The 126,163-nt window shown below is 39.8% G+C and overlaps 2 long non-coding RNA genes across 10 annotated transcripts; one reads left to right on the plus strand and one right to left on the minus strand.

Annotated features, from left to right (window-relative positions):
* Positions 1–3,708: 3,708 nt before the first annotated feature.
* LOC109502384 lies at positions 3,709–97,535 on the plus strand. Of its 9 annotated transcripts, XR_006584381.1 has the most exons (10): positions 3,709–3,794; positions 5,421–5,526; positions 18,932–18,994; positions 22,440–22,449; positions 29,823–29,880; positions 30,024–30,132; positions 54,029–54,125; positions 94,044–94,139; positions 96,486–96,692; positions 97,304–97,535. It is a non-coding gene; the product is annotated as an uncharacterized LOC109502384 (long non-coding RNA). The 9 variants fall into 9 exon arrangements; XR_006584380.1 differs by having other exon boundaries at positions 22,440–22,497; positions 96,486–97,535; XR_006584379.1 differs by having other exon boundaries at positions 96,486–97,535.
* LOC123379655 lies at positions 15,303–18,676 on the minus strand. The gene is made up of 3 exons (XR_006584387.1): positions 18,537–18,676; positions 17,988–18,085; positions 15,303–17,634 (listed from the first exon to the last, which is right to left on the minus strand). It is a non-coding gene; the product is annotated as an uncharacterized LOC123379655 (long non-coding RNA).
* Positions 97,536–126,163: the final 28,628 nt, after the last annotated feature.

Here is a 126,163-nt window from a genome sequence, read left to right on the forward strand (position 1 = left end):
CACTGTGACATCCGATTTCTAATATTTGGTCTATAAAGGGCCCGTCTTTTCATTTCTCTATTGCCAAACAAAGGAGTTTTACATGTTATCTCCACCTACCTAATATGCACATCTGGTAGTCTTCTCTGAGGGCATTAAGGTCTTTTATACAACATCACTGATCTTCCTTGAAAATCCATGGATAATGGTGGGGTGCCTGGCTGGCTCAGTCAGTTAAGCATTCAACTCTTGATTTTGGCTCAGGTCATGATCTCACAGTGGTGGGGTCGAGCCCCACATCGGGCTCTGTGCTGATAGTGCAGAGCTTGCTTGGGATTCTCTCTCTCCCTCTCTCTTTGCCCCTCCCCTGTGTACTCTCTGTCTCTCAAAATAAAAATACAAACTTAAAAAAAAAAAAGAAAACCCATGGATAGCAGATAGGACAGGTAGTGGAGTGGCAATTGACAAAATAAAGAGGAAGTTGCTCAGGACATGAGATAAAAACTGAGACAAAACTGTCTCTATTGGATAGCCCCTTCTGAGGCTAGAGTTCTGCCCAGGGAAAACCACCCTGTTGATCATTTGCAGACTAGGGAACATCCCCCAAATTAGTGGCTTAAAATAACAATAACCATATTTTTTGCTAATGACTCTCCAATTTGGGCAGGACTTGGTGGCAGCAGCTTTATCTCTGCTCCATATGGTTTTTGCTTGGATGGCTCACCTGGGCTGGATGATTTCAGCTAGCTTCACTCACATGTCTGAAGCTCCAGCTGGGGTGGCTGGAATGGCCAGGGATGGCCAGGCCGATTTCTTTCCATATGGCTTCTCTTTCCTGTAGGGTACATGGACTCCTTTACATGGTGTCTCAGGACTCCCAGAGAGTGAGAATACAAGCTTCAATGCTTCACAAAACTTGGTGCAGTGTTATTTCTGTTCCATTCTCTTGGTCAAAGCAAGTCACAAGGCCCTCCCAGATTTAAGAGAAAGGAAAACAGACTACTTCTAGATGAGAGACCCAGCAGATGTGTGGGAATAGGAAGTGTTGTTGCTGGCTGTGTTTGCAGATAATCTACAACACAGTGTCACCCTCAGTACTGAAAACCCACTGAGCATCTACAACCATTGTGAAGATTACAGTGGAGAGGGGAGATTAATGCCGCCAATGGTGTGGTGTGTAAGTAGAAACGTGAAGTTACGCTACTCACCTTTAAGATTACGATTATGACTGCAACAGCTAAACGGTTTAAAGTGTGTTAACCTTGAGGCACCTCGGTGGCTAGGTAGGTTGAGCATCCGACTTCGGCTCAGGTTATGATCTCATGATTTATGAGTTCGCGCCCCATATCGGGCTCACTGTTCTCAGTGCAGAGCCTGCTTCTGATCCTGTGTCCCCCTCTCTCTCTGCCCCTCCCCCGCTCGTGCTCTTCCTCTCAAAAAAAAAAAATTGTGTTAACCTTAACAAGTTAATATCACATGCGATACTCATATCAACCTGTGTGGCTGGTGTCATTTCTTAACTTACAAATGAAAAAACTGAGGCTTTTTTCTTTATCATAGCTTCTCATCTAACCTATATTTTCTTAGTACTTATGTGTATGAATATGTTTTGGTTCATTTTATGTATTCTTATAAGCTGTCCTAACCCTGAGATGGATATATAAATAAATCAATAGTTTGGTACATAAATGTGTTACTATTTATCTATTTTAAATCAGGTTCAGGTTTAATGACTTGATCAATATTGCATATGTAATGCGAGACAGAACCTAACTCAGTATGTATCTGGACCCAAAGACCTAAAATAAGAAAATCCTAAGTATGCTCTCCATTTTAGATTTTCTTAAACTCCTGGGTTACACAAGGCTCACATGATTATTAAACACAGAGAATATGGAATATAGTAAGTAATTTTATAAAGTAATATCTTCTTTCAACTTCAGTTTAATTGAATTATATTCAGTAGATATTTATTAAGTGATTGTGCAGGGATCTGTGTGCTTGGAGCACATCGGTGCACAAAACAGATATTTTTGCTCTTGAAGAACTGAGTTTCTAACAACGGCATCTTGTAAATAGAAAAAAAATCATTTCGTTGTGTGAAAAAGGATTTGCAAATGCACTTGTGCAGGAGATTGAGTATGAGTTTACGATGATGATTTTATTGTATTATTTTTTTGTTAAAAAAATTGTGTCAAAGGAAATTGAACTTTGGCCTGTGTTCCCAGGGATCAGTGTGAGCTTTACTCTCGGCAATAGTTCTCTCAGCCTTGAACTCCTCTGGACATTTGAGTCATAGCAATGATTTTTACGCATACTGACAATTCATAACCTAAAGATCTCTTCATGTCTCCTACCACCACTCTGTCCATTTTGGCAGAGCCTGAGAAGAGAACCCCAGTGTTTCATGATAACCTTGCATTTTATTCTTATCCTCCAAAGTTGAATGCAGATATAGGTTGAAGTTCAATGAACATTCAGTTGAGCATATAGATCTGCCATTTAGGTGATGTTTTTTATCATCTCACCATCTTATTTATCACTTTTTTTGTCACTGTTTTGCACTTGTTATAAAATTAGAAGGACAAATGCAATAAACTATGCATATAAGAGAATAAACAAAAATGGTCGTCATCCTGGCAAGAGACACCACCATTTGAGAGTTCAAGTTCTTGCTCATTGGGTGATGTGTAGAAGTCTAAAATTAGCTTAGAACTGTCATTTTCGGAGTGTCAATGTGTAGTGTATCCAGTTTCATACATTGAAAAAATACCAATTTGAAAATTTGAGAACCACCTTCATGAGAACTGCTTGTGATCCCAGAGTTCCTACAATTTGGCTAAGAAGGCCAGACAGATACTGTAAACTGAGAGGTAACAATGCAGGGCAGCATAGGACAAAAGCCAAATAAATGATATAAGGGCTAATGGATGGGGCAGGAAACAGGATATTTTGATGCAGATGTAGTACTAGGTGCTTGAAAACATTGTATCGTCTAATCCTCCTTACAATGGTTTTACTGATTAGACTGTTGAGAGAAACACAAGACACATTAGAAATGCTTATGGACACATGATTAGAAAAAAATAAATCCAGTCAATCTAACTTTAAAGCTCAAATTATTAACATTTGAATTGATCAACAATTCAAAATGCACTGAATTCCATTGAATTGAACATTTTCCAGGTCTAACTTTTCCATAAGGCTTTGAAGATACCATAAAGGAATGTATTTGGAATTAGAAACACCTGAGCTTGAACCCTGATTCTGCCATTTCCCAGCCCTTTGGGGAAGTAGGTTTTCATTTCTTTAAATAGAAAGGATGATTGATACTCACCACATATAGAGCCTATGGGCTTAACGAGACACGTCGGTGAATGAGACGTGCCAAGTGCTTGGTAAAGAGAAGGTCCTGAGTAAATGAATACAAAGAGGAACCTGGCATGATTGTTATTCCCATTCCATCTGAGTCTGGAAACAATAGAAGAAAATGAACAGTTATCCCAGTCTGGTTCTTACATGTTCACAGGCTCAAGAAGGAGCTTGAAATATTTTTCTAAATGAGGTTTGGGAATTCTTTGTGGATTTTAATTACCCATCCTATTGCTGGACCTCATTAGCGGACATAATTGAAAACTGACTCTGTGTAATAAGGACGACTGGAATCCCCAGCTCCAAGGCAGTTACTTTGGTGTTCCACATTCCCCATTCTCTCAGAACACACCCGCAGCCACCCCTCAAACACATCACCTTAGAAGTGGGGGAGAAAAAACTGAAATTCTTCCAATGCTGTATGTCCTGTGATTTCAGCCCAGGTAGGAGCTTTTGTTTCATTTCATGTTTTTGTAACAGGTGGATAAACAGTGGCAATATAAAAGGCCTTGAGAAATTCTTGATATCGGCTTCCTTAGAACCTGTATTCTTAGCAGAGGACATTATTGCCAAGGAGGTAAAAATTGGTTCTTGGAGAATGAGACAACCAGATACTACAATGGTTTGTGTCCCTGCCCAGTACATAAATAGGTAAACAGTATATCTGTAGTATTAAAAGTTTACAGGGGGGCACCTGGGTGACTCAGTCAGTTAAGCATCCGACTTCCACTTAGGTCATGATCTCACAGTTTGTGAGTTCAAGCCCCGCGTCGGGCTCTGTGCTGACAGCTCAGAGCCTGGAGCCTGCTTCACATTCTGTGTCTCCCTCTCTCTCTGCCCCTCCCCCACTAGCGCTCTGTCTCTCAAAAATAAAACAAAAACATTAAAAAAACTTAATTAAAATAAAGTTTACAGGGAGGGGGAAATTAGGAAATAAAAAAAGTCTAAAAAGTCTCCTTAAAGGATATGATAATGAAAAAAACAAATGTTCAGAAACACTGCCTTTGAGAAAACATAAAAATTCTCTAGCTCAGCTCTGATTCCAGGAAGAAGACAGGAGACAGGACTATGCTAGGTACTCTATTCAATGATGGCAATTTCCGTGGTTCCAGTTCATCATGATAGTAGTTAAAGAGGAGGGCTGTGGGAAGCCCTCTTCAGTATATACAGCTGTGTGATCTTGAGCTAGCTAACTTTTCTGCACCTCATTTATTGGTTTCATTTGTAAAATGACTATTATAATACCTGACATGTAAGGTTGTTGTGAGGGATATAGGACCCAGGCTATATTTTAAAAAAGAGCCAGCAGATGAATGAGTGAATGAATGAATGAATGAATGAATGAATGAATGAATGAATGAATGAATGAATCAGCAGAAGCCACTTCTGCCTTTATGAAAGAATTCTGGTGCCCTTTAGTCCAGATTCTCTAGATGAACAAATCTAGGCAACATCCTCTTTGTTTAATTTTGAGAATTTTTTGAAAAATATAGAATATAGAAAAGAACAGACTCAATATATATTTCCACAACATGAAAATATATGTTAGCATTTTGTCATATTTCCTTTTGTCTTTTTTATATATAAAATTTTTCAATTACATAAAGAATACATATATATGTATATACATACACACACACACACACACACACACACATATACACACACATGGTCCCTCTGGCCCTGCCATTGTGAATCAAACTTTTAAAAAGTGCCTACTGCCTGCCAGGTATAATTTCTTTACAGGTTTTCTTTCTAAACAGGTAGCCTGAGAGTCTATCTTGCCAAGCATGATCTTCTACCTAGATAGGTAAATGTCTTCATTCAGGTTAAGACCCCAATGACATTTTCTTCATTAATTGAAACTGTTTCTTGTGTATCTACTGTGTGGGTGATGTTTTTGAACTGGGAGAACTGTAGCATCAGGCCCAGAAGTCAGCTTTTCAAAATGAAAATCCGGGTAGCCATAAGACAGGGACCACGGGAACAAGCGCAAACTGAAAAACATTATGCACCTAAGGCACTGTCTGATGGCTGTTATTGTTTAAACTGCTTCTTTTACAAAGCAGAACCAGAAAGAGGCCAGAATGGGACCCTATACACCAGCTGGACTTCATACAGAGGACCCAGATATTGACCAATCAGAACGAGGCCCTTCCAACCAATCAAGACAAGGTTTTTTTCTTTTTCTTTCCCTCATTGGCATATTGTGCGGGAATGGGAACCTGAAAGGGAAGTTTCTTTACATAGGTAGGACATCCCTGCTGTTCTAGGAGGCCAGCATAACTATTTTGTTATTGTTGTGTGTCCCTTCAGCTCAAGCTCTAACACCAATAAAACCTTGCATGTGCCTTTGATTTTGGGGTCCAGCCTCATTTCTAACGTTGTTGTTGGTGACAGTTGGAGTGAGCGGGTAAAATCAAGTCTTCCAGTTTGAGGTGGCAGTCCAGATGTTTCTCACAAATGCTAGTAAATAATCCACTTCCCATACTAATAACAAATCCAACGGTGGCATTTGCAGATGACTCAGACTTTGCCTTTACAGGGTAATCTCAGCAAAGGAAGATGTGAGCTGCTGGTTTAGGATCAGACCTGGGAACCACACTGGTTTGCACACTGGCCAGGAGACCTGGCAGTGGGGAATTCTGTGGTTAGCAATTGCCTGGGAGGCAAAGGAGTCAAAGTCGTGAGTCCTGAGTGAGGCAGCCCTTGGAAACGCTGTTGCTTGGGTTCCTCAGGCACTAGGCTGTGACCCAAGGGACTGGAATCTTTTGTAAATAGCAGAGGGCCTGACTGCCCTGTCCTCAGGTGTGGTTATTTACTAATCCAAACGTGGAGCCAAGGAGACAATTTGTTTAGATAACAGAGGTTTGCAAGATAATGGCCACTGCCTGGAAAGGCATGCTCTCTCCTGGGGGTAACTCTTAGATCTTGGAATTTGGCTAAAAGGAGGAAACAATATGTAGTGCTCTTGCAGAGGTCTGGAAAACAGAGCCATGGAGTGCCCCACATGGTTTTAATTATGGCCTGAATGGTTTTTCTTTCTTTTTCTCTCTCTTTACTGTAAAAGCAAAAATAAATATTTTAAATGTTTTCGTATAATCCACTAAACTGTTACGTATTGATATTAACAATACCACCTACCATGTATGAAGTGCTTCTCAAGGCCAGGCTCACGGTAAGGCTACTCTCACAATAGCACCGAGAATGAGAAGGCGGTATCTCCCTTCTACAAATGAAACCATTTCACTAATTTACAACATTCGGACTACGTTTTCTGAGGCTTTCCTGTGTGCTAGGTCCTGTGCCAGTGCCTCGGAGTCTACAGTCTACCACAACTGACAAGGGGAAACGCTGTAACTCAAAGACATTTTTATTTTGCTTGCTGGAAATTGGTGGAGGAAAAGAGAGGAAGGAGCCAGTACATAGTACTGGCTTTTCAGCACATGTCAAAAGGCAGGGGAGGGGGGTGGGGTGGGTGAAGGTCTCACTAAGTTTGTTTCTATTTCCAAATGAATTCCTGGGGTGGGGAGGGGTTGAGAAGGGGAATATATGAAGCTAAATGTATTTGTAGAACCTGCAGAGAAAAAACTCCCAGTTTAGAACTTCTTTCTTTTCCTGGGTAAGTTTCCTAGTGCTTGGCGCTAACTTCTCATAGAACAAGACCTGCAAGCATTTACTCCTTTGTCTCCAACAGAGTGTAAACAAACTGTAGTCAGACTCTTATAGGTGGGGGATCTCTTATTTATCTTCCCCCTCCCCCACTGCCAGAACTTGGGGCATTTTAAAAAGCTCATTTAATTTGATGAATATGAACACAAGAATGAATGCATGAGTGCATGGATTTCTCTTGTGCGATTCACCTGCACACATGAACATGGACCCACAGGTTCACACAGAGGCCAAAATCACATACTTCATATATATTCCCAGAGAAACCAGGTCACTGTTCTCATTACCATAGACCTCCCTTTGGTGGCGTAGCCCACTGGTGTGGTGACCTCTTCCATCCCTCCTTTCTCCAGCCCCACTGTACGAGCTCAATCCATTCTACCACCCCCACCACCATTCCAGTCCCCTCTCTTGGCTGACCCAGGAGACACTAAGGTAACTGATAAGCTAATATAACAGTATGCCCAGAACAAGAGCTCGGCATTTCCAGAAGTCCTGACATTTTGACTGTTTATGGCCTTGGAAGGGATTTTGCCTATCATCCATTGCCTATTAAGAAAAACTCTTATTTGGGTAATTTTCACTTGGGTAGGAGAGAGGGTGGTTGGATCCAGATGTGAGGACTGCTGAGCTTCCTCACTGTTCAGGTGTGTGCTCAGGAGGCAGGAGGAATCAGAGGAACTAACTTTACAGCATGTCTTTGATGTCCTAGACTTTCTGCTAGATGCCTAAATGGGATGGCTCTTCTAATTGCTGGGTTTTCCACGCAAGTGCTAGGATTCTTATTTTGCAAAGGAGAAAGCTGAGGCTGAGAATGAAAAGGGACTTGTCCAAGCTAATAGTTAAGAACTGACCACCTTAGGAACTACTCCAATTCATAATGCTAGGGCCCTTAGGTAAGTTTTCTTCCTACCTGATCTCTATTATATACACAAAATACTGTCTTGGTATTACTTGTCACCCAAAGATAGGCTAGATCTAGTTTTTGTCTTTATTTAAAAAATTTTTTTAAGTTTATTTATCTATCTATATATCTATATCTATATCTATATCTATATCTATATCTATATCTATATCTATATCTATATCTATAGAGAGAGAAAGTGCAAGCAAGGGAGGGACAAAGAGAGAGGGAGAGAGAATCCCAAGCAGGCCCTGCACTGTCAGTGGAGAGCCCAGCCTGGGGCTTGAACTCAGGAATCTGATCATGACCTGAGCCAAAATCAAGAGCTGGACACCTAAGTGACTGAGCCAGCCAGGTGCCCCTCCTAGTCTTTGCCTTTAAAATACATAGATTATAATATGAGGGAGTAATACAAGTGTATACATCATTATGGAAAATAAATGACTTTTAGGAAAGATAAATGGGCCCTTATGAGAATAGATAGGGGATAAGACAGTTCTATGACAATATCTGTTTAGATGTGGTTCTGATTTCTATTCACCAGTCATTAGAGTCATGTTTTCCACGGTGCCTGGCTGGCTCAGTCAGAAGAGCATGCAACTCTTGATCTCAGGATCTTGAGTTTCAACCCCACGTGGCATGTAAAGATTACTTAAATACAACTTAAATAACAAAAAAAAGAGTCAAGCTTTCCTGGTTGCTCCCAAGGGTTAGGGGATTTACGACAACTGAGTCCTCTTGTGTTCTTTTGGGAGGCTCTGCTCTTAGTCACATAAGGGAGTTAAGGAAAAAGGCCTTCTCAAATGCCTTCAGTTCAACATAACTTTTATGCCATAGTGAAGTCTTCTAGGCCCCTTCAACGTAAAGAAAGGCGATGTCTTAATACTTAATTTTACTTTATGAAAACTATGCCAGGGACACACCTTACCTTAAATTAAGCAAGATGTTTTCACAGGGCACTTTTGGCTCCCTGGCATTTGGAGACCTGAAAAAGTTAACCACTAAGTTCATAGCTTCTTCTTCTCCTTCTGTTTATCATCTTCACCGTCATCATCTTGCTCACTCTTCTCTGAGCCTGAGGTCAGAAGAGAACTGAGTGTGAGAAACAGCATAAGGGCCAGCACTGGGTTTGCAGATGATTGCTGGCACATTACTTGATTTTTATTTATTTTTTATTTAAAAAAATTTTTTTGAAGATTTTATTTTTTAAAGTAATCTCTATTCCCAACATGGGGCTCGAACTCATGACCCCAAGATCAGGAGTTGCATGCTCCACTGACTGAGACAGCCAGGTGCCCCTGTCTTCCAGAGATTCTGACCTAAATGTAACATTCCCAAACAGAGTGGCAGGACCATTTAAAATAAAATTCTGCAGCACCTGGGTGGCTCAGTTGGTTAAGCGACTGACTCTTGATCAGCTCGGGTCATGATCTCACTGTTGCATGATCAAGCCCTGTGTTGGGCTTTGCACTGAGTGTGGAGACTGCTTGGGATTCTCTCTCTCTGCCCCTTCCTTGCTCATTCTCTGTCCTCTCTCTCTCTCTCAAAATAAATAAATAAACTTAAAAAAAAGTTCTTAGAGGGATGTATCTAAGGTTTATAATCTAGATAGGTTTATAAAATAAATATAGGTGGTTGGATGTAAGAATGAATCTCTGGGTTCTCATATCCAGGAGCCATGGTCCTGGCTTCCAAATCTCAGGCTCCAAAGTGGAATGATAAATTTTCTAAGAAGAAACACAGGTTTAGATTTAACTATTGGAAATGAGGGCAGAAATACATCAAAAGGGACCCCTGGAGTGAGAAGCATTAAAAATAAATTTTTTTCTGAAACTGTAAGAATCTTGGATTTTGACATGTTCTGCAACTGACACCCAATGAACCCTTAGGGTAGGGAGGTAGTACTTTTTCCCCTCAAATGTCCTAGACTAATTTGGGGAAAAGAAAAATGTTTAATTATTAAGTTAACATTTTTTTAGATTTAATAAACTCTAAAAGAATAATAACCATTATGATAAATATGACCATTGATATTTTCATCATTTCTGAAGCCTTTTCGTGGATATTTTATTTGAAAACAATAACATCAGCTTAGTATATCATATCCACGGATGACTTCTAAATTGGCAAGTCTAGGGGCGCCTAGGTGGTTCAGTGGGTTAAGCATCTGACTTCAGCTCAGGTCATGATCTCATGGTTCGTGGGTTCGAGCCCCGCATCAGGCTCTGTGCTGACAGCTTGGAGCACTGATCCTGCTTCGGATTCTGCGTCTCCCTCTCTCTCTGCCCTGACCCCACTCACGCTTTGTCTCTCTCTCAAAAATAAATAAATGTTAAAAAATTTTTTTTTAAAAACTTAAAAATAAAAAACAAATTGGCAAGTCTAAAGAAATAGGCCAGTGCTTGAAAACAGGTTTTGCAAATTAATCTTTCTCCTCCAATGACAGTGTTTAAACATGGATTTGTAACACAAGCTCTTTCTTGTAATAGTGCAAAGTGAAGAAAACAACAAAAATATTTTACAACAAAGTGAAAATTAAAAATGAAATAAAAATACACACTAGGACCACTGCTAGCCTCGAAGGAGCATTTGTGGAAATTTGAAGAAAGCCTGTTTCTTTAGGATGTACAGAGCAGGACCACAGAGCATACAGCTTGGCCAGGGAAGCACAGCTGGATTCCAGCCCCCCAAAAAACACCCTTTCCACTGGGTGCCCTTGGTTAAGGCACAACCTGCCCAACATGATGTGCCCACCCTGAAAAATAACATGAAAGTATACTGCCATTTGTGTACATACACACACACACACACACACACACACACATCCACACTTATACAGACTATCTCTGAAAAGATATGCAAGGAATTGGTAACATTGGGTGCCTCTGGGGAGGAGAACTGGTGAGGAGGGTAGGAAGCAGACATGTTTCCTCAAATATCCTTTGGTGACTTCTGAACTGCATGATTATTGTATGTATGCATTACTTATTAAAAATATAAAAAATTTAAAGGAGTTTTTATTTTGAAGTAGGGGATAAAGCAAGTACACAAATGAATCTTAGAAACCATGGGATAGAGTAATGAGGCTGTGGCCATCAAGAGAAGAGTGGGCACTTCTATTTGGGAGGGTCAAGAAAGGGGAATGACATTGGTCATCTGTTTTGGGGCCTGGATAAGATTTCAGTTAACAGACAGGAGGGAAACTGAAGGAAGTATTTTAAGGGGAGAGAGAATGGTAAGGGTAAAAACCGGAGGTAGCAAGGAGACTCATCCCCAGAACTCAGTAGGCCAGTTTGTAGTGTAGTGGGTCTGTGTAGGGAGGGGTGGTGGATAAAACTGGCAGGAGTCTGGAATCATATGTGGAAGACTTTGGTTTCTAGGCTGAGACATATAAAACTTGCATAATAAATGAATTAAAGATTTGTAGTTAGAGATGACATCAGATCTCTTCCTAACAGGTTTATATATATATGTATATATTAATTTTTCTTGGAAAAGGGAATTTTTTTAAGTGTTTATTGATTAGCAAATGCTGGCAACATTGTATCAGTTATCTGAAGTTGTATTCTTTTTTTTTTTTTTTTAATTTTTTTTTCAATGCTTATTTATTTTTGGGACAGAGAGACAGAGCATGAATGGGGGAGGGGCAGAGAGAGAGAGGGAGGCACAGAATCGGAAACAGGCTCCAGGCTCTGAGCCATCAGCCCAGAGCCCCACGCGGGGCTCGAACTCACGGACCGCGAGATCGTGACCTGGCTGAAGTCGGATGCTTAACCGACTGCGCCACCCAGGCGCCCCTGTATTCTTTTTTTTTAAATGCTTATTTTTGAGAGAGAGAGAGAGAGAAAGAGAGAGAGAGAGAGAGAGCAAGCATGAATGGGGGAGGGACACAGAGAGAGAGAGACACACAGAATCCAAAGCAGGCTCCAGGCTCTGAGCTGTCAGCACAGAGCCTGACATGGGGCTTGAACCCAAGAGAAGTGAGATCATGATCTGAGCCAAGTCAGACACTGAACTGACTGTGTCACCCAGGCGCCCCTGAGGTTGTATTCTTTAAAAAAACTTTTCCCCCAATTTTTCTACACTACGTATTTACTAAAGTATTATTAAATTTTAAGTGTACTAGAACCTAAAAAAGTTTTAATCCCATCTATGCTAAGTAAGAAAACTGCAGTATAACAATAAATGAGATCAAGAAAGGGGAGGAAAAAACCCACCCAATAATGACCCCAAAAAACCAAAATCAGAAAACATGATTTTCTAGATTACAGGTAAGGTTTTGAGTGAGTATGAGGCAAATAAAAATAGAATTCCAATTCTGAGATTATGACTTTCTGTATTGCAGGAGTGTCTCTCTCTTTTTAAACCTTTAAACATATTAATTTAAAATTTTGTGTGCATAAATGCTTTTTGTAGGTTAAGTCCAGAAAATGAACTGCAGATATCATATCCAAATTCTGGAGGAACAGAAAATGTATTTAAATTAAAATAAGAAGCTTAAATTGGATAGATGTGAATGAAATGCTTCATCGAAGGTATCCATAGAAACCACTTAAAATAAAGAGAAATGTTAATTCTCTTTGTAAATTGAGCTCCCGGAATCAAAATGAGAGTGAGACATTTAGTATAGGTATGAATACACTTTGGCCTTATCTACATGAAACACACTAATTGACAATTATATTTTTTGGCCATGGTCTCAACTGATAGCGACAACTTATGGCTATAAAACTGATGGGATTCAGCTAGTAAAATAACTAAGATACATTGGCCTAACTTGTTGATTTAGTCAGCCATGTGATCTGAGAACCATGGCTTTAAGTGTCCCAACCTTTCAGCAGTTTTCAACAGACAAGAAATTAAACTTTACCACTTTATAGTGATTATATAAGCCATGTGGGGACACCATTAAAAGTAATTTGTAAAAGAACAAATTTGCCTATGCAAACTTCCCAAGCCAAGTCTCCATTTTTCACATTCCCATTTTAGGTGTGTGTACTAGCAGACATGTTTTACATTGCTGCAGTCACAATGTTTGGAATTCAAAATTATTTCCCTGTTATACACACACACACACACACACACACACACACACGCATATATATATGTATACATATATACATATATATATACACACACACACACACACATAACATTTTCTGGTTACTAGATTCTTAATTCCTTTTATTATTTTCTATTTATTTATCTATTCAATTTTAGAGACAGCGAGCGAGCACAAGAGGGGACACGGGCAAAGGGAGAGAGAAAGAGAATACTAAGCAGGCTCCACACTCAGCACAGAGCCTGACTTGGGACTTGATCCCATGACCCTGGTATCATGACCTGAGCCGAAATCAAGACTTGAACACTCAACTGACTGAGCCACTCAGGTGCCCTCTTCTTAATTTCTTATTTTCCCTTGTCACAATCAGAAATGATGTCCCTGAGTTGATATTTGAGAAGTGCTAACTGTTCATTATTACTAAATATAATAATTCATTATTGCTAACTGCATGGTTCTTTCTTACTCCTCCCCATTATGGGTAATTCTATAATGAACTACTTTTGACTTCGCTCATTTCATATTCCAGCTGATGTACACTAGGCCTGCTGTTTTTAATGGCCTCAGACATTCCCAACCATTTTTGCTACAGGACATCTTTCTACTCTTAAGAATTACTGAGGTTCTAAAGAGCTTTTGTTTATGTGAATTCTATCTACCAGTGTTTACTGCATGAGAAGTTAAATTGGTACATTTAAAAATACTTGTCTTAAAATAACAATGACGCATTCATTATATGTTAATGTAAATAACTTCATTTTTATGAAAAATGACTGTGTTTTCCCAAATAAATTCAGTGAGAAGAATGGCATTGTTTAGCATTCTGCAAATCTTTTTAATATTTGTGTCAATGGAAGACAGCTGGATTCTCATGTCTACTTCTTCTGCATTCCATCTGTTGTAGTATCTCACTTCACGTAGCCTCTGGGAAACTTAGTGAAAAAGGCATGAACATCTTAGTATTATCATGAAAATAGTTTTGGGGCACCTGGGTGGCTTAGTTGGTTAAGCGTCCAACTTCATGATCTCACGGTTCCTGAGTTCGAGCCCCATGTCAAACTCTGTGCTGACAGCCCAGAGCCTGCTTTGGGTTCTATGTCTCATTCTCTCTCTGTCTTTCCCCTGCTCGCACTCTGTCTCTCTCTCAAAAATAAATAATAAAAACACTAAAAACAAAGTTTGAAAATAGTTTTGACCTGAAAGGATGTTGGTTATCCCCAGGGACTTCAACCACACTTTGAAAACCTACTGGTGCATACCCTAGCAAATACACAAAATTCTTACATGGCTATGGGGTGATATACTTTGTAGTCCTCGAAGACACTTCCCAAAGCAAAGTCTTCATTTATTTTGCTGTTTAAAGAAATTGATAACAGTGATTGTTTATTGTCAAGATCTCTTCCTATTTTCCTTTCTCTGCAGGTCGGTGAGTACTCACTGAATGCTAGTGAATTAAGTTTCAAATTTAATAGGCGTTAATATTAACTTTTCTAGTTAGAATTGAAGTGTTTCAGAGTTGGAAATGCTCAGAGAGAAACACAGTACCTATCATCTGCTCACATACGAGATGGGGACTTCTGGTTGTATGTAAAACAATTTTAGGTGAGATAACTTGAGGTAGTACCATTGTTAAGTACTACCTCAAGTACTTACTGATGTTAAGTAACATTGAGTAAGGTAGTGAGAAAGGTGTTTCCAGTTGGAGTCTCTTCCCACCTGGTTACATTGAGGAGAAAGTCTCAGAGTGTATTTGTTAATATGTCTTCAATATACTTTAACTAACTGCAATGTCTTTAACTAACTTGCATATTTTCCAATTTAACATAAGGTTAGCCTAAGTCTTAGAGCTAGCCTACGGCTGGCAAGAGTGTCTAGCTAGAATTTAACGTTATTATTTTTAATCATCTCATTTTTATTATTACCATCTATTTAGAGCAAGTCATGTTGGTTTTTAAGTTTAACTTACTTAAAAATATTTAGTTTTTAAAAGTACATTGATTTAAGGAAGAATAGTTATTAAATAATAATATGAGTGGTATGAGTAATAAAGTGAATGACTGAGGTTTGGAAAAAAACTGATTTAATTCTATCTTCAATTTGCTGGTAGTGAAATCAAGGCATAGAGAAAATGGATTTGATGGAAGAGGCCACAGAGACGTTGGCCTCTTTACTGTCCGCCAAGAACTCTTTCTACTACAGCCTAAGGAGTGCTAACGTCTAACATTTAACATTTCAGCATTAGGGCCTGCCCCGGAGGCCAGACAAATCCAGGTTAAAACCCCTGCACCATTCCAGGCTGGCAGTGTCATCTTGGACAGAAAGCTTAGCTTCTAACTCCTATGTTTCTTTACTTAGGAAGTCAACATAATTCCTATTTCACCTTAATACTTTGCCAATATTAAATGAGATAATATTTTCAATGATTTAAAATGGCTCCTGGCAACTTAGTCGACAAAGCTATTTTTATTAGCCGAAGTTACTCTCAGTGAACTGCAGAGCATTTGGAGCAAAAGAATCTTCTTAGCCAGGGCTTGGCTCCAGTGTGTGTGAACTGCATCTGCCACTTGGATCCTTAATTAATTAAAGACTGGAAATCGTTGCATTTCTCCGGAGGAGATGAACACGTCAATGGTTGCAGGGAATGAAAGGTAAAAAGGGTTAACTGGAAAACTTGTGCAACCAAGGGTTAAAATAGCCTTGAAGCAAAAGCAGAAGAGTTCTGGCCTCTGGCTTATGATGCAAAGCCAAGTGTGTTTGCCTTTGTGAGACCAGGAATGCTGCTGGTGAGCCTTGTTTGTTGTGGAAACTGACATGATCAAAGTGGAAAGAATTAAAACGATCCATCAGAATAATAGCCAAGGCTGTATATGGACTCCCCAGACAGAGACTTGAACCTGAAAGTTCCCACTGAGGACAGACAAGCCGGCTGACAGCAAGCAGCTGTAAAGGACGGGAAAGTGTCTCTCTAGGCAGACGTGTGCAGCTGGGCAATAAAAACCCTGAGTCTGAAACTAGATGAGAGTTCATTCAGATTTGGGGAGATGAAACGGTGAGGACTCGTGTTCTTTAGGAACCTTGGCAACACCTAGGCTGTGGTTTTCAGGTGTCAGCTTGTTGAGTGGAGTTACTAAGTGAAGCAGGCACTTTGTATTAAAGCATTTGGGGTAAGAAAACTGCTAATTGTGATGGAGATTCCGTGCCAATGGCACAGCTCTAAGTGTTGGAGGCATTATGTCATGCTTTTCCCCAGAGCAGTCTCCAAATGTTGAAAAATTCTCATTATGATTAAGTAGAATTAAGAGTCCCTAAGTGGCTGGCATGATTTTGTATTGTTTGCTCACTTAGTCCTTTATCCCAGGATGAGGATTAGTTAAACTCTTTGATATTCTATCAAGTATGAAATGACCTTGGAGCCCCAACTGTTGCTAAGTTAGGATGCCTACTGGAGGCATCCAAGGAATTACAAGACAGAAGAGTGGGATAAGATCTTAAAGAAGCCCGGTGCTACTTACATATTTTAGAGGTGGGGAAACTGAGGCCTGGAGAGGAGAAACAACTTGCTCAATATTACACAGAGTCTTCTGCTTTTCAGGCCAAGGTTTGTCTGTTGCTATGTTAAGGAACCCCCAGAACATGGACTATTGGCTTAGGATAACACCCACAAGAGGTAGTGTCACATTGTGGGCATATGTAATTTGAGATACTGAAAGGTTATCACACTGTTTTTATTTTCAAAAATAATAATGATCTTGCTTTTTGTCTGGGTTTTTCTTTGTATATATTGGCATGGCATTTTAATCTCTCTCCCTCCCAGGGCACATTTTACCAGGACTCTCCTGGACAGAGGCAGGTAGATGCAGAGTGAGGCTTTTACAAAGATCACTAACATGCCCAATACTGGGCCCAATGAGATAATTTAATAATCATAATGCCTTACACTGAGCGCTTTACAAATCACTTCTTAATCTCTTCTTTCATTAATCCATACACAATCCTAAGAGGGAGGCAGAGCAGTTATTACCACCATCCATCTTATGGATGCACTAAGCAGGAGCCTGGCCGCTTCCCTGGGGTCACAGGCCCCAGAATAGGTGAACAGAGTCCAGCTGGGGGCTCCAGCCTCCCAGGACTGTCAGGTTGGGCACCTCTCCCAGTGAGCAGTGGCCTGGACGCCTGGATTCCCTAGGGTGCACGCTCTGAGCTCTTGACTTGATGGGAGTTTCAGGAAATTCTTTTTTGCAGAAGTCATTTTTTTTTTTTCTCCCAGAGGGAGGGACTAGAAGTGAAGAGAGGTGCTCAGAAGGAGCTAGAGCAGGTTGGTGGTGGAAAGGGCAGGGGGGTGGGTTGAGGGGGTGGGTGAGTGGAGAAGGCAGCCTGGAAGTCTTGGCATTTAAAAAAATAAGAACCAGGAAAAGGTTTGAGTCTGTAGACTTCAGATGTGAAATCCCAGGAAGAGGCTCCTCCTTGTCCTTTCTGTGGGCTCCCAGCATTTGCTAACTTGAGGAAAAGGTTTGACGTTTGCATTTCTTGTTATCTGCCCTCCTCCAGGAGGGTACCCGAGGAGTTTGGGTTCACAGACTTCTAGGCACTGGGCCCCATTCGGCAGGGAGGTGGGGGAGAGCCCACAGGCCTCCTGTGGAGCAGCCTGGGGATGGGAGGAGAAAGTCGGCCTGGAATCAAAGCAGTAAGAGAAACCCGGGGGAGTGGGGGGGGGGGGGGCGGCGGGAGCGGCTATTGGGCTGCCTCTCTGCTCTCAGCCAAGGCTTTGCCCAAGCTAATTTCCTGCCAGGCCCTAACACAGGTACCACCCCTTTCCCACCCTTCTTCCAGATCCACTCCATCTCTAACATCGCTAAGGGAGGGAACCCAGAAACAGAAAGCTGGGCCTTCTAGGTTTCTGTTTGCTTTGAAACCACTTATGGAACAAGAATTAGGGCCCACAAATGTGGCCCCTCAGGAATGACCCCCACCCCCACCTCCCAACTCTAGTTGAGTTACCAAATGAGGCCAATTCATTCTCTGGAATGTTGCAGCCCAGGCAATGATGATTGATACTGACAGGGAAGCTTTCATGTAGCAATATCCCCGGCCACCGGCTGTGAGGCAAAGAGAAAGAACTCTCTGGAATTCACAACATTCCCCCTCCAATTAATCCCCAGCCACCCCGCTGTGTGTGAATGGGTTGTGCTGGGGATTCGTAGCTCTGATGCGGGGGATTTGCTGATTCCTTTGAGCCCCCTGAGGAGAGGTGATATGGAGAGCAAATAATCAGCATGCAGCACGGAGGCGAGGTAATGAATTGGCTCGGCTGGGCCTGTCTTCACTATTTGTACACTTTTAGGCACCTCGGAAACTGGGTTTGCAGACAAAAACCTGTGCTGAGGGGCCCTCAACCCCCGACCTTTTGTGGGCCTGGACCCCTGCGGCCTCTCCTACTAGTTTAAGATTGGAGCCGTGTCTCAGAAAGGAGGAGCCAGAGGTAAAGTGCCCAGTGCCCGGATTCTGACTCTCCCCACCCCCACCCCACCGGCGCCGTCAGACACTCACCCCAGTCAGGACCAGTTTCGCTCTGTTTGCATTCGACTGAGTTGCAGTTTTCAGTCTAAGTCCACTGCCTTTCAGAATGCGGTTTACTTTTCACTCAGGGCTCCAGGTGCATCTCTGCGAAGCCTTCGCCGCTGGCAAGATTAAGCTGTGGCTTTTCCGTGTTTGCAGAGCATTGTGACAGGCCCACGGTATTTTGTTTTGCTGGATGAGGGGTCTGTCTCGGTCCGCTTCGGTGCCTCCCATGGTACTCAAAAATAATAATAGTACCTGACTAAAATAGTAGCTAACGTTTGTTGAGCACTTACTATGCAGGCACTAAGAGTTTACATGCATCATCACATTAAATCCTCACAGGGATCTCTGAAGTTGGTGCCATTCTCTGCTTTATTTTATAGAGAGGACAAAGAGGCTTAGAAATTCCTAACCAGCACGGGGTCACAGACTGGAAGTGGTAACTGGTAAGTAGGAGGAGTCAGATTCCCACAAGGGTCTGTCCCTCCGTACAACCTCGGGTTCCCACCAACCCCTTGCTTCTGTTTAGGCTCTCTAGGCTCTCTGTTGCTTCTCGCCTGGAGAGCCTGCCACATATCTTCCAGCTTCCAACCAGCAGAGCTTCAACCCCCCCCCCCCCCCCATCCACACTGCAGCCAGGAGGAGGGCTCTAGGAGAGACACCCCAATGGGTCACTCCCCTCTTAAACTCTTCAGAGTTTCCCCAAACCACCTAGAAGAAAGTTCAAATGCCTCAGCTTAGCACACAAGCCCCTTTGTGATTGGGCACCTGGAAAGAATTAAGTAAAGATTGAGGAGCTAATCCTAATAACCCCTTGAAGGAGTCTGCTGGGTGGGGCTGTGAAGGGAATATGGGTTCCTTTTTCTGAGGCCCCAGAGTCTCCTTCTGGGCCTGGCTCCCCAGGGCAGTTTCCACTCTGACCCTGCCCTCATCTTGTCATTCTTGACAGTTGCTACTGTTTACTTGCCTTCCTATGTCCCTCCTCCTCCATTCAGGATCCAAGGTTTTGGATGCAGATTTTACTTTTGGTTCCATGATATCTGAAGGGAATTCATGCTGAACACTTTTATTTTTAAGGATTTTTGTTGTCAGGAACCACAGGGCACTAGACAAAAACTATGACAATGTCCCTAACTATTTGAAGCTCATTGTCAACCACTCTGAGGTTTCATATTTTATGGGCCAAGAAATTGCATTTTTGTACACTGAATTTGGGTTTTCCTCGATTGACTGGCAAATGAGCCGCTCAGGCTCTCCCACGGGTCCTGCCTGCCAGTCCCTGTGCGGTGTTAGGCACAGCATCTTTGTTTTCACAGCAGTGCTACTATAATTATTTAAGCATTTCATTATAAGCTGTCCTTATTTTGTACAAACATGTGTAAAACTGAAATAGTCAATAGTCTATCAACCGTACTTATTGAGATGCTGTTATAAGTGGCAGAATGTGGCAAACAGAACAGCTAAGATCCCTGCATTATGTAATTTACGTCAGGAGGGCTGAGAAAGATCATGTACAAACAAATAAATATGCAAGATCATGGTTAGCAGCATAAGGAAATAAAACAGGGTAATGTGATAGAGAAGTGGTGATGCTGCTTTAGATTAGTGACAGGACGGGCTTTCTTTTTTTTTTTTTTTTAATGTTTATTTATTTATTGAGAGAGAGAGAGAGAGAGAGAGAGAGAGAGAGAGAAGAGGGGCAGAGAGAGGGAGAGAGAATCCCAAGCAGGCTCCACACTGTTAACCCAGAGCCTGACCATCAGTTGCAGAGCTTGACCTGGGGCTCAGTCCCACTAACCGTGAGATTGTGACCTCAGCCAAGAGTCAGATGCTCAACTGACTGAACCACCAAGGTGCCCCTAGAGGATGGGCTTTCAGAGCAGGTGATATGTGAATGGTAACCTGAATGGTAAGAAGGAAACATCCATGCAAATAATAGGAAGTAAGGCATTCCAGGCAAGTGCCAAGGACCCGAGATGGGAAGAAGCTTCTCTTTGAAGGCACAATAAAGAGGCTGGAAGCGATGGAGTATGTTGAATGAGCAGAAAGTGGGATGGGAGATTAGGCAGGAGATGTGAGCCAGCAGATCTTTAAGATCTTGTAGGCCAGTGGCTTTCAAACGTATTTCCCAGAGAAAATACATTTGACATTGCATTCCACTACACACACACACACACACACACACATATCTGAAAGAGAAGTTTCATGAGATAATATTTATTCTTACTACATACAATAAACTCTGATATTTTCTATTTTATTTTATTTTAAAATGCTGATCCTTCCCCAGAACATTGGTTTCACACCTTACTAAATGGCTTGGTTTGGACTGCTCTGTTCTAGCATAGCAAGGAGTTTGGATTTTATTCTTGGTATAATTGGAAACCTCTGGGAAGTTGTGAGCGGAGAGTAATATGGTCTGATTTATGTTTTTAGCTTTGCTGTCTAGAGAGCAAATTATGTGAAGGTGGGTGAGAACAACAGCAGGGAGATGAGTTAGGAAGCTATTGCATTGCATCTAGTGGAGAAATAATGATGGCTTAGACTAGAGTGGTAGCAGAGGAGACTGAGAGAAGTGGATGAATATTATAACATTTGGAGGTAAAGCCAACATTGGATGTGTGTGGAATGTGAAGAACAGAGAGGAGGCAAGGATAACTCCAAGAGCTGTTTGTTTTTAGCAATATGTGGTGTAGTCATTTCCTGAGATGAAAAATTGCAGAGTGATCAAATTTCGGGGAATGAGAACATTGCTTTGGATATTTCAAGTTTAGGATTCATACTATACATCTTATTGGAGATGTTAGGTAGGGATTTAGAAATACCAGTAAAGGTGCTTTGGTGAAATATCAGGGTTAGCAATGAAGCTTTAAGAGTCAAGGGCATATGGATACGATTTAAAGCCATAGGTCTACAGGAATTTACCTAGAGAGAATGTGTGGCTAGAAAGGAGCAGTAAATCATTAGATTTAGTAAATCTAAGTCATTAGATATACTGAAAGTCTCAGGTAGTCATCCATTGGACATAAGGAGGACAACTGTTAAATTACAGAGGAAAAACCAAATCTAAGAATATATGTGAAATGTTAGCAGTATATCATCTAAAGTGTCCTTAGGAATTTTCTAATACATTTAATTTTCTGTGGATTGACCTCCTCTCACATTGTTTGCATGACTTCTTGTTGAACTTTTACTCATACAACTTTAGTGTGCTTTTCTAGAAGTTCTTTACAAAAGTGGAAGACTATCTGTATACAAGATCTTATTCTTTGATTTTGTTTAAAACATTGCTCTTATTCTCTCACATCTGTGTAGATATTCTAGCTGAAGAAGTTTATATTCTCATTCAACCTAACTTTCTTTCTGGGGCTGGAACACATCTATTTTCACCTTTCTTGCTAAGGAGACACCATTCTTTGTCTACTATTTCCCATCTCTTTCTGTCACATAGGGTGTCAGGATGAATTAATTGTGTAAGCCATTCCAAGAAAAAAAAAGATTCTTCTTTCCTTTCCTTTCCTTTCCTTTCCTTTCCTTTCCTTCCCTTCCCTTCCCTTCCCTTCCCTTCCCTTCCCTTCCCTTCCCTTCCCTTCCCTCCCTTCCCTTCCTTTCCTTTCTCCTCTCCCTTTCCTTCCTTCCTTCCTTCCTTCCTTCCTTCCTTCCTTCCTTCCTTCCTTCCTTCCTTCCCTCTTCTTTTTTTTTTCCTTTCTCTTTTTCTCAAGGGCAGTGGTTTTCAAGCTTCAAATGAAATCTTAAGTTAAAGCTCCAGAGAGAAAATGAGCAATGGAATAATGGTACCTTCTTCTTTCCTTTGTGGAGACCTTATCAGCAACTTTATGAAATCTAGGTTTCTTCAAATCATTACTGAAGTGGATTCATTTCCTCTTTCAGGAGTCTTCAGGTAAGAGGAATCTCTAATGTCTATGAGCCAGTTGTTTACCCAGAGAAGGTAAGTAAAGATGGTTTTCTGTGACAGCATCACTGATAGTATTTCACCCTCGAGGAATAGTGGAGAGCCAGAGAGCTTATACAGATTGCATCTTAAAAAGAGAATCATATTTTGCGAGTTGGTCAGAAAATACGGTATGCCCAATGATTTAAATAATTTAATACAAATACGTCGGTGTGATTTCTTTTTTCCAAAAGGCAATACAGTATAGTTTAAATAATGCTCCCTCTGGAATCAGAAACCTTGAGTTCAGTCTCTGCTTTATCTCTTATCAGCTGTAAGCCTGGCATCAGAGCAAATAATGTAACGTCTCTGAGCTTCAGGTTCTTCGTCTATCGGTTGGGCAAAGAATCTTCCTCATTTGTTGCAAAGATTAACCAAGAAAAGAACACACAGAGCACCTAGTACCAGCAGTACTTGTCATGCAGTAGGCTCTTAACATAAGACAAATAGTTATTATGATTATATTGTTGCATTGCCTACTTTGGTGACAAACATGAAGACCTGGATCAGATATGACCTCCAACCCTGTAAATGCTGATGAGACATCTGGCTGATATTGAGATGGAGCATGACATGTGTCTAAGGGCTAAGTGAAATGGATTTTGTAATACATGGTCACACCTTGGATGACTTCTCAGAAACTCAAGTCTGTTATATACCTAAGGAAATGAAAAAGCCAAAAACTTCTGGCACCTGGCCTAACGGCCTGGGTTCTTTTGAGTCAATATGGTTTGTCCTCTTTGTTCTTATTTAATAGGAGTTAGGTCCTGACCACAGCTCATTTCTACATGACTTCATCACTGGGATGCCTCCCTAAGTTTTCAGAATAGCAGACCACAGAGGATAAACATAACTAAGACATAATTTCTATGGAAATGGAGGCCTGCAAAATGAAAACTGAGATTCATTTATTCGTTCTTTCATTCACTCCATAAATATCTACTGAACTTTGTGTACTGAGGACACATATGTATAGAGACTGTATCGTGATAGTGACAAGACAAACAAAACCTTGCCCTCATGTGAGGTCAGGCAATAAATAAATACATAAACAAAAAAAGATAATTACAGGTTGTGGTAAGCGTGGTGGGGAAAGTAAGCATGGTGCTGTGACAGAGACTCTAATAGTTAGGAAGGGCTTCCCATAGGAGACGGGGTTCAAGATGAGACCAAAAAACCAGCCACATGAATAGTCAAAAGAGAAGCTCTCCGGACAGAGGCAGCACCAAGGGTGCTGAGGTGCGAAAGAACTGGAAAGTTTAAGAGCTTCTAGAAAGCCAGCATGACTGGAGTATAATGAAGGAAAGAAGGGGAAACTTGAAAATTTGCTGCATCTATGGGAAGTCACTGGGGGCTTTGAAATAAGGGGAGTGACATAAGCTGGTTTTTATTTTCAAAAAAATCAATGTAAAAAAGAGCTGATGGGAGAAGGCTAAGAGTTGGCACAGTAGGAGAGCTAGGAGGTGACATGGATGCAAATGGATAGTGGCTTAGGGCAGAGAGGACTAGAGAGTCTCAGGATTTAGTTTGGAGACAGAGCAATAGCATTTGCTGATAGTGAGAGAAAGGGAAAAATCATAATTTCTGGCTTAACAACTGGTGGTCTGTCATTTTCAGAGAAAGGGAAGACTGTGATATGATCAGTTTAGGAGTTGAGTGAAGAGGGACTCATATGTTTTCATTTCAGAAACGTTTAGTTTGAGATGTTGGTGAAACCAGCAGGCAGATATGCCAGAAAGTCATTGGATGTGGAAGAAACTCTAGAGCTCAGATGAACTGCTAAGCTGGAGACAGAAGTTTAAGGATCTTTAGAAACTGTTTATATTTGAATCCAAGGGGATGGGTAAAACCATCTAGGGAGAGGAAGAATGAAAAAGGGCCCAGAATCTGCACTTGGGGACTCCAAAATTAAGATGATTATAGAGGAAAAGGAATTAGTAGTAGAAACTAAAAAGCCATGGCCTTGAGGTAGGAGGAAAATCTTAAGTGATGTCTCTAGGGGGAAAAATAAAAAAGCTTGGATAGGTAAGTTGGTAAGAGTGAAGAAGTGGTCAACTGTGTCAAAATCCATTTGTAAACCCAAACTTCTCTATATGACACTCAACAGCACGCAGTGGGGCAAGGTTGATCCTGGCTAAATCTCCCAAAAGTATCAGAAGGGCAATTTATTTAACCTTTTTTTTTGAAGTCAATATAAGAACTTTATTATTTTTTAATTTCAGCTTTATTGAGGTATAATTGAATTACTTGAACTTTCTGAGTGTTTCTTCATTTATAAAATAGGGGAAATACATGCATCTCATAGGCATTTGTAAATAGTGAATAAGATAATTTATATAAACTATTCATAGAACATTAGGTATACAGTCTTCAATAGATGGCAGTTGTTATTATTAAATAGCATTATGTGTAGAAACCAGAAGACCCACATTCTTTTTTTTTTTTTAATTTTTTTTTTTTTTACTGTTTATTTATTTTTGAGACAGAGAGAGACAGAGCATGAATGGGGGAGGGGCAGAGAGAGAGGGAGACACAGAATCGGAAGCAGGCTCCAGGCTCTGAGCCATCAGACCAGAGCCTGACGCGGGGCTCGAACTCACGAACTGTGAGATCGTGACCTGAGCTGAAGTCGGACGCTCAACCGACTGAGCCACCCAGGCGCCCCTAGAAGACCCACATTCTAATGATTTTAATGTAGACTCTGCATTTAACAGTGGTTTTATTGGGTAATAGTAGTAATTTGAATTTCAGTTTCCTTACTAGTCAATTGGGGACAATAGTTCTTGTCCTGCCTTCTTTTCTTATAGGGCTGTCAGAAGGATTCAATGGTGTAGTGACTATGGAAGGGCTTTATAAGCCATCCAGTACTGAGGAGATATGAGGACTTTCTGTTTGTTCAGTAGAATTTCTATTTGTCTAGCTTTCAAATCAGCCCACTGTCTACACTTTAGGAGTGCTGGGAATAGGTTTGAGGGAAGCAATAGACAAAACTGGAAAATGACGTTTTTTAACTCGACCCAAACTTATCAGATTTAAGGTTCAGCTTGGGCACACTCTGTTTCCTTCATTTTCTTTTGAAGGGATCCACAAGAATCAAGATATTAATGCAAGTGCAGAGCCAGAATCTCTCTGATATTCCTTTGATGGAAGCAGAATGTTCCTACCTCAGGCCCTTTGTACTTGATGGTTTCCTCTGCCTGAAACATAATCACTTATATATCTATATTGGCTCATTCCTTATTCTTTCAGTTCTGCTCAAAATTCAGCTTATCTGAACCTTTTCCAGACCAGCTGCTTTAAATTAGCACACACACTCAGCCCCCCATCCCCCCACTTCATTTTCCTTCTGACATGGTCCACTCACTAGAATAGAAATTCCACAAGGAAAGAGATTTGTTGGTTCTTTGAGTCCTTTATTTCTAATATCTGGTGCTTATTAGGCACTGAAAAAAATGTTTGCTGAATGAATGAATAAATTAATCAGAACCTGATGACTCCATAAAGGAGCAAAGACATTAGGAGTTTAAAAAGACGTGGAGACAACCCTTAATTCTATCATTCACCACAATGATAAACTGATCAGTGTCAGTTTCTTTGGTCTATTATGTGAGGATACCTGACTATATTCCTTAGAAAGCTGTGAGGATTAAAGGAGACATGGAATTTAACTGTAATCAGAGTAGAGAATTAACATTTATTGAGCATCCACTACAGGCTGGACACTTTACATAAAATCATTCTCATAATACTATTGTAAGGCAAGTATCATTTTTTACCCTATTTAACTGAGATCAGTCTGAAGCTCAGAGAGTTGTTACCCAAACAGTAAATGGTGGAGTTACTGTTTTCATCTAGCACCTTTCATACCCTTTTCACCATGGGCCACTTTTCACATGTCAGTTGTTATTTTCAGGAGCCAAATGTGGAAGCCAATGCTGCATATTGAGTTGTCATCAAATCTTGATAAAAGGACAGCAGTGTGAAAGAAGAGATTTTGGCAAGTGAAACTTGTCTCCTTGTTGTGGTTAAATCTTGCAAAGGAAACTGCAGCCAACTCTCCTGAAAGTGCTGTAGTCAATTTGTAGGGTCAATAACAGCTTCCTCAGTCTCTGCCTGACCAGGGGGCTTGACTTGTTTCAGAGCCTCTCTGGAGCGTTTGGTGGCTCATTTCACCTCTGCTCTTCAGCAAATGTGGGATCTACTGAAGAAAGGCTCTACACTCTGCAGACTCCCTTCATGTGCTACAAAATAGAGACAGAAGGGCCAGGTCAAAGCAAAATCCTGGCTTTCTTCTTTCGAAGCCTGTTCTGGCCCTTTCTTTAAAAAGATTTTTTTATATATATTTATTTTTGAGAGGGAGAGATAGAGAGCGAGCAAGAGTGAGCACGCAAGCTGGAGAGGGGCAGAGAGAAAAAGGGAGAGAGATATCCCAAGCAGGCTCTGCACTTTTAGCACAGAGCCTCAGTGCCAGGCTTGAACTCAGAACTGTGAGACCATGATGCAAGCTGGAACCAAGAGTCAGACATTTAACTGACTGAGCCACCCAGGTGTGCCTGTTCTGGCCCTTTCTTTATTTAAAAACAGGTTTTAATGCTTATTTATTTTTGAGAGAGAGAGAGAGAGAGAGAGAGAGAGAGAGAGAGAGAGCGAGCGAGAGCACAAACAGGGGAGGGGCAGAGAGATAGAAAGAGAGGGAGACGTGAAATCTGAAGCAAGCTCCAGGCTCCCAGCTGTCAGCACAGAGCCTGATGCAGGACTCAAACTCATGAACCATAAGATCATGACCTGAGCCAAAGTCAGAGGCTTAACTGACTGAGCCACCCAGGAGACCCTGTTCTGGCCCTTTCTAATGTATGTTGTAACTGCTGCCCACGTCTCAGAGAATTTCATTTTTAGATTTTCTACGTCCCAAATATATTTTTAGTGAATGGTGTCTTCTGCCCTTCAGGGTTTCTGGGCCACTTGGGCCCAGGTGAGTCACCTGTCTCAAAGGAACGCTGCTGATTCTGACAGAAAGCTCCATGAATGTAGATTTCTGTCTCACTAGTCTTCTTCTTCTTTTTTAAGTTTATATTACTTATTTTGAGAAAGATAGTGCACAGGAGAGGCAGAGAGAGAGAGAGAGAGAGAGAGAGAGAGAGAGCGAGAGACTCCCACACAGGCTCTGCTCTGTTAGCACAGAGCCCGATGCAGGGCTTGAACTCACGAACCTCAAGATGATGACCTGAGCCCAAATCAGGAGTGGGTCACCTAACCAACTGAGCCACCCAAGTGCCCCTTATTTTTCTTTTGGTTGTACTGGTGGGGAAAGGTGGTTTTTGAACACAATAAATTGCTTTAACAAGCCGGGTTTCCCATTTGTTTCTCAGTTTAGGTGAGGTGGCAAGTCTGGTTACATAAATAGGTTTCTTAGAACAGTAATTCTCACACTTTTCATGTTCCTGGTATTTTTAGTTGCAGGGCTTAAAAGGATTAAAAGATTCATCCAACAGCAGTAAACAAGTTAGCAGTCATTATCGATCAGTCTGAACTACAGAGAATAATATTGTCTTACATTTTAATTTTTTTTCAGTATTCCCTTGATCTTCCAGCATTGCTGCTGCTGTTTGCTAGAAAATTTGAATATCCTGACTACTCTTTTTTATATACACAGAGGACAATGTTCTCAAGTGTTCCAGCAAACACTTCTTTCTTTGGTACCTGCTTGAATCTGTGATACAAATCTTTCTGGTTCAGAGCAAGTTTTGCTCTGAGTACATCATGTTACATAAGCCACTGAATGCAATGCTTAATCAGTGGCTAAACAGAATATCTTTAGTGATAGCCAAAGTGTATTGAGCATGTTGATAAAAAAAATTAGTTACACATACAGATTGTTGGATACATAGGTGTTCTGTGTCACACTATTGGTAAACTATTGATCTGGACAAATGCAGTCTAAGCTTCTGACTTTCTCTGTTCTCTTTTATTTTCCTCTTTTACATATAACTGTATTTAACTTCTGCTTTTGCCAAGATAGTTTGTGGGAGGTTTTTTTTTTCTTCCCCAAATACCAGCCTTCTTTTTCTCTGAGTCAAATAAGGTCACGAAACAGAGTATCTTAACACAACTCTGGTCCTGAATAAAAGAATCCAGTTTGTAGAAATTACATTAGTGGGAACAAAATATGAGTTTGATATTCAGCCACTTGGTAATTGGGTGGTGTTGGTCTGCACTCCTATTCCTTCCTCTGTAAAATGAGATAATAATACCTCCTACTTCTGAAAAGTGGATAATATATGGAGTATATGTGGCACAGTGCTTAGTCAGTATTCATTTCCTTTTCTTTATGGCCTTCTCCTCTTCTGGGGACCTCTATGTGTTTGCTGGTGCTGCCATATGAAAAATTTGGGTGAGGTCTGAAGGATAGATGAGTTGGAATTGACAGACAATGAGTAAGCAAGAGTTGAGGCTGCCTCCCTGAAGTGGACAGATGCATATTAACATTATTCTTCGTAGGATGTTTAAACATAGCCCCCTGTTTTCTTGCATCTGGTGTGTGTGTGTGTGTGTGTGTGTGTGTGTGTGTGTGTGTATGTACTGTGTACACATACATACACACACACCCAGAAAATCTCAGTAATTCCATTCTCCCTTGGCTTGGGTTCTCCTAATCCTAGATAGCAGGGCTGAACAAGGAGGAGAGCAAGATAGGGATATTGGGGGAAGAGCTGATGAAAAGGTGCATTATTAAGCTGGTTGTATGTGGTATCAAGTGTGTCTGTTACCTAATCTCATGGGACTTTCTGAGAGACCACAAAAACAATTGCTTTTTAAGTCAGTCCTTCCTGGGCAGAAAAGAGGGAGAATTTATCCATGTGCTTCCATTTCTTAGTGGTCAGAAGTTTGCTTCCTAGGACATTAATTCTTTTGCACTTCCAGGTTGTGCTATGTGGTACCTAGCAGGTCCCACGTCATCTCATCCTTCAGCATCAACTGGAGTAGGAGGCAAGATGTGCATTGTGTGGACATGTGTAAAATTCTGTTAGGTGGTGCCCACATTAGGTTTGTCAGAGTCCAACCAGAGTTTGTCAATATGTCGGCTATTGGTGCTGGAATAGTTTGGTAACTACAGAGGTTGAGAGAATCTGAAGCAACCATAAGTGGTATATGAAACAATCCACCCCCTTGCACTATTCACATCAACCCATGTGCTGTCATGATACCTGTCTACCACATACAGTGATCTCTCTCTTTTGTTTGGTGAGAACAGCATGCTGTCAGCTTCAATTGATTCCAAGAGTATAATACATATCATCTCCCTTCTTCTCCATCTATTCTAGAATTCCATCACCTTCAGTTGCTTGCCTGCTGGAATGACATGGATTCTCATCCCTGAGGGTATGTATCCATAGTTGCCTTGCCTTTGTCAAGCTATGCTTGCTACAATTGATTATATGCTCAGCAAAAAACCACCAAGAGATCCCATAGTGAATTCCTGGGTTCCTGACACATCCTTTTTTTTTTTTATCCCTATTACGTAGAAGTAATTCTGGATTCCTTCTCATGATAATGAAGATCAGTTACCCTTGACAAGGCAATAACTCCTTTCTTGCCTATTGTTTCCTGGTACAAGGAGCTCAAAGTGAACAGGTAGGTCACACCTTTAAGTTCAGCAGGAACCTTTCTGTGTCATGCAATAGAAGCATTCTCCCATCCCACCCTACCCATCTGGTCCCCAGGAACCACAATCTCTAACCTTGTAGAACCTATGATTGGAAAGTACAAATTCTATGAGTTTTAGAAATATGGTAAAAGAACCCATTTTATTTTCACCCTGTGCTTCTCATACCCATGTATTCATGCTATTTATAATTTTTTTTAAGGTTTATTTATTTTTGAGACAGAGAGAGAGCATGAACGGGGAGGGTCAGAGAGAGGGAGACACAGAATCTGAAACAGGCTCCAGGCTCTGAGCTGTCAGCACAGAGCCCGACGTGGGGCTCGAACTCATGGACCGCGAAATCATTACCTGAGCCAAAGTCGGCCGCTTAACCGACTGAGCCACCCAGGCGCCCCAATATTCATGCTATTTAAAATAAAGCATCACTGTGTATATGCCATTAATCAGCACATACTCTCCATCCTAGAGGACAGCAACCAATCCTGACCTGGCAACCTTAGCTACATGGGGCTCTCCAGTGTTCTATTAGACAGCTTCTCCTGGTGAAGATCTATGTAGTTAGATGAGTGATTCATGTAACTGCATCCACTGCAACACTTCTTTTGGCATAAATAGTGATCTTGCTCCAAAAAGTGGTGTATAGAACAAGATGCTATTAGATCAGGTATCCTGTGAGCTGGTGGATGGTGATGCTGAGGGAAGTGCAAGGGAAAGCAAATTGACATTCTGACTAGATTTCTATTTCAGTGAGACAAAATCACTATCCTTTTCATGGTAGAGGTGGCCCATTGTATTTGTCTACTGCCAAGCTTTAGGTTGCCTCAAGGGATGGTGCTATAATGTCCGCTCAGAGTTAGTCTCTTTTCCTGGGAAACTGGATATTCACCATGGCAGCAGCTGTATCTGTCTTGATGAGAGGATGTCCATGCTGTTAGGACCATCTAGTGTCTTTAGTCCTACTGTGTGGCCATTCTGTTGATTGGCCCATTTCATGAGTTTTGAGATTGCTAAGGCATGGGGCAAATGATGATATCTATAGGAAGTCATCCTGTTCCCTTAATTGTTGAGAGCCTCCTCTGCAGTGAACACTCTCTAATGAGCATTGTGGTGAGACACAAAGGTCTGCATGCTTCATCCTCACTTCTATCAATTCATTTGCATACATTTTCCCCAGAACTAGTTGTGCTAAATTTTCCAGTGTTGTTCGTTTGAGGCCCCTCGACAGCTAGCCAAGTCATGCAACCTCTTACCAGGAGTCTAAGTATCTCATGTTACATCTCCCTCCATTAGAATTCGGTGACCAAGTGTACTGCTAGCAGCTCTGCCCCCTGGGAGTATTTCTCTTCACTGTTGTCCTCTAGAAATACCTCTGAGTGGAACTGTAATGGTAGTTGGCCATTTTCAGTCAGCACCAGCATATTATACTAACCCATCTGTGAACTAAGCCCAGATTCTTTCCTCTTTGACAATTGGTTGTAGGCAATCCCACTATGAGCTATAGGTTTGAGTTTTAGGAGAGATAATTATACAATAAAGATAGGTGAGTGGGAGTCTGAGTCACTTGCAATTTACTTGTACCTTGTTGAATTAGTTGGACCCAATCCCCAATGTACTGTTTCCATAGATTGTGTTGCACTTGCTTGAACTTACAACACAGTGGATCAAACAATATCCAGCATATGATGGGAAACTCTGGTCGCATAGTCCTTGATATCAGTACTTAGTCCCTCCTAGGGTCTGGGTAGAATGTCGGGTGTTGATTTTCAAACAGATGGTTGTTCAGTGCTACAAATGACATGGCTTTACCCTCAAGTTCTAGGAGATTATGTTGCGACTCTCCTATTGGGACTTGCCTGGTCCTCCACCCAGCATTCTCACCTGCCACTGCTACCTTCAGTTTATAGTCAGAGTGGGAGAGCAAGTGGGCCCAGAGTCTCAACTTACTGCAAACTCCTCTTTTGCTTTGGGTCCTATATGAAGCCGGCAGCTGTCTGAGTCATCTTATAAATGGCTCCCCATTTATATCATACATAAAAAATGTTCCCATTATCTTATGTTTCTACAGAACCTAAAGAGGCCAACTCAGTGCTTGAAGGCGCAACTCTTTCTTTGTTTCTAATTTATTTTTATTTTATTTTTAATTTTTTAATGTTTATTTATTTTTGAGAGAGAGACACACAGAGTGTAAGCAGGGGAGGGGCAGAGAGAGAGGGAGACACAGAATCCGAAGCAGGCTCCAGGCTCTGAGCTGTCAGCACAGAGCCTGATGTGGATGGAGCTCGAACCCACGAACCGTGAGATCATGACCTAAGCCAAAGTCGGACACTTAACCGACTGAGCCACCCAGACACCCCTCTAATGTTTTTTAAAAGATTTTTATTTTTAGGTAATCTCTACACACAATGTGGGGCTCAAACTTACAACCCCGAGATCAAGAGTTGCATGCTCCACTGACTGAGCCAGCCAAGCTCCCTGGCGCAAGTCTTTCTTAATGGGAGGAGGTACAAGATGCAACAGCTTGTTTTTATCTTAGAGATGTGCTTTCCAAAAGAGTAGCTGCTAAACCCATGTGGCTTTTTAATTTAAATGAATTAAAATAAAAAATACATAAAAATTCAGTGTTACAGTTTCATTAGCCACATTTCAAGTGCTCAATAGCTACATGTAGTTAGTGGTTATTCTACCAGACGGCAAAGATACAGAAACATCACTGTGTTGGCAGAAGTTCTACGGCACAGCACTGCCTTTGAGGCCATGTCTGTACATGGCAGGTTAAGATTTGAACACAGGCCTGATATGATGTTAAAGGCCCATGCTTTTAAGACTTCAGTAGATTGCAGAGGGGCTGAGTCTAAGCAGATGCTTCCCTGCAACTGTGTTCAACGGGGACATGAGATCTCCAATTAGATTTTTGGGCAACTGAGTTTTGGTTCACGCTAACATTCTCTTTGCATTTCAACAAATGAAAAAGGCACTTTATGTAAAGGCCAGGTCTGCTGTGGCAGCTCCCCACTTCTAACCTCTATTTCTGGGCAATAGTCAACTCAGAAAGCAGTTTTCTTTTTAAAGGAAGTTTTCATAACAGCTCGGAAATATTAAGCCTTTCCAAAGAGAAGGGCTGACTAGAATTGTTGGCAGACAGCAGAATGTCTCTGAATGCCGCACTTCTGCATTTCCATCTGCACTCCATGAAAGGCAAGGATCATTGTCCCCACAGAATGCAGCTAAATGGCAGCTGGAGCATGAATGGACAGGAAAAACACTCTCCTCCCTCTAATAACACCACTTAGGGCAGACAGGCGAGGTTCTCTTCTGAATGTGCTAAAGAGATGCTGTTATGATAAGAGTAATTATTGTACATTAGTTAAAATCCCATTTAGGGAGCATTATATTGCTGCTATTTTAAAAGAGGTTTGCTAACCTTCCAAGTTGTAGGGAGAGATTAATTAGTGTCAATGGAAGGATCTCCAAGATAAAAACAAATTAAGCCTCCTCATCCAGCCTTGCCTGCATGTCCTTGAGTTGCTGCTTCCTTTGTGACAGAGATAGTATTTGGTCTGATCTATTCTGGTTGGAAAGAAAGGAAGGGGACGCACACTTGCTGAACGGAATCTGATGTGTCAGACACCATGATAGGTACTTTAAAAGAAGGCACCTTTGAACTAGGCTTTCCCATTGTTCCCACCCAGCCCACTGGAGAACATTGCTAAACTGAGGCATTTGTACCCTATGTACTACTGTGTTTGTAGCATAAATGGAATCATCTATTTTGGATGGCCCCTCCCAAGCCATTCCGTGTTTCCATGAATACTGAAGACATTTCCTTTGTGATTGATGGCTCAGAGAATATTTTAAAAATATGGCAGGACCAATACCTACCTGAAATAAGTGTCATTAACTTTTATCCTTTGTCCAGTCTCACTGGCTATAATATCTCATCATCCTTCCCATCAAATATTTTGAACTTGTAGCCCAGATTTGCTGAGACAGACCTCATTTCATGTACTGCAACTATTGCCAGGTAAGACAAATTACTACATGTGTACTAACAAGGATTTTGATTTTTTTAAAGTTTATTTTGAGAGAGAGAGAGAGAGAGAGAGAGAGCACATGTGAGTGGGGGAAGGGCAGAGAGAGAGGGAGAGAGAGAGAATCCCAAGCAGGCTTTGGGCTGTCAGCTCAGAGCCCAGTGCAGGGCTCAGTCTCATGAACCCTGAGATCATGACCTGAACCAAAATCAAGAGTTGGATGCTTTACCGACTGAGCCACCCAGGCACGACCATTTTGAGTTTTTTAATTGTTTTGAGATTTATTATGTAAATAATCTCATGGCATGTGCCTAATTTTAGTTTCAGAAAACTGATGCACCTATCACCCAATCTTGACCTTTCCATGTACTTCAGTTAGTTTTACTAACTGTGTAACTTTAGGCCAATTATGCAGCCTCTCTGAGACTCAGTATTTTGATTAAAAAAAAAAAAAGGATAATAAGAGTCACCTTGTGAGGGTTCCTCTGAGGAACAAATGAAATGATGTATAAAAGCATTTTTGACTTTCCTTTCAGATTAAGATTGGGATAACAGGGACCAGATTTACCCTCCTGGCCAAAACAAACCAAAACTGGCTAAAATATGTGATGCAATAGTTTTTAAGACACTGGACAACAGGCAACGAAAGGCAGTAATTCTTGAGATGGGAAACACATGAGGCAAGCCATGTAACTGTCCCATCTTCCTGTCTTTAAAGAGTTTCCGGGCAGTGGAGCAGGGAGGCAAAGTAAGTTTCAGAGAAAAGAATATTACCATGAATAATCAATGTCATTTCATTATGATAAAGGGGTCATTGCATCAGGAGTACATTGTAATCTTAAACACATGTGCACCTAATGATAGAGCTTCAAAATATATGTGGCAAAAACTGATAGAAGTGCAAGGAGAAATAGATCAATCTACAGACAGCTTTCTTAAACAGCTTTCAGTCTTAACTGCGATGAAACATTCGTCAATAATGTGACAGATTAGAAAACTCAACATGTTTTGCAAGTTATGTCATAGAAAATAACAAACGCAAACACAAATGAAGAACAGCTCAGCCGCACTTATGAGAGAGGAGGTTTGGATAATGGAGCATTAGGAAGCTGTGGAAGGGCTGGATAGGGAGCAGCAGGTGAGGTGCTGAAAGTGCCCGTGGATGACTGGCAAACTAGGGCGACCATGTGTAAGATGGCAGGATAAGGTGTTAGGGGTGTCACAGCAGAAGTCCTCATACTTACCATTTTGTGAGAATGCCTTCCTTCAGGGTTGAACCAGATGTTCACTAAAATGCAATTTCACTTGGATAAAAATCTAAAAGGATGATGTATTGGTCAGGGTAGGCTGTTGCCCAAATTCAGTAGTTTAACACAATAGGTATTTTCTTTTCCCTTTCATGTGACCACCCAATAGCATTCTGCTCTACATAGTCATTCGGGAGCAAACTTCTTTTTGTCTTAGTTTTGTATTCCTTCACTACCTTCCAGATTCTGTCTATTTAGCTAGTGGTTGGGGAAGTGGTTGGGGAAGGAGGACCAGGAATATGTGAAGGAGGTTTTTATATTTCAGCCTGGAACTGGCTCATGCCACATAGGTTCACATCCCATTGGTAGACGTTCGGACACATGGCCTCAGCTAACTGCAGGATGTGGTCCAGCTCTGTGTCCAGAAGAAAAGCAGAACCCTGGCATTTGTAAACACCAGTAATCTCTGTATCAGATGTCCTGAACTCATCTATTTATTGATGCTCTGAGAACCGCATGACTTTGTTGGGCACAAATCCTAATTCCCAGTTTCTTTTATTTTTTTAAAGTTTATTTATTTATTTAGGGCGGGGCGAAGGGGGGCAGAGAGAGAGGAAGAGAGAATCCCAAGCAGATTCTGTGCTGTTAGCACAGAGCCTAACGCAGTGACTTTATCTCACAAACAGTGAGATCATGACCTGAGCCAAAATCAAGAGTCAGACACGAAACCAACTGAACTGTCCAGGCACCCCACTACCCCAGTTTATTTTCTAAGTGAATTCAGTGGTTTTTATTATAGTAAATACTCATGGAAAGAATTTGAACTGGAGTCAAGCATGAATATTTTCTAACATAACTGAATGAAAATAAACCATTATACAAAGATATAAAAAGGCTTAATACATCATCAAATTTCAGAATGTCAGAGGAGAGCAAAAGAGTCTTAAAAACAATCCATTTCGGTCTCCTAATTTTGCAGTTAAGTAAATTGAGACCAATAGAGGCTAAATGATGTGTTAAAATCTATGTAGACAATTAGTAAGAGATCTGGGGTCAAAACCTAATTGGTGTGGCCTCATGCTTTAAACTACCAACAAGAATTTAACACATCAAGATAAAAAGTCTCTGTGTGATACTTTCATAAGACACAGAATAGTCAAACAGTTTTGAATTTAGTAAGTCTTTTGATTACATGGTTGCATAAAGGAATCTTTTATTTTTGATAGGCATTTTGCTATTTCAATTGATGAGATGGTAAGGGTCTACCAGAGAAGTACTTGTTGCCCACAGACTGACAATGACTTGAAGTGGTATAACACTCAGAGTGGGTTTTCTTTAGGCAATAGTTGACCAATTTTCTTGGTTTTCATAGTTATAAATTTAGATCAAGTCAGAAATCTGATAAGGTACAGCCCTGTGCTCTTCGGATAGTTGCATTTTTCAGTTCTACACATAGACTCGCTTTGCAGTAAATGTCCTTTTGTTTGTTTGTTTGTTTGTTTATTTATTTATTTATTTATTTATTTATTTATTTATTTATTTGCGAGAGGGATAGAGAGTGAGCAGAAGAGGGGCAGAGAGAGAGGGAGACAGAGAGTACAAAGCAGGCTCCACACTGTCAGTGCAGAGCCCAGTGCGGCGCTCAAACTCATGAACATGAGATCACGACCTGAGCCGAAACCAAGAGTCAGATGCTTAACCAACTGCAGCACCCAGGTGCCCCTCAACAAATGTTCTTTTTCTTAATCTGATCTAAATGCTGCCATTTCCCCCTTCTTCATCTTTTGTATACACTGCAATACCTCACTTACTTGCATTTGTCACTAGGGATTCTGCATGAATGGATTTTCCAGACAAATTAAAGTTTACCCACATTATCAGAACACAATAATTTTACAAGGAGATCTCTCTAGACTGTATCATGTACATATCTGTCACCTTTAAAAAAGCTTTGATGTTTTCCCTTTAATGTAGAACTAAGAGCGGGGGTCTGACGCCATACTGCTTAGGTTTAAGACCTGGCTCTGACTCTTACCAGCTGTGTGACCTCTAGCATGTTACTCAATTTCTCCATGTCTGAGTTCCTCATTTGTAAAATGAGAATAATATTAGGACATTCATCTTAAAGTGGTTGTGAAGATTAAGAGTTGATATATGTAAGACACTTAAACCAGTGTCTGCGATATAATCTGTACTAAGTAAATATTAGCTCAAAGCATCACAGCCTATACTGTGGAGGAGGGAGAGGGAGAGCAGAATTAATTACTGGAAAAGACAAATACATTTTCTAACTTATGACAAGTTATAGGAAGGCAAAGTACTAAGTGCCATTAGAATGTTAACAGGGAAACCAGATTTAGCCTGGCATTGTATTATAGAATTCTTTACATTTTAGTTTTTCCTGCTGATGTGTGAATTTTTTGAAAGCGAGAAGCATGTCTTAATCTTCCTTATGTAACTGTCAGTAAGCACAGAATCTGGTGCATAGCAGGGGCTCGAGACTACTATGGAAAGAGAGATTAAAGGAAAGAAAGAAATAAAAAAATCGTGATTCTACAGGTATCACGATGAGAATATAAAGATGTTGGAGGCAAGTATTCCACAGAGGGTAGACAATTATGCTCCCTGGTGACCCCCACCCACAGAGGGGCAGCATCTCCTGAGTGAGGGTCACTGTCCTGGTGATTCCAGGCATCTGCAGCTTAATGAGGATGTATCCATTTATGCATTAAGGCTTATTCACTTTATTCAAAGCAATCCCTCAGGTCTTCCCAGAGGACTGGTTTGCTTATTTTATACAGGATTCTTAGAATACTGCTGACATGTTTGATAATCAGGGAGCCTTGGTTGGGGGCGTTGCTTATCTTGGGGAAAGGCAGTAAGCTATGTTTGAAGGCAGGTTTTCCTCCTCTCTTGAGAATTGAACAGTTTGAAAACAGGCTGCTTTCAGTCTTGCCTGGAATCAAGGGTGAAGGAAAAATACGGGGATTCAGTATCAAAGGGGCCCTGCCATTCTCCTGGTCTGAAGATGAATTGATGCCACAGATCACCTGCTAAGAGTGAGCTATGGAGGATAAAAGGGAGGAGCAGGTGGCCAGGTGCCTTGCCCCAGGTCACACAGTGGCTGAGCCTGAAGACCTCAGACCTGTAGGCTCCCAGTCTACTCCCACAGGGTGCAGTCACCCTGCACCACAACGAATGGGATTTTGAACAAATGAAACAACTTTTTAAAATCTATAAATAAGGAGAGAGAAGGGAGAGACTGAATTGTTTGAACCTTCAGTTTTAAATTGTGTTAACCTAGATGGAAACCTATTTCATTTTATTAAAAGATTTTATTTTTAAGAAGTCTCTACACCCAAGCTCGAGCTTACAACCCTGAGATCAAGAGTCACATGCTCTGCTGACTGAGCCAGCCAGGTGCCCTGAAACCCAATTTCAAAAAAAAAAAAAAAAAAGCAATTAAAATAGCGAATAATGACAGTAATACCAACAAACCCTTATATGTTATTTATTATTTTCTGGGCATCATTCTGAGTTTTATATGTATAGCTCATCAAATTTCTGTAACAACCCCATGCATGACCTAGCTTCTATTATTATCCCTATTTTACAGATGAGAAAACTGAGGCATAAGAGGTTAAGCAGCTTGCCCCTGGTCATACATTTGGTAGGCTGAAGAACTAGTAAAGATTTAGAGGAAGCAGGGTCATTATTAAATGCCTACTATGTGTTAGGTGCTTCCCATCTTGGTCAGGGTGCACCTCTCTGTCCCTTTAAATTGGTCCCATTCTCACCCATGGTAGGGACAGATCTTTCAATGTTATTATACATCCAAGCTATGCTAAGGAGACAATCAGGATCAGCAAGAGTCTTGTTTCATTTCAGGAGCTCCACTCAGAAGGTGCCTGGAATATGGCTTGTCTCAGGCTCAGCCACGAGGGACAGACCCTGCCTGTGGCTGGGACCCAGGGCAGAGGCTAGAAAGGAAAAAGGAAGTAAAGAGGAAATAGAGATTGCAGATTCTTTGTGGACTGAAAGACAACCTGTTAGGAACAGTAGCAAAAAACGTTTGCAACATCCTCTGAATTCCAAGTGTGTTTGTGATCCAGCTACAAGAAAACCAGGCTCTTTCTGGTAATGGTCGATATCTGCATTCCTTCCCAGATGCTGTATGGCATAAAGGTAAAACCTCATCTCGTCCAACTGTCAAAGTTGTCCTCTAAGCTAAATAGTTTATTCCCATTTAAAGAACTAAGCAGGCTGAGATCTAGATAGCTACCCAACATCAGACAGCTAGTATAAGGCCAAGCAGGCCTGAGACCCAGGTATGCAGTTTTAAAACTGATACACTTTCCTATGATCCAGATGCTGCTTAAATATCCAGCCCAGTCCATAAATGCTTCCCCTTTTCTCATAAGCTAGCTGAGTTAGGGTACTAGCTGTTTAAGTCTAAGTCCTGGGTCCCTCTTCTGCACCCCCTCCCCAGCCTCCGAACCCCAGCAGCTCAGGATCCTGACGCTGCCCAGAGCCAGTAAAATCAGGGCCAGGTTGGGAAGTCCAAGGAGAGTAAATGGGTTGTGCCAGGAGGTGTCAGTGGAGGAACACAGGGGTGTCAGTGGGCTCCCAGGGGCCCTTTCCATCACCCAGGTGCTCAGTAACAGACTATCGATAACATCTTAAAAGAGAGAGCATCTAACAGCCCACCGACCCTGATGGCCAGCACCAGGAGCATTAGCACATTTTGTTCTTCTAGGAAGAAAAGAACCGCAACTGTGTCCTTGAGTCTGTTAAACAATGTTAACTAGAGGGAGGGGTCAGGAGAGAGGTACGTGTGGTGGTTTATGGGCAGGAGATGAGAGAAACCACACGGCTCATTTGCCCGGCGCTAATGGATCTGAAGTGAGGAGCCTTGATGCCAAGGGGACTGCTGTCTTGAAATGAGAAGAACTGAGAACAAGGGAAGTCCATTAGTGTCATGTTTGTATTTCTCCTCCTCTGAAGCTGGATTCCAGGCACACGGGGAGAAAAGACCAACAATTTCCACCCTCAATAGTTTTGCCCATTAGTGTCAAATTATCCCAGGAGGGAGGAGGAAAAGAAAAAACTCCAGCCGTGTAAACAGAAAATTTGGAAGCTTACTAGGAGGCCTCTCTCAGGCCCAGGCCATAGTCTGATGTCTTGGGGAGATGATTCGTTGGTAATTGGGGCAGGGGCTTGTTCCTTCCACCCGCTCCACCTACAGATTCTCAGCAAGAGATCGCCTTAACCTATAACAGGGCGTGAATCGAGTTCCACTGCCTAAGTTAAGCCATCATTAAATTTGCCAAAACAAAATGGTTTTGATCTATGGAAACCAAACATAAAGAAGTAAAATAGAAATATCTAATATTTATTAGCACTTACTTTGGGCTGGGTATTGTTTTAAGTGCTTTATAAATTCTAACCTGTTTAACTTTTATTGTAGTGCCAAGAGCTGGAAACTGTTCTTATCTTCATTTTTAGTCAAGAACACCGAAGCCCAGTAGTGTTTCATCATCTATTACCTCTTAACAAACTACTCCAACACTTATTGGCCTAGAACAACAATAATACTGTTACCTCTTGCTTCTTCAGGTCATGGATTTGGACAGGGCATAGCAGAGTCAGGCTCGTTACGGTGGGGATGACTTATTGTCTGGGTTCTGCTCAGGCATCTCTTTCTCTGCATGGTCTCTCTGCATGGCCAGCTTGAGTTTCCTCATAGCATGGTGGACTCAGGGTAGGTGGGCCTCTTGCATGGTGCCCCAGGACTCTGAGAACAAGGATTTCAGAGGCCTGAGCTGAAGCTGCAAGTCTTCTTATGATATAGCCTCAGAACCCCCAGAAGGTGACTTTACCACAGGCAAATCTTTAAGACCAGCCAAGATTCAAGGAGAAAGGAATAGGAGGGACATCAAGGAATTTAGAATCATTTAAGATTTACCATAGGAAGTAATTAATCAAGTCTATAGACACTAAGTTGGAAGACAACATTTTAATCCTGACACTTACCCACTACACCAAGTTTAGTAATCTGGAAATTGAATTTATATATCATTAAGACAAATCCAGTGGATGATGGATGTTCTGGCATTCATTTGTAATTTGTAATTCATTTGTAATTCACTTGTAATTCATTTGGAATACAGATTACATTTTCTTCTAAAGATGTGATGTTTCTTTCTCTCCCTCTTCCTTAGACCTTTGTTAAACACCAACTTTGTGCCAGGTGCTGTCCTAGGTGTTAGGTGTATAAAACAAACAAACTACTGTCCTTGCTTTTAAGACTCTTGTGGGGGCGCCTGGGTGGCGCAGTCGGTTAAGCGTCCGACTTCAGCCAGGTCACGATCTCGCGGTCCGTGAGTTTGAGCCCCGCGTCGGGCTCTGGGCTGATGGCTCAGAGCCTGGAGCTTGTTTCCAATTCTGTGTCTCCCTCTCTCTCTGCCCCTCCCCCGTTCATGCTCTGTCTCTCTCTGTCCCAAAAATAAATAAACGTTGAAAAAAAAATTAAAAAAAAAAAAGACTCTTGTGGACTGACAAGGAGGGGACAAATATGTATTTAATCATTGTTCAATGGGATTGGCACTGCATGATAGGAACTAATGTGGAAACTGAAGGGGAGACATCTAATTCTCAAGTCTGGGAAGGCTTTCCAAAAGGGGATGAAGTTTTGTTATATCTTAGAGGATTAAGAGGAGATTTCCAGGTGTTATAAACTGAATGTTTGTGTCCTCCCCAAATCCACATGTTGAAGCCCTAACTCCCAATGTGGCTGTATTTGGAGGTAGGGCTTTTACCAAAATACTTGAGGTTAGATAACACCATCAAAGTGGAGTCCTGATCTAAAAGGATTAGTGTCCCTATGAGGAGAGACACCAGAGAGCTAACTCCCTTTTCTCCTGCCACCCCATGCACTAAGGAAAGACCATGTGAGGACATAAGGAGAAGGTGCCCTTCTGCAAGCCAGGAAGAGAGTCCTCACCAGAAATGGAATTGGCCAGAACCTTGATCTTGGGCTTCTAGAAACTGTGAGAAAATAAATTTGTGTTAAGTTACTCAGTCTGTGCAATTTTATTATGGCAGCCTGAGCTGATTAAGACACCAGCTAAAAAGGGAAGGAAGAGTATTCCAAGGAGAAGCCACAGTGTATTTAAGTGAAAGGAGACTTAAAAGAGCATGGCATATTTAGAGAACCAGCAGTAGTTCATCAGGCCTGAAGTATAAGGTGTTGTGGGGAAGCAGTGGGAAATAGGCCAGAAAGATGCCCAAATCTGGGTGCTTGGATCTCCCTAAATTGCTGAATTAACTGGTCTTGGGGCTGCCTGACTTCTGGATTTCTCCTTATGTGAGATAAGCTTCCATATTCTTTGGACCATTGCAACGTAAGTTTTCTGTTCTTTGTATTCCAAGGCACTGAATCATTTAGGATGAATCTTGACTGCATGTTACAAAAATCCTAGAATAATCATGACTTAAACAATACAGAATTGTCATTCTCTCTTGACAAAAATGTACCGGTGTTGGCAGTCCAGGGTAGGCATACACAGTGGCAAAGGCCTGGGCTCCCTCTGTCATGTTGTTACACCATCCTCAGTGGATGACTTGGGGATCGTGTTATAAGAAGCAGCTATCGTGTCTATGTTCCAACCAGGAAGACAGAAGGATACTGATCACACGTGTTCCCTTTTTAGAGAAACCACATTCAACACTTCTACTTGCCTGCCACTGGTCAGAACTTAATCACACAGGAGCACATATGTGGAAGCTGGAAAGTCTGTCTTCACTTTGGGAGGTTATGCCTCCAGATAAAATTTACAGGCTAACTAAAAAAAGAAGAGTAGATATACTGAGAAGCACTTACCGGAATTTGCCACAGAGAGACTTCCTCTAACTCATCTAGATGATGATGCAGTTGTATGAAGGGTGGTGAGGGGAAAGGGGAAATGAATTCTCAGAGGGGATTTTGTGTGTTACTGTTAGGGTAATTCTGGTGTAATAGAACTTTTGCCATGGTACCACTTTCCTGGAGTTTTATAGGATTTTCATACAGCTGTCTTTGTAGATAAGGAAGAGACCTAAAATAGAATATTTTTTATCAGTGGGATAGATGTTCTTGTTATTTCTTAGTATTTCACAGTCTTTAGGGTGCTTCTGTATCATATAGCCCACTTGGACAGTAAAAATAAAAGCCATATTAAAGAGTCATTCTCATTTAAAGAGGAATTCTGGCTTTGACTACTGCAGCTACTGGAATCGAGACTGTAATACTCAGGTAGAAGACACCAAGTTCAGATATTTAGAATAGATGCTAGAGAGCTTCCAACTCAGGGCTGGAAGGACTGAATTTATATTGGAGCTTGAGAACCTATACACTGTACAAAAACAGTATGATAAGATAATTTATAAGCAATAAGAATGTGTACTTATCAATGAGGTTCTGTCACTTTCTATTCTCCTTTTCCCGGAGGAACTGATAAACGTCCTTAGATAGTATATTGCTGTTCTGGGGATGCCATAAATAAATACCATAAACTAGGTGGCTTAAGCAACAGAAATTTAGGGTAGAGGTCCGAAATCAAGGAGTTGGAAGGGTTAATTCCTTCTGAAGGATTTAAGGGAGAATCGGTTCCAAGTCTCTCTAAATTCTGGTAGTTTGCGGGCCATCTTTGGCTGGTGGATGTCATTCCCTCTGTGTCTTCACATCATTTTCCTTCTATGTGTGCCTGTCTCAGTGTCCAAATTTCCTCTTTTTATAAGACTGCCTGTTGTATTGGATTATATAAGCACACCCTAATGATCTTATGTTAACTTGAATACTTCTGTGAACACCTTATTATTTTTTAAAGTTTCTTTTGAGAGAGAGAGAGAGACAGAGAGACAGAGAGAGCGCACGAACAGGGGAGGAGCAAGAGAGAGGGAGAGAGAAAGTCTCAAGCAGGCTTTGCACTGTCAGCACAGAGCCTGATGCAGGGCTCGAACTCACAAACCATGAGATCATGACCTGAGCCGAAATCCAGAGTCAGACACTCAAGCAACTGAGCTACCTAGGTACCCCAGACCTTATTTTAAAATAAGGTCACATTCTGAGGTACTGAGGGACTGGGAGTTAGTACCAACATATCTTTTTGTGGGGAAGCACAATTCAATTCATAGCAGACAGGTATTGTTGAGGAGGTTAGGTTTGATTTTGATACAGTTTAGTTTTATCTTCTTCCAGCTTCCTCTGATTTTCCTCTGGTGTCCCACACTCTTTGTTCCCAAGTCACTCTGTGCATATTTGTTAGGGCACTTAGTAGGAATTACTTATGGTATTACTCAGGATTCCCATTGAGTATCAAATTTTATCATCAGTATTGCTGAGGAGACTGGAATCCCCCCAAACCTGCTGCAAAATGCTGGCTGCCTGCCTTTGTGCTGTGGGAATGGTTGCGGGGTGTTTCATCTCTGTTTCCCTCATTTCATCTCTATACTCTGGGTGCTGAGTTTATATATGGTACTTGCCTCCTCTGTTCTCTCCCATCCCCTCCCCCCCATACATGTTAACTTTCTTTTTTTCTCTATTTGCTGCAATGAAGGGAAACTTTAAGCAAGGAAAATTATTTTCTGACTGGAACCTAACCTCTTTTTCCCTAAGCCATGGCACCTTCTGTGGGACACCATTAAATATACCCTCAGAGTACTCAGGGGGCAGTTTCTATTTACTGCTTCTTTCTCAACACAGTGTACTCTGTGTTCCTGACTTTTGGAACATTTTGGAAACGTCAGTGATGTTTCCTGCCACATACAGTATCCCTTGGCCCATCTACAGCCCCTTAATCAGAAGAGTAGTGCTTGACTGTTCTTTGAGCAGGAGTGGCCATGGATTGAGTCAGTGTGGGCTTGTTTAGAGACAATCTTGTGTGGGGTCCTCTGTTTCATGGAGGCCATAATGATTTGCTAACTTACCCAGATTGGTTTGCTTCAGGATTCCTCTAGATTATACAGTGAGCACTAACCAGATAGGTGGAGAGAAATAGATGCAATGAGAAAGAATTTGAAAGAATTGTCTGGTTCTCAGAGGGGTCTTAAGTCCTGTCCACCTTCTTGTTCCTCCTCCAGACAATATAAATCCTGAAAATAAATGTTCTCTCTTTTTTAAAGATGGCCCTTGCAACCAAAAACCTACCTATCTACTTTCCTTTTCCCCCTCCTCCCTTACTTCTTCCCTTCTGTCCTTCCTCCTTTCCTTCCTAACCTAATTCCTCTCAATAATCTCTTGAAGCCCAGAGACTTTGAGAGATTTGCCCAGTGCTGCACGGCTATTAAATGGTAGAGCTGGGACTTAAACCTGATTTTTTGGTAACAAACGTCACACATAAAGTACTACATAAGCGTTAGCAAAAATGTGCTTAGAAGCAAGGCACAAGGATGACATTATGTGCTAGAGGGCTACAGTGGTGCTGGACACGGCATAATAATAGCAGTTCCCTAGGGGTTTCCTTCCTTTTATCTCACTAATTTCATTGTATTTTCAAAGCAACTCTGGAGTAGAGGCATGGAGGGCAACTTTATCTTCAGTTTTGAATGCAGAAATTGACCTTCTAGAAGTTAATTTTCTTGAGTAAGGCCATGGAATTGGGAAATAGTGTGGCAGAAATTAGCACTGTCCTTTTAATTTTTAAAAATTTTATTTATTTATTTATTTATTTATTTATTTATTTATTTATTTATTTATTTATTTATTTTTGAAGAGGTTCCATGCCCTATATGGGGGCTTGAACTCACAACCCTGAGATTAAGAGTCACATCCTCTATTGACTGAGTCAGCCAGGCACCCTGGGACTGTTTTTTTAAATAAACAGCCCAGTGAGTGGCACATTCGATAAGTGTTTTTAAGAAAGAAGAACATAGGGGCACCTGGGTGGCTCAGCCGGTTAAGCATTTGTCTTTTGATCTTGGCTCACTGTTTGCCGGATCGAGCCCTGCATTGGGCCCTGCACTTACAGTGCGGAGTCTGCTTGGAATTCTCTCTCCCCCTCTCTGCCCCTCCCCACTCACACACTCTCTTTCTCTCTCAAAATAAACATGAAAGAGAGAGAGAGAGAGAGAAAGAAAAGAAAGAAAGAACAAACGGACATAAGGCAAGGAAGGAAGGAAGAGAAGGGAGAGTCTCTTCATAACTTCAAGCTATGGTCAACAAGCAATGAGCAGACCCAGCTCTTGTTATCATTCCTTCAACCTAGGCACCACCTAAGCCATGCTAGCAGTCCCCAAGCTTATTTCTTGTAAGCCCTGTTGGGGACACCTAAGGCCTCAGTAATTCTGCACTCAGTGAGTCATCCTCTCCTCCATCTGTTTATGTAACAAGTCTAACCACAGCCATTGTTGCTGATTACATGCTGGAAATGACCTAACAATGTTGTATTTAATGATCTCCAACCATTTCCATCTGGTCCGTGGGTGGCTGCATAGTCATTATTCATCAATGAAACTTTGCAAACACAAACACATATGTATGTATATAATAAAACCTCGATAATTTGCACTAATTGGAGGGCAGGCCTATCTGAATTAACAAAAAGTAAGAAATGCTGTTTTATTACTTTCAAGCTCATGATGTAATTAACCACCTAATGAGAATGAGGCATGGTGGAAAGGGCACTGTAATGGGAGTTTTGTGAACTGGATGCTGTAAAGGAGAGAGATGAGATGAACAGAGCAGATACTTAGTCTGGATCACACAAGTGCAACACGGGAGCATGGTGGCCACGTTTTACGGTCTGGCCCTTAGGTCTGTAGGTTCAGAAATGTGAAATTGTTGGTATTGCTAGAAATGACCACTTAGAGAGTCTAGAAGACACATCCCGCACAATAAGTAAATGAATCATGTTAAACAAAGTCATATATGACCTCAACATAAAACTTAATGCTAACTTGTTAGTTTTGTTTGAAAGCGATCTTTCAGTTGGACCAAATATGTATGCTGGCTGATTGGTACATTGTCTCTTATGTGGGAAAGTCTTCACAATAATCCAATGCTGACTCATTAGGTTGCATTTTGTTGTAAGTAACAGGAACTGCATTTCAAAATGCGTGACATGAACGGTGGCAGTGGTGGTGGGGGTTGATGGTTTCTATGTTTGGAAATCCAAAGCAGAATGTAATGGGGAGTTCTACTGACTTAGGTACTCAGCCATTTTATCAAGTTCTGGTTTTACTTGTTTGTTTGTTGTGTGTGTGTATATGTGTGCATGCTCGTGTGCCTTACCTCTGCCTCCTACAGTGTTGTATTCATTCTGAGGCTGATTTCCTCTTAGGGTAGCCAAATGAATGCATTGGTTTTACATCTGCATACCACATGGTCCTGAATAGAGTGGGTCTGAGGAGGGTAAGGGAGGAAGATAAAGGGAGAGGAGGGGAGAGGAAGCCAGAGGAGAGGAGAGAGAAGGGGAGGGGAGGGAAAGAGGGGAGAACTAGAGGTTGAGAAGGCAAGGATATTGTTCTAACACTTATCACTCTCAGGTGCTTCGAAAGCACAGAATCAGAAAAGAAAGCATTCCCTGGATGAATGTAACAACCAATATCATCCAGCTCATGGCATCACCTCTCTTGGACAAAACTGGAGGCAACATGGCCAGTTTATGTTCTTTTCTGGCCCTTTTTTTAGTTCCTCTGCAGATCCCCTTCCATTGTCATCTTTCTTTAGGAAGATTAAAATAAAATTCATTAGGCCACAGCTCTTTTCCCATCATCAATTGTATTCTGGTTATACCTTCCTGAGACTTCACCTCAATTATTTTACCTAGACTTTGAAAATATCCATGTTTATTAGGCTCTCAGGATGGTTGGCTTTTTCTAATTTTGTGTAGATTCCAACAGGGCCCTCTGTTAGAGAGGATACTAGTCAACAAGTTCGGGGTGGGGGGAGCATTAAGTTCATTTAGTAAGCTTTTCCTGTGTGGCAGCCACTGAAATAAATGTAAACTTAAAGCAACATCCATATATTATCTCATGTAATCCACAGAAGGTATTAGTTCCATTTAGAAAGGCTAAGGATCTGACCCAGTAACCAACAGCTCTGAAGGATACAGCCGGTTCTTCCTCCATGTCCTCCAATTCTCTGAGAAGTAGAGGTTTTAGTTCTAGCTCTGCCATTATCATCTATGGTTGTGGCCTTGGTGTCTTCACCTGTGAAATGGCAGGAGGGGACTACATAATCTTCAAGATGGTGTCTAATTGTAAGATGTGCTGCATTACATATGGAACTATGGTCTTACTTAGTCTGCTTTACCTAAATAGATAAACTCAAGGGTGGTTAGCAATGTGTAATGTGAAAATAAACACGGCAAAGGGACTTGAAAACTCTTTATTCTTTTTTACTGGTTAGAGATTGCCCTCAAAAAATCCTAAAAGGCCACATGATGAGCTCCAGCCCCACTGTGGTGGAATGTGGGTGCCAGAATCAGGTTGACTTCCCCTGGGGATAGGCAAGATCTTCTCCCATTAACAGTAGTGTCTTCTTGGGGTGCCTGTCTGGCTCAGTTGTTAGAGCACGCAACTCCTGCTCTGTGTTGTAAGTTCAAGCCCCATGTTGGGTGTAGAGATTACTTAAAGGTAAAACCTTAGAAAAAATAGTGTCTTGTCTTTCTTTAATGCCTCTTATGTCTTTCATGGATCAAGAAGGTCTCGATACCATCTGCGTAGTTCCTGAACTGAAGCACAATTAATGAACTTTTATTATATATGTTTGTCTGAAAAACAAACAAACCAAAGGGTGAATATTCTCAACAAGAAAGAAACTAAGCAAATTCACCTGGGTGTGGTTAGATTTACACTTGTGTAGCAGTGGTTGTTACTCTGTTTCTTTTCCTAGTACCCTCTACTTTGATTGTCAGAGATTATGCACGTCAGTGGCTACTAAGCCTTGATCCCCACAGCGCAGTGTAAGCAGAAGATAGTTCTGATATGTTCAGGGAAATTTTTAAAATGCTACTTGCATGTGTGAACCAATTGGTTTAATTAAGAAAATGGTGCTTGATTTGCCTTCTGTGATCAGTCTTCTTTGCTACAAAACTGTTCCAGTAATGTAATGAGCACCACAACTTGGAGTCCATCCAGGGGTGTAATCTCAGGTCTGCCACTTACTGGTTGAGTGAACTTTCATCTCAGAGATTGCCATTGCTTGTTGTCTATCGTTGAGGTCTTTTTCATATCCTTAATTTCTTATCATGCTTATGCTTTGCTCCACCATTTTGAACATATGGAGTATATTTATAGAAGCTGTCTTAACCTCCTTGTTTATTATTTACATCATCTGTGGTATTTCTGTATCTGTTTTTATTGACTGATTTTTTTTCCCTCAGGTTTTGGGTCATATTTTCCTGCTTCTTTGAATGTGTGTTAATTTTTTGTTGGGTGGAAGACATTGTGAATTGTATGTTGCTGGTTGCAGATTTGTTTTTCAATCCTTTAGATATTTTTTAGGCTTTTTTTTCTTTTTTTTTTTTTGTGGGAGTGCAAAATTCCAAGTTACTTGGAAACAAATTGATCCTTTTGACCTACTTTTAATTTTTCTTAGGCGGGTCCAGAACAGCCTTTAGTGTAGGGTTGATACAACCCTACTACTAAGGTGATATTTTTTTGAGGAGGCAAATATTAGGAGATCTTTTTACTCTGGCTGGAAGGAACATAAAATATTCCTAACCCTGGGTGAGCCTGGGAAGTGCTCCTCTTTGATCATTCTGTCTCTGGGTCAGCAGTTTCCTTACACACATGTGCTGATTAGTACTCAGCTAAAGATGCAAGGGGAATCCTCTGTATCTCTCTGGAGTTTCTTTCTGTGCAGCTCTCTCTTCTTCAGTTTCTTGCCTCAGAAACTTTAGCTGCTTGGGCCTCCAGGAACTCTATTCACGCTCTGTGTCCTCAAACCTCTTTCCTTTGGGATAGCCTGGAAATTCTGCAGACAGTAAGCAGGGGCATCCTTGGGCTTACCTCTTGATTTACCTTCTCATTGGGGTCATTGTCCTGCTCTGCCAGCTACTGAATGTCTGAAAACCATTATTTCATGGATTGTGTTCAGTGTTTTAGTTGTTTAAGGTGGGAAGGTAAATCTCATCTCACCATGGCTGGAAGCAGAAGTCCACATTCTGCTTTATGAACCACAGCCCCACTGTTCACCAACTGAGTGGGCCTAAGCAAGTTACTGAACCTCCCAATTCTTCAATTCCCTTAGATCTAAAGTGAAAATTCTGGTGATATCAGCATATAGTGTGCTTGTGAGAGTTAAGTAAACTAATTCATATGGTATTTTTAGTATATTCCTTGATGTATAGCAATTATAGTTGATGCTTGAACAAAATGGGTTTGAACTGCACAGGTCCACTTAAAAGTGGATTTCTTTTTAATAAATATACATATAGTACTATAAATGTATTTTCTCTTCCTTATAATTTTCCTAATGACATTTTCTTTACTCTAGCTTACTTTACTGAAAAGGATACAGTATTAATCTATGGAACATACAAAATATGTGTTAATTGACCATTAATGTTGTAGGTAAAGCTTCCAGTCAACGCTAGGCTATTACCAGTTAAGTTTTAGGGGAGTCAAAAGTTATATGTGGATTTTCAAACCCACAGAGGGTTGGCATCCCTAACTCCTACGTTGTTCAAGGGTCAACTATCATCATAAAGTTCTGGCAATGATGATGATAATGATGCTCAGAAAACATCTGTTTAAGCTGGACTCAAAACCACACATTTCCATATGCCACAAATTTCACGTGTATAAAATGACCACAATCTATTTTTATTGCCGAGTCCGATCTGGGTTTTATAAGGTTCTCCTCTCTGCTCTTTAGAGTACCCCTTGGCAAACTGTGTCTTGTGAACCAAATCTAGGCTTCTGCCTATTTTTGTAAATGAAGTTTCAGGGGAACACAGCTGCATCCATTTGCTTATATATCATCTGTGGCTGCTTTTGCGCTACAATGCCAGCGTTGAGTAGTCGTGACAGAGATCATGTGGCCCACAAAGCCTAAAAAGTTTGTTATCTGGCCCCTTACAGAAAAAGTTTGCCAACCCTTCTCTAGAGGTTGGGTCAGAAAAATCTGAAAGATGTTAGCAGATTCCTGCCTCTTTAAATGCATGTCTCTGGCTTGGAAGGATGGGAGTGAGGAAAGAGGCTGCATATATCAGGTCATACGAGGACCCTGTCTGGAAGAGGTGGGATTCCTAAACCAAGCCTTCTGTGGGCCTTAACTCATCTTGACCACCTGGCCCTTCTCCATGGCTTATCCCTACTTCTTGCTCCTTGCTGGCAATTTCTAAGTGCTAGGAGAACTGAAATGTCACAGACAAAAAAAAAAAAAAAAAAAAAAAAAAAAAGATCACAATAAAATTTGAGAAATGATGTGGGCTTGCACCTTTTATTTTGGTTCATTAAAACTATTTTTTATTTTATAAAAGAAAGGACATTTAATCCCTTATGGTAGTTCCCATGTGGAGTAAATTTGGCTTTATAAAAAACTCAGGAGAACGTTCTTATTTTTCTCTTTTCACTGCTGATTAGCTATCATTTGCTCACAGACAGATGTTTAGGACAACCTGCTCTATGTGTTCCTTTTAGCCCCTGGTCTGTCTCCCTCTGTAGTTCCTGACATATCAGTTCAGCATCTGGCTCTGTGCTTACTGCACTCCTTAGTTTTAGATCCTTCTATGACACTTCCTGTGGTCCTCTGTTCCATCAGTGATACTCGTTAGGCTGTGTCTGTTTTACTCACTTCTTCACGAAGAGTAACTTGATCACACGCATGCAGAACGGCTTCCTTCCACATGCCTTACATATTTATTGAATTGATTTCATTTTAATTTTGGGCTGACTTTCCTTTGGAAAATGTCTCTCTTAAAAAAAAATTATTGTGAGAGAGAGTGAGCAGGGGAGGGGCAGAGAGAGAAGGAAGCAGAGACAGGGAATTCCAAGCAGGCTCCACACTGTTGGCCCAGAGCCCCATGTGGGGCTCGATCCCACAAACCATGAGATTATGATTGGAGCTAGAACCAATACTTGGACGCTTAACTGACTGAGCCACCCAGATGCCTCTGGAAACTTTCTCTTATTAAATGCTATCTTGTCAGGTAGCTGTGGTCTTTCTGATTTATTACACCTTCTCTTCTCCTGATTGAACTCAGGGACAAGAAGGCTTTTTTCAAACTGTCCCCAGACCCATCCCCATGGTAGAGGAAAATTGAAGGAAGGAGAACGAATGGCATCTCCTGGGAAATCCAGGGGCATAGATCAAAGATGCCCACCCAATATAGGAAATTTCTTTGAAGTCTCATGGTTTAACTTGAAAATTTATATGAATGTTATATTCTACTCCATAATATATCCATTTGTTTAGTAGAAAAATATTTTTTTTAAGTTTCTTAACAACATGAAAGGATGCTCCGTTTCACAAATCTTTAGGGAAATGCAAATCAGCACATTAGGTAAATGCAACAGCCATAATGAGATACCACTACCCACCATTAGGGTGGCTATTATTAAAAAAAAAAAAAAGGAACGTAAAATTATGAAGCCACTGTGGAAAACAGTATGGCCATTCCTCAAAAAATTCAATGTAGAATTACCATATGACCTAGCAATTCTGCTTCTGGGTATGTAACGAAAAGACTGAAAGCAGGGACTTGAACCAATATTTGCATACCAGTGTTCACCTTATTCGCAATAGCCAGAAAGTGGAAGTAATCCAAATACCTATTGATGAATAAATGGATAAACAAAATGTGATATATCTCTAGAATGGAACACTACTCAGCCTTAAAAAAGAGGGATATTCTGATACATGCTACAACGTGGATGAACATTGACAGCATCATGCTAAGTGAAATAAGAAGTAAGCCAGACAAAAAAAGGACAACTATTGTATGATTCCACTTATATGAAGTGTCTAGCTAGAATAGTCAAATTCGTAGAGACAAAGCAGAATGGTAGTTTCTAGGGACAGGGTAAAGGGATCGTGGGGGTTGTAATTTAATGGGTACGGATTTTGAGTGTGGAATGATAAGAGGGGTCTAGAGATGGATGGTGGCATGGCAGGTGGTTGCACAACAGTGGGAATGTACATCATCCTATAGAACTGTATACTTAAAAATGGTTAAAATGGTTGATTTTATGTTACATGTATTTTACCACAATTAAAAAAAAAAACAAGTGACAGCAGTAATAATGGTTCATTTTAGAAAACTGAGAAATGACAGAGGGGTACACACTGGAAATCAATACTAACTGTTTGATATATGTGTTTTGATTTTATCCTTTCTATGCATGTGTATAAATTTTTAATGATTATGGAACCATGCTGTTTTGTATTTTTATAATCAGGGATGAGATCTAACATTATTGAGCCTCTATATGTGCCATTGTCCTGACTCTATTTGATTTCATTCTCAGAAAGCACTGTGAAATAAAAGGTTTTCTATCTCCATTTTGTAGATGAGGGAACTAGAAGACTTTTTTGGGTTCATATGAATGACAAGAACAGGATTTGAAGCAAGTCTGTGTATTCATAAAGCCCATATTCTTTCTAGGATTCTGCACTGCCTGCAGCCCTGGGAGACAGAGCAAGTTCAGAAACCTGGTTTATGCTAGTTTTACAAAGGAGAAAACAGGATTGGAGAAATTAAAGTGAGTTACCTACACATTTGGACATTATAAGTCCAAATCTCACCTTTTCACAAGTATCTTATAAGGCATGCGAAGTGGTTTCTGAGGGACTCAGCATCAAATTTTTCAAAGGGTGCCCTGGTGTTGGCCTGGGTCACCTGTAGGTCTCTACAAGGGCATCTGTCATGTAGTAGATGGGCTGGAGAGATGTCACTTGACTCTTGGAGTCCTAGTTGCTCCTCTGGGCTTGAGACAAATCAGTGTCTTCTTTGCAGAAAGGCGCTAGAGACTTTGCTTTCCCATCTCCTTTTATAGCCTGATAAGACTCCACTTCAAAGTCTTGGCTACTGCCGGGCTGGAATATTCTGTTTGTTTTGGTCCCGAATTCTGAAGGCAAGTTCTTCCTGGAGATGGGGATGGAAATAGGGAGTGGCCAAGCAACCATGTGGCAATCCTGCCGGCTAGTGGCGACACAAAGTATGGGCCTAAACTAAGGACCCTGCAGCTTGGGATGAACTACCAGGTTGACTCAGAGTCAGAGGACACAGGTTTTATCACCTTGATTTACACATGATGGGAGGGAAGGATGCCTAGAGAGAAGAAGTGAATTGTTCGAGGTGTTGACGGTGTTGGGATTGGAATCTGGTCTCTCTTGGATCCCAACTCATCTGAGACATTTATTAAGCATGTTCAGCAACAGTGACAAACAGGCTACCATGTGTAAGATTATTTCTATTTTCCACAACAATTCTCCAAAGAAGATATTTTTTATGTCTCTTTTATTGATGATAAGCATAGGCCAAAGAGATTACTTGTTCAAGGCTACTTGATAGCGAAATTAGGGTCCACCAAGAATCACTTGGGTCTGTTGAGGCTAAAGTATCAAGCCCTCACAGTATATTATCAGGTGCCAATTATTTTACTCCCGGTCCCAGTTTCTTCCAAATTCTAGATAAGTAAGTGTTGTTTGTTTGTTTTATTGATGAATACATACAAAAAAAACCCAATTATTTCTTTTCCCTAACTAAAACCAGTGTAATTAAAAAAAAAAAAGCCATCATGGAGAAAGTAGTACTGAGGATGAATCTTGAAGGACCGATAGGCTTTCGACAGGTAAGTGATCTGATAATAAAAGACATCCAGGAAGAGTGAACCGCATGAAAGAAAAAGTATGAGAACAATTTGGGAAATAGCAGATAATCCATTTTGGCTAGAATTAAGGTATAGGCTGTAATTTGGGGAACCATGAGACATAGGAGGTAGTTTGGGACCTGAGTGCAAAGGGCTTGGAAGAGGAATTTGTTTATTTTCTTTGAACAGTTGGAAGTGAAGGAAAGTTTTGATGGATAGGAGCATGGCATGTGTGAAGTTACACTTTAGGAAGATTTTTTTGGAGAGCTGTATATGGGACAGTTTATACAGTGGCACAACCCTAAAGGAGAAGCAATAGGAAAGGAGGTAATATGTTCTATCAAGAAGGGTGCTGATAGGTATCTGGGGAGAGAGAGGGCCAGGACGTGGCTATCCTGTTTGTTACAGAATAATAAAAATAGCAAAGGTTTTAAAAATATGCCTTACTGGAAGTATATATAAAATTGACCAAATTATCAACTGTCCATATAAAATTATCATTTTCAAAAATTTAGGTGTGGTGGGTGTGCTGATGGGGATTTGGGGGAAAGTTAGGGGCCCCCACCCCAAGCTACCCTTTAGCACTGCTTACTGACTGTAATTGATTACCTACAAGTGAGGTCAGTCTTTAACCACTTACCATCTTCTCTCTTTAGAAATGTGATCCAGTATAGTTTCTGGGATTTGACCAACTCTGTTCCTTGAGGTTTGGGGTTAAAGGAGGGTGAAAAGAGATTCTGGAGTTTTCTAGAGACACCAATTTATGGTCAAAATATATTGACCATACAGGTCTTGGAAAGTATCTGGGGGTGATGTGGGGATCTATATACATAGAGTTCTATGTGCCAAAGCTGGGCACTTTGCAAAATCTCCTTCTTGTAATCTTCATAAAAGCCTTGCAGAGTATGTATTGTTATTCTCCTGTTTAAAGATGAGGAAACTAGTACTCCAAGAGGTGAGGTGATTTTCCTGATATCACAACTACATAGAAGAGCTGAGATTGATTTCAAGTCTGTGGAGCTCCAAATCTTGTGTCCTTTCTACTTTGCTTGAGAGATGGGGTGCTAGGAAGTGGGAAAAAAGGAGATGAAGATTAAATCCAAAATTTTGAAATTGAATAAGGCTAAAAGAATAGGAATAAGGCAGAAGGATGGACAGGCTTGTTGAAGAAAAATTAAGTTTTGGATATATTGATCTCCTGCCTAGATGGGGTATCAAGCACATAGTTGTTAATATGAAAATGGGGTTTGGAAGGTATGGAGCGAAGGGTAGATTTGGGAGTTATCGAAGAAGACACTTAGGGGCAGGGCATAGAATAATGGTCTCAATCCTTTCGGGGGTTAGGATTGGAAATAAATTCTGAACTCTTCTTAGTAGTTTTGTTTATTATAGTACTATTGGAGAAGAAATTCTGAAACTATTGAGGATATACTATTGGACTCAACAATTGAATAAATATGATGTTGGAAATCAGGATTCTCTTTGTGGAAGAAGGGACATACAACTGTGGAATATAGAAAAGCAAGAAAAAACACTGTAGGCATGAGTTACTGGAAATTTCAGTGTGGACCCTTGAGTTCTTAAAAAAAATGGATGTATGCATATCTTTATATGTCCATGTATTTTAATATATTTATGTATATATGCATATTTGTATGCCTGGGTATGCATAGGTTTCTTGGCTCTGGTTGAAAAAGCCAGGAAGTAAAGACCCTCTCTCCCCCAATGGTAGGAGTGAGCACACATATCACCCAAATCTTGATTTCTAATATGATTCCCCACCAAAAGGAAGTAGGGCTCCTTAGAAAAATGGCTGATTGCAGAATTGGAGCAAGTGAGGATCAAGATGGTTCTGGAATATCTTATTATACCAGGTAGTAAGGAAATGCTACCAAAAAAAGAATCATAAGGATGCAGGAGCTAGCTTTGAAGGGCTCCTACTGGCCAAATCTGGGATAATTTAAACAATAAAATAATTAAGTACAGTAATGAATTCTAAACTATTGAAAAATCATAGAAATTCATGAGTCCATACTGATGGAAGATATATGAAGGAGAAAGAAGGATTCTTGCTTATAGTAGAATGCCAAGGACCGACCGTTCTGTAGTAAATCATAAATTTTATAACCATCATAGTCAAGATTGGATGAGGCAAGCATCATCAACAGATGCTAAATTCAGAAGGAAATTTTGCTTAGCAGCAGGATATTTGTATGGATTTTTAGTGTCTTCTCGCATATTGCTTATTATAAGGAGGAATTTAAATAGCAGTAAGTACATAGCAGAGAAGTGAGATAACACCTTGACCAGATGATCAAAATTATTTCCAGTGAGGGACAGACGGATGTGATTGGGCTCCAATTGTGATACCCTCAGAAGGACATAACATAGCCTATGCATGCTCTGGCTGAGAATATATTTAATCACATGGGCACATTAGACAATCATAAAATGAGAGAAAAAAGGGAGATGGGACTATATTCTTCAGTAATGTTAAGTTCATGAAAAGCAAAGACTGTGGAACTATGCTAGACCAAGGGAGACTGAGGCAACATTACAACTAAAAACAGTACCTGACCCTAGACTGGGTCCTCTATTGGAGAAATGGTATAAAAGACATTAGTAGATTAACTAATAATATTGGAATTGGACAGTATAATTGATTGACAATATAATTGATTATTTGATAGGCTATCCCTATTCTTGGGAAATACACTTTGAATTATTTAGGGGTAAAGAGTCACGAACTACAACCATATATAACAGTAAAATGTTAGCAATGGGCAGATCTCTATAATGAGTGCATGGGTATTCATTTGTACTATTTTTATTTTTGCAACTTAAAAAAATTTTTAAACATTTATTTATTTATTATTGAGAGATAGAGAGAGACAGAGCATGAGTAGGGGAGGGGCAGAGAGGGACGGAGACACAGAATCTGAAGCAGGGTCCAGGCTCTGAGCTGTCAGCACAGAGCCCGACGTGGGGCTCGAACTCACAAACAGCGAGATTTTGACCTGAGCCGAAGTTGGATGCTTAACCAACTGAGCCACCCAAGTGCCCCATTATTTTTTCAACTTTTTGGAAGCATGGAATTACTTCCAAATAAAAAGCCTATTTGAACATGGCTTTAAATTTAACATTTAAAGCGTTAAAATGAACAGAAGAGGATCTAGAACAAATATCTAACAGGTAGGATAAATGGGTGAAAATTATTATGGCAGTTAGACAAATCCTTCTATACAAAATTGGCTTGATTTATTAAGTGGACAAATGTAAAACAAGCTTGTAGTATTGTGCAATAGTTGTTTAAAGACACAGCTTAACTGTCTTCTTGTTATAGTCTGTTTCTAATGCCACAGTAAAAGTTATAAATATTTCAAAATGAATCAACTTGAAAACAATTCAAAAGTTCTCATTCTTAAAAAAATAACTCTGTTTATTCAATCACAATATGGCATTTATTTGGCAAAGGAAATAAGATTAATTCGGGGATAAATAACAAAACTGATTTCTTAACAAGTCTAATGCAATCTGTTTTCAACTAAGAAGTACCTAAGGGGGTGCCTAGGTGGCTCAGTCAGTTAAGCATCCAACTTTGGCTCAGGTCATGATGTCACAGTTTGTGGGTTCGAGCCCCACGTCAGGCTCTGTGCTGACAGCTCAGAGCCTGGAGCCTGCTTTGGATTCTCTGTCCCCTGCCCCTCTCTCTCTCTCTGCCCCTCCCCCACTTGCTCTCTCTCTCTCTCTCTCTGTCTCTCTGTCTCTCTGTCTCTCAAAAATAAATTAACATTAAAAAAATACCTGAGAAACTCACAACTAACTGTCTTGTTAATTGTATGTGTAATTAATGTTTACTGGATGTGTAATTAATGTTTACTGTCAAAGGACATTCTCCAACTGCTGTTTGCATGGCATTAAATCTTTGGTAAGGTGTTTATTTTCCCTTTCAGTTGTGTATTGTTTATTTTGAGCATTGTTCATCATGTCAGACACCTTTTATGTGCTTCCTGCTTGTCTCTGAGGCCTACGGCCACTTGTTCCAGACATAGGCACTGAATACCCAGCTATGCATGAACTGGGACCAGTTCCACAGAATAATCTGACATCATCTTTCCTTTTTCCATTTCTGTGTATCTCTCACCTTCTGTTCTGTAGTCACTGACATGAGACACTGAAAATATGCTCAGTGTCCACAAACATGCAACTCAGACATATGGAGTGAATTAGTGCCCACTGGGTGAAACTTTGACAATGGAAGATTCAACCAGTCTGGATAGTCAGTTCTATGAAGCAGCTTTTATATGGCTTCTTAGTGGAAGGTACCATAAGATCTAGGAAATCAGTGTGTTCAAGAGGTGACCTGTGCAGTAACGTGTCTTCTTGGATTGGCTCTTTTTCCCAGCCTTCTTCTCCTTTTCCCTCATTCTTGCTCCCTGGGAGTACATTCTATAATAGAGTAGTAGCACATAAGCTTTGCCTCAGGCTCTGCTTTCTGGGGAATCCAGGCTAATACAATTATTAGTTGCTCAATGAATATTGAAAAGTATGGGAAAATAGAAAGTACTGTACTTGGTTTGTATTTTTATTTTGAGACTTAGCACCCTCTAGTGGAAACTATTTTTCATTTTCAGTCATTCCAAGACAGCCCCCAAAAGGGTTTTTTTGTGTACCAGTTAGTTTTCCCAGATAGAAATAGGTTTGGCTGATACAACAGGAAATAAAGAAGCTGCACTCCCTCCTGCTTTTGTCCATTTTAGGTTATATTTCTATTGCTATCTGGAGGAATATTTAAAAAATTGAAAAAGTAAGACAGACTGACTAAACCCATATCGTGTAATGTGAATCAAACATAAATAGAAAGAAAATCAATTTTGATTATGCCACAGCAAGATACCTGATGGATCTTCCAGAGAATCTTTATTAAAAAATGGATTTTCTTGGTTGTATCTTATGTCGTTTTTGCCCCTTGCAGTCTGTGTTCCTGTATCAAGCCAGTTGTCACTGAAAGCCCATAGTCTTGACCTCTGCCAAAGCTCAGAGCTGATTTTAACTGCACCTTGTTTATCAGTGAGGTTTAGATTTTCTTAAATGTCCACCATATCCTGACTGTTATTAACCTCAGAAATCATATTTACCTATAAGAGATAGTTATCTTTTGGTTTCACTACTTATGTCCACTACCCTTTTTGTGGCAATAATGCCTGATTTTGTTTTGGGATATACAACCCTCCTCCATTTTTAGCCATGAACTTCTTTTTGAGGATGACTTAGCAGGATCCAATGAGCACATATAATCATCTTAGCAATAGTGATTGGTTCAGGGTTAGATCTCTACCATAAAGGATAAAGAGACTTGATTTTGGAATTTTTTGTTTAACTTTTTGGAAAGAGAATTTCCTCTTGCACTGAATGAAGTCTTGTGATGATGTGCACCTGAAGCCGCCGGGAGCCACCATGCAATGTTTGAAAATATAGCCAATCTAGAGGAAGTAGAATTGAGAGATGGATCCTGGTGATATCACTGTATTCTTAAATGAGGCCACTGGTAATGCTATCCGTACTTATTAAATTATGTTTAATGTTTGTTTATTTTTGAGAGAGAGAGAGAGAGAGACAGAACGCAAGCAGGGTAGGGGCAAAGGGAGAGGGAGACACAGAATCTGAAACAGGGTCTAGGCTCTGAGCTGTCAGCATGGAGCCCAGCGCGGGGCTTGAACTCATGAGCCATGAGATCATGACTTGGGCTGAAGTCAGATGCTTTATGGACTGAGCCACCCAGGTGCCCCCTAGCCAGCCGTACTTATAAGTTTTACAATTACATGAGCTACCACATTTTTTTCTTTCTTCAAGTGAGGTTGACTTTGGTTTTTTAGTCACTATCAACTAAAAGATTCCTAACTGGTACACTGTTTAATTCTGAACTATAGCCTTGTCCTCCATCTTGGTTCTCTTTTGTTATTTATTATTTTAGTGAATATCATTATCATTCCATCTATCTGGGCCTCTAGTTAGAAACCTATGAGTCATCTTAACACCTCTCACTCTCTCTCTCTCTCTCTCTCTCTCTCTCCCTTTTTTTTTTTTTTTGGTTATTTATTTATTTTTGAGAAAGAGAGCATGTGAGCCAGCAGGGGAGGGCCAGAGAGAGAGAGGGAGAGAGAGAACCGTGAGCAGGCTTCTTGCTCTCAGCACAGAACCTGAAGTGGGGCTCAATCCCACGAACTATGAGATCATAACCTGAGCTGAAATCAAGAGTTGGATGCTCGATGACTGAGCCACTCAGGTGCCCCGACACTCTTTTATTTCTTAAGCCCCATATCTGGTCTACCAGTGAGTTTTGGATATTTTTCCAAGTAAATATTTCTTGAATCCATCTACTTCTCTTTGTCCAAGATGGTCTCATCTTTCACTTAAGCTCTAAAACAAAACAAAGCAAAACAAAATGAAACAAACAAAATGTCCTAAGTATCTCTGAGTATCCCCTCATGCATCCTCTAATCTGTTCTCTATTCTTTATCCAGAGAGATTTTTTTCAAAGTACAAATTTGATAATATCATCCTTCTTCTATCCCATTCTTCTGATTAAAACCCTACCATTACTCGTAGGATAATGAAACTTATGTGAGAATGTCTGATTTTCAACTACCTTTCTATTCTCATTTTATAACCCTACCTCAGTCACTCAGAGCCCCTGTACATGTAAATTCTTCTGCCTGGATTGTGTGCTTCCCTCCCCTTGTAAGATCTTAACTTTGAACTATTTCTTCAAATAAACTTTCTCTGGCCCCTTTGATTAGGTTCAGTAATGCTATAATAGCCTCTCATATCTTGATTTGAGATCTATCCTGAATTAGGGATGATTTCTCTCTCTTGGCCACGTTTAAAATTTTTTAAAACAAGAATGAGATGCTAAGACAAAAACTGATAAAAAAAAATTACACATCCTTTAATCAACTACTAAAAGCAACGTCCCAGCTATACTTAAATTATTACTTGCACTGCCATCTGGCAGAATGTGGTCTTGATACCAGAGAAGGTGTTCTTCGGACAGGTATGTGGTTGAATGGTGAGAGGAGGCAGTGAGTGGGAGGAAATGAATATATAAAAGGATTGATATAGAGTAGATGTACCAGGTTTCCTAGTTCTTTCTTAAAACATGGTGAATGAAGAGGTTGCGACTGGTCTTACTCCCCTAGTAAAATCTTTATAATTGGATTAAAATCTTTATAATTTCACTCTGATGTCCAAGTTTGAAGCCCAATCCATCATCCCAGATTAGACATCATAGATCTTGTGGCAGCTAATGGTGTATGTTGCTCATATCTTTCTTGATGTGAGAATATGCTGCAAAGAGAATAGTTAGCTGGCAGCCTCCAGATGCCGTACCTTTGGGATCCGTTGAGGTGTCTGTGTCAAGGAGCCTACGTGCTCTTTGGGCTGCTCCAAGCCAACAACAACATGGCAGAAGTACTACAGCTGGGCCATTCCTATCCAACAGAGGGCTTCTCAAATGGGTAAACTTGGCTCTGGGGTGCCCCACTGGTCTGCTCAAGACTTTCTGAGATCTGTATTGTACTGAGATCTATAACTACCTGCCCAATCATCCTTCTTTCCTCTCCTTTTACAACTGTCAGGTGGCATCATGGTCGGAAGGCTTTTTCCATTTACTATTCCTTCCCCTTTATTCTTCATAGTTGTTTCCTCCCCCCCCCCCCCAATTAATTGTCTGTTTTCTGGAGGATCTGAACTGACACACACATTTGGTTGGGAGATAATAGTGGAAAAAAGAGGTGTGAAATATTATCCTCCTTCCTTTCATCATTTCTGGAAGAAGTAGTGTTGGGGGACAGGTCCTTTCATGATCACCTAGATGTTGGTGTTGGCTAATGAACTGCACACTCCTCAATTGGTCATTGCCATTGATCAAGCTCATTCCAAGTCTCCTGTTGAGGGAGAACTTTAGGTCTGTACAGGTCTGGATGGTGGTAGACTTGTCTCTGAGCAGCTATCTAGGCATCTGCGGTTTCCATTAAGTAATTGGTGGCATCTTCCACTTGACAGCCATCTTACCTACATCTCTGGTGAACATGATCCATTAGGTAAAAACCTTCCCTTCCTGTCCATATTTTGATATCCTTGTCTTCCTGTTCTTGAGGTCAGTGGGGGTGGTTGTGATCCCATTGTTCACATCTCTCAGGAAACATGGTGTATGTGTGGTGGGAAGAAGTTGGGGTCTGAGCCTTGCCCTCTTCTGCCTGACCTCGCCAGTACTCATCCCTTCCTCCTCATATTCCTTTACCCAAGTTCTGGTAGCAAGCCCTAAGGCTCAGCTGACAAGAAATTGGCAAGCAAGGTACAAGTCCCCACTTCTTGCAGCCCCACAATAATATAGCTGTCTGTCTCATGGAGCCCCCAAACAAGCAGTGAGGAAGTAAAGGTTCATGTAGCAAATTCTAACATCTAGGAACTTGGATCTGACTTCAGCTTATTTTATCTTTATCTCTTTTCCCCTAGTAAGGAAGGCTACAAGAATTGGGAAAATGAACCATTCTAATTTCCTCAGACTTTTGTGGTCTCACACAATAAGTTCTTTACTGAGTTTAATATTGGCATTTTTGAGTGGATATGAGGAAAGCCACGAAAATGAAGTAAAATCGATGTCTTAAGTGGCTGTCACATATATCTTGCAAATCAGTTATAGTGCCCACTTTATTGAGTTATGAGGACTAAGTAAGATAATACACATACTGTGTTTAGAATGGTGCCTGGACATTGTAAACAGTAAGTGATATCAACCATTATTTTCCATGATGAAAAATTTATCTGAAAATAAAAAACACTTTTACTCTCTAAAAATTTTACAATTTTTTTTCTGTTTCTATTTCTTGAGTTTTCCAAAGAAAAGAAAATGAAAATTTGTAAGACACACCCATTTTGTTCCAAATGGAAAAAGAAAGTATTACGTTGTATTTATAATAACAAAATCATGAAATTCTGATTTACCGGGAAATCTTTGTTTGTTTGAAGCTAGAGGTGTGATAAAATGACATGAATAACCTTTTATAATAGCAGGGGCAGAATCCAAAGGAAAGGGCACTGTGGTAAGCCTCCTTCAACATCATCTGCTTTCTAATGCTGTGCTTCCTTTGGGATTTCTTCTCCGCCTGTACATCAAGGTATCTCTTACTCAGAAGTGAATGACTTTCACTGTGTGAAAATAACAAAGTTTTTGCCACATGTAGTGCCTTCTGAAAGAGTCATTTTCACTCCATCTGTTAAGATCTGTATCAGCATGTGTACGTTGTTTAGCAGACTATTGCCTTAACCACTCGGTCACTTTATCCTTTATGAGTATATGGTTTAAATTGGGCCACTGTGACTCACTGGGTTGTATTTCCCAGGCTTTTATATTATCACAATGCCCAAGTGCTAGAGCATGTTTTTCCTCAGTTATCATATTGGCGTGAGTTTAAAAATGAGTGACCATTAAAATATCATTTTAGTATAGTTTCATTTCTTGAATGCTGCCAGTATTTATACTTCTAGATAAGGGGTTACCAATTGTAGCCCACCAGCTGTTTTTGTAAGTAAAATTTTATTGCAACATAGCCATGCTCATTTGCGTATGCATTGTCTGTGGCTGCTTTTGCATTACAGCCGTAGAGTTTAGTAGTTTCAATACAAATCATATGGCCTTCAAATTTAAAATACTTGCTATCTGGACCTGTACAGAAGAAGCTTGCCCCCTTCTGTTCTTCCATGTGATTATTTCTGCATAAGGATGTTCACAACTGGGACACAAAAGATGGGCTTCTCACACTTTCTCTTAGGGGCAGATCTTTGGCCATTTCTGACAAGGAGGAAGGGTGGATATAATTATTTTCTAGATTGTTTTAATTGAGCAGGGTTTATATGAGCAGGGAGAATGAGCAACAATCAATGCTGCTTCCAGAAAACCTATCATCCCCTGTGCCATGGTCCCATTATAAGTTTATCCTTAGGCCTGTGGCTTTTTTTTTTTTTCAACGTTTTTTATTTATTTTTGGGACAGAGAGAGACAGAGCATGAACGGGGGAGGGGCAGAGAGAGAGGGAGACACAGAATCGGAAACAGGCCCCAGGTTCCGAGCCATCAGCCCAGAGCCTGACGCGGGGCTCGAACTCACGGACCGCGAGATCGTGACCTGGCTGAAGTCGGATGCTTAACCGACTGCGCCACCCAGGCGCCCCAGGCCTGTGGCTTTTAGGACCCAGCTCCCCACTTCTTTTGGGATTGTATTAATATGACACTATTGATTTCAGTGAGAAGGGAGAAGAGGATGGTCAGACTTTCCCTTTCATCTATCTTTTGCCTCAAGTTGGCAGACTTTCCTCTCCACTTTGGAACTCAGCAATTACCCATGCTCTTTTAATATTAATCTGCATAGCAGGGGGCAGTTTTTGAAGTCACCTGAATTTTGCAGTTGATAGAGCTCATATTCCCTTCAGAGTTTTCTTACCAATTCATTGAGTAAGGCAGACTTTCTCACTATCTCCTTCAGTTGTCTTATTCTCTACTTCATAGTTTCCTTTGTCTTTCAGGGTAGTGATTTGTAAATTTTTGTTTTAATATCTATCTTCCAATTCACTAACTCTCTCCACTGCTGAGTCTAATCTGCTGCTTTTTGATTTTGATTTTTTTTTTCTGTTTCTAGAATTTGTATGTGGTTCTATTTTAAATCTCGCTGTCCAATTCTTATAGTCTCTTGTGCCTTTGCAGTATTTCAATGCTTGTTTTTGTTTTTTGAAACATATTAAACATACTCATTTAATATTTGGGGACTGGTTATTCCAACACCTAGTCTTTATTGTCTTATTCTATGTATTCTGCCTGCTAACTTTTATTCATCATGGTTTGTTTCCTTCTCAGTTCAACAATTCAAAAAATATGTTTTTTTTAATTAGTGTTTACTTTTGAGAGAGAGAGAGAGAGAGAGAGAGAGAGAGAGAGAGAGAGAGAGACCGCGAGTGGGGAAGGGGCAGAGAGTGAGGTAGAGAATCTGAAGAAAGTTCTGTGCTGTCAGTGCAAAGCCTGATGTTGGGTTCAAACCCATGAACCGTGAGATCATAACCTGAGCCGAAGTGGGCACTCAACCGACTGAGACACCCAGGTGCCTCTCAGTTCCATAATTTTTTATTGTGAACTTATGTATCTTAGAATTTTATCTCTGAGAATTTTCTTCGAGTCTGTGCCTAAAATTAATTTCTCTACAGTGGATTTAATTTTTCTGCCAGGTTTCTGGGAGCACTATCAACCAAGGGTCAATTTACCTTTGGCTTAGGGTTTCAAATACATGCAGTGTAGATTTTCACCTTTAAACCATGAGAATGTACGTTTTATGAGGAATTCCCAGGGGAAGCATTACTTTTTCTTTTATTTTCATATTTTTCCTTTTCACACAAAGCTAAGGCTGAGAAAGGCAAGTATCACCAAGAGTCTCACTATAGGGAGAGAGAGACTCCCTATTTCTAGTTCACTCATTGAGGGTATTACCCTTTGGTGGTCCTGACTTTATGGAAGAGTCTTTGATTCAACCTCCCACTCTACTTAGGCCTCTGACTGTGTCTCCCGCTTGCAGAAACTCATTAAAATTCAGATTTTAGGCCGCCAGGAATCAGCAAGTACCCCAAGGAAAAGGTTGGCTCTTGCATTAACTTAACTTTTTGTGCATTATTGGACTCCTTTGAGTAATTCTATTCCTTCCCACCAGCTCTCTTACACATAAAAAAAAATTTTTTTTGCAATAAGAAAATTTTTTTTCCTTAGCATTTTCTGGTGCGTTTTATTACAAGCGGTCTCATTTAATGTTTATAAAGCCATATTGCCAGAAATGCCCATTCATTTAGAAAGGTCCTTTTTATCTTTTCTTGTATGCTTATGTCTTGAACTCCCATATATCTTGCATTTTTCCTTTATTCCTCATGTTTCCCATTCTCATCTTCATTCAAATTCAAGTCCTCTATACATTTGGACTATTGCAAGGGCCTCCTATACAAACTCCTCCCCCCTACCCTGCCACCACCATCTCATTTTCCAGTTCACCTTGCTTGTGATAGCCAGCCATTTACTTAGATAAATGAAACTCAGAACAGTCAGCAACAGCATTTTGTATCAGCATCTTGGAAAAGAGCTCAGAAAAAAAATCATCAGCAATCCAAGGAAATGGTATATTGTTGGAGGAAACCTGTAAGTAAATAAATATATGTAACAATCAGATGAACAAAGCAGGTCCAAGAGGCTGTCTCTGGGATCAGAGAGAAAGGGAGAGCTCAAAGCTGACTGGATAGAGGAGTGGGATTCTGAATGGCTTTACAGAAAAGGTGGTCTCTCAGTCAAGTCTTGAAGTTGTTATTATCTAGGAGAAAAGAGGATAAGAGAAGGTATTCTGGAAGCAGAAACAATATGTTCACACACTACTCTTACGGTTTATTTGGAGACAAGAAAGTTGAATAAGATCTAGAACAGAGGATATCCCCACTGCAGAAGACGTAGTTGTGATTTGGATTTCTGCCCTGCATAAACATGTAATAATAACAATCCCTCTCCAATTCTTTCCTGTATTTTATCATAGCTCACCAACCCAACAGGCTGGCAAAGAGGTAGTCTTATGTTCTAGACATTTGAAGTTACTTTATTTGTCACCTAATCCATGCCATATCTGAGGTTTACATTTTCTCAACTTCATTTTTCCAAATGGGTTTGGAGTCTCTTCTTTAATGCTTTTATGTGCACATACAGGCTTAGGAGTCAGATTGCCCACATTCAAATCCTAGCTCACTACTGTGGCGGGCCATGGCCACAGTAATGGCAATGGCATGGCATGGAGGCTCACATGGGCACCTTGCCCAGGCAAGAACCAAAAAATGGAGATAATTAGATTAGATAACAGTGGCTTAACCAAAAATTATGAAGCTGGAGCCTTGACACTAGGGTCTAAAGGTCCTTCCACCTTGAAAAGGATTAAAGGGCAAGTAAAGTATTGCAGATTCTTCCAACCTGGAGGATCTCCCAACTACATGAGTTGCTGAAATGATTTCACTTTAGGCTGGTTCCTTGAGAAAAAATGTTGCTAGAGAGCTTTATCTCTTTTCATTTGTCTTTTATTTATTTTTTTAAAGTTTATTTACTTTGAGAGAGAGATCATGCATGAGCTGGGGAGGGGCAGAGAGAGAGGTAGAGAGAGAATCCCAAGCAGGCTCTGTGCTGTCAGCATGGAGCTGGATGGACATGGGGCTCAATCTCATGAACCGTGAGATCATGACCTGAGCCTAAATCAAGAGTCAGATGCCTAACTGACTGAGCTGCACAGGGATTCCCCCATCTTGCTTTTATGTGTGTTTTGGTTTTGTTTGTTTGTTTGTTTGTTTTCGCATGGCTTACTGGTTGAAGCAAGAGTAAAACAACAGGAAAGTTAACCTTAACTCACTCAGAGTTATCAGTTTTGCCAGTCTGAACTCAGACCAACCTCTGCATAGCTTAATCACTTACAAACTCTGATTTGCTCATATGTGAAATGGGACTGATTTGAGGATTAAATGAGATAATGGTGAGAAGAAAAGCTAATAAAAACAAGATAAAAGGGACCAGCCAGATGCCCAAGGCTGGATACTCCCCTTGCATACTTTTGGCTTCTGTCATCTTGTTTGCCTCCTGCCTCCACCAACTACCTGTGTAGCACCACTGATAAGGGCCCCCTCCCCTTTTTCTTTTGTCTCTCAACCCCCTACCATCCCAGCCATAAAAGGCCAATGCCAAGGTTCGGGGCTCAACCTTTGGAGGTGACTCTGCTGGGCCGGCACTGGTGCACAGTAAATAGTCTTTTCTGATTCCCCGAGTACGTGTGGCTTGTCTCTTCCTGGGCACCGAGTATTTGCTGTAACAATGGTAGCAAAGTCCTTAACAGTGTCTGGCTCACAGGAAGTAGGAGCAAAGGTCGGTATTATTACTAAGTCGCTGTCTCACACATTTACCCACTCTTTTGGTGCCACTGCTTTCTTATCCTGAATCAGATGGTGGTATCTATGCACTCTGCCTCTTGGCTTTCATCCAAAACTTTTATAGAGTGAGTCAAATTCTTCCTTCACAGATGTTCTCTTTTCATGTTACCTTTAAATCATTTAGCTTGCCTACCCCATCTTAGCTCATGGCCCTCCATCTTTCCATCTTATTAAATCTAAACTCTTAGAGTCATATCGACTCCTTTCTTTTTCTGATATCCCAGGTCCAATCTGTTGTACTCCCTGTTACCCCTTGTCCAAGCTGCTATAATGTCTCTCCTGGCTTATTGCAGTAGCCTACTAATTGTTCTCCCTGTTTCTGTCCTTATCCCCATTTAACTTATACTCAGTGCAGCAACCAAAGTAATCTGATAAAATAAAAATTGGGCCAATCAGTTACTCCTTTCTTCAAACCCTCAAATGACTTTCCGTCTCAGAGTAAATGACAAAGTTATCTTAATATGAGCTAGGAGACCCTATATAATTGAACTCCTATATCTATTATCTCATCATCTCCTACTCTCCTTCTTGCTCACCCGTATACACAATGACTTCCCCAAATTGGTATTTGTGCTATGGTATGAATTTCTGAGTTCCAATGCATGGCTTTACATTATGTATACACAAATATCTTTTGCTTAGATGTGGCTTTTTTTTGTAAAATTGTTGTTGTTGTTGTTGTTTTAAGTAGGCCCCACACCCAATGTGGGGCTTGAATTCATGACCCTGAGATCAATAGTCACGTGCTCTACTGACTGAGCCAGCCAGGCACCCCTAGATGTGGCTTTTCCATAGCATCTCAAGCTCTGGTACTCTCAGCCAGCTAGAGACCATTCCAAGTACGTGTTGTATTTACATTTGATCAACACATCAGTTGTGTCCTCATTCATATAAGTCATAATAAAAATGTTGAACGGATCAGACTGGAGAACAAAGACCTTTTGTTCATCACTAGAGGCTTTTAGATAACGCTACTAAGATGAGTCATCCAGTTGCAAATACATATATCTTTTCACTTTACATTTCTCAATCTTGTTCCTTAGCAAGATAAGGAAATGCAGAAAAGGTAAGTGAATTTCTCAAGGACACATAGCTTGTATGCAGCAGATGTGGATCTAGACTGTTAGTCCAAGGTCTTTCCTAATATTGCATAATACTTCTAGCATTTTTGTATTTTTCACCACACCAAACACTATTTTCTAAATTTTCAATACACATATGTTTATTATTGATTAATATGCCTTGCCTTTGCCTTCCTGTAAATTAAGTCCTTCATTTAGACCTATGGTTCTCCACTGGGGGCAATTTTGCTTCCAGGAGACATCTGCCATTATCTGGAGACAATTTTTGACTGTCACAAATGGGAAATGCTACTGGAGTCTGCTGGTTAGAGGTCAGAGGTTCTGCTAAACATCCTATGATACACAGCACAGCATCCTACAATGAACAGTTATCTGGTCCAAAATGTGCTGAGACTGAGAAACCCTGATTTAGAACTTAGCTTATTGATTTATAAGCGGTTAAGAGAAGGTCTAAAAGTACACCAAAGCAAGCTGATTATTTTTTTCTCTCTGGTTTCCTTGTTAATGGACCCAGCTTTTAAATAAAACAAAAGAGCACTCGAGCTGAAAAAAACAGATACACAAATAAAACCTTGTAGCCCAGCTCCTTTTAGTACCTGAGGTCCTTGTACTTGTACTGAGAGGTGATAGCCAAGCAACAGCCACCCTCCTCAGCTGGGGTAAAGAAAGTTGTACTCATTACATATTCATGTTTGCAGTGGCATTCTTCACTTAAGAGATTCAGGGCACATCATTAATTAAAGCAATGAATTCCCCAGAAACAACACTAATTAAATCTAAAAATCAAAACAGAATAAAAAGGCAGACCTCATTTTTCCATCCCATCTGAGCAACTGAGAAAAACCATCCAGCTTCAGGAAGCCTAGTGAGGGATGGTGGGATTTATCAAGAAGGCAGACCAGAGGGCTTCACTTACACTTTCTTTTCTCTCCTTTCTTGCTCCTGGTTCCAAAAACGAGCCATAGACAGAGCTGCCAAAAAGCAATAGCTGGTTGGTAGTGGCAGTACCAGCGTTTACATGGTGTGGGTTTTATCTTCCTTGAGGAAGCAGTGGGATTCTGTAGCAGCCGGAGGGTTAGGGTTTCAGGAGTCAGAGATCCACTGTTTTAATGAGGACAACCTTGACCCTCTGCTTTTCTGTTCCGTATCTGATATTTGGGCCGTCTCGTTTAACTCACACACATTTACTGATTACTTCCAGGTCTATATTTTTCACTCCAGGAACTGTGCTGAATGCTTTGTACGCCTTGTCTTTTTAAAATTCTTTAACAGCTCTATGTACTCTTATTCACATTTTCTAGATTATGAAATTCAGGTTTGGAGAAGTAGTTTGCCCAAGAGCACATGTATAGTAAGTGCAAAAGCTGGGGCTCAAACCGGTCTTTTATCCCCACTTCATTCTCAACTCCATTGTCTGGTTCAGGTTCCCATTGTTTCTCTTCTGGGTTCTTATCCCAGTCTGGACTCCCTGGTCTTGCTTCCTTCCATGCCGTCCTCCACTCTGCGACCAGAATAATCTTTCTAAAATGCAGATCTAATAACCCTAATGACCACAGTCCTCTGTTAGTCTTACTAAATGATTTATGGTTCTCTGAATTCATCAGATTCTGTGTCTTCACACATGTTGTTTACCCAACTGACATTTAGTTTCCTTAAAAATCCAGCTAAAGGGTCTGCTATATTGAGTAGAAAAGTAGTCATACCTTTCTTAAAACAGAGACCATGTTACCTGCCTTATTAACATCTGTGAAAACAAAAAGAGAGGGGTGCTTGGGTGGCTCCGTTGGTTGAGCATCTGACTTCTGCTCAGGTCATGATCTGACAGTTTGTGAGTTTGAGACCCACATTGGGCTCACTGCTGTCAGTGCAGAGCCTGCTTCAGATTCTCTATCCCCCCCTCTCTCTGCCCCTCCCCTGCTTGTGCTCCCTCTCTCTCTCTCTCTCTCTCTCTCAAAAAATAAATAAAGAACACATTAAAAAATAAAAAATAAATAAAAATAAAACAAAAAAAGGAAAAAAAATAAACTTTCTGGGTGATCCTAACATGTTTGTGAAATAATTTCCCATCCACAATATTAGAATACTTTGTTTGGTTTTGTTGATTAGGTCATTTAAATGGATTGATTTCATCCAACCATTTTACTGTTGGATGATGATGAAGTTCACCACTCTTCTCTTTTCTTTGTCTCTAAAATGACAAAAATTTAATTTTTTAAGTGTTCTGAAGCCACCCCAAGCATATTTCAAGGATCTTCTTTGCCCTGAAAATTAAATACGTGTTCAGAGTACACATGTTTGTGGGTGTTCCAGTTGGTGCTTCTTTCTGTCCACTGACACTTTGACTCATTTGGTCCAATCTTTCAGGAGATTCTGCATCCCGGGAAGTACAGTCCTTCAGAGTCTGTTTCATGTGCTTCTCTTGAAGGGCATAAATGGGACTAGAGATTGTATCCAGTGGCAACTCATGAACATCCCTGGCTACCTCTGGTAGCACCCAGTAACTTTTCCCTGTCTGTCATTCCATCCCTACCGTCTTTCTCAATCTCCTCCTACTCTTCCTCTCCATCCACCTGCTCTGTCACTCTGCAGCTCTCTCTGCTCTTACTCTAAATAACCACCCAGTCAGCTTTTGTATTTTTGACACCTCCCCCATTCTGAGGACTCCATTATATGAACTCTAAGTATTAGTCTGGCGATATGAGAGCAGGGAGAGAGGGGACCAAGTGGACAGAACCAGGTCACTTATACTGTAATAGTTTAGTCCCACTGCAGTGATAATTTTTTGGTAGGATGGGGTCCCTACTTCCACTTGTAATTATGATTTTAGTGGTGTGAGGAACCTTAGGTCAGATAGTCTACCTTTCTCATTATGTAGGTGAGGAAACAATGGATGCCCAAAAGATATGACTTGCCCATGGTTACTCCACTTGTGAATGCCAGTTAAGCCAGACCTTCTGACTCAGGGGTCAGGGTATCATCTTAGTAATGCTTAGTAATGACCATATTCCAGAGTTATTTGGTGCTGTTTAAACTCTTCACTTATTGAAATAAGTCATACAGAGAAGGACAGATACCATATGTTTTCACTCTTATGTGGATCCTGAGAAACTTAACAGAAGACCGTGGGGGAGGGGAAGGAAAAAAAAAGTTAGAGAAGGAGAGAGCCAAACCATAAGAGACTCTTAAAAACTGAGAACAAACTGAGGGTTGATGGGGGATGGGAGGGAGGGAAGGGTGGGTGATGGGCATTGAGGAGGGCACCTGTTGGGATGAGCACTGGGTGTTGTATGGAAACCAATTTGACAATAAATTTCATATTAAAAAAAATAAACTCTTCGCTTAGTACTAAGCACAGTACCTCTTGAAAGATACGTGTTCGGTGAATGTGGGAACAAACATAAAGAGATGCAATTTAACTATTACAATTAAAGTAGAGGATCCTTCTCCCAACCACACTATGACTGAAGAACCAGAGGGAGTAGCAAAATAAATTTGGTCTACCAGTCTGCTTGTGCTGTTTTAGTTATGATATTTTGTTATAGATTACTTAGGGGTCTAGTATTCTATTTTAATGATATCATGAACCTTTAAAATGAAGGCCAACACATCCCACCCCACCCCAAATGGCTTTTTGAGTTTTTATTAGCTATGTTTTATAATAGTAATAAAAATAGTAACAAGAATACTAATAGCTATCATTACTGATTGCATTCTATGTGCCAGCCCCCACTAAACACTTATATTCTTTCACTTAATTTAATGTTCAAATAACTCTGTGAGATACCAGTATATATATTATACATATACATATATATACACATTATGTATAATATATACATACACACAATATATATATGCATTATATATACATACATATATACACACTATATATAACATATATATTATATGTATACTATATATAATATAATCTTATAGATTAAGAAATGGAGGCTCAGAGGAACAAGATAATTTATTGTCATTTGGCAAATAGTAGAGTCAAAGTGTAAACCCAAGCCATCTGGTCTCCAAGAACCTATGCTTTTACTTACTGCCATATAAAGCAGAAGGTGACAACTCCTACCTCATCCTGCATTGTCCTATATATAGCTCATTCTTTCCTTCAAGTAACTTTTATAACTATGCACTGGTACCAGTGATAAGAATATAAAGTTGAAAAAAACGCTTTTCTACCTTCAAGGAGACTATACTCTAGCAGGGAAAACAGACAAGCAAATTAACAATTGCAAATCCACAATTGTGCTGCAAGAAACCATTTTCCTAGAGATGTAAATGTGATACCTGGGGTGCCATCGGTGCCATCGGGGGCATCAAAACCAGCAAGAGTAGGGATGGTCAGGGAATGCTTGCAGGACCAGCAGGGTATTGAGCTGAAAGTTTAAGCAGGAACAGATGTCATTTAGAGAAACAATATGTGTGAGGATGTGGAACATGATGAACTCAAGGAGTGGTGAGTAATTCTGGTAATTACTGGAGTAATTCTGGAGGGAGGGGACCATGTGGGGCTCAGCAGAGAGGTTATCTGCAGCCAGGTCTTACAGGGCGTTTGGACCATGTTGAGTGGTTTGGAATTGATCCTCAGTGCCATGAGAAGTCACCGCTGAGTTTTTATCACTGAAATGATGTAGTCAGAGATGGTTTGGGGCATGTACTTGTATTGGGTGGGGTGTGGAGGATAGAAAGGCAAGGTGGGGCATTGGATGGGAGCATGAGAGATTGTGGGCAGGGTGCTAGAGGGGAAGCTGCTGTATACAATCCAGGTACAAAGGGAGGAGAGCAGACAGGCCCCTTGAAGGGAAAATTGGAAAGGAGGAAATGGGTTCCCAAGATTTACAGCAGATCTTCAGCTCCCTGGGGACTCAGTAGATGTCCCTTGTTTGCTCTCTTGACGTTTGACTCTACCCCTTGCTCAGGGAGAATTTGCTACATGTGCTGGCTGTTGGAAAAGAAGGAAAAGGTCAAATGTGAAATGAATCACAAAGAACTGTGATGAAGAAAGAGAATCAACCAAGGGACCTGAGGGAGGTCAAGAAGGAAGAGATGTTACACCTTAAGTCTTGTATCCCCTTTCCTCTGCCTTCTCTCTTACTCTTTCTCTGCCTCTGCCTCTGTGACTTTAGCACACAGTGCCTTATGGCTAAGAATCCTAGGAGGGTGCAGAACTGAAACTACAGCACAGATTAACTCTAGAATATGGTCATTACTAAACTTAGGGGCCTTTCCTAAAAGAACTGCTTCGTGGCTCAAACACACTGCGTTGGGGGAGGGCTGAATTCAGGGAACCTCAGTGTTTGCTTCTACAATATTCCTTGAAAAAACCTAAGAACTGCTTAAGAATAGTATCTATGTTTTTCCATTGATATGTTGCTATGAGTTTGAACCCAGGCCTGTAAAGTTGCTGGGATGCTAATGACCTTTTGTTTATAAGAGATCTAAAAGAAGATTCTCAAATTATGCAATCCTCATTGCCAAAAAGCTTTTGGGTGGCCTTTTGAGCAAAATGAAGAAAAATAGCACATAAATTCACATCCATTTTCCAATGTAAATGGCCATTTTATTAAAAAAGGAGTCTATAACAGGGCAATCATAATTTAAATTAATGAGTCCTCAAATAATACTTATTATTGCCAATTATTTTTCATATAATATAAAATCTCTGGGTTCATAAATAACATTCTTTCCCTATTCAGGAAAAGCCGTGCTCAGCAATGTGTTATTCATGACTTAATTATTCTATAGATGCTTCATTCATATGCATGCAGATATATCTGGCAGCATTGCATTTTAATGAAGATGCTGAAAGGCAGCAGGCTATAATTTTTAACAGAGAATTCTGTCAGGGTTGAACAATAGCAGCTCCTGGAGAGGACTAGGAAATAGCATAGCCCAGAAAGAAAATTAAAAACCTATTTAAATATTTTAATTATGATCTTCATTAGTGAAATTTTGAAATCCTTTTGCACATCCAGAGTGTCTGTAGTTTAGAAGCTGTTTTTGCTGGAGGAGAGTAATTTTGAGGAAGGGGAATATTTTCAAAGTTCCATGGGTTGAAGTACGACCCCTACTGAGGGAGCAGGGGAATAGGCCTCTGTTCCTGTGCCCTGCACTTCCTAGCCTGACTTTATTGAAGTAGTGAGGTCAAAATGACCGATTAGGTCAACCTTGCAAGGTACAATGAGAGCAAGAAGAGAGGGAAGGTTCATTTCAGATTTTTTTTTTTTGTATGTGTGTGCTGCATGCACACATATGAGGTGTAGGATTTTAGCACTGGCTGGACGCACCTCACATATCTATCCCGTGACACTCCAGAAAGCTCAGCTTGACTAGAAACAATAAAGAACTATTTTGACTGCAGAGATTGCCTCAATTCTGTTATGGGAGAAATTTCAGAGAAATGACAGAATTGTCAAAAGCACATGAAATCAGCTAAGTAAATTGTGAAACAGGTCATAATTGTACTTTTTCGGTTATAGAAATCTGTCTCTACTATGCTTAGGTATTTGAGGACAACTGGGAATTTGCAAGTGCCGTGGCATTTTGGGTATTTGGGAAGGTGTGGCATTTTCTGGAAGGGGATATATAAGCAGTCCATGCACTACCTTGGGTTTCCTCCTACTTGGTTGAAACGGCTCTTGTTCTCTTCACCAGTGTTGTTTGCGTCTTTAAATCCAATGCACACTTTACTGTGTTCCTCTAAGTCTGCCTCTCAGTAGAATTGAACACAGATGGCAACTTCCTGTCTTCAAATACACTTCCCTGGTGACTCCTGAGACGCGATACACGTGTGCTTTCAGACTTCTTGTCTTTTCCTTCCTTGTTTAGTTTTTTTAATGTTGACCTTCCTTTGATAAACAGAATTTTAATTTTTGTGTGTACTTGAATTTTCAATCTTTTCCTGTATTTAAATCTTTGAGTAAGGAATTCCTTAACCCACGTTCATGAAGTACTTCTAAAATTTGTTATAAACATGTAAGGGCTTCTATTTGCTGGTCATATTTTAAGTAGAGATCCGGTCTTTTTTTTTTTCCTGTGTGTCTGACCATTTGTCCTAGAATTACTCATTGAATAGACCTCCCCCTCCTTCATCAATGATCTGCGAAGTCAGCTCTGTCATATATCAAAATTTATAAAATTTTATTCAAAATTTATAAAACTATAGATCTGTGTATTAGTTATGTAACAAATTACCACAAATGTTTTGGTGTAAAACAACACAATTTATTACCTCACAGTTCTATGGATCAGAAGTCCAGCTCAGCTGGGTTTTCCTAAATGTCGAAAGTGTTGTGTGGGCCAGGCCCTTATCTGAAGGTTCGGGAGAATAATCTGCTTTCAAGCTTATTCAGATAGTTGGCAGAATTCAATTCTTTGAGGCTATAGCATTAATGTCCTCATTTCTTTGGCTATGAACCTGGTCCACTCTTAGCAACTCAAGGCCACCCATAGTCTTTGGCATGTGACCCTCCATGTTCAAAGCCAGCAGAGGCATGTCAATTTCTCATTATGTTTCTAATCTCTGAGTTCATTTTCTTCAGCCAGCCAGAGAAAATTCTCTGCTTTTAAAGGGCTCATTTGATTTGATTATATTTGTTCACATCATCTCCATCTTTCTGTATAACATAATCATATATGAGGGATATTTCATCATATTTGACCTCATTCAAAGTGAAGGATATTACATAAGGGCGAGGATCATCGGGAGTCATTCTTGGAATTCTGCCTACCACAATCTGTGAGCTTTCTAACCTGTACCATTGGTTTGTCCTTGTGGCAATATCCACACTATCTAATCAAGTTCTATCAAGAATCCTTTTGGGGTGCCTGGATGGCTCAGTCAGTTAAGCTTCTGGCGTCGGCTCAGGTCATGACCTCATGGTTCGTGGGTTTGAGCCCCACCATTGGGCTCTGTGCTAACAGCTCAGAGCCTGGAGCCTGTTTCAGTTTCTGTGTCTCCCTCTCTCCCTCTCCCCTCCCCCACTCACACTTTGTCTCTCTCTCTCTCTCCCCAAAATAAATAAAACATTAAAAAAAAATTAAAAAAAGAATCCCTCTAGCATTTTAACTGGAATTGCATTGGATCTATATAGTTTTATCTTATTTATTTATTTATTTATTTATTTATTTATTTATTTATTTATTTAGTAGCCTTCACACCCAGCATGGAGCCCAATGTAGGGCTTGAACTCACGATCCTGAGAGCGACCTGAGCTGAGGTTGAGTTGAACACTTAACCGACAAAGCCAATAAGGCACCCCAGTTTTATCTTTTAGATATTGATTTTTAATTTAAAATATCATATGCCTCCTCATTCATAATTTTGTCCATAAACTTTGCGTATCTTTTCTTTGTTCACATGTCGTAATGAAATGTTACAATGACCCCTGACCCAAAGCAAAATTTTTTACTTGAAGTGCGACTTCTAGAATGGTTGAGTGAGGAAGTCAATCATTTTCTTCTCCCCAAAAAGCAAATATAAAACCAGACAAAACTGTCAAAAACAACCATTTTAGGATTTTGAAAATTGACCAAAGGCATCCATCTAGTTGAGAAGTATTTATTCAAGAAAAACCCCTAAACATCAGTAAGAATGGTGGGAGTCGTGGCATTTTATCCTGGGGCTTCTGCCATTCTACGCTCCAGCTCTGCTGTTCAGTGATTTTACTGGGGGCATGGCAAGCTGTGAGGACTGACAGCCTCTTCCTCAGAGGGGACTGGCTCGCTTTGGAGTGGAACACAGATACCCAAGGGTATTGTCATAAATGATAGGAAAATCCAGGAATAATAGCAAACAATTTAAGAAGGACAATATTGCAGCTAGCCTGAGGTCACAATACTGCTTGGATAAGCACTAGACTGACAGACCAGCCAGAAAATTCAAAGGGAAATCCAGAGATTGAGATAGTGATAGTGGGCCTTCATAAGTGTTCACTTAGCCATGGTGATTTGGAAGACTGTATGCATGCTCCAGGATATACTCACACAGAGGAAAGATCAGCTAGGGCCTTGGCTATCTACTTGCCTCTGATGAATGGGAAGCCTTGAGTATGTGGGAAGAATAAGCTAGAGCAGACCTGTAAACTGCCTGAACTTTGATTACACTCCTTAAATACACACAGCCCCATTGGCAAAGAGTGGAAGCCTTACAAGATGTTAATGCATAACCTCTAATCAATCACTGGCTGACCATTCAGCTGTGCTGACCCCTAGGGAGCCAGGCTTAAAAAATAAAACAAAAGTACTTTAAAAAAAAAAAAGAGCAAACATTGATTGCTGCACACTATTGGGAAGACAGACTCTACAGAGTTAATCCTGGCAAGTCATTAAACAAAAAAATCAGCAACAACAACTACCCCTGGAGGGCATAAGAATCCAGAGTTGCTACCATATATTATGTAGAATTTCCAATTTAAAAAAATATATGCAAAAAAAGAGCAAAATCAACAAATATAAACCCAGGAAAGTGTGCCCATACACAGGAAGAAAAATGAATGGGTTCAGGACATGCCACCCCAAAATATGCCAACTTGGCATTTTGATTATTTTGAATTAAAGGCACTTAAAAATAGCAGGTGCAAGAAAGGCAGTCTGATTCCCCCTTTTCCTCCTGACAGCAGAAGTTGAAGGACCATGGGAGAGCTGCCCTCCCTATGCCAGGAGGAAAGAAACATCCTTATCACCAGAAGTGGAAGTCAGGGTCACGAGAATTCTGTACAAGCCCACCTTGTTAAAATAACTCTTATCTTCTTTTAGTCTCCTTATTTATTTTACTTTTCCACAATTGCCATTCTTGTTCAACCCAGTATATAAGTATTTAGGTTTTGCTACTTCTTTGGGTCTTCTTTTCCTTATGAAAGTGCCCATGTCATATAAACTAACATTAAATAAATTTGTATGTTTTTCTACTGTTAATTGGTCATATGTAAATTTAATTCTTAGGCAGGCCTACCCAGAAACCTTAAGAGGGTAGAGATAAAGCTTTTGCCTCCCCAACAGTTTCTGGAGATGAGAATGGGATTGTACTGGCTGGGACACTGTTCACTCCAGGGACCGCAGCTGACAGAGCCCGGGACATTGACAAAATCTGCAGTAGGTAAAGAGTTCTTACATGTCAGTCTCCCAGATCTCTGCCTGTACGTTCCAGTTAGATGAGAGTGGGAAGAGTCTCCTTTTGTCCTTTTCTCTTTCCAAGTTCACATTGGCAGAGGAAAACATTCGTGTAAGCTAGTTCTTGGGGTATAGCAACTCCAGTACTTTCCAAATACTCCTGTTTTTGATTGATTTTCTTCCTCCCAGAGATGGTCATTGTTTTTCTTTGTTTCTGTCTTTTGTGTCACTTGTCATAAGGAGGAGAATTATAGGGTAAAATACAAACATAGGTCCAAGAAGCCTGTTGTTTGAGCTGGCCTCATAGACTGCTAAGTTTATAGTTGTCATCAAGTCAGTATCTGTTTGGACAAACTTTGCTGTGGGTCACAAACTAAAAACCCAACAACTGGCTGATCTTCTCCTTTCATCTTGTTTTATGTCCTGAGATCTTAGCTTGTGACTACTGAGAATATCCTCTTTGGTCTCTGCCAGTGTTGGTGGGGGGCGGGTAGGGCACAGGTGGTGGGGTTTTTATCAGGTGGCCAGCCAACAGGCTGGAAACCTAAGACAAGAAGTGACAAGCAGCATTCTCTTTGTCTAACCATGCCAGTTCTCAGGGGAACTGGTCTTAATAAAAGGCCCCAGTCACCTTAACCTTCATTGCCTTGTTAGTGTGAGGGAAGTCCCATCCAAGTATTGCCTATCCTGTGTCACAAATGAGTAGGTCTGGGACTGGGGCAATTTCGTGTTCTTATGGGACATTGGAGACACGGTTTTCACAAACACTATTATCATTTGTGACAATGAAGATCTTTGCTGAAGATCTTTGCTTAATTAGGGTCACTCTGGAGGTGAACTTTTTGGATCGTGGGGCTGCATCTTACATCCATGCTTGGAAAGTGACCTCTGGATCTTTCCATAAAAAGGCTTATTGGATTGAGTGACTACTGAAATAAATATAACCTTGAAGATCCTACTTGTCAATGGGCAGATAATGGATTGTTTGAATTGGAGAAACTTCTATATTTGAAAAAATTTTAGAGAGCTCTCATACTAAACAAATGTCTTATCAGTACTTCTGGGAAGATCAAATTAAAAAGAGGACACAACTGGGGCACCTGGGTGGCTTAGTCCATTAAGTGTCCAACTTTGGCTCAGGTCATGATCTGGCGGTTCATGGGCTGGAACCCTGCACTGACAGTTCAGAGCCTGCTTGGGATATTCTTTCCCTCCTCGCCCCCTCTCTGCCTCCTCCCCACTTGCACTTTCTCTCTCTTTCTCAAAATAATAAATAAATACACTTAAAAAAATAGTGGACACAATGGCATGTAATGGCTAGCCTTATCAAGCTTAAAACAAAAATTTTAATCCATACCCACTTAAATCTTCCTTCTCCACCCACTTATACTCCCTGTACCCCCAACTTCTTGTCCCTGACCCTTCAGATGATCTACTGAATCTCTGAGTCCCTCCCTCAAACCCTTCTTCTCAAAATCTGACCTTATCTCCTTAGCAAATTCTGTTAACTCTCAAAACTCCTTCAACTTGCCCTCAAAATCTCTTAAACACCTATCTTGCCTTTCCCTGCAAGATATACAGACAGCACTCTGGCCTGATCTCCAGGCCTGGAATATACAGGTTACTTATGTAAATGCTGACAGCCAGGAAATAAATTTGCCATAATTTACACCTCCTCCTACTACCCCCGGCTCAGTAAAACAAACTCAGTCAACTCTAGGGCTTTCTATGCAGTGCCCCACCCTGTGGGTGTATCCTGGACCCCTCCCACAGAGAATCCATGTACCTTGGACAGCAGGTCCAAAGAATTCCAAAGTATGCTGTTTTGCCTCTAATTCCAGAAGATCCTACCAAACTTAAATTTTTAATTAAAAAAAAATTTTTTTTAAGTTTATTTATTTATTTTGAGAGACAGAGACAGCATGAGTCGGGGAGGGCGGGGAGAGAGAGAGAATTCCAAGCAGGCTCCTCACTGCCAGTGCAGAACCCAATGAAGGACCTCAGCCCATGAACCGCAAGATCATGACCTGAGCCGAAATCAAGAATCAGATGCATAACTGACTGAACCACTCAGGCATCCCTAATTTTTTTTAGGTTTATTTATTTTGAGACCGAGAGAGAGGGAGAGAGCGCACACACTCGAGAGCAAGAGTGGGGGAGGGGCAGAGAAAGAGGAAGAGAGAGAATCTGAAGCAGGCTCTACACTGCCAGTGCAGAGCCTGAAGTGGGGCTCAAACTCATGTACTTGTGAGATTATGACCTGAGCCAAAATCAGGAGTTAGACACTTAAACAACAGAGCCACACAGGTGCCCTGATCCTGCCACATTTAGAGATGAGTTAGAAAGATGTGTGGCCTTTCACACCTCCATTCAGGGGACCTTGACTGGCTATTCAGGGTTATTCTTCCCACCCATGGTTACATGGTAGTTGTGAGATAGGCTAGATGGTCCCAGGAAGAAAATCACCCCCAACAGAGGAAACAGGTAGCCAGAACTTCTCCCAGACTCTCCTGCAAGTGGCTCATCCAGGCCAATAGTCAGAGCTTGATAGTGTGGATAATAGAGGTCTTTTCCTCTAAGGTAGTTGGTTTTAAAGTTGAAAGATGCACTCAAAAGGAAGGGGAACATCCTAAGACCTTTGTGGTACACTTTCTACAAACATTACATTAAACCCTGAAACACCAGAATATAGAAATCTTTGAATTTCTGCCTTAGTCTCTCTGATATAAAGAGACAAACCCAAAATAGTGTCACTGGCTGGGACAGGTATCAGTATTATTATTGATATAGCTGCATAAGTCTTTGAAAATGGCTTATAGGAAAATAAGACCAAAATATTAAAATCAACAGTCATTGCTGTGCATATTGAGTCTTTACAAGAGCAAAAATGATGACTCTAAGAGTAACTCAGAGTCCACTCATTTTTCTCATCAATCACAGGGCCTTCCCTATTTGCCTCCAGACTTCTGCAGATATTGTGAAAAACTAGGGCCTCAGGAAAACAATTATCCTGAACTTAAGTAAAAGGAAGCTCAGACAATTTCCCTAAACACCAGCACCCTCACAAGGTCCATTTTTCTCTGCCTGTAGGATGATACCCCACTAATTGATGAGATAAACTAATTCTCAGTCACACCTCAGAACCTACTATTAAATTTAAAATTGAGGATTGGAAGCTGTATATTGTTTTTAAAGTTTATTTATTTATTTTGACAGAGTACGTGCGAGAGCACTGGTATGGGCAGAGAGAGAGAGGGATAGAGAGAATCCCAAGCAGGCTCCTCACTGTCAGGTCACAGAGCCCAATGTGCGGCTCGATCCCACAAACCATGAGATCATGGCCTGAGCTGAGATCAAGAGTTGGATATTCAACCTACTGAGCCACTCAGTCACCCCTGGAAACTGTACTTCTTAAGTAACACCGGTGCAGTTCTCTCTACCACTCACTCAGGATTATTGCTGTCATCTCTGATTCTATTTAAGCTGCTGGAGTGTCTGGACAATGTATTCCATTACCCATATCTCAGGCCACCCCAATTTCCTTAGTCCCTCTTAATACCCCTCATGCCTTTCTTATTTCTGAATCCTCACCAGTGATCTTTTAGTTAGGGATGTGGTGTGTAACTTAATGCCACCATACAATGCTGTAAGGAAGGCATTTTTATTTCCATGCCCTTGGACTAAACCTCAAGCTTGCTACTTTCCTTAATGAAAACCTGTCTCAAATTAAAATCCTCTGAAGAAGATGCTACCTTAAAATTTGCACCACTACTCTCTGGGCCTCACATGCAAATGAGACTGGATTGCACTGAGTGAGTGTAGATCCTGTGCAAGTTTCCTGGAAAAAGAACAAATTTTTCCTATTAGTAGCCCAGTATACCCCTCAGGAGAGGCAGAATTAGGAATTGAACATATAATAGACTTTTTTTTATAGCAGGGTGTTCTTATCTTTACTTCCTCACCCTGTAACATCCTAATCTTGCCAAAAAAAAAGGGGGGGGATTTTATTCAAATGGGAATGAAATCTGTCCATTTGTACAAGATCTAAGGGTATAAACTCCTTTGTAATTCCTCGCCACCCGTAGTTTCTAATCCAGCTACCATTCTTACCTTGATTCCTGCTGACGCAGCCTGGTTTACAGTAATTGATGTCTGCTGAGCCCTCTTTTCAATTCCATTGCATTCTGACTTGCAATTTCTCTTTGCGTTTATTTTTAGAGGGAGACAGTTGACATGGAGACTCACATCCCTGAGGGATATTTTGAGTCTCCCTCAATATTCTTCCTAGTCCTTAAAGCCAACTTAGATTCTGTAGCCTTTACCTGAGGCTCCACACTTGTTCAGTATGTTGATGACCTTTTACTCTGTAACTAAACTGCACACAGTGCTCTTATAGATTCTCTCATTCTCCTAAAGGCACTAAAAGCAGCCATAAAGCCTCCCAGAGTCTAAACTTCAATGGGTACAAACAACTGTGACCTACTTAGGACATGAGATATCTCAGGCACTCAAAAGCTAACTCCAAAATGCCTTGACTCAATTTTGTCCATTCCTCTCCCTAAAAAAATGCAACCACATATATTTCTCGGGGCAGCGGGCTATTGTCACCAATAGATTCTTAACTTTGTTGCTTTTGCTAAACTCCTGCATGCTCTCCCCACCATACCACCTCAAAGCCCATTTCCTGGGGCTCCCCCACTCCCTGCAGAGGCATTAATTTTCTTGGAAGCTCTGAAATGAACATTGTCACACCCCCAGATCTCAACTTACCTAATTTTGACAAACCTTTTCGGCTATATTGCCATGAAAATAATGGGATTGCTATAGAACCACCTTTTACCTTTCAGATATGTCCTAAAGCATGTTTCTCATATCGGTTGGACCCTGTAGCAGCAGGCATGGTCCTGTACCTGTGTGTGGTATCTGTGGTAGCTGCGACAGCTGCCCTAATTGACAAGGCCAGTACTCTTATATTAGGCTCCCCTGTTCACTTCTATGCTCCCCATGCTGTGTCTGCTCTCTCACAAGTGCATAAGACACAGCATCTCTACATGGCCACAGACCGCCTATGAACAAGCCCTACTAACAGTCTTTCCATCATCTTACATCGTTGTAACACTTTAAATCTGACTATTCTATTGCTCCCTGATGATTCCATGTGACTGCCTTGTGACTATAGAATTGGTCCCAAAGCCACCAGAAAGCTTCTTAGATGCCCCTTTAGACAACCCAGACTTACTTCCATTTGCGGTGACTCTTGTCAATGACATTTCTGGGGAAACATAATAACTGGTTATGCCTTAGGTTCCCCACATGAAACACAAGGCATACTCTTTGCCCACTGTAAAATCAGACTGAATTGCTAAACTTACAGATCTTATTAAAGCTTGCACACTGATGAAAGGAAAAACTACTATTTACATTGACTCCAGACATGCTTTTGGAGTCAGCCATGCTGTTGGCACAATGTAGAAACCTCACAGATTGTTAACCTCTGTTGGTAGTCCTATTGCCAATGGGAATATGATTGGTCCTACTATAGGCTATACACCTCCCTACTAAAATTGTTCATTGTCCACCTCATACTAAGGAGACCAATACCGTATCTCTAGGAAATAATAGGGCTGACAAAGGTGCTAAACATACAGCCTGAAATAGACCCCCTATTTTATCACTACCCAATTTATAAACTTGCCTTATCTTTGATTGATATTATTGATTATCAAATGTCCCCAAGTCTGACAAAGACAATGAATACAAAAGCGTGCCCAGTAATTAACCAGATTATACATTGTGCTAAGCGAACTTCTGTGGTCCTTTTTCTTTTGACCTTTCGGCTTGCACTTATCTCCCATCAATGGGGACATATGTGCAGATGGGGGATAGTAATAGAATTAAAAGATAATTGGTTCTGTTCTGGCATCCACACAATTTCTGACCAAATTATTTCCCAGTGTACTGCTTGTAAATGTCACCAAAGTTTTAGAAGAAACCAACTTGCTTTAGGAAGTCTTCCAAGGCCCACATTGCCCCTTGCAGTACTCCAAATGGATTTTACAGATTTTCCTCCAGCTTTAGGCCATTCCCACTGCATGGTACTTGTCTATGTGTTTAGTGGATGGACCGAATGCTATTGAACTAGATGTGCTGATGCCACAACAGTAGTAAAGAAATTAATAACTTAGATTTTTCCTTGTTTTGGCATTATTTTATGGATTGAATCAGATCAAAGAACTCATTTGACAGAAGAAATAAGTTGCTGCTTGCAAAACCTCTGAGGTACTCATTTCATACCTCAATCATAGGACAAGTGGAACATAAAACTCAGACATAAAAAGGATTTTAGGAAAAGTCTGTCAAGAAAATGGACTTAAATATTATCTCTTACCCTTATAAAAATCTAGAATACTCCAAATAGGGGACATGGTTTATCCCCTTTTGAAAAGTAAAGTTCAGTTGCCCTATGCCTACTGGCATCTACAAACCTTCCATTCCCAGACTGAGTGAACATTATGGGGACTTTAGTGAGCAATGTGAGATTATGATTAGCTATATACAAGAATTAGTTAGGATACTTGGAACAGATCATCAATAGGTAAAAAAAAAAAAAAAGTCACAACCTCCAAACATCCCTTACCATCCGTTTCCACCGGGAAGGTGGAAAGAGCAAGGTTTTTAGAAGGTAGTACACACTGCCATCTCACTGAGAATGACCTTATCAAGTAAAGTAACCATTTACACTGCCATCAAAACAAAAGAAAAATCCTCCTGAATTCCTATAAGCTATGCCAAACTAAACCCAGATCAGCACTCCCAAGACAACTGGAAGACCATTCCTACAGGTAACCTTACAGTAAGGATTTCTAGGATCAATTCCCAAGCCCAAGAAGCATATGATATCATGAAGTAAACAGCTTTCCCCAAGAACATGGATTAGAAACTATACTTTCATCTATTTTCTCCTTCTACTAAGTCTCCTAGTCTACAAAAACAAAAAATAAAACAAAGTAAAACAACACTGTTACTTTAAGTGAAGCCTCCTCTTTCTTTGACCATTTACTTAAAGGCTTACTAAAGATTGCTTATTTCAGTCTTATTCTCCCTCTGATCCTCCACTATGGCCTTTCTCTCAAATTGTGTCTTGCTCTTATTAACCCTCACTGTGTTTTTCAACAGGTCAAGCATAGACCTGACATTCCCTTACTCTGGTTTTCCAAACACCGGCCACATTAACTAACTAGTCTGGCTATTGGTCATGTCAACCTCTAGATCATGCAAAAGAACCTGAAATGAGTTTTGTTCCTGCCCATATGAACTACCTCTGGCAAATGGATATATGACAGGGTATGGTATCCACATCCACGAAAACAATATCACTTTGTTTCCCCTTCTGCTAATCGGACATGAGAAAACATTTAAAGATTCTCAAGGACTGTTCTTTGCTCAGGTAGAGTCATTAGAAGGGAGTTTTTCCCTCTGTGTTGAAAACAGGAATGGTGCTGGATCCTTCCTAGGTGACATACCAAGGCAATAGTACAGTAAAACTCTGGTTTGGCTCCCTAGGTGACGTCTTCAAGCCTCACAAAGGTCATAGATGGCCCTGGCACTGACTCTTATAGTACAAACACATGTCAAATCACTAGATGTTACAGCTAGCTCACAGGCCACCCTTATGCAGTCTGGGGTGGCTTAGTTGCTCCCCTAATTATGCTCCCCAACACCGAAGATTACATATGGCTAGACCAGAATTATGGACTAGGTCACAGTATTTTAGCCAGGTAACAAAACCAAGTCTCATAACTGCCAAACCTGAACTATAAGTCTTCTATATCAGATACTTCACAATCTATTCTGTTCCTATGGATGGATATAAATGCATGGAAAATGGGAGGTATCAGATGACAGATGACAAAACACACCAAACACCAACCTGATGCATCAAAAATTTCATTCCGATCTTATTTGATGAGGTATATGAAGGATTCAAAAATGGGCAGGACAATATGGACTTGGATACCTGATGCCTTCTGTCACCAGGTACTCTACTTCAAATGTAAGCCAAATCGCAAACTTGGGCACCTTTGTTTATAAAGTACTGCCACATAAACATACAAAGTGTACTAGGCACAATGTCCCAGAAGACCCACAATTCTAAATTCTTTTCAGCATCGAGACCCCTTTTCCCAGGCTTTGGTAGTGCTGAGCTGGAAAAGGCAGTTTGTAATCTTTCCATAATAATAGAAACGGAGTTCAAACTTCAATGTGCAAACATTGGAAGCACTTCAAATGGAAGTTAATAGTCTAGCCTCTGTTTCATTCCACAAATGTGCCCTGGACACACTGATGGCCCAGTTAGGAGGAGCTGGTGCAATTACTGGTGGGGAACGCTGTTCCTGTGTAAATCACATGGGAAAATAGTGTCTAATCTGCACCTTTAAAGGATAAGATAAACACTCTCCATCAGATGTATGAGGCTCAACTATTTTTTTTTTTTAATTGGATTGGACTATTCCCAAGGATGAGAGACTGGTTTAATGGAATATGGAGAAATGTGCTTAGATTTTTTTTCTTTTCTGCTTATTCATTCTTGTTCCAATCTATGTTCTACTCTTCCTTTAAAGATTCCTTGCCAGTCAGTTACTAACTCATTTCTTCTCTGCACAGTCAATAGCTCAGTTTTTAATATGTGAAACTTTGGGGAATTTCTCAGATGGGGGAAATAAAGGGTTCAGGACATACCACCCCAAAAGAAGTTGTCTTGGCATATTGATTATTTTTGAGTTAAAGGAACTTAAAAAATAGTGAGTGTAAGAAGGGAACTCTGTTTTCCCTTTTTCCTTCTGGAAGCAGAAAGTAGAGCTGCCTTCCCTATATCAGGAGGAAAGAAACATCCTTGTCACCAGAAGTGGGAGTCAAAACCAGGAGAATCCTCTACAAAGTAACCTTGTTAAAATAACTCTCAATATTCCTTTGTTCTCATCATTTATTTTAATTGCTTTTCCACAATTGCCACCCTTCATTCAATGCAGTCAGTATATAAGCATTTAGGTTTTATCACTGCTTTGGGTTTTTATTTCACCATGTAGTCTCCCGTGCCATGTAAAACTAATATTAAATAAATTTGTATTTCTCTTGTTAATGTGTGTTATATCAATTTAATTCTCAGGCCCAACTGGAGACTCTAAGAGAGTAGAGGTAAAATTTTTTGTTTCTCCTACAAAAGCAATCAATAGAAACTTTCTCTGAGGGGGCCATATATTGAACTTAGCAGAGGAAGACTTCAAAGCAATTATTATGAGCATGTTTAAAGGAACCAGTACCTTAAAAAATAAAGAGAAAAATAATAGTGATTAATCAAATAGAGGATATCAATAAAGAAATACAGATTATTTAAACAATCAAACAACTTCTGGAATTGAAAAGTACAATAATTGAAATTAAAATTTCACTAAAGGGGCTCAATAACAAATTTCAGCTGGCAGAATAAAATGAATCAGTGAAAGTGAAGATACATCAAGAATTATGAGAAATTACAGAAAGAAAAATGAACAGAGTCTCAGAGACCTGAGGAGTACCAACAAATGATCCAACATAAGTGTTTCAGAAGTAGAGGACAGAAAGAGGAAGAAAAATATTTAAGAAATAATGCCAGAAAATAACTAATATATATATATATATATATATATATATATATAATATGTACATATTATATATATATGTATATAGTAAAAGACATCTGTATTACTCCGCTCAAGCTGCTGTAATAAAATACCCTTTACCGAACAGCTTAAACAACAGATACTTATTTCTCACAATTTTGGAGAATAAGTCCAAGATCAAGGTACTTGCAGATTGAGTTCCTGATGAGAACCTTCTTCCTGGCTTATAGATGGCTGCTTGTCCTCACATGGCAGAGAGGAAGTATTCTGGTCTCTTTTCCTCTTCCTATAAGGGTATGAATCCCAATATGGAGGCCCTTCCTCATGACCTCATTTAAACCTAATTACCTTACAAAGGCCCCACCTCTAAATACCATCATAATGAGGATTAGAGCTTCAACATATGAACATTAGGGGGACACAAACATTTAGTTCATAACAGCATCCTACAAATGAATTTAAGTGGTGCACTAGAAAATATTAAATACAATAAAAGCAATAAAAGAAGAACAGAAATACAAAAAATGCATGATATAAATCCGAATAAAATTTCAACAAATATGTTGAAAGTAAAAGCATTTGACAAACATATATTGGAAACTGACAATACCTGTTGCTGGTAAGGATGCGATAGGAACTCTCATTTATTGCTGGTGGGTACATAGAAACGGACTCATTGGAAGACAGTTTGGCAGTTTCTTATAAAGCTAAACATAATCTTATCTTATGAGCCAGCAATGTGCTCCTAGATATTTATCCAACTGATCTGAAGCCTTATGTCACAAAAAACCTGCACATGAATGTTTATAGTAGCTGTATTTACACTGGCCAAAAGCTGAAAACAACCAAAATGTCCTTTAATAGGTGAATAGGTAAACTGTGGAGTGAAATATTATTCAGTGATAAAAAGACATGAAGCCATAAAAAGGCATGATAAATTTTAAATGCATATACTAAGTGAAATAAACCATTTTTAAAAGGCTGCATACTCTATGATTCTAATATATGACAATCTGGAAAAGAGAAAACTAGAGACAGTAAAAAAGATCAGAGTTGACAGGAGATAGGAGTGCAGGGGAAGTCCCAGTAGATGAAGTACAGGAAATTTTTTAGGGTGTCGAAAGAATTTTGTGTGATAATATAATTGTGGATATAGGACACTATGCATTTGTCAAAACTTTAGAGCCAAGAGAGTGAACTTCAATTATGCAAATATTAAAAAATCATTTAGGAGGTAGAGGAATCCGAGGATTGAATCCAGTATGTGACAACACTGTCTCTGTTGTATGTTTTAAAAATGTGTAAAACAACCTCACTGAAGGGGCTTGGGTAAGAGGTGCTGACCTAAGTAACTTTGGAAATGAATGAAGTCTATAAATAGTGACAAAAGAAACTATGCATATGCACTGTCACTAACTGATAAAGTTATTTCCCATGGGCATACAGCTTAACAATTCTGATACTGCTATTCTGGAATTGAACAGGTAAGTAAACTGATGTCATGATGGGAGTCAGCTGTTAGGTGATGTCTCACTGTTACAATGATAAGTCATGTCCACAGTATGTATCCTTGATAAACAAAAGGAGAGGGCTAGAAGGATTCAAGTGGAAATGGACTAGAGTTTGAGACATTAGTATGAACTCATGTTAGGCTTAATATCAATATAGATGTTTATATACAGAGATGTGTATGTGTGCAGGTTAATACATACATGTATATTTCCTTGCTCTGTCATCTGAGAAGGCCAGTAGCAATTAGCACACTTAGTGCCCAGATTTTGGTTTCTAATGACATTCACCAATAAAAGGAACCAGGGCTTCTTGGAGAACTAGTTGATTCTAGGACTAGGACAGGAAATATACAAAATGAGCCTGGATCATCCTACAGTGTCAGAAAGTAAGGAAGTGTTCAAAAGCAAGCTAACGAACAGACACCCACAGTGTTGGACATACATCTGAGGGACACAGGAACTAAATGAAAGAACTCCCAGTGGCCAAAGCTGGAATAATTTAAGCAACAAAATTTGTAAGATACTATTGGGCCATAATCGAAATTATAAAATGGGTATCCATGAGTCCATACTGATACAAATAAGTGATTGAATAAATATTAACTGGGGTGAAGAGACAGACCTCCCATGCAGAAGAATTCCAAGTTTGGGCTGTATATAGTGACTTTCTTACAAAGAGTACGGTATGAAAAGGAAGGAAAAATGAGTAACTTTACAGGAGAGAAACCTGACAAACACTTACCTCAGTCAGCTAACCAAGCTCAACATCAACAGTTATAAGTCATATTGATAGTATATATACTTGATAAGATGTGATGAAAATGGCACTTTACCTTTGTGGTTTTCCTCTCAAATGCATAACCCCAGTCTAATCACAAGGAAAACATAATAATGGAGGGACATTACACAAAGTACCTGGCCAGGATGCCTCAGATATGTTAAAGTCATCAAAAACAAGGAAAGTCTGAGAAACTCTCATGTCAAGGGGAGAATGAGTAGACATGATAAGCAAATGTAATGTGGCCTCCTGGATGGGATCCTGAATCAGAAAAGGACAGAGAAAAACTGAGGAAATCTGATTAAAGAATGGACTTTAATTAATAATAGTGTGTCAGTATTAGTTTATTAATTTTAATAAATGTACCATACCAATGTAAGATGTTAATAATAGGGGAAAATTAATGTGAGTTGTGTGGAAACTCTGTATTTTACAATTTTTGTAAATTTTCTGGAAATCTAGAACTTTAAAAAATATAATATTTAAAAAATGTGTGTATGTATATATATATATATACATATATATATATGTATATATATGTATATATGTATATATATATACCTGTGTACCTGTGTGTGTATGTATCATGAAAGCAGTAACCATAAAAACGTTATAGTGGCATGGGATACCCGGGTGGCTCAGTTGGTTAAGCATATGACTCTTTATTTTAGCACAAGTCCTGATCTCACAGTTTGTGAGTTCAAGACCCGTGTTGGGCTCTGCACAGACATTGTGGACCCTGCTTGGGATTCTCTCTCCCTATCTCTCTGCTCCTCCCCTGCTTGCTCTCTCTCTCTCTCTCTCTCTCAAAATAAATAAATAAACTTAAAAAAATTAAAAAAAATACATATATTTTTTTAAAAAGTTATAGTGGCTCTAATAATGTCAAGTAAAATAGAATTTAAGACAAAAATATAATAGATAAAATGTGATATGTCCATAATGCCCATATAATGAAATATTATTCAGCAATAAAACGGTATGAACTATTGATGAACCTCACTACAACATGGATGAACCTCAAAAACATTATGCTGATTGGAAAAAGCCAGATGCAAAAGATCTGTTGTTATAGATTCCATTTATACCAAATGTCCAGAAAAGGCAATCCTATAGAGACAGCAAGTAGATTAGTGGTTGCCTCAAGCTGGAAGTGGAAAAGTGGTTTGGCTGCAAATAGGCATGAGGGATCTTTTTGGGGTGATGGAAATGTTCTAAAATGGGACTGTGGCGATGACTCTAAATTTAATTTTACTGAAGATCATTGAACAGTACGTTTAATCTGAGGCAAACTTTAGGGGGGGCAGTGAAACTTCTGATGTGTATATTATATGTCAATAAAGCTGTTTAAAACATTAAAAAAAATTAAATTTAGATAAGTTAATGATTAACAAGCAGATTAATATCAATATTGGCCATTTCTATGGCCTATAAGAATGCACATGATAGCCCTGGCACAGAAGCAGGCCAAGGAGTCAATTTAATCATAGGTCATGCTGCATTATGCTTAGGCAAGGTGCTGGCTTTGTTTAGTTTTGCCTTTAAAATGTTGTAATGAAATTTTGCCCTACTTTCTAAGAACTTAAATTACATTTCTTCTTCCTTTTTTCTTTGTAGTTGGAGAATTTGTGGCACATTGACTGAACAAAACACAGTCTTGTTCTTATGACTCCTTGCCGGTGTGATGTGGAATTACACTCTCCTGAGGACATGGTCAGCACTTAAAGGCCCTTCCTTCTCAATGTCCAGAGAAAGCTGTTTCCAAGCTCTTCCTCACCAGCCATGGTGGCCTCCTGGTCTTTGCTGGGAATCTGGGAGGCAGACACAATAGCTAGACAACCTCAAGGATGGCTAGAATTCTGTTCCTTCTGGCTTACCAAAGGGCAAACCCAGGGTCAGTAGGTCCTTCCCAGTGTTGGATGGTCACTTTCAACCAGCCCACAGATACACTGTGGAAGCAAACCTCAAGAGCAGCAAAGCCTGTACAAAGAGGTAATTCATACACAAGGGTAGTTCTGTGGTAGTTGGTAGACCCCCAGTGGGACATGTAAGTTCATAACCAGCCTGAATTGAGTTATGAGAAAGTTAAAATCATCACCATCATTAGTGATACAAAGATGGTAGGAAAAAAGAGAGCTGTTCTGAGTTATTCTTGTTTCCCAGCATTTTGTGAGGTGTCCTATCTCTAGGCCTTTGTATATACTTCTCTCTTCTGTCATGTCTCTCTTCCACATAGGAAAATCTTTTAACACTGTCAAGATTCAACTCAAATGTTCTTTCTTCCAAGAAGCTTTCCTTGACTCCCTTCACTTTAGTGAAGGAGGTACACTCTCCTTTGTATGCCTTGGGGCTTGGTGCCTGTCCTGGTTTTTGTCTTCCTCTATTATACTCTAATTGATACTCTATTATATCATGTACCTTCCTGTTCTCAGCCTTAGATGAAGAGTATCTTGAGGAGCTCAGTTGAACTGTTGATTCATCTCTACATCCCAGGACATAGTACAGTGACCGGCATGGAGAAGGAGAAGTGGCTCATAATAAATATTCCATTAATGAGCAAGGAATGAGTAAAAGAAGAATGAAGAGAGACCAGCCTCCAGAGGAAACTTTGAAGTTTCCTCTCACCCTATTCCTGTATCCCCCAGTTGGCCTGGGTTGCCACACCCTTTGTGGGATCTGTGCTATTTCTAGCCCATTTTTCAAAAACATTTTTATTATAGGTTGAAACATGCAACTTTGAAAATTGTCTTTCAAATTCATGGCCTTCAACCCTAGAATTAGGTTGCAAATATGTGTCTTTGGTTGCTAGTAATGAAAAAAAGATTGAATGGGGAGAACTTTCCATGGGAAGGACATATAATAATGTTACAAAGAGCAGTCTTTATAACATTGCAAGGGAATATCATATTTTTTTCCAAATGCTTTACAAGGATGTTGGGGAAGAGGATGACCTTAGGCCTCACCAATTCTTTCTCTATGGTTCTACGTATTGACTTGCAAAGAGACCACACTGCATTGCTCTTCGCCAAGATAAGCATTGAGAAATGCATTTATTCATGTCCTGCCTCCCAAATTTGTGAAACAAACTCATTTCATACTTCCTTCTTATCTCTGAGCAATGAATTTACTGAGATAAACAGATACATAGCATGTCCTGAAACCTCCCACAATGCACCTCTTTCACAAACTTGATCTCCCTTTCTCCTAACATACAAACCTCTTCTAGAAATATACTTGTTCCACTGTTAGTGTTCCCTGGAAAGCAGTCCTACCTCAAATTCAACACACACCCAGATATTTTTGGAAAATTTTTGTTGTCTTGTACCTGATTAGGTTTGGTAGTATTGAAGGGTGTTAAAATTTAGCCTCCCTTAGTTCATCAATTCAGGATAAATCCACATTTCATGCTCTCGCATAAAAACTTAATGCAGTGTAGACCCTTGTGTGTGTGACTGTTTCTTCCATGACCTTGAAGGTAGAGAGTGGGTCTAGTTCCCTTCCTGATACCCACGGCCTAATTCTGGGCCTGACATCGAAAAGGTACTTGATAAAATGTGACTTTTAACTTTGAGCCCTTAGAAGCACAACATGACTGTGTTTAGCACCTGAAGGGCCAGTGTTAGCAGAAGGATGAAAAATTGGGGATGTTTGGGCAGCATTTGAGAATTAATGGTGGCCAGGAAGATCTCTTAAATGAGGAAAGGCAAGGAAGCTAGTGGAAGACAGTTAAATGGGGCAGAGGAACTCGAAAAGGGGAATAGACAAAGAACCACTGTCAGGCTGGGCTCTTCCTCCTTACCTGTCCTCAGCTCCAGAACCCATTGAACTTCTTTGGGTTTTTCTTTGTTGTCCCACCTGCTCCAATTCTGGCCAGGAGAGTTGCAGTGCAGGATGAGTAATTGTAAGCAGGTGGAGAACAGTAACTGAATGTAAAGTTTAGGAATTTATTTAGTCAAGAATTTTGAAGTTATGTTAAAATGTCAGGCTGCACTATAATATTTCACTGCTCAAGGAGTTGACCTTCTAAACGACTAATCATCTTTCCCCTGTAAAATGTAGTATACTCCAGTGGAAACAGCCCATGAACAACAGCCTGGTGTTCCATATCTCCAAGGTCTGCCAGAATTGCTGCTGGGTTGATTTGGAGGATTGGCTGGGTTGGGCTAAGGTTAAGCCAAGAAGATTTTTTTCAAAGTGGCATTTGGGGGTAACTACGGTATGTTCCCAAACAACAGATGATGAAGACAAAGAGATGTGATCGTAAAGGTATGTGACCTCAAAGGTATCTAACTTTGGTCTTTTGCCAGATTCTTATTTGTCAAAATAGCCCAGAGAATGTCAACCAAAGGTCATGTTGGAAGAAAAATTACAATTTGCCAAATTTTTTTTTAACTTCAGTTTTTTAAGAAGTAGGAAATAAACAGTGGTTAGACTGCAGGTGTCTTTTTGTTTAATTGTGAAGACACTTTTAGAATATCTTAAATGCCTTCCAAAATGTGGTAGTTAATATTTAAAGTATAAATATTTAAGCAAAATAAGAAACTTGCCTATTGGGCAAAATGAGAAATTTTGAACTCTTCATTTGAGTTCAGAGTGTACCATCTGTAACTCTGTACCTGAGTTCTTGGCATGTAGTGGGAGTTCATAAACATTTGGCGAGTGAGTGGGGAAGCTAAAAACCAACTGCATTATGCAATCCTGCTATGCTATTTCAGTTGGAAGCAGCTAGTTGGTTATACCTAATGGGGCCTTAGCATTGTGATTCTTTTGCTATAAAAGTAGATAGAGTGAGAAGACAGGCACAACTTTAAACTACCTATTCTCAACAGCAAGAAGACTATTTTATTAGAAATGCGTGTGTGTACTTGTGTTTGTAGGAAAAGCTTACAATGCAACAGAACCAGCTTTCTGAAAATTGGCCATGCAGTCTTTGTAATCAGTACTTCATGCGCTTGTCGTCGTTACAGATGGGTGAGCAGATAACTCCAAGATTCTATAAGGCCACAGTGATTTAATGAAACTAATGGTGGTATCATTTTGCATTTTTCTTGATTGCAAAGTCATATATTTTTTAATTGTAGAAAATAAAAAAGCAGAAAGAAATGAAAACTCAGAGTCACTACTATTGATACGTTTTTAGAGTATTTTTAGTGCAAAGATATGTAATAGGCAGAATTCCAAGATGGGGTTATTCTTGTGATTACGTGATGTTACCTGGAAAAAGGAATTTTATAGAGGTAGTTAAGTTACTAATCAGTTGACCTTAAAATAAGGACATTATTCAGGTGTGGGCCTAACCTAATGATAGGAATCCTTTAAAAGCAAAGTTTTCTTTCCCTAGTTGAAGAAGTAAAAGTCAGAGATTCAAAACATGAGAGGAATTCAACATTCCAGCCAACATTGCTGGCTTGAAGATGGAGAGATCCACAAGTTGAAGAATTTGAGTGATGGGGTGCCTGGGTGACTCAGTCAGTTTAGCATCCAACTCTTGATTTCAGCTCAGGTCATGATCTCATGGTTCCTGAGATTGAGCCCCACATTGGGCTCTGCACTGACAACTCGGAACCTACTTGAGATTTTCTTCTTCCCTCTCTCTGCCCCCACTTGCGCGCACATACTCTCCCTCTCTCTCTCTCTCAAAATAAATACTTTTTTTTTGAAAAAAAGAATGTCAGTGATATGTAGGAGTTGGAAGTGACTCCTAGCCAACAGCCAGAAAGTGAATGGAGACCTCAGTCTTACAGCCAGAAAGAACTGGATTCTTCTAACAACGTGAATGAACTTGAAAACAAATTCTCATACAGAGCCTCCAGCTTAGCCAACGTCTTGATTTCAGTATTTGAGATCCTAAGCAGAGGACGTAGCTAAAGCACAGGTCATAGCTAAGACAGGTCTAACCCAGACTACAGACCCACAGAAACTGTGTGATGGTAAGGGTGGGTTCTTTACAGCTGATAAGTTTGTGGTAATTATGTCACAATAAAAGAGTAATATAGATTTTCCAGTACCTGAAAGTGAGGTCTGCCCCACAATAATAAATATCTGAAGTCTGGAAGTGGCTTTGGAATCAGGCAATAGCTGGAGGCTGGAAGGATTTTGAGGAATATGATAGGAGAGACCTAAAATTGCCTTGAACAGACTGTTAGCAGAAACATGGACACTGAAGATGCAGCTGAAGAAAGTTCAGAAGGAATTGAGCATTATAGTGAAAACTTAAATTGTTTTGGAGAAATCATAAATCACCATGAACAGACTGTTATTAGGAACTTGGGCTTTGAGAACACTGCTGGTGAGGACTCAGAAGGAAGTACAAAGCATGTTATTGGAGCTGGAGGAAGGAGGAAAATCCTTATGTGGTGGCAGAAAGCTTAGAAAAAATTGTAGCCTCTAGTTATGTCAAAAGGGGAATTTTGTGACAACTTGGATATAATAGCTAAGGAAATTTCCAAGCAAAGGGTTGAAGGAGCTTGTTTGTTTCTTCTTGCTGCTTATACTAAAATCTAAGAAAAAAGAAGTAATTTAATTTTTGTTAAGCTTTTATTTTAATTCTAGTAAGCTCACATATGTGTTATATTAGTTTCAGGTGTACAATATAGTGATTCAACAGTTCCATACATCACACTTTGCTCATCACAACAGGTGCACTCCTTAATTGAAAAAAGAAATATTTTGAAGGGAAAAAAAATCCTGGTAAACATAAAAGTCTGGATAATTGTGAAAAGTTTCAACCATTCCAGATGGTAAAAGATTCTAAATGTCAGAAGTGGCTTCTGAAAACATGGTATAGAGGGTTGTGTGATTATTCATCTTTTTGTCAAAACAACAGAAAGGCCAATAGGTCAAAGTATTCAGTCATACATAAGACTCTTCTAGGAGATTAAGGGTGTGATGCAGGGCTCCCATCAATCAAACCAGAGGGTGTCTGAGAAACCTAGGGGTATTGTCCCTCAACCATCTGAGCAGAAACCAGAGATGGAGAAGAGATACCTCAAAAAGATTTGTGGGTGTTGCTTTTGTTTAATGGCGTGAAACTGTGAAATTCATGCAAGGAAAAATAATATAATGGGTTGAATAATTCCTCCCTAAAATCATGTTTACCTAAAATCTGTGAATGTGACCTTATTTGGAAATATAATCAAGCTAAGATGAGGTCACGATTAGCATAGACCCTAATCTAATGACTGGTGTCCTCATAAGAAGAAGAAAAGTTGGACAGTATTCTAAGTATTCTGGTAGCATTCTAAGTTAGTCCTTGATCTCTGCCCTCTGGTGTTACTTTCCGATTTTATTACATAGGAATAGGGATTTTACAGATGAAATTAAGGTTACTAATCAGTTGACCTTAAGAGAGTGAGCTTATCCAGGTACGCCTGTCCTAATCACATAAACCTTTTAAGATGAAAGTTTTTCTCTGAGTGGTCGGAGAAGCAGAAGTCAGAGATTCAAAGCATGAGAAGAATTCAACTTACCATTGGTGGCTTGAAGACAGAGGGAGCCGCATGTTGAGGATTGTGAGAAACCTCTGGAGTTGACAGTGACCCCTGGCCAACAGCCCCCAATAAGAAGATGGAGACTTTAGTGCTACAACCACAAGAACTAGATTCTGCCAACAACCTGAATGGGCTAGGAAACAGATTCTTCCCTAGAACCTCCTCATGAGAAGACAGCTCAGCTAACATCTTGATTTCATACAATCTCTGAGAACCTCAACAGAGGGCCACCTAAAGTGTATTGGACACCTGACCCCTGGAAATTGTGAGATATAAATTTGTGTTGTTTACAGTTATGTTTGTGGTAATTTGTTACACACCAGTAGAAAAATAATGTGAGTATATGTGTGTATAATTAAACACACACACACATACACACACACACACACACACACACACACTGTTAAGCAAAAGAGATCACATTTTTAGTAAACCATATAAAATCAGCCTAGCCAGAGGTTTATAGGACAATCTCATAGGTCACTGATTAAATGAATTTTCATAGGTCACATACGATTCTAAAAATTTTTTAAAAGCCCATAATAAAGAGGGGTAACTCTAGTTTTAAGCTCCTTAATGCTTTATCCCTCTGGGAAATTCTGTGAGGAGTATACATACCTGGATAGTATGTATTCTCAGAGAGTTGAGATCTCAGACCAAATCACTTCTACAAATGATCACTGGGCACCTTATATGCACTACTTGACATTGGATTAACACTGAGGATTGAATAATAAATATTTCTGGCTCTTCAGGGACTTTATGTTGGATGAGGGAAATAAGGAAATATATAATGGTAATATGATGTATTAACTATTATGATTGGGTAATACAGGAATGCATATGAGGATTACTTAATCCCAACCTGAGAGTGAGGTGGTGATAGGAAATTCTTCAGATCTGAAGAGCAAGGAAGTAACAACTAAATTGGGATATAATGTTTATGCATATACAGGTAGGCAGATATGAGTGTGGTGTGTGTGTGTGTGTGTGTGTGTGTGTGTTTGAGCACAGGAAATACATATAAAATATACTTGAAGGTATGAGAGCAATTGATAGACCTACAAGTATTTCAGTGTATCTGGAGCTAGAATGCAAGGGGCAAGTGGCTAGAGAGAGATGAAGAGGTAAATACAGACCGCTTACAAAAGGGTCTTGTATACTAATGTGAACTTTATCTTGAAAATGGTGGGAAAAATAATTTAAAGTATTAAGCATAGGATGTTACCAGGTTTTCCCTTTAGAAAAAACTGTTTGCGGTATAGAGATGAATTACAGGGAGCAGACCAAATTGCAGGGCGATCAGACCAGACTCTTCCAGACTAAAGGTATCTGAAAAGGTGGTAATGAAAAGGAGTGCATGGCCTTGAGAGATAATAGAGACTAAATGATCAGCATGTGTTTGCTTGGAACTGGGCTATGAAGAAGGGGAAGAAGAAAGGTTCACGTGCAGGTTTTGGACTTTTGAGGTTAGGTGACTGGCTGCACCAGTCAACAAGTTGGAGCAGTATTGAGGAGGAGATGAGCTCAGTTTTGGACATGCTGAATTTGAAGAGTATGTGAGATAGCCAAAGGGAAATGTCAAGTAGGAACTTGCTTGTATTGTTCTACAGGACACAGGAGACAAATCTCAGCTAGATAGAGGTTTGGACGGGTGGGTGCGATGAAATTACCATTGGGGAAGGGAGTTGAAATTGTTGGCCAGAGAATGGCTGAAGTGATAAGAAGCTATACTATTTATCTGTAAAACCAGGATAATAATTTATCTGTAGTAATACATTAGGAGACAGTCAGGCTGGAGGCTTGGCAAACTCTGACACATAAACATATAGATGTTATCAGAGCAAAGGATACATGCTAAGCAAAGGATTTTCAGGTATCTCACCCAAGATCTGTGAGGTGAGTGTAGCTTCTCAGGTTTCCTTAGCTTTTCACAGAACAACTGCCTATGTTGATGGTGGTCATGTTTCACTTCACCAGGATGAGGTCCTACCAGGTTGCAGGAAGCCCTGCATAGGGGCTTACCAAGTCTTTTATGTTCTGAAATATGTCACACCCAGACTTCAGTATAATTACTTTATAAGGCTGAGGAAACCTCCTTTTACAAACCTGTATCTAGTCGGATAGGTTCCAGGTACAGTTCCTCACTAAGCCACCAGTGCCATCTTGCCACGTTGTCCTAGATTTTAGAATGATGGCTAGGCATCTAGTGTGTGCAGTTGCACTGTAATATAATGAGCGGTGTCTACATATTCAGTTCAAGAACTTGAATGAATGGGCTTAGCATGGAGGGCTTGACTGAGGCCCTCAACATCTAGTTCACAGAGTAGCCCTGAGAATTAAATGATGGGAAGGCAAGGAGATGCTTAGGACTCAAAAAAGTCACTACTCTTGTAAATTGCTCTTACTTACTTATTGCTATTACTACTGCTGTGGCAACTATTATTGGAAAGGAAGTGACGACAAGAGGGGCTGACATTGGGAGACAGAGGAGGGTGTGTGGAAGTCATGACGAGTTTGAATAATAGAATGGTAGTATCTGAATGAGAGAGGCAGAAGGTTGCAGTGAGTGGAGTGTTTGAATTCAAGCTTTATGAGAGGGAAGGGTCCAAGTAATGGTAAGACTATAACAATCTCTGGTGGACATGGGAGTATGAGATATGAGAGGTGGGAGAGGGACATGTGAGATGAAGGTTATTAGCACTAAGAAGGTCAAAGAAGCCAGGGGCTGGGGAGTCCAGTAGGTCACCCATGGGATTGTGGAGCTCTCCCGGGATGACAGTGTGACTTGTATTAAAGGAGATAAGTGTAAGTGCTAACATCTTTGATATAAGAAGGAAACACCTGAGCTATGTTGGTAGGATCCCCGTGCCTGACAGTGTCTCTGGATCATGTGGTTTTAGCAGAGCTATTATGCACACTACTTATACCCTTGGCAGAGTTCTCGCTATCCTCTAACTTTAGGACGTGACTCAATTGGGCTGATTTCCAGAGAGCTGCTGCGATAGTGTAGGGCCTGAGCTGGCTGGCTGGAACACATCCGATGTGCTGCACCCGTTCTTCCAGTCCCCGTCAAACTGCCCCGCTTCCAGGAAGAAAGACCCCTTAGAGCTAGTTGCCTGAATATCACGAGATCTGTTCTCATTCTAATTTAGAATGCAGGGGCTTGTGTGATGACTCATACATTTGAAAAGCCCAAATTAAGTAGTGGTGATCTCAACCATGATTCACTGATGAAAACTGGAAAGTGATTCATCTCCTTTATGTGCTTGTCCTTGGGAGTCACAAGGCTTAAAGGTCTTTCTTCTAGAGAACACATCGCACTCAAGGAAAGACACTGGGCCCTCCTGTGGTGGTATTTTAGTAATGACATGGAGTCATTCACTACATTTTCTTGCAAGTCCATTTGTTTTGGTTCATTTTATTCCCATCTCTAATCTGTAAGATGTTCTTGAGCTGTGGTGACTCATTGCTAATAAATTAGGGAAGGCAATGATGCTTTTAGGCCAAAGGTGGCGGGTCCATTTAATAAATCATTGGTGCAGTCACAACTTGGAAATGTGGAGAGACCGTTGTATCTTATGTGTTATCTATTTGTTATCAAGGGGTAACATTTTTTTTCTTAGAAGAATAACTAGGCTTAAACAAATTTATAAGATCTTAAGAGAAAATATTAATAAAAATACTTAAAAGTAAAAATGACTTCTATTATAACAAATAAACCAAGAGATTAATCACTCTTGTGTACCAGAAATAGCATTTTATGGAATTAAAGTTAATACCCAAAAGATCCATCTGAAAAAGAAAAGACCATATGATTTGACCACAGTAAATAATTATTTGTGCACCTACTGTGTGCCCAATCACTGTGCTAAGACTAGGTAGGAACTCTTCCTATGTGCTTCCTCAGCACCTTGTACTAACACTCACTGTAGCTTTTGTAAATGATCAATTCCAATGCCATTTGATACACCTGTGATTTCCACCCAGGTCTGTGAATGCTTATAGATAAAATTTATACTGGATTGTTCTGTGCCAGGCACTGGGTCTAAGTATTGAATATGTATTAACTTATTTAATCTTTGCAGCAACACTAGGAAGTAAATAGGTGTTATTATACCTATTTAAAATTTTTTTTAATGTTTATTTACTTTTGAGAGAGACAGAGAGAAAGAGCATGAGTGGGTAAGAGGCAGAGAGAGAGGGAGACACAGAATCTGAAGCAGGCTCCAGGCTCTGAGCTGTCAGTACAGAGCCTGACGTGGGGCTTGAACCTACGAACTGTGAGATCATGACCTGAGCGAAGTTGGACACTTAACCAACTGAGCCACCCAGGTGCCCCTATTATCCCTATTTTTATATACAAATAAATTGAAACACAGAGACATCAAATTGTCGACTGTGGTCACCCAGCATAAGATAGAGGGACCCAGGGTTCAAACCCAGGTAGAATTGCTGGAGTCCATGTTCTTCATCACTCTCCTCTGTGCCTCTCTCTAAGTCTTTTTCTTGCCCATCATCACATCCTTGGGTGTACTGAGTGTCATGTCTGGCCACTCAGTTTCATGTTTGCCCCACTTTGGACTATTCTCTACACAGCTACCAGAATAATGTTTTAAAACCATTAGATCAAGTTACTATCTTCGTCCAAACCCCAAGTGACTCCCCATCTCACTTAGAAAAAAATCCAAACTCCTACAAGGTCCTACATATTCTGGCTACTGCCTACACAACCTCATGTTTACCATTTCCAGCCTTGCTCACTCTCTTCCACCTACATCATTCTTTTTGCTGCCCCTGGAATACAGTGATACCTTCCTGCCTTGGGAGCTGGAACATTGCTCTTCTCTCTGCCGGTGGCTTTTTCTTTCTTCATTGATATCTCTTCTCAAGTATCATCTTCTTGAGGGGGCTTTTTACGACCCTCCTATCTATTATAGCCCACCCACTGTCAGCCACTGACTTGCTCTTACCCCACTTTATAGCACTTAACCATTAGCTCAAATTTTTTTAATGTGCTCTTTTTTTTTTAAAGTTTATTTATTCTGAGAAAGGGGGGGGGCAGGGGCAGAAAGAGAGGAGACAGAGAATCCCAAGCAGGCTCTGCGCTGACCACATGGAGCACAACACAGAGCTCAAATTCATGAACCATGAGATCATGACCTGAGCCGAAATCAAGAATGGGATATAGAAGAACCATCCTTTCCCCTACCCTCATGTGCTGCCTGGACTCTGTGGTACTTGGAGTTTGACAAAATAGCCTTGAGGGGGCTGAGGGGAAGACAAATTCTCATAGGGGATTCCAAGTTTCTGGTAAGACTAGGAAGGCAGAGGAACATTGTTTAACTAGGTTGGGAATATAAAAAGGATTGTTGGAGGAACTCAAGAATTCTGCAGAGCCCTGAGAAGTAGGACAGCTATGGGAAGAAGAATCACAAGTGAGGAAGGAGTGTAGGATAGTATGGAAAAGATAGCATGTAAGGGAATAGTGGATTAAAGAAGCTTGTGTTTTGGCTGATTACCAAAGACAGCAGAGATGAGGGGCACAGTTATATTGACTGTTCTTGAGGACTTATTGTTAATCTGCGACTATCTCCTGCAATGTTAATTCATTCTACAGGTATTCATTGAGGATTTTCCAGTCACATTCTAGTCAATGTGAATACACAGGAGAGTAAAATGGCTCTGGCCCCTTTTCTGGTGTATGCTATAGTCTAGCAGAACAGATGGATTTAAACATAGATATTTATATAATGGCAAATGTAATAGACGCAATGAAGAAAATATGTAGATATAGTGAGAATTTATAATTAAGAAATCTACTTTAATCTACAGATTCAGGGAAATCTATTCCTAAGAGATGAGCAATAATAAACCAGATTACAAGTGTAGACAAGCACAAAGTCTTTGAGGCAAGAAGGAGAAGGTGCCTGGCACTGTATTATATACATAGTGTTCTCTAAAATGTAGCATTAGGTAAAGCATTAGTATTCTGTTATGTATTATAACATGGAAAAGTGTTTTGTGTCGTATGTGGAATTAGGTTAAGTCCCTAGTGCAAACATTTAAAGTGATTTCAAGTGCTGTTGTCATTTATACATTTTCAATAGTTTGGCTTTGACATTTTCCTTCAACACCATAGGTCTATCTTTCTGACTGATACAGAAAATTTAAAGAATTATTTAACTTTTAATTGAATTTAATCAGCAATCTACTGCCTGCAAAATATTGTAGAAAACACAAGGATAGTCAATGAGCTCAATTATTAAGAATGCAATATACAAAAATAATAAGAGGGGGAGGCTGGGTGGCTCAGTCAGTTAAGCGTCAGTCTGACTTCAGCTCAGGTCATGATCTCACAGTTCACGAATTCGAGCCCCGCGCTGGGCTCTGTGCTGACAGCTCAGAGCCTGGAGCCTGCTTCACATTCTGTGTCTTCCTTTCTCTCTGTCCCTTCCCACTTGTGCTGTCTCTCTGTCTCTCTCTGTCTCTCTCTCTCAAAAATAAATAAACATTAAAAAATTAAAAAAAAATAAGAGAAGACTGATAATACAATATAACAATATAACAGGTGTTACAAAAGAGTAACGTCTATAAATGAGAGGTATAAACAAGAGGTACTCTGGAGTTATAGGATGGTGATAAAAGTGTCTCCTGGAGTTGTCTGAGAATGCTTTATAATGGATTTGGAGCTGAGATAGCCTTTGAAATATCTCTGAAGAGAGTCCATGGTCAGATATTTTGATTTTGAAGTAAACTTTTTAAAAAAATTTTTATGTATTTTATGTATTTTTGAGAGAGCAAGAGAGTCGGGGAGGGAGAGAGAGAGAGAGAGAGAGAGAGAGAGAGAGAGAGAGAGAGAGAGGATCCCAAGAGACCTCTGCGCTGAGAGTGGAGAACCTGACATGGGGCTCGAACCCATGAGCTGTGAGATCATGACCTAAGTTGAAGTCAGATACCTAACTCACAGAGCCACCCAGGCACCCCTAAAGTAAACTTCTTAGAGTTTGTATTAGTTAAGATAATTTCATTTGCAAAAAACCCCAGAAAATACAACCCAAAGTGGCTTAAGTGAGAAAGGAAATGTATTGGCTCACAAAATGAAAAATTCCACTGGTAATGTAGACAACAAGCATTTGATCAAGGACCTGGTTATATTTCTTTTCTATTTTGGTTTTAGTCTTTGTTCTCAGGCTGTTTGCCTGGATGGTTGCTAGATGACCATTTCCTGTAACCAGGGCTACATGCCTTTTTGTTCACATCAGAGCGAGAGCAAGTCTCTTCCACAAGGGTCCTGAGCTTTGCTCTAACAAGGTCATCTTATGTCATAGCACTATGGCCACAGAGATATTATTATTAGTAGTAGTAGTAATGCTATTATTATTATTATTATTATTATTATTAATTTCAGTGGACTCCACACCCAATGTAAGGCTGGAACTCACAACCCTGAGATCAAGAGTCGGATGCTTTACTGACTGAGCCACCCAGGCATCCCAGCCATGGAGATATTCTATAACTGGTTGTCTCAGATTTGGGTCACATCCTCATTCCTGTACTAAACAGCAAGGCAAGGAGGATTAAAAATTGTATATTAAAAATCATGGAAGCTAGTTGACTCTGTGACAAGTTCATTGCAAAATAACCTATAATTTCAATCAATAGCAATCTACAAACCAGTAATTTTGAGATTGGCTGTTTGTCCAGGCTTTTGCTATTTTTGTTATTCTCAGATTTAGTTCTATTCAACAGATATGTATTTAGTGTCCATCATGGCATTGTGCTAGGTGCTGGAGGATATGATATCAAAATGAATCAGCTTTTATCCCTACCTAAAAGAGGTGTATAGTATGGGTAGGGGAGAGCAATTAGTGTAAGAGTAATGATCATGGGGAGCAGAGAGTGCTTGAGGGCAAAGAGAGGAGCCACCCAGGTCAGGCGCTGGACTATTCTCAGAAGGAAGACCCAGGATTAGAATAAAAAGTTTGAGCATGTGTAGTAGATTTTCCTGCTCATTATTAGTGTGGCTTTTCTCCTTAAAATAGAAGCAAAAAGCATGTGGATATATTAAAATAATTTTTAATGTTTATTTTTGAGAGAGACAGAGTGTGAACAGGGGAAGGGAAGAGAGAGAGGGAGAGAGAGAGGGAGACATAGAATTTGAAGCAGGCTCCAGGCTCTGAGCTGTCAGCACAGAGCCAGACATGAAGCTCAAACCCACGGACCCACGAGATCATGACCTGAGCTGAAGTTAGACGCTTAATGGACTGAGCCACCCCAGTGCCCTCGGATATATTAAAGATTCAACTAACAAAATATTCTTGTCTTGAAACAATTTCTGATTCAGAAATAGTTTTAGTTTTAGTTAGAGATAGCTACCCAGTTTCTTCTGTTTCCCTAAACAAAATGTGTCATTATTTCCAGTGTTTTGGTATGATAAGCAATGCTTCAATATACAAATTTCTTGCAGAAATAGGGTGAATATTTTTAGAGAATAGACTTCTGGAAGTGGAAGGACTGGGTTCATTCATGTATGTGCATTTCACATTTTATTAGAAAGAAGTGCTTCACAAAAAATGGGTATGCAAATGACCAATTATGCATATGAAATGGTGCTTAACATCATTACCTACCTGGGAAATGCAAATTAAAGCCACAAGGAGATACCATCACATCCTCATGAGAATGGCTGAAATTAAAAGACTGGCAATAACAAATGTTGGGAAGCATATGGTGCAAGTGGAACTCTCATATCTTGTTCGTGAGAATATAAATTAATACAACACTTTGGAAAATGGTTTGGGAATATCCATTAAAGATAAAGATCTTCCACCTCTATGACACAGCAATCATGCAGCAATGAGGATATATGCCCACCAAAAGACATATGCAAGAACATTCACAATAGCTTTATTCCTATCAACCTTGAATTAGAAATAATCTAAATGTTTATCACCTGGAAATTGACAAAGAATTTGAACTACTGATACACTCAGCTATATGGATGAATTTTTCAGACATGTAATTGAAAGAAATCAGACACAAACGAATACTAACTATATGATTTCTTTTACATGAAATTCAAGAATAGGTGAAACTAATCTGTGATGACAGCAGTTACCATATCTTAATGCTGGTGGTAATTACGTGATATTATACATGTGTAAAAAATCAGTGAATTGCATAAGTAATATTAGTGCACTTTATATGCTTGAGAGCATATATGTTATATCTCCATGGAAAATAAAGTAAAAGAAAAAAAACAAATTTTACTAGATAGTTTGTGACTGTCCACCAAAATATTGTACAAATACACACCCCATCGTTAGTAAAGAAAAGTGCCAACTTCTTCCCATCTTCACCAACACTGAACATTTTTAGTTCTTTTTTTTTCTAAACTTCCAAGTGAAGAACAACCCCTACTGGTATATTAATTATGATTTTTGTATTATTACCATTATTAAAAATCATTTCCATATTTTTATTAGACATCTTTACTTTTTTAATCCTATGAAGTATATGTTATATTTTTGCCAGTTTATCTATTAGTTAATTTTGGTTGTTATTCATTGATTCATAGGAGCTTTTTATATATTTGGGGTATTAACTGCTGGTTTGTTATATTCTGCAAATATTTTCTATCATACTATGTGGATTTTAACTCGTTTGTAGTGTTTTTCTTCTATGGAAGTGTTGCTTTTTACACACTCAAATCTTTGTCCTTTTTCTGGTCGTTGACTTCTAGAGTTTGTCATATGTAAGAAAGCCCCTATTGCAATATGGAATTCATTTTTGTGTTTTATGGGAGATAGAAATCTGACATCATTTTTTTCTCAAAAGATAAGAACTTTTCCCACTGATTTGAAATACCACTTTTATATTAACCTATCATACATGCATGGATCTATCTCTGGACCAACTATTTAGCTCCCCTATTCATTTGTTTATCAATCATTGAATACTACACAGTTTTATTTTATTTATTTTATTTTTTTAATTTTTTTAATATATGAAATTTATTGTCAAATTGGTTTCCATACAACACCCAGTGCTCATCCCAAAAGGTGCCCTCCTCAATACGCATCACCCACCCTCCCCTCCCTCCCACCCCCCATCAACCCTCAGTTCTCAGTTTTTAACAGTCTCTTATGCTTTGGCTCTCTCCCACTCTAACCTCTTTTTTTTTTTTTTTTCTTCCCCTCCCCCATGGGTTTCTGTTAAGTTTCTCAGGATCCACATAAGAGTGAAACCATATGGTATCTGTCTTTCTCTGTATGGCTTATTTCACTTAGCATCACACTCTCCAGTTCCATCCACGTTGCTACAAAAGGCCATATTTCATTTTTTCTCATTGCCACGTAGTATTCCATTGTGTATATAAACCACAATTTCTTTATCCGTTCATCAGTTGATGGACATTTAGGCTCTTTCCATAATTTGGCTATTGTTGAGAGTGCTGCTATAAACATTAGGGTACAAGTGCCCCTATGCATCAATACTCCTGTATCCCTTGGATAAATTCCTAGCAGTGCTATTGCTGGGTCATAGGGTAGGTCTATTTTTAATTTTCTGAGGAACCTCCACACTGCTTTCCAGAGTGGCTGCACCAATTTGCATTCCCACCAACAGTGCAAGAGGGTTCCCGTTTCTCCACATCCTCTCCAGCATCTATAGTCTCCTGATTTGTTCATTTTGGCCACTCTGACTGGCGTGAGGTGATATCTGAGAATACTACACAGTTTTAATTACTATGGATTTGTTGTACGTTTTGATATCTGATAGGACAAGTACTCTCCTTCCTGCAGAGTGTGATGGGGGGCTCAATCTCACGATCATGACCTAGCCAAGATCAAGAGTTGGACGTTTAACCAGTTGAGCCACTCAGGCACCCCTCTTTCAACATTCTTTATTGTATTTCCTAGCACAGTCAGGCAATATTAACTACTAATGGTAATAGTATTCCTGACTTAGATTTTATTAGAATGCTTCTACAGTTAATGTATCCTGCTAGTTTGTAATAGATGACTTTTATTAAGTTAAAGATGTTTCCACATATTGTTGATTTACTAGGAGTTTTCATTACAGTTACTTTAATGTTTAATTATTTTTGAGAGAGGGAGAGACAGAGTATGAGCAGGGGAGGAACAGAAGAGAGGGAGACACAGAATCCGAAGCAGGCTCCAGGCTGTGAGCTGTCAGCACAGAGCCTGATGCAGGGTCTCGAACTCATGAGCTGTGAAATCATGACCTGAGTTGAAGTCGGTCTACCAACTGAGCCACCCAGGTGCCGCTCATTACAGTTGCTTTAAAATGTATATAAATACAGGGGCACCTGGGTGGCTCAGTCAGTTAAGCATCACTCGGACTCTTGATTTTGGCTCGTCATGATCCCAGGGTCTTGGGATCAAGCCTTGCATAGGGATCCATGCTGAGTGTGGAGCCTGGTTGGGATTCTCTTTATCTCCCTCTATCCCTTTCCCCTGCTGTGCACTCTCTCTCTCTTTCAAAAGAATGTATTTGAGTACATTTAATTTTGAGATTATTTTAAACAAAGGAAAAATGTAAGTTACTAATCACTTTTCTTTAAATTTATGACTGTTCCCATTTTTAAAACCTCCATTTTAGTAATATGTTAAAAGTATTTTAATATTTTAAAATTTAGAATATAATTTTATAGCTTATAGTTTTAGAGTGCTGAGTCAAAAGTTTGAAGATGTATAAGACATGATTAATAGTATGTGTTTCAACTTGTGATATTTTAAATTTTTTTATGTTAGAGAAAGAGAGAGAGCACAAGTGGGGGAGAAGGGTGGAGGGAGGGAGGGAGGGAGGGAGGGAGGGAGAGAGAGAGAGAGAGAGAGAGAGAGAGAGAGAGAGAGAGAATCCCTAGCAGGCTCCATACTCAGTGAGGAACCTGATGTGGGGCTTGATCCCATGACTCTGAACTGATATCAAGAATTGATGCTCAACTTACTGAGCCACCCAGGTGCATTCAAATTGTAAATTTTTTAATAGAAATTGATTTTTATTTTATAAGTCTTTAGTGAAGTCTTCTGTGGAACTTATTAGTTTATGTCTGATTCTCTTCTCAGGCAGACATTTTTCCAGATGAGAAGTATAGTGGTAAAATGATATACAATATAACACCATAATCTTCAATAAAAATCCCATAGGAAACTTCCAAATTAAAAGTTTTTTTTATGTAGGATTTAGAAAATGATATTTTTAATAATCTAATGTATTGCATTCCATTTATAGAACTGTTACCTAAAAATAAATTTAAATGTCTGAATTTTTTTCTTTCCTTTGAAAACGTACGTATTTTTCTTAAAGAAGTATCACAGTAACTTTGAAAACAAAATCAAAATTCAAATAAAGGGAAAACAATGACACATAATACTGACAAAACATCACTATTATTCTGACACATTTCTTTCTGGTCTTCTCTTCATATACATATGTGTACATATTTATAATCAGAATATGCATGTGGTCTTTGTAAATTGTATGCTATACTTTACATCAGTATCATCTGCATTTTCCTAAATTGCTAGGTTATCTTCATAGTCATTACCAATGGCTGCATAACATTAAATTTTTATAAATGTATTATAATTTTCTTAATCATTTCTTTTATTGAAAATTTAGGTTATCACTACTATTCTACTATAGTAAACTTATTTGGTAATTTTTTTTAATGTTTATTTATTTTTGAGAGACAGAGTGCAGGCAGGGAAGGAGCAGAAAGAGAGAGAGAGAGGGAGACACAGAGTATGAAGCAGGCTCCGAGCTCTGGGCTGTCAGCACAGAGTCCAGTGTGGGGCTCGAACCCATGAACCATGAGATCATGACCTGAGCTGAAGTCCTACGCTTAACTGTCTGAACCACCCAGGTGCCCCTCATATGGCAAATTTTTTAAAGACTAGATTACTTAACAGTGGAATTACTGAATAAAAGGGTTATTAATTTTCTTATTTCTCTTGATACATTTTTGCAAGTTATTCCCGGAAGGAAATACAGAACCTGCTTGGGATTCTCCTTCCTCTTCTTTCTCTGTCCCTCTCCTGCTCACATGCCTGCTCACTCGCTTTTGCTCTCTCTCTCTCTTTCTCTCAAAATAAATGAATATTGAAATAAAAAAAACTGATCCTTCTTCAAAATGCTCAGATTATAATTGCTCAGTCTTCACAAGAATAGCCTTTGAAAAGTTGATACCTGCTGTCAACTTATTTTAATGAAGGGTATGCCTATTTATAATTCTTCCAGAAATATAGGAGAGGACCAGTTTCATTACATACATTCTTGCCAGCATTGGGAATTATCAGGTTTTTAGAAGTTTTATATTACTGTTTCATAAGATGAATCTTCGGACCTTGACCTAGAAGGTAAATATGACAATATAATCTTAAGACCAGACAAACAATATATTTTGTTTGTTTCTCTCATTCACTTTAGCAGTTGTATATGGTTTTTGTGTAGCAGGAGCTGCTTTCATTTCTAGCCTGACTGAGGAATGTAGAATTGTAAACAAAATTGTTCCTATCAGGGCCAGCTTTAGTAATAGCTGCTACAAAAGAAGATAACTCTTTGCAAGAACTGGGAGGAGCCATTCTGCATTCCTGGTAGGAAAGGAGATGAAAAACAGCTTAGTTGCTCTCAAAAGGTGGTATTCAAAACCCAGGGTAAATTGCAGGCTATTCTTGTGGACACTGAGCAATTGTAATCTTAGCATTATGAAGAAGGATCAGGGTTTTTTAATGTTCATTTATTTATTTTGAAAGAGGGGGGCATGTAAGCAGGAGAGGGGCAGAGAAAGAAGGAGAAAGAGAATCCCAAGCAGGCCCTGTGCTGTCAGTTCAGAGCCCTGGGCAGGGCAGGATCCCAGAAGCTGTGAGATCATGACTTCAGCCAAAATCAAGAGTCAGACACTCAACCAGCTGAGCCACCCAGGCATTGTGCAATGGCCATAACTTGGGTGATCACCCTGGCTTAGGGATGTGACCCTGAGCATCTCAAACAAAATCCAGAAGATTGAAATCATACAAAGAACAGACCAATGGTCTAAGCAGTCGTTCCAAGATGTTAGAAAAATGCCAACAAACTGAAATCACAGTAAGCCAGAGAAAGAAAATAAATAATAAAAGCAGAAAATACTGAAATGGAAAACAAGTATATAATTAAAAAATCAATAGAGTAAAAATATAGTCTCTTTGAAAAAATAATAATATTGGTAAATATCAGGTATTAGTTGTCAAGACAAAAGGTGAGATGCTATAAAAAATGAGAAAGCATGAAAACGGGGATATTAAAAAGATCACAGAGATGCATTATGAACAAATTCATGTCAGTAAATTTGAAAATTTTAATACAATAGACAAATTTCTAGGAAAATAAAACTTACCAAAAGTAATGGAAGAAATACAAAATCAAGGAATTCTATAAATGGCAAAGAAATTTTTAACCTTTCTGTAGAGGAAACTTCAAGTTCAAATAGCATCACCAATGAGTTTTTCAAAATATGTAAAGGAAGAAATAATGCATGTCACACAAGCCTTTCTAGAATATGGAAGAAAAAAGAACACTTCCCAACTGTTTTTAGGTAAGATTTGTATAACTTTCATAACAAAACCTGACAAGAGCTTCATAAACAAACAAACAAAAACCCCTTAAGTCAATCTTTTTTATTGATCTAGATATAAAAATCCCAAATAAAATATTGTGACACCAAATCCAGGAATTTATAAAAAGAATAGTAAAACCAGCCAATAATGCAATATTCGAAATATTTCTTTTTTTTTTTTTTTAAATTTTTTTTTTCAATGTTTATTTATTTTTGGGACAGAGAGAGACAGAGCATGAACGGGGGAGGGGCAGAGAGAGAGAGGGAGACACAGAATCGGAAACAGGCTCCAGGCTCTGAGCCATCAGCCCAGAGCCCGACGCGGGGCTCGAACTCACGGACCGCGAGATCGTGACCTGGCTGAAGTCGGACGCTTAACCGACTGCGCCACCAAGGCGCCCCTCGAAATATTTCTAATAATGAGTTTATTTCCAATAATGCAAATTTGTACAATCAATGGAATTCATCACATCAACATAATATAGAAGATACATCATAGGTTGATAGACACAGAAAAATCATTTGATAACAGTCAATATCCATTTATAATAAAAACTCTCCGGAAACCTGAAATAGAAGGGAACATCCTTAAGCTGATAAAGAGTATTTACCAAAACAAACAAACAAAAGAAAATCCTGTTGAAAGCCACCACTCTGAGGCTGTAAATAAGAATGTTTCATATTACTTTAGCCTTATACTGGTGGTTCTATCCAGCATAATAAAGCAAGAAAAGGAGAACCTGGGTGGCTTAGTTGGTTGAGCGTCCAACTTTGGCTCAGGTCATGATCTCTCAGTTTGTGGGTTCAAGCCCTACGTCAGGCTCTGTGCTGACAGCTCAGAGCCTAGAGCTTGCTGCGGATTCTGTGTCTCCTTCTCTCTTTGCCCCTCCCCATTCACACTCTGTCTCTCAAAAATGAATAAACATTAAAATATTAAAAAAAATAAGCAAGAAAAAAATATAAAGATTGGAAAGAAAGAAATAGGTTGTTTTTAAAAAGTATTTTAAGGCAGTTTATTAAGTTATATTAAATAAGGAATAAATAAAATTAAAAGAAATAAAAAGAAGATGGCAGACAGGTAGGGTAGGAACATAAAATAGAATGAGCAATGAGTCCATAATAGACGTTTACCACAACATCTTAAATATTTCCAAAAACTGAGACACAAACCTGATTCTAACCTTTCTTTTTAAAAAAAATTTTTTTTCAACGTTTATTTATTTTTGGGACAGAGAGAGACAGACCATGAACGGGGGAGGGGCAGAGAGAGAGGGAGACACAGAATCGGAAACAGGCTCCAGGCTCCGAGCCATCAGCCCAGAGCCCAACGCGGGGCTCGAACTCACGGACCGCGAGATCGTGACCTGGCTGAAGTCAGATGCTTAACCGACTGCGCCACCCAGGCGCCCCAGATTCTAACCTTTCTAACAACGAGCAGCAAAAGGAATTCAAATTAATTTTACAAGTCACATAAGTTAAAAACGGTCCATTTGTGGGGCGCCTGGGTGGCTCAGTCGGTTAAGCGTCTAACTTCATTCAACTCAGATCACAATCTTACAGTTTGAGCCCTGGGTTGGGCTCTGTGCTGACAGCTCAGAGACTGGAGCCTGCTTCAGATTCTGTGTCTCCTTGTCTATCTGCCCCTCCCCCACTCATTCTCTGTCTTTTTCTGTCTCTCAAAAATTAATAAATATTAAAAAAAGTCCAGCTGTTCAAGAGAAACACAATTCTTTCATTTATTTTTAAATGTTTTATTTATTTGTTTGTTTGTTTATTTATTAAATTTATTTTTGAGAGAAAGAAAGAGCATGAGTAGGGAGGGGCAGAGAGAGAGGAAGACATAGAATCCAAAGCAGGCTCCAGGCTCTGAGCTGTCAGCATAGAGCCCAACGCAGGGCCCAACCCACAAATCGTGAGATAATGACCTGAGCCAAAGTTGGATGCTTAACCAAATGAGCCACCCAGGCACCCCAAGAGAAACACAATTCTTTCTGATGCCAAGATCAGGTAGGATTTTTTTCTTGATGTAAAATATGTACACAATATGTACTGTGTATATGAGAATGTAATTATTTTCTAATCTACAGGCTTAAATTTTTACCTATAATTTGATGTCTTGAATTGTAGTTTTTCCTGTTCATACCTTAATTTTGTTGCATTTAGAGTTAGTGGTGGTATTGACTATTTTGCACCTATTGAAGAGGAAGCCTACAACTAGTTTAAAATATTTTTCTTACATTAAATTATGGATATCTACCTGAAGATCCTGTGGAATGTGATGATTGTTTATATAGCCCCAAAGAGCTAAATGGACTGGTATGTCAAAATTTTGAGTCTTATCTAGATCTTAAATTGGTAAGGGAAAAAGAGTAAACATTTCTAGATGATTGCTTGGACAAGTGAGTAATCATTTTCACTAAAAATTATGGTGCATTTATTCCAAGCATTTAGATTAGTTTTAAAATGTGGCACCAAAAGTTAAAGCTTAGTGATAGTGAATAATTATCCCTTTTATAAATTTTTGTATTTAATCAGGTAGAGAGTGACTTGAGCTAGAAGTCTGACATTTTCAAGCTTACTCCAATTTCATGGGATTTTATAGCTCCTGTGGAAATGCGATTTTTATCTTTAAACTCTGTTAGTATATTTCAAACACATGGGCGAAAGAAAATGTTAGAAATGTTTGAAAATCTATGATTGTCTAGTTCCAGGATTCTATGGAAGTGGAGAATAATTAATGGTAGAAATAAATATTTGAGATGAAGAAGTTCAGAAAGGTTTATCAAGCAGGGGTAAACGCTTATGAAACTGAAAAACCACAGGAGTCACAAACAGGTTTTACCATTCAATGATCCTGATTTTGAATCTCCTTTCAGCCGCTTAAGACTGTTGACCTTTAGTAAATTATGCACTCACTAGGTCTGTTTATCTATAAAATGCTTACAATGATAACATCTATTTCATAAGGTCATTATAAGAATTTAATCCAGGGGCGCCTGGGTGGCGCAGTCGGTTAAGCGTCCGACTTCAGCCAGGTCACGATCTCGCGGTCCGTGAGTTCGAGCCCCGCGTCGGGCTCTGGGCTGATGGCTCAGAGCCTGGAGCCTGTTTCCTATTCTGTGTCTCCCTCTCTCTCTGCCCCTCCCCCGTTCATGCTCTGTCTCTCTCTGTCTCAAAAATAAATAAACGTTGAAAAAAAAAAACTTAAAAAAAAAAAGAATTTAAGCCAATATTCATGTACATTGTCTGGCACCATGTTAAAAAATAATAGCTATTACAATTGGTGGTTATGTAGGTACCAGAATTCGAAGGCACAGGATTGCTATTTTTTGATAGTGTAAGAAAGCAAGGGGTCTGGCCATTAGCTTATTGCTTTACCAAGATTTGTATCCTTTGGGGTGACTAAAATATATTTGTTAGGTAAATGAATGAATATGAGGATACAATGAGTTTTTAAATTGTTTGTTAATTCATCTATTAATTTATTCAGCAAGTGATCACTGGGTACTTACTATGTGACACATGAACTTACTTGGCAGTGGAAAAGGCAGACGTTAACTAAATTAAATTACCCATAAATTTAAAACTATAACTAAATTTCTGCAAAAATCATAAAGACATTTAAATTAGTTGAGTTATGAAGGCATAAGATCATATCTCTTTTTGTAGATGTTGAGCTGGTTAACAGATAGAAGTTGATTCCATGAATTCAAGCCAGAATGCGGAATGACACTTGTAACAAGTTTTGCTCATCCGCGAGGGTAAGATACACTTTTCAGGAGCACTTTTTTTCTTGTGAAGCTAAGCTACAAGAGGACAAAGTACTCTTTCTCTTAAGGCTGATATTTTCAATGATAATCTGAACTAGTTCCTCTAAACCTCATTTTATCAACCATGTAAGAGGACTAAGGGTTTTTATGGTTGAAAGAGAATTTCAAGTTAAGTTCCATTAGAGAGAATGCTATGATGTGAATATTAGTCCCATTCCCAGGGTTTGAGAGTGTTCTGCAGTGGGTAACTTCTTTCAGCATCTAAATCTTCAACAGCTCAAAGTAAAAATTAGGCTGCACTGAGTGCTATGCCAGTTGCTTTAAAATACTGCACTTTCCTGTGTCAGGCAAATTCACTTTCTCTAGAAGAAGGTCGTTATTTAGTGCTTAGGTTAAAATTTTTCATGGTAATTAAGAGGCAAATTATACTGAATCATGTATCATCATCATAGATATTTAAAGAATATCCGGTGGGTATGTTTGAATACGCTGGACACATCATGAATTTTGAGTTTCTAGAGAGGTGTAAGAACAACTGGTTTAATAAATCCAGTGTTATTAGTTAAATGTTTCATTGGCTATATTATTTTGGAGGGCCCCCCAAAGCCTGTTGGATAAGGAATTAATGATTTTCCCCGATCCAGTGTTCTAGGAAATAATTGAAGCAGATGCCATTAAAATAAACTGCAAACAAACTCTCAGATGGCTATGTAAATTGCCCCAACTGAGATGGTAACACGAAAACATATATTGACTTCTTGCTGTGTGCCAGAACCTGTTCCAAATGTTATATATACGTTACTTTATTTAATAATCAGAATAATCCTATGAAGTAGATACTACAGTCACCCTCATTTCAGGGATGAGACCAAGGCAAAGAATAGTTAAGTAATTTGCCAAGTCAATAGTAGTGAGTACTGAGGTTAGACTTCTAACCTAGTCAGTCTGACTTCAGAGACTGTGCTCTTAACCAGTATGAGGCAGAGGGAGTAGTAGTAGTATAATATAGTAGAAGGAGGAGGAGGGAGGGGAGGAAGAGGAGAATAGCTAGAGGTAGAATTAGTACAGTAGTGGCAGCTGCTGAATACTGGAGGGTGAGAATGAAGACTGCAGACAGCCTGCCTTGATCCAAACCTAGCTTCCATCTTAACAAGAAGTGAGACCTTAGGCAAGTCACACAACATCTTTGTGCCTCCACTTTCTCATCTGTGAAATAGGCGTTGGGGAAAGATTAAATGATATAATACATGTACTTAGAATAGAGCCTGATACATGATAAGTGTTCAATAAATGTTAGCTGTTAGTATTTATATCACTGCCAGTGTTATATACCCTCACAAGGATTAGGAAAAACATGCGCAAAGAATCCTTTTTTATTTTTCTTTTCTCTTTGCTCATTTTTAAAATTCTATCATATGATCCTTTCTTAGTTTAGCATGCTTCTCTTTCTCCTCATCCTAGGATGAAATTTTTTAGGACAATCTGATTTCCTGGTTTCTAGAGAGTTATGCCTCACTGGTCTAGATATATTATAAATTTCTCCAGAGTGTGGTCAGCAACACATTGGAAATATTGAGTTTGGTAGATGATGAGACAAACCAGTCTTGATGTAATCAGAATCTGGAAACTAGAAATCTATCCTGAGGGGACAGGCACACTTCTTTTAGGGGTATAGAGGGAGAGTTTTCTCAGCTAGTTAGAGCAAGCTTGCCATCCTCAAGGACACATAAAAATCAGAGTAAGGCAAAGAGAGTAGCTTCAGTGCTGTGCTTTGACCCTTGAGAAGAAAGGGTGGGTTAGAGAAAGGAGATTTTGATGAAAGCAGGTAATATGCTTGTTGAGACTAGGTTGTCTTGTTTATAAAGAAGCTTAATAAGACGTGCTAGCCACATTTAAAACGCTCAGTAGCCATATGTGGCCAGTGGTTACACTATTGGACAACACAAGATAGAACATTTCCATCATCACAGAAGGCTCTACTGGTCTAGACAGTAATTAAAACATAGTGGTTGCTCAATTAATATTAGCTGAGTGAAAGGGTTGAATAAACAAAGAATATTTACTTTGCTACCTTGCAGAGTTTTTTTTGAGAATCAAAAACTTTTTTCAGATGGTGAATGATCTGGGCACATTGAAGAACTGTCGTTTCCATCATGGCTTCCAAACAAATACTTCAGTGGATGACCTTTTGTTTATTGTTGTTTATGTTTTAGGATTGGTGTTTCCTCATGGCCACTATGCCTGCAATTAAACAAAAGTTCCTTTTCTGACTACAGGAAATAGGGTGAACTTGACATAACTGTATGGCCCTATTTGCTCTTTCTTTTTCCAGCGGGCTCCCTCAATCTTTTGATTACCTGCTCAAAATGCTTTGGGACAACTCCTAGGAACATTTTGTGAAGTGAGTCTGTGTTAAGGAAATAACATGAAGTGTGTGTGTGTGTGTGTGTGTGTGTGAGAGAGAGAGAGAGAGAGAGAGAGAGAGAGAGAGAGAGAGAGAGAGATGGTTGTGAGCAGAGCTGGCAGTCAAGGGATTTGTAAGCTGCTTGCAGTGGTTTCCCAAGCAACCTGTGTGGATAACAAAAAGTTGCTTTTAATAACAGGAGTAAACTTGACTTTACTTCTTTGGTACTTTCCGGTAGTTTTTTTTTAATTAAGTTTTTGGTATTTACAGTTTACTGCTAATTGAGACATTTATTACTCTCAAATTTAAGTTATATTATTTGAGTTAGCGCCTTACGTTTACATCCTTCTCTTCAATTTACCAAAGATGTTTATATGTGTTATCTTCTATGTCTTACAACAGTCTTTGAGGGCTGATAGGGCAGATATAATTCTTCCAACTCTGTGGACAAACTTCATATCAGAGCAGTTTGTGTGACTCATTTCAGATTACATAGCTTATAAGAAGCAAAATAGGGCTAGTACCCAGGGCTCCTGACCCTTACTCCTTTACAGTCTGCTGCCTAATTAACCTCATGGGAAGATGAAATCAATGGTAGGTTTTGCAGATGTAGACATTAAGATGATTCCATTGCAGTTTCTTCTGCACCTTCTTCATTTGTTGAAGAATCAACAATGAGTTTCCACATCCTATCAGATCAAACCCCAAATCCTAACCCAAGGCCCTCTGAATGTGTCTAACTAAACATATCTACTACTTTTCCCTGTCACGAACTCCATTTGTGCGTGTCGATATCCTTAAGAGGATACTGAAACTGGGTTTCTTGCTTATAAAAATGCCAATTAAAAATTCAGCTCCTCAAAAACTAGCTACACTCAAAGCTCTTTTGTCACCAGTGACATAATCATATGAAATTATTGACAGTCAAAATTTCAAACCAATAAAGGATAATCTTCCTTCAGATGGCCATATATTCCTGGAAATTTCTGTGTATATTAAAATCAAGAAAAAATATACTAGACTTCTTATAAGATTGAGTTATGTTCTGGTCTCTAACGTCATTAATGAGTTTTTAACTCACCTAAGTGTCAAGATTTTGATTGTGAAGAGTACAGAGTTATTCTTTGATCAAATTGTCCCTTAAATTGCTAGAAAACTGGATTGGCTTAAATGTAATCAGTGTGTCCCCTTTTCCATCTTCATGATGACCCAGTTGTGCCTCACATATTTCCATAATCCCGCTGGGGTTGTTTCACCCCCCATGGGGACCACCTGCTCTAAAGTATTTGGGGCTCATATTTCATGGGAGGTTAGACATTGACTGGTTCTAGTGAAAAATGTAACAGTTCTGGAATGGTTCTACCATGAAGGCTATAGCTATAACCACAATGAGAAAGGGCTAATATCATACTGATAGTCAATTTGCTTCTTAGGATGTTTAAACCTTAACCTTTTATTTCCTTAGATGATATTGCTAGTATTCTAACACCACTTGCTTAGGAACCAAGGGCTCCTTTAAGCATTGAAAATATACAGAAATATTTACTATTAGCAACTCTTATGACAAGAGAATAGCAGATAGAGACTGAGTCTATGTTTAGAGAAGAAGTGGATAGCCTTGTAAGTGGCTTACACAGTTGGCCCTTGGAAATAGTTAAGTGGATATTTAAGGTCAAGAAACTTATATTTGAAATTTTATGGAGATTTTTCTTCATAGATACAAATAGCAATTTGGTCCTCATTCACTTGTTAATTTATTCACTCATTCAATGAATATTTAAGTCCTTATTAAGGACCATGCACTGTGCTAGCTGCAGACACACAAAGATAAATAAAACACAGATCCTATCCTCAAAAAGTTTAAAATCTAGTGGAGAAGACAGAGAAACAATTAATCATAAAACAGTAGGTAAGTGCTTTAGCAGAAAGGTGTATGGTACATGTGGGGACAAAGAAAAGACTCATCTAATAAGAGGTTGTGTGTTGTGTGTGTGTGTGTGTGTGTGGATGCCTTGTTGAGTAAGTCACAAATGACTTATTGGAGAAGTTGATGTTTTTGCTAAATTTTAAAGGATGTGTAGAAGTAATGAGGGAAATGCATAAGGATAGGTGAAATTTAGCTTCCCAGGCAAGGGGGGCAGCATGAGCAAAAGCAAAGAGGCAAGAGAAGACATGATCAATAAGAGAAACTATAAGAATTATAATGTCACTGAAGTTAAATTTTGGAAATGAAGTATGGAGGTAGGCTGTGAGTGAGATTCTGAATATTTGAAATTCTTGTACTTGATCCTCAATGCAGTGAGAAACCATGAAGAGCTTTAATTGTGGAATGACATAGCTAGACCTAACACTTCATTGTGTTATGAGAACAAAAGACCACTTGGAAGGGGATCAAGACTAGTGTGAAGTTAAAATATTTTAATTTGTTGCAAAGTAAATATGGACAAGGGTTTTGTACCAGAAGTTCAAGTGAAGAGTATCCACTTGTACATTATTCTCTTACTTTCTTGAACGTAACCTGAATAAAAAATTAGTTGTTCATGACAATGTTCTCCGGCCCATAAATTTCAATCTTTCTGCTTCCTATCATGATTTCTTTTAGATCTGAAGCTTAGTTTTTGGTAAATAGGAAGAAGGGCTCATTATTGTACCTGTAACATTCTTTTAAAATTAAATCCTTATGGTAGTTTATAAATAATTTTGGCCTAGCCAAGCAAAAACGGAGAAAATGGCTTTATTTTTCCAAAATAGTACTTAGTCTTCTTAGAATCAAAGTGGTCATACACTTAAAAGAATCTTGAGTTTATATTTTAAAGTAATTACTTTTATTTGAAAATAAACTTGATATTGAATATTGAAAAGAATACTGATCTTGATATTGAAAATATTGAAAATAATACTTGATCTTGTTTGTCAGATGGGCCAATTTACACTTGTTGTTTATATCTTTAAAAATATCAATTTAACATTTGATAAGCACCAAAAAGAAAAGGTAGAATAATGTAGTTATTGATTAATACTTTGGCAATTTTCAATATTGGATGTGTTAATTCAAATTAATTTAAATGAAGTCACTTTGAGAATAAGACGGAGCTATGAAATTTCCTGCACCATCCCTGATTTAACTCTACTGAATCTCCATTCCACTATTGACCTGTCTAAAAATATTTTTTATTAGTATTCAAGATCATTTTTATGAAAAAAACATATATATTTTTATATAGGTATACACCCATTATACAGCACATGAATATATATGTACATATAAGCATATACTTACATGAAAGTATAAATAATTCATTGTGAATATAAAAATAACCCTGGGGTTCCTAGAGGGACTTCAGGCAATGATCTGGCACTGGGGCAGGCCTGCCTAGAGCCTGGGACAACCAGTGCCAGTTTAGAGGGTGGGTTTGCAGGTGCTGGCCTGACTCCTGAGGCTGGGGCAGCTGAGTTTCAACGTTATACTCAGTCTCTTTCCATCTTGTTCCTCCTCTAGGCCTAGCCTTTTGCCTAATCTGCAAGGTCAAAAGTGTCTCTGTACCATGCCCTCATTGGAGTTAGTATGAAAGAAGAGAGTGGTAGGGGAAGATATTATTTTCTTAATATTAAGGGCAAGATCTCACCTTATCTCATATTCTGCTCATGTCCCACTGTTCAGAAGTTAACAAAGCTAGAAGGGAAGCTGAGAATTGTTGTCATTACCTTAGGCAGCCATTTACCTCCACCATTTAGAGGGTCTGTTACTTTGGCAGAGATTCAGAGGCATAAATTCATTATTATTATTTTTTCTATATTGCGCCCTCTAGCTTTCCTTTGAATTTTTCTCATCTTTTAGCAGCGTTATAAAGTGCTCTTCATAAAAATCTCACATGTTTCTTATTACTTGTGTTTTACTCCATGGTACCTTTTGTGGTGAGTTTTTCATTTCTTGGCAGTTTTGTTGCACTTTTCACCTTTTTTTTCTTTCATTGATGTCGTGCTAGTCTCCTCTTAGTATTCATTGTTATGGATTGAATTGTATCCCCTCACCTGATGTATTGAAATCCTAACCCCAATACCTCTGAATGTGATCTTATTTGGAAATAGGGTTTTTACAAGGTGATTAGGTTAAAATAAGGTTATTAGAGTGGGTTCTAATTCAATGTGACTGGTATCCTTATAAAAGGGGAAATTTGGGCACAGAAACACACACACACAGAGGGAAGCTTATGTAAAGATGTACAGGGGGAATGCCATCTGAAGACTGAGGATACGGGTCATGGTGTCAGAAGCCAAGAAATGCCTGGGGCCACCAGAAGCTAGGAAGATGCAAGGAAGGATTCCCTTCATAGGTCAGAGGGAGGCTGGCCCTGGTGATAGATATCTTGATTTCAGACTTCTGGTTTCCAGAACAGTGAGATAATAAATTTCTATTATTTTGAGCTACCCAGTTTGTGGTACTTTGTTATGGCTGTCCTAGTTGAGTTGGATTAATTACTGAGTTGGAATTTCCTGGGTCAGCAATTTTTGGGGGATTTATTTTTGTGTATTTGAGGAGGGTCGGCAGAGGGGCCAAAGTAGCATGCCAGCTTCATGCCCTAATGCTGCTCTTCTTTGCTGCTCCTTCAGAGACAGATAGCTTCCACAACTGTGGCTTGACTGTGTGTAGCCCTACCTTTTTAGCTGATTTTTATCAAATAAATCTTGGAGGCCTAAGGTTGCCAGCCCTTCTTACCTTAGTTTTTTCCCTCATTTTTGCAAGCTTTGTGCTTGCCATGCAAGCCGTGGTAATATTTTGAATACCAAGACCTCTTTCTATTCTGCTGCTTCTTTCACTTTTTCCCTGATGCCCCATCCCAATTGCTTTCGATAGCCTTATGCTTATTTTGGAGCCTGAAAATATATTTATATATCTTACTTAAAATGAAGTAGGTAGGAAGTTTGTTGTTGTTGTTGTTGCTGTTGTTGTTGTTCTCCTGTTGCTTTGCTATGGTTTACGTGAAAAGGAATGCAGATTTACACAGCCTTGTTCATGAGGGAAGACTCGGCATGCACTTTCAAAGCTGTTGGCAGTGGTAAGAACAGAGGTAGAAATTATTTAAGACTAAGGGGTGATTTTGTGTTTTTCTTTTACCAGACATCTGATTGGAATTGCAGCAAACAATGGCGGCATCTCGTACAGGGAACAACTTTGTCAATTGTGTAGTCACAGAAACATCCTGGTTCTGTTTCTCCCAAACACACCCCACAGCATCATGTAGCAAGTCTTTCACGGGGATGTCACCTTGGACTTTTAAGCTGCTGTCGGAAAAGGCTTAGGTCTGGTTAGTTAATAGGCTTTCTGTATTTTCTATTTAAAACTTCAGCAAAATAAGTGTTTCTGATACTTTTTGACTTGGCACCATGGAGTCTTTTAGCATACTTTCCTTCAACAAATATTTACTGAGTGGTTTCAGTGTACCTAGCTTTGT

The sequence above is a fragment of the Felis catus genome, chromosome C1, assembly GCF_018350175.1.
Source record: "Felis catus isolate Fca126 chromosome C1, F.catus_Fca126_mat1.0, whole genome shotgun sequence".
NCBI classification, from domain to species: Eukaryota; Metazoa; Chordata; class Mammalia; order Carnivora; family Felidae; genus Felis; species Felis catus.